Source organism: Trachypithecus francoisi, unplaced genomic scaffold (genome assembly GCF_009764315.1).
Source record: "Trachypithecus francoisi isolate TF-2019V2 unplaced genomic scaffold, Tfra_2.0 Lachesis_group4, whole genome shotgun sequence".
In the NCBI taxonomy this organism is placed as follows: domain Eukaryota; kingdom Metazoa; phylum Chordata; class Mammalia; order Primates; family Cercopithecidae; genus Trachypithecus; species Trachypithecus francoisi.
The window spans coordinates 129,952,209-130,076,754 of record NW_022681469.1 but is presented as its reverse complement, the minus strand read 5'-3'; the positions used below and the strand labels follow the sequence as shown (position 1 = coordinate 130,076,754).

The window sequence follows — 124,546 nt, the reverse complement described above, 5'->3', positions numbered from 1 at the left end:
GGGTTCAAGCAGTTCTCCTGCCTCAGTCTCCCTAGTGGCTGGGATTACAGGCATGCACCACCACACCTAGCTCAGTTTTTGTATTTTCAGTACAGACGGGGTTTCATCATGTTGGCCCGGCTGGTCTCGAATTCCTGACCTCAGGTGATCCACTTGCCTCAGCCTCCCAAAGAGTTGGGATTACAGGTGTAAGCCATTGCACCCGGCTGGGGCTATCTTTAGTAACAGATGGTAACTGAGCTGGGCAATTATTCTTTGACATTTCCAGTTCTTATCTGCTAAAATGGACGGTGATTTAAATTGGCAGCTCCATGGACGGCCTCTCCCTAACTGCTGCTATCTTGTATCTCCTCATTGGTAATTATTTTTCCTAGCCCAAATTCCACATCAAACACTATCAATATTCTGGGAACCACCCTTTCATACACTGCTCTGGACACAGACCTGTTTATACATATTTTAACAAAAGTGGGATATTTACATACTGTTACCATGGCCAAGCTCAACAGCATCAAAAGCATTTTTAAGAACTTAATTCAAGTGGCTATAAAGTTAAAAAAAGTCATTTTTTCTGATACTATAACATCTTTGTACCCATATATTTCAATTTCTTCAATGTTCATTACAATTTTATTTTTACTTTTTATTCTTTTTTGAGACAGAGTCTCACTCTATCACCCAGGCTGGATGCGGTCTCAGCTCACTGCAACCTCTGCCTTCTGGGTTCAAGCAATCCTCCCACCTCAAGTCTTCAGAGTAGCTGGGAACACAGGCGTGCACCACCACGCCCGGCTGATTTTTGAATTTTTTGTAGAGACGGGGTTTCTCCATGTTGCTCAGGCTGGTCTTGAAGTCCTGAGCTCGAGTAATCTACCTGCCTTGGCCTCCCGAAGTTCTGGGATTAGAGGCAAGCCATTGCACCCAGCCTTTACCACAATTTTAAATGTTTTTCTCTGTGTTAGCGAACCGCTGATGGACTCTGTTTTAAAGAGTGTTAGAGTATTTGAATCACTGTGAAGTGCACATTCTGTCTTAATATTTATTAGGGTAGCTTCATTAATAATGTACATTGCATAGTGCCAAACGAGATCACCACATCAGTTCTAAAGGATTCCTGGAAGTCTGAGTCACAAGCATGAGACAACAGCTGCAGGACTGGGTGGTGAAGGTTGTGAAAACTTTCTGGCTTAAACAGGAATTTGACCCAAAACAAGAAGTCTTAGGGAAGATAGCCTAGGGCTTGTCTGGTGGCACAACAATGGCATCAAATGCCCAGCCTCTTTACACTTTTCTGCTCTGCCATCCTTGGCATGCAGGCCATTGTTCTTGTTTGTTGTTTCATGAGTGAACTATGAGTGCTGTAGCTCTTCAAGACAGGTGTAGGGCAAAGATGAGCTCTGATTTGCAGAGCCCTTCCATCTAAGTGCTTTCCTAGAAGCCTCAGCAGTAAGTTCAACATTCAACTCACTGGCTATAAGTGTGTCAAATGGCTGCGCCTTGCTTCAAGGGAGTCTGAGAAAATAACTTTAGCTAGAATTAAAGTTCCATTAGAGTGCCTGGGTAGACAAAGAAGAGTCTGTTACAGAAGGCCAGTATCATAGCAAGTTGTTGCTCCATGACTGGAAACAAAGGAGACTTCACTATTTACTTCAGATGCGCAATTGATAGAGTACAGCTAAGATATGGTATGTGTTCTACCGTGGAGAGCAAGGTGAGGGAGGGTAAGGTGTAAGAGATCCTGGTGCATTAGCTGTTGAGAGGAAGAACTTCCCCCGGTCACTGTGTTACTGGGAGGTCCTTGCTCCCCGAATTCCCAAGATGGCCACAGGCTACTTCCAAGGTGGCAAGTCTTGTGTTCTCTGACCTGGAGTTCTTGGCCTCACAGATTCCAAGGAATGGAATCTTGGACAATGTGGTGAGAGTTATAGCTCTATTAGAAGCTGTGAGTCATGGAAGAGAACCATGGAACCCAGTGACTAGTGTTTAGCTCGATTAGGATGAACCTGGGCACTTAGCCGTGCAGGAACAATGGCAAGCCTTTAGCCTGATCAGGAGCGGCAATGGGTGCCTCACTGTATCAGGAGCACAGTGGATGCCCTGCCGGATCCGGAGGGATGGCAGTCAGCTGCGGGTCTGCGACAGCGGCAAACAGCAGTGGTGGAGGGCGCGCGAAAGCTCAGCTTGAGCCCTAACAAACACTGACCAGAAGTGTGTGCAGTTGCAAGATTTAAGATTGAAAACAGAGCTCCCTTACAAAGGGAGGGGACCCAAAGAGGGTAGCCGTTGCTGGTTCGAATGCCTATAGGTTTATATCCTGATCATTGTCCCTCCTGTTATGCTCTCAGGCGACGGATGATTGGCTATTTCTTTACCTCCTGTTTTTGCCTAATTAGCATTTTAGTGAGCTCTCTTTACTACCTGATTGGTCGGGTGTAAGCTAAGTTGCAAGCTCCGTGTTTAAAGGTGGATGTGGTCATCTTCCCAGTCAGGCTTAGGGATTCTTAGTCTGCCTAGGAAATCCAACTAGTCCTGGCTCTCAGTCCCCTCTCTCAACAGTAAAACCCAAGTGCTGTTGGGGAGGTTTGACCACTGCTCTAACTGCTTCCTGCTCAGTTGGGGCATAGCAGGGGTTGTGCAATTGAGATTTCCTCAGAAGGGGTGCCTTGTCTCTCAACTAATTCAGTGGTGGCTACCTCGAAGCCCTTCTGAAAGTGAGAGGGAAAGAAGCCAGCTTGCAAAGTCCCCTGTATTATCTATTCTTAAGTGGAAGTCGGGAGCTGTGAAAATGCACATCTAACAACCCTTAACTTACTATACCGACTCCTAAATCACAGCAGAAAATGAAGAAAAGGTTGGCTATGGGCAGTAGACTCAACTTTTTGTTCCTATGTCTAACCTATAAAAATAGAAAAATAATACTGTCATTCCCTCATCTCCCACCATACTGAACACGCATTAGATGCTCAATGAATACTTGTGGATTTTAGTGAAGATTAAGAGGAACGAGACGGAAACTGACGCTTGAGAGGCTGGCACACGCTAGAATTGCACCACAGTTTGCTCTCATAGCTTATTTACTCAGCTTGCGGTCAGGTAGGCATTATCGTCCCCATTAGAGAAGTCAAGGGAGGCCCAGCAAGGACAGACAGGGTCCCCCAGAAAGTAGAGGAGGACTTAGGGTTACCAAAAGCCTGTACTGTTTATGCATGTACCCCACGGCTTCTCCGCCAAAGATCCTGGCACCTTGCTTTGCAGACAGACGGCGCTCAACACATTTTGAGCAGAAGTGTGGTTCAGCATCAGGAAGGACATCAGCTTTTACAGAGACGACTCTTGGGATGGAGAAAGACTCCCTAAATCTTCAGGGTGCGGTCAAGACAGGGTAGGCTAGCGCCAGCGCAGCTAGTGGGTAGGCTTCAGGGCAGCTGGGGCCGAGTCCGAGCAAACGGCCAGGAGGGAGAGGCTCCGAGGAGCCCGACCTGCCGCTCGGCGACGCGAAGCCTGGCAGATAGAATGCCGGGCAGCCCGAGCGCGGCCAGCGGGCGACAGCGACACGGTTGGCAGGGCTGGCGGGGACGAAGGAGGGCCCTGTGCAGGGGCGTGCCGCCGGTGACGCACTTCCTCCCTGCCTGTTCCGGCTTAAAGGGGCCCCAGACAATCCTCACAATAACAGCAAAACCAGCGCGCCTGAGGCCGGCCCAACGGCTCTCGTCCCCGCCCTCCTGCCACCTGCAGTCGCCTGGGCCGCCCCGGGCCCTGCCCTGCCTTGCGCCACCCAGCGCTGTCCAGACTGAGGGGTCAGGCGGAAAGCCGGGCCGCGCCCTTGGGTCAACTTCTCTCCCTGCCACCCGCGCCTCCTCGCGAGACCCGGGGCTGGGCCGTGCCCGCCGCCGCGCAGCAGGAAGGGAGCGGCTGCCGCGGAGAACGCCCCGCCGGACGGTGTGGCTGGCGGCCCTCTCTGGGCACGGAGGGCGGCGGTGGCGGGCCCCGCGGCCTTCTCTCAGGTACCCCAGTCCCGGCTGACCGCCTTGAGCGGCCCAGCCCCTTCCCCAACCCGCACCGCGGGGCCGTGGCGTAGGGGCCTTGTTGCGTTTCAGCTTGGGGGTCGCGGTGGGGCGGGGCAGTGACACCGGGCCGGCTGTCGTTCCCTCATCCCTCCACCCTTCCTTCTTATAGCTTCCTCTCTCCTCGCGACTGCCTGCACAGTCTGGAGCCTGGCGGAGCCGGGACCTGGCGGGGAGAGGTGCATCCACGGCCCAGCACCCAGACCCCACCGTCGCCGTTGCCAACACCTCAGTCCATCCTTGGTACCGGCAATGGCCTTCGTATCGCCCAGTGCACTTGTAACTGACTTGGACACGGAATATTAAGAACTCACTTCTGGCCGCATCCCAGTCGCGCCGGCGGTGACCACCTCGGCTCTTTTGGGATTAACTGCTGCCCCTCTTGACTCTGTCTGATTTTGGGGGCACCATGGACCAAAGTGGGATGGAGATTCCTGTGACCCTCATCATTAAAGCACCGAATCAGAAATACAGTGACCAGACTATTAGCTGCTTCTTGAACTGGACCGTGGGGAAACTAAAAACGCATCTATCTAACGTTTACCCTAGCAAACCAGTAAGTGTGCAAAAGCTGGGGGCAGCTGCTCTGACCAGCAGCTTTTCGTGCCGTGTACCCTCCTTTTTCCTGCTCCTCCCCCCCAGTCTTGAATCAGATAGGTCTCTTTTGGTAGACCGCGAGGTATTTTGAGTTCTGAGGTTGTGTCTCCTGAGTGTTCAAACCATCATTAATATTTTCCTGATGAGGTTCAGTTAATTAGTAAGAGAAAGCAGAAATATCAAGGGACTTAAGAATTGGCAGGCAAGGCCGGGCGCGGTGGCTCACGCCAGTAATCCCAGCACTTTGGGAGGCCGAGGCTGGCGGATCACGAGGTTAGGAGTTCGAGACCAGACTTACTAACATGGTGAAACCCCATCTCTACTAAAAATAAAAAAATTAGCCGGGTGTGGTGGCTTGCGCCTGTCATCCCAGCTTTTCAGGAGGCTGAGGCAGGAGAATCGCTTGAACCCGGGAGGCAGAGGTTGCAGTCAGCCAAGATCGCGCCACTGTACTCCAGCCTGAGTGACAGAGTGAGACTCTGTCTCAAAAAAAAAAAAAAAAAAGCAGACCTGGAAAAGGGATCACTTTCTTTGGACTTAAAGTCATCAACCTAATATGCGAGTGAGAGATATATCCTTTCTTAAAAAAAAAAAAAAGATAAAGCACTACAATCCGTATCAGAGCTTTTATTGCTTCTTAGACTAAAATTCCTTTTTACTTTCAACACTTGACCCAGAAATTTAAACAGAAATTGAAGATATTTTTTTCTTAGAAATAAGTATGTGGCCCCTATAAAAATTATACTCTCAAGGTTACTATATATATTTCAAGGACCAAAGAATTATAAGTTGTAGATTCACTTTCATCACCACCCCTTTCAACATTTTTCTCCTGTAGAGGATACATGGACATTAATTTCAAAGAGAACTGTCCTCCACCCCACCACCATTTGTTGCATTCTTCTCATATGACTTTTCTGTTCTGTGTTCCATTCTGAATCATGTCTGGATATTGCAAAATACAGTACAAATAAAATACAGTACAGCTCCATCTGTCCCCAAAGTCAGATTTGAAAGGACGTAGTTGGTAATCAAGGAGTCTTGGAATAGTTTAGAAAAGAAGTGTACTGTCATGTAGAGTACTGTGTATGAAAGGGAGGCTTTCACATTCTCTATTGTATACATTTTTAAATTCTTGAATAAGTAGTGTTTATTAAAACTTTTATTTAATGAAAAGGATTGGATTTTAGGGTGGGAAATACTTTTGGAATCAGGCATGTTTAAGCGTGGATCCGTTGAAAGGCAACTATGCTTTCTATGCTTAACACTTGTTTTATGCACCTAAGTTAAGGAAGACACTTGCTCTATATTATGATATTAATGAATTATGACCGTTTCAGTGTTGTATTAAGTTTAGTTAGGCTTGTAGACTTGCAGAAGAACCACAGAAATGGGGCGGTTATTGCAAAAACAGGAGGTTTAGAAAAACAACTCTTAGTTGGCATTAGCTGTGTTTATCCGTACTTTGTGATACAAATATTTTTAGTAGGAGGAGAAAACAACCCTGAGGAATTTAAGTACTTGAAACAAACTAGTTAGAGCCCCTGTTTATTCACATCTTTTGTTTGAAAGTTAAGATTTACACAGGGAGTAACAATTTGTTTGAAAATATCTTGATTACAAAAGATTTCCTGTTGCATATGATGAGTTTGACACATTTTTGAAGTGGAAAATAGGTTTTTAGGATAGTCAGTTGAAAGTGATAGACTTCCACAATACTGTTCATGACAAATACATGCTCTGGTATGTACTTAACGTAAGATCTTTACATTGTACTATTAAACCAAAAGGGACTTAGTCTGCAGTTTATAGACCAATTTATCACTTTTCTAAAACTGTCTTTTTTTAAAAAAGTACCTGAGACGGGAGTGGAAAGGCTGTCTGCCTTATCTACCCCTGAAGAGGCCTGCTTTTGGCAGGAGGAGTGTCTGTGCACTGATCACTAGTGGAGGATGTCAGTGCTGCTGTACATTGGTTAGCTGTCTGAGGATGAGATCTGTTGCAGAACTTCTCCTTCCCAACCTGCCTGCCTCTTATAGCCACACTGGAGGCACTTTTGGAGGCTAAACCAAATACTATGCAGCCTATTAATGATTAACATGGCAAACCTTTTTTTCTCCTTTGACAAGTTTTCTTTAAGTGAATTGTAATGGCTAACTTTCATTTCTAGGTTGAGAGTGGGTGGAGCTCTGGAGCAGCACGGGTATGTGTGCTTATTGTCATAGAATTTCACTGAAAACTTTGTATAGTTACTAGATTTAGTAAGTTTACATTCTTATCATAAGAGGATTGATTTGAAGCATCACAGTTATTGAGCAGCAGTTTAATGGTATCGCAAAACCATAGGTAGTCCTCAACGTAGGAGTTGGAGTCCTAAAAGTTTACTTTGTAAGGTCATTTTTTAGAATTCAGAACAGTTTGCTGTTAAGTAATATTATAAAGGAAGTTTAGGTTTTTCTGACCACCTGCCATGTCTAAACATTGATTCTGTGTTTTAGTTTTCAAGTGCTGTTGTGTTTAACAGAGATAATTTCTTGTGCATCTTCCTTGCACATATGCCTACTTTCGTTATCAGTGTGTGGACTTAGCGGAGTAGGGCTGCAGTGCTTTGTGGGGACAGGAGTGTCCCAGTAAGTAAAAAGTTGATGGCTCTCATTAGCATTGCTCTCATTGGATCTGATGGGTCAGGGGTAGGTGGAGGGCCTTTGTCCCTGTGGGCAGTGGCTTCTAGGAAAATAAATTGGTGCTGCTAGAGGGGAAAGAATGGAAATTTGAGGTTGTCCTTTTAGGATCTTACAAGGATAGGTCATATGTCTCTATGCTGTTAATGGAATTCTGGCTGAACTCTGTGAAGCTGTAAAATCTTAGGTTCCTAGTTTCATGGTCAGATACTGATTTGACTAATCACAGTCTCCATATGGATATGTTAAATGCACTTCTCCCTCCCCTGGTAAACTTACAACAAATGTACCCCTCCCCTCAAAGCACATTTTTTTGGTCTTCATTTATTTATTTAACTAGGATTTTATTGGCCTCGCATTTGAATATTTATGCTAAGTGTGAAGATGATGGTAAGAGTCCTTTGCTTTTATGAAGCTCAGATCTAGTGACATGTAAGTAAATAACCGTAATAATATGTGACTAGCGTTATACAGGAGGGATGTTCTGTGTGCTGCATAGGAGCACAGGAAGGGAATGGTTGTGTCTGGAATAGGGGTTAGGGAGTGTGTAGATATTTCAAGAAAAGATTCACAGGGACATTGAAGTTTTCTTCAAGAGTTGTTTACAGTTTTAAGCAGACAAGAATCTGTTAGCTTCCTTTTTTAAACTCTTCTTTTTTTTTTTTTTTTTTGAGACGGAGTTTCGCTTTTGTTGCCCAGGCTGGAGTGCAATGGCGCTATCTCAGCTTGCTGCAACCTCTGCCTCCCGCGTTCAAGCAATTCTGCTGCCTCAGCCTCCCCAGTCGCTGGGATTACAGGCATGTGACACCACGCCTGGCTAATTTTGTATTTTTAGTAGAGATGGGGTTTCACCGTGTTGGTGAGGCTGGTATCAAACTCCTGACCTCACATGATCCACCTACCTCGGCCTCACAAAGTCCTGGGATTACAGGCATGAGCCACCACTCCTGGCCTTAACTGTTCTTTTGGAGTTAATGTTTGCACTGATGACTTTGTTTTATGTTAGTATGTTACTTAGTAATGCAGTACTAGGTAAAAAGATTATAGATCCTTAATGATCTATGAAGGGAAAGGTGTTTTCTAGTTAGGAATTTAGGTAGTTGCCATATTTGTGAAAATGTTCACAAAGTCATAATTAAAAACCTCGGATGTGGAGTTTTGAGCTCTTTTGGAATTAACTTTGAATGATATTGATAATTGCTTTAGGACTTGGTTTAGGAAATAGGAAGTGCACTAGTTTATGTTAATAGAATATATAGATAATTGTGAGTTGTATTGTAATATGACATTTGACATCACTTCATGACTAGCTTTTCAGATCCTGAAATTGGCCTGCGCTGTGAAATAATTCTAAACTTTAGGTAATTGCTGTTTGGTGGTAAAGATACTTGGCAAGAAGACCACCTTTACTTGAGTTTCAGACTTTAATCTGAGTTTGGACTTAGTTATTAGAGATGTAAATATCAAAATGGTTGATAATAGATGGATCATCCTAGAGAAAATTTTAAAAATATCAATCTCTAAGTCCCGTTAGGTACTTTTCTCATTCTCTTACTGTATCTGTTCTTGTGAACAAGCAGTCACTAAGGTGGACCTGATTCACTCTGAATTCAATTTTGAAGGCAAACCTTTTTGGGGCTTGCATGACTTGGCTCTCCATTTTTCAGTCTTGGGGTCAAAATACCTCTTGATTGTGTCCCTCAGTTCTGGATAGATTTCCTCTGTCTTTGCCATTCATGCTGTTAAACTAAGCAGTCATTTTCTTATCTACCTCTCCTGATCAGCTAGGCAGGTTTGTGCTGCTTTTTCAAACTGTTCCTTTACTCTCAGATTCTATTAGAATTAAAGAAGCAAGAATAGAACCAATTGTATATATAGGTTCTGTTGTGAGGTTATAACGCTCCATAACCAAATTGCCTGCAATCAGAACTCTTACTTTTATTATAGGTAGAAATAGCTTATATCATTTGAAATTTTATCTTTTTTAGTTTTGTAATTTCGTGTTACCTTACTTAGGTCATTTTAAAAAGTCTACTTGTTTAACCACTTTGAAATTGTTGATTTAAAGGGGCTATAATCCATAAACAAAACAATTTTTGTTTTATAAAACTATTGTCTTAGAAGATTTTAATACATTTAAGAGGGTTTCATGTCACCGAGAAATATAATTCAAGATTTTAAAACCTCTTTTGAACAAAGGGTACTATCAAATTGAATGTGAAAGTTGATGAAAAACAGACTAAAAGTTTTGAATGACTGCTCACTAAAATTTTACTGCTTAATGTTATTTGTAGCCTTATGTCTTTTTGGAAAATATAATAACATTATTATCAAGGTAATGTTTAATCATTTATCAATACTTTTCAGGTAGGATTTTTGTAGAACTTTTAAGTTTCTTTTTTTAGCATAATAAATTCTGCTTTGATTGTCTAGAATGCTTTTATTTAACTGCTCTGACTTTACCATTTACTAAGTGTTTGCCATGTGTGCCAGGCATTATAATAAGCATTTGATATGCTTTATTACATAGACTTCTTATGATGTAAGGTTTATAATTAGCTCTACTTTATGGATGAAGAAACCGAGGCTTGATGATTTTTTTTTGCTTAGGTCAGACTCTAAGGAGTAGAATTAGAATTTGAACCCAGGTTGGACTTACTGTACACATTATATATGATGGTTATATATAATAAAATGAAGAAAGGCATTAGGGACTCGGCCATCTCAGTTATATACTTGTAAACTAAAAAGAACCAGTTGAGCTATAAAAAGAGATGTATATGTTTGGCTGGTTTATTGTCTAAAGGCTGCAGATAAATGGATAACAGCCTTACTGTTGTGCTAACACTTAGCTTAATGTGTGGTTATTTCTCTTTATTCTGAGAAATTATAGGAAAGATTGGATGCATAATATCTGAAGACTGCAGTGCACATATCTTTGTCCTATCTTCACAGTCTACCAGTTTGTGTGAACCATAGTCATATACTTTGACATGGTCTATTGGACATCAAAGGCGTACATCACTTGCTGTGTGAATATCATGTATCTCCACCCATGAGTGGAAGCAGTTAAACTGGGAATGTCTCTTTGGAGTTCCAGAGAACATTACTCTGTAATATTCTGTATGTACAGTTTTGCTTACTGTTACTGCAAGGAGATAAGGGGTAGAGGCAGTTTGGGTGACTGTGCCTCTATTTATAGTGTTTCTGAATTTTCAGGGGTTTTAGATTGGATACTTTTAGTGGGAAATGGGAAGGAGATGTGTTCTAGTACAAATTTACAGAATTCATTTCCCACAGAAATGATATTTTGTGCACTTCCTGGGACCCAGCTCTTTAAAGCTATTTGATATTTGTGACTGAACTATATGTAAGTACTTAATAGTTACTGCTTTTAAAGGACTAGATTACAGTTCATTGAACTAACCTGTAAGTTGAAGATTGCTTTTACTGGACTATTAAGATGATAGATATTTTAAAATTTTTTAATTAATATTTTTAAATTAGCATATGAAGTTTGATTATGCTGAAGTTGGATATACTAGGAACATGATTTTTAAGCCATACATAATTGAAAGACCCATTTAGTCCTTGACATAAAAAATTTAATCATTTGATACTAAGTGACGTTCTTGAAATATAGAAGTAGTGTTGGCTTTAAACTCATTTATCAGACTGCAGGAGAAAATTTAAATGTGTTAGAGATGTATGATATTTGATCTGTTTCTGATATTTAGTTAAACATTAAAGGGTCAGACACTTTCAATAATGGCATATACGTGAACCTTTTAGAAACAACAAAAAAAGTCCAGGTTAGGACTTATTTTCACCTGTTATACCAGCAAGTGAGCTTTCCTCACCTTGGTTTTTAGCAATGTCTGTTAAGTGGGTAGCAGAGGTTTTTTTGGCCAGTTGTTAAGCAGCTGTTTATTTGGAGTGGGTTATTTCTGTTTCTGGGCCACTCAGAGTATATCAGGATGTTTCCAACTTGTTCTTTGTCTTATTATTTGGCTGATTCTTCACTGCCATATGTGACCGGGCTTCATCTACGGTGAAGTATTGGTGGTGAAAGTAGTGAGCCTGATAGAATTTGCTGACTATCGGATGTAGGGGTGAGTACCAGGAAGAATAGTGGTGGTATTAATGGAGAGCCAATTATATTTATATATTACTCTGTGGAGCCAGTATCTTATCAGTAGAATCTTTAAATTGACAATTTAACTAGTACTTTTAGATTTGTCAATGCTGAGCCTTCTGAATTCTTATTTTAAAAGGGTACCATGCAATGTTTTTTAAATTGAGAAACGAATGAAGTTTTATTGTGTTAAACTACTGAGATCTTGGGATTTGTCGTAGCAACTATCATTACCCTAACTAATGTAGAAATGGGTTTGTTTTGGTTTGTTTTTTTTGAGACAGAGTCTCACACTGTCTTCTGGGCTGGAGTGCAGTGGGGCGATCTCAGCTTACTGCAATCTCTGCCTCCTGTGTTCAAGCGATTGTCCTGCCTCAGCCTCCTGAGTAGCTGGGATTACAGGCGCCTGCCACCATGGCCAGCTAATTTTTTTGTATTTTCAGTAGAGATGGGGGTTTCAGCGTGTTAGCCAGGCTCGTCGCGAACTCTTGACCTTGTGATTCACCCCCCTTGGCCTCCCAAAGTGCTGAAATTATAGGTGTGAGCCACCGCCCCAGCCCAGAAATGGGTTTTTAATCAAGCCAAAAGATAATGTTTTTAGCAGGGCTGGGTAAATAATATTATATTACTTTTTACAAGTCAAATTGAATTGACATCTCAAAATCTGTGCTTTTCCTAATGCTGTAGCTTACAATACCAAAATAACTAGTTGAAAATTTAGTTGATTATTGTCATTTGTTATTAGGTCTAACACATGATTTTCCTGATATTTAAATTATTTATTTATTTATTTATTTTGAGACAGAGTCTCGCTCTGTTGTCCAGGCTGGAGTGCAGTGGCGCAATCTTGGCTCACTGCACCCTCCGCCTCCTAGGTTCAAGTGATTCTCCAGCCTCAGCCTTCCACACCTGCTGCCGCCACGTATTTTTAGTGGAGATGAGGTTTCCACCATGTTGGCCAGACTGGTCTCGAACTCCTGACCTCAAGTGATCCGCCTGCCTGGGCCTCCCAAAGTGCTGGGATTACAGGCGTGAGCCACCGCACCCAGCCCTGATATTTAAATTAAATTCATTGATATTTAAACTGAAGAGGCAGTTTTTTTTTAATGGCATAAAAAGTATCTGGGCAGGCACAGTGGCTCATGCCGGTTATCCCAGCACTTAGGGAGGCTGAGGCGGGCAGATCACCTGAGGTCAGGAGTTCGAGACCAGCCTGGTCAACATGGTGAAACCCTGTCTGTACTAAAAATACAAAAAAATTTGCTGGGCATAGTGTAATCCCAGCTACTCAGGAGGCTGAGGCACGAGAATTGCTTAAGCCTGGGAGATGGAGGTTGCTGTGAGCCGAGATCATGCTACTGTATTCCAGCCTGGGTGACAGAGCAAGACTCTCAAAAAAAAAAAAAAAATTCCAAGTGTTACTTTTTACCTAGTTTAGGCACATGAAAAAATTAGTAAGTTAATTTTTCTGTTTTCTTTTCTTTGTTTCTTTTTTGAGACAGTCTCTCCCTCTGTTGCCAGGTTGGAGGACAGTGGAACGACCTTCGCTCACCTCTCTGCCTCTTGGGCTAAAGTGATCCTCCTACCCCAGTCTACTAAGTAGCTGGGACTACAGGCATGCACAATCATGCCCAACTAACTTTAGTATATTTTGTAGAGACAGGGTCTCACTGTGTTGCCCAGGCTGGTCTTGAACTCCTGGGCTCTAGCGATTCATCTGCCTTGGCCTCCCAAAGTGCTTGGGATTATAGGTGTGAGAAACCATGCCTGGCCGGTTTTTCTGTTTTCAATTACTGTAAAATTAAAGAATACCTTTCCTTTCCTTTTACTTTACTTTATTTTTTATTTCCATAGGTTATTGGGTAACAAGTGGTGTTTGGTTACCTGAATAAGTTCTTTAGTGGTGATTTGTGAGACTGTGGTGCACCCATCACCCGGGCAGTAAACACTGCACCCTATTTGTGGTCTTTTATCCCTCACCCACTTCCCACCCTTTCTCCCTGAGTCCCAGAGTCCATCGTGTCATTCTTATGTCTTTGTATCCTCATAGCTTTAGCTCCCACTTATGAGTGAGAACATACAATGTTTGGTTTTCCATTTCTGAGTACTTCACTTAGAATAATAGTCTCCAGTCTCATCCAGGTTGCTGCAAATGCCATTAATTCATTCTTTTTTATGGCTGAATAGTATTCCATCATACAGATAGATAGATAGATATAGATATATAGATAGATATAGCTATCTCACAGTTTCTTGATCCATTTGTTGATTGATAGGCATTTGGGTTGGTTCCATGTTTTTGCAGTTGCAAATTGTGCTGCTATAAACGTGTGCGCAAGTATCTTTTTATTTTATTTTTTTTGAGATGGAGTCTCGCTCCATCGCCCAGGCTGGAGTGCAGTGGCATGATCTTGGCTCATTGCAAGCTCCGCCTCCTGGGTTCACGCCATTCTCCTGCCTCAGGCCTCCCGAGTAGCTGGGACTACAGTTGCTCACCACCAAGCCCAGCTAATTTTGTTTTTGTATTTTTAGTAGAGACAGGGTTTCACCATGTTAGCCAGGATGGTCTTGATCTCCTGACCTCATGATCCACCCACTTTGGCCTCCCAAAGTGCTGGGATTACAGGCATGAGCCACTGCACCTGGCCGCAAGTATCTTTTTTTGTATAATGACTTCTTTTCGTCTGGGTAGATACCCAGTAGTGGGATTGCTGGATCAAATGGTAGTTTTACTTTCAGTTCTTTAAGGAATCTCCACACTATTTTCCATAGTGGTTATACTAGTTTATATTCCCACCAGCAGTGTACAAGTGTTCCCTGCTCACCACAGCCACACCAACATCTACTATTTTTTTATTTTTTTGATTATGGCCATTCCTGCAGGAGTAAGGTGGTATTGCATTGTAGTTTTGATTTGCATTTCCCTGATCATTAGTAATGTTGAGCATCTTTTCATATGTTTGTCGGCCATTTGTATATCTTCTTTTGAGAACTGTCATGTCCTTAGCCCACTTTTTGATGGGATTTTTTTGTTTTTTTTTCTTGCTGATTTGTTTAAGTTCCTTGTAGGTACTGGATATTAGTCTTTCATCAGATGATTAGATTATAAAGATTTTTTCCCACTCTGTGAGTTGTCTGTTTACTCTGCTGACTGTTCCTTTTGCCATGCAGAAGTTTGTTAGTTTAAGTCCCAACAATTGATCTTTGCTTTTATTGCATTTGCTTTTGGGTTCTTGGTCGTCCTTGCCTAAGACAGTGTCTAGAAGGGTTTTTCCAATATTATCATCTATAATTTTTATAGCTTCGGGTCTTAGATTTAAGTCCTTAATCTGTCTTGAGTTGATTTTTGTATAAGGTGAAATATGAGGATCCAATTTCATTCTTCCACATGTGTCTAGCCAATTATCGCAGCACCGTTTGTGTAAAAGGGTGTCCTTTCCCCACTTCTTGTTTTTGTTTGCTTTGTCAAAGATCAGTTGGCTGTAAGTATTTGGGTTTATTTTTGGGTTCTCTATTCCTTCCATTGGTCTATGTGCCTGTGTTTGTATCAGTACCATGCTGTTTTGGTGAGCATGGCCTTACAGTATAGTTTGAAACCAGGTAATGTGATGCCTCCAGATTTGTTCTTTTTGCTTTGTCTTCCTTTGGCTCTGTGGGCCCTTTTTTGGTTCCATATGAATTTTAGAATTTTTTTTTCTAAATCTGTGAAGAATGATGGTGGTATTTTGATGGGAATTACATTGAATTTGTAGATTGCTTTTGGTAGTAGGGTCATTTTTACAATATTGATTCTACTCATCCATGAGCATGGGATGTGTTTCTATTTGTGTTGTCTGTGATTTATTTCAGCAGTGTTTTGTAGTTTTCCTTGTAGAGGTCTTTTGCCTCCGTGGTTAGGTATATTCCTAAGTATTTTATTATTTTGCAGCTATTGTAAAAGGGGTTGAGTTCTTATTTTGATTCTCCGCTTGGTTGCTGTTGGTATATAAAAGTGCTACTGATTTGTGTACATTAATTTTGTATCCGGAAATTTTGCTGAATTCTTTTATTAGTTCTAGGAACTTTCTTTCTGGAGGAGTCTTTTGGATTTTCTAGGTAAATGATTATATGATCATCAAACAGCGACAGTTTGACTTCCTCTTTACCAATTTGGATGCCCTTTATTTCTTTCTCTTGTCTGATTGGTCTGGCTAGGATTTCCAGTACTATGTTGAAAAGGAGTGGTGAGAATGGACATCCTTGTCTTGTTCCAGTTCTCAGAGGGAGTGTTTTCAACTTTTCCCCATTCAGTATTATGTTGGCTCTGGGTTTGTCATGGATGGCTTTTATTATATTGAGGTATGTCCCTTGTATGCTGATTTTGCTGAGAGTTTTAATCATAAAGCAATGCTGGATTTTGTCAAATGATCTTTCTGCATCTATTAAGATGATCATGTGATCATCTTATTTTTAATTCGGTTTATGTGGTATATCAGATTTATTAATTTGGGTTTGTTAAGCCATGCCTGCATCACTGGTATGAAACCTACTTGATCATGGTAGATTATCTTTTTGATATGTTATTGGATTTGGTTAGCTTTTATTAAGAATATCTTTCCTTTTAAAACTTCATAGTGGCTGGTCATGATGGCTCATACCTGTAATCCTAGTACTTTGGGAGGCTGAGACTGGTGGATCACTGGAGCCGGGGAGTTCTAGACCAACTAGGGCAGCATGGCAAAACCCTGTCTTTACCAAAAAAAAAAAAAAAAAATACATATATATATGTATATATATATATATACACACACACACATATGTATATATACACATATATACACACACATATGTGTATATATACATACACGCGCAAAAAATAGCCAGGTGTGATAGCACATGCCTGTAGTCCCAGCTACTCAGGAGGCTGGTGTGGGAGGATCACTTAAGCCTCAGGAGGCAGCGGTTGCAGTGAGCTGATACCATGCCACTGTACTCCAGGCTGGGTGACAAAAAACCAAAAACTTCAGATTATTTGAAGGCATTTGAATATTCAATTGAAAGTAACAGTTTTTCTTAATGCAGATATAATTCACATACTGCAAAATTTGCCCTTTTAAAGTATATGTCCCAGTGGTTTTTAGTACTTCACAAAGTTGTGCTGTCATAATCACTATCTAATTCTAGAATATTTTCATCACCCCAGAAACTCCATACCTATTGGCAGTCACTCCCCATTCTTTTTTCTGCCAGTCTGCTAATCTACTTTCTGTTTCTTTTTTTTTTTTCTACTTTCTCTTTCTATGGATTTGCATAGTCTAGACATTTCATATAAATAGAATCATAGTTATATGGATTTTTGTGCCTGCTATCTTTAACTTGGCATAATGTTTACAAGGCTCATCTACATTTTAGCATGTGTCAGTATTTCATTCCTTTTTATGGCTGAATAGTATTCTGTGTGTGCATATATTTATATACACCATATTTTGTTTATCCATTTGTCAGCTGATAGACATTTGGGTTATTTCTACTTTTTTTTGACTATTATGAATAATGATGCTATGAACATTCTTGTACAAGTTTTTATGTGCACATATGTTTTCCATCATTTTTGGTATGTACCTAGCAATGGAACTGGGCATATATTGTGTCATAGGGCAACTGTATGTTTAACTCTCTGAGACACTGCCGAACTTTTTTTCCACAGTGGCTACACCCTTTTACATTCCTACCAGCAACATGTGAAGGGTCTAGTTTCTCTGCATCCTTGCCCATACTTGTTTTTGCTTTATGTATTTTGGGGGTTACTATGTAATTTTGTTACATTTTTATGTTCTACATTTCTGAAAATTGATGTGACCTTGCTATGGAAAGATAAAACCATTTTTTCAAAGTTGACTACTAATTTAAAGAAAAAAATACTACAATACTAATATATGATTGCTTCTTTATCATAATTTGCTAATATCAGTATCATTTGTAGAAATGAATCAGATGAATTTAGCACCAGCAAGTGTTTTAAGTTAGTGTTGTAATTCATAGATTATTTCATTTCTATTTTTCTTGATTACATGTAAAATAACTAATTTAACAAACTTCAAATTAGGTGGTTTCTCCAAGTCTATGTAAGCAGTTTTGGACTCATGACACCTCATTTAGTAAATCTACACTTAGCATGTACTCTGTCAGGCACAGTAGTGGGCTATGGGAACACAGTGACAAGCAAGATGGCTATGGACCCTTTATTCTTGGCACTTTTATTTAAGGAAAAAAAAAAAACACATGTTGGCATAATTAGAGGTTGTGGTTTGTGTTACGAAGGATATAAACAGGATGTGTGAGAGGGAATACTATACTGTAGATTTGTTAAGTCAAGGAAGACCTCGCTGAGGGGGTGATTTTAAAACTAAAATCTAAAAGGTTATTAAGAGTCAGGTATGGCCGGGCACGGTGGCTCAAGCCTGTAATCCCAGCACTTTGGGAGGCCGAGACGGGCGGATCACGAGGTCAGGAGATCGAGACCATCCTGGCGAACACTGTGAAACCCCGTCTCTACTAAAAAATACAAAAAACTAGCCGGGCGAGGTGGCGGGCGTCTGTAGTCCCAGCTACTCGGGAGGCTGAGGCAGGAGAATGGCGTGAACCCGGGAGGCGGAGCTTGCAGTGAGCTGAGATCCGGCCACTGCACTCCAGCCCCGGCGACAGAGCAAGACTCCATCTCAAAAAAAAAAAAAAAAAAAAAAAAAAAAGAGTCAGGTATGTAAGAGCTGGGGGAGAATACAGCAGGCGGGTGTCTGAATTGAGAAAGAGCTTGAGATCTAAGTGAATGTCAGTTTGGCTCCTAAGGAGGAAAGAATACTACTGGGGAGTTTGGAGAGAGACAGAAGCCAGATCTGGCCATGGAAAGGAATTTGAATTAAATCCATTGTAGTGGGACTCCATCAGAGAGTGACAGGATTGATATAAGTTTTTTTGTTTTGTTTTGTTGTTTTTGTTTTTTGTTTTTTTGAGACAGGGTCTTCCTCTGTCTCCCAGGCTGGAGTGCAGGGGGAGTGATCATAGCTCACTGTAGCCTTGAACTACTGGGCTCAAGTGATCCTCTCACCTCATCCTCCCAAGCAGCTGGAACTACAAGCGTGCCCTACCACACCTGGCTACATTTAAAAACATTTTTTGAGGAGATGGAGTCTTGCTCTGTTGCTCAGGCTGGTCTTGAACTCCTGGCTCCAGCAGTCCTTCTGCCTCAGCCTCCCGAAGTGCTGGGATTACAGATGTGAACCACCATGCCTGGCTGATTTAAGTTGTTAAAAGATCACTAGAGCTGCTGACTGTAGAATGGAAGAAAACCAATTAAAAGGTTATTGCAGATGACCAGGCAAGAAATGATGGTTTAGATTAGGGTAATGACAGTGTAGGTGGAAAGAAGTAGACTGATCTGAGAGGGACTTTTGGAGATAGAGTCTATAGGATTTGACTGTGGTTAGATATGGGAGGCAAGGCAAGAGAAAGAAAAGTTGAGGATGATGCCCAGGTTTTTGGCTTAAACAATTGGTCACAGGTTGTTACAGGATAGGGAAGAAATAAGAGGAAAGATTTGGGGAATTGGGAATTGAAATGCATTGTAGAATTTGAGTTGCCTATTAAAATATATGAAGATGTCAAATCTCTTAACAGTTGGGTATATGAATCTGGGTCTGAGAGGGTGAGGCCTTGGACAGAGAGACAAATTTGCGACTTGTGTGAAGAACCCTAACGTTTAGAATTGGATGGGAAATTTAGCAAAGACTCTGGCAGGGCAAAAACCAGTGATATGAATGAAATGTACACATGCCTACTAATGGTTTTTCTAAACCTTGATTCCTCTTCTAGAGAAGCAAATGATAAAGGCTGTGGTGTCTGTCTTTCTCCTTGCAAAAGTCAGAAACTTTTGCTGGGTGCTTTTGCATCTTTTCCTCCTACTGCTGACGGACTTGCTTAGCTATTGCCTAACCTTTCTGTTTAGTAGGTGTAGGTGGTTTTAAAAAAGAAGGACTTGGAGATAAGGGATTACCAGTCTCTTTCTGGGATACTAGTCATACTACTTTAGTTAGCTATATTTTGGGTTAAATACAATATGTGTGTGCTAGCTTTTAAATTTAATAATTATTTGTATGTGTGCGACCCATAGTTTCAGGACTAGGAATTCTCAAAATCTTTTGAGTTTTTATCTTGATAAAAAATTAATATTATCAATAATCTGGATAATCACTTTATAGCTATCATGAGATTTCAGTACCTCTATTTTTAACTAAATGCTTTTCCTAAATTTATTTAACTTGTATTGCATTGCAAAGTTTTCCAAGCTTTGGCTTTTGAAGTCTCTGACTGAAAATGACCTATTGTTTCTGTGAAAAATTTGTTTTAAACCTGTCTACTCACAAATTATGGGAGTAAACATTTTAAGTAGGACTGCCAGTGTGCGCCATTTATGTATATTTTGATCAGTAGTCCCAAATACTGAGTTTTCCAGCATATTTTTTCCCTATCTTGCTTAGAAGTGATGCTTTTGATAAAATATCTGAGAAATTCCATTACTATTACAGTTTAATAGGAAAATGGAGATTATCCATGTAGAAAGCAGATAATATATTAACATCTAGAAGTAGTTGGTAAATACTACATTCTTTCACTGAAAATTAAAAAAGTAAGTTAGATAACTTATATTTTGGACATGGACTTCTTTTGACTAATATGGAAGTATTTTTTCTCATAGAGAAGGTAAAATTAATTAAAAGATTTCCTTTTGTTGTTTATAGATGTCATTTTAAACTGAGACTTTAGGCTGGGCATGGTGGCTCATGCCTGTAATCCCAGCACTTTAGGAGGCTGAGGTGGGCGGATTACTTGAGGCCAGGAGTTTGAGACCAGCCTGGCCAACATGGTGAAACCCTGTCTCTACTAAAAATACAAAAATTAGCAGGGTGTGGTGGTGCATGCCTGTAAACCCAGCTACTCGGAAGGCTGAGGCAGGAGAATTGTTTGAACCTGGGAGGTGGAGGTTGCAGTGAGCCAAGATCGTGCCACTGCGCTCCAGCCTGGGTGACAGAGCGAGACTGTCTCAAAACAAAAAAACAAAAACAAAGAAAACACCAAAAAAACTGAGACTTCAAAGTTCTAACGTGAATTGGGACTTTGTTTTTTTTTTTAAATCATGTGAAGTGACAGTCATTGCAACTTTAACCCAACCTGTTTTAGCAGCATCCATATCATGTTCTTATGCATAATGAATATACACAGCCTGCTGTTAGTCAGTCAACTTTTCGGTACTTTTCCATAATCTCATTAGAGCCTCATGAAACTGCATGATGTGGGAGGAGCAGGTACTAGAAATTAGCACCTAATGTTATTTGAATACTCAGTAGGCATTGTGTTCTGTTCTAGTTTATGTGCATTTCCATTGTTACGAAAATGAAGCCCTGTGAGATACAAACTCTTATTGCCCTTATCTTACAGATAAGGAAACCGAGGCACAGAGTGCTGGTGATGGGATATTGTATAAGTTTTTTATCATCTCTTTACCTACATCTGTCATATTGTGCTGTAAGTCCAACTCCTCTGCACAAGACCCCCATCCCTTATTAGCTACTGAAGGACATTGCTCTTGAAATTGTTTTTCTCTCTTGCATCATCAGTTTTTTCCTTTCTACTGAATTACTCCTATTGGCATACAAACACGTTATTTCTCTCTTGAATAAACAAAAGCACGAAAGAATAAAACAAACCAAAAGCAAGACCCTCTCTTGATCCCATTTCCCTTCTAGCTGTTGTCCTGTTTCTTCCTTTAAGTGCAAAATTGTTTATAAGTTGTATATATTTGCTGTCTCTATGTGTCTCTCCTTTTCTCTTTAATCAATTCCAGTTAGGTTTTTATTCTGCTACACCACCAAGATTACCATTATCAATGTCATTAATGATCTCCTTGTTGCAGGATGCTGTGGGAAAATATAGAGATAAATAGAATAATATGAAGGGAGGACACTGTGCGTAATAATGAAAGTCTAGAAACGCTCAAATATCCATTAACAAACTGTAGTACTTTCATATAATGGAGCATTGTGCATTAGTTAAAAAGAATGGGGAAATATTTTTATGCTGCTAAGCAGTAATCTCTCTGGTTTATTAAGTGAGAAAACAAGATGCAATAGAGTAAGTGTACTGTACTACTTTTTATGTAAGAAAAGGAGGAAAATAGCAGTATGTGTGTATTCAGCTTTGTTGTTAAGCATTGTAAGGGCAATTCAAAATCATGGAACAAGGACAGAACTAAAGCCTCTTTGAATGCACCTTGTTTATAGTTTTTACCTTACCGCCATTTTTTTGTTATATATAATTATAAAATAATAGAGAAATCTCTAAATGAAAACACAAGAATTAAAAAACGTCAGGATGGTGACACAGTTACAAGAATTATTATTTCAAGTAACTTTGAAACACTGTATTTTGCCTAGTGACCTATATCCTAAGGACAGAGAAGATCAATAAGAAATCTTAAACTTTGTTCAGTATTGTTAGTAACAATCTTGTTATTGTTATTTTGAGATTACATATAGTAGGATAAAACAAATAAGTACATTTGCTAATGGCATGTATTTATTAATGTCATTAGCAAGAAAGATTTTCAGGGTAAGAAGATACAAATAAAATGAGTGAATACTATTTAATTGGAAATGTCACAATGAACTCAGGATTTAAGTTTCTCTTTATAAAAATAGATTATTTTCTAGCTCTGCTTACCGAAGAAGTAATGACAAGTAAAAATCAGTACTCATAGCTCCCAGATTTTGGTCTTTAGATACCGTTTCCCATTAAAATGAATCATGAATCCTGGAGCAATGGCTGATTCCAGGTCTGGGGCGTGAAATGTGTGAGATGAACTTCTGGGGCATTTTGTGCCTGAGAGCAAGGAAGCTGCTATTAGAGATGACAGAGATCATGTTAAAATGCAGGAGCCACCTTGTAGGGACTCCTACTGGTCAAAAAGGGTGCAATTTGAGGTCCCCCTTGTCAAATGTGTGAGATGAACTTCTGGGGCATTTTGTGCCTGAGAGCAAGGAAGCTGCTATTAGAGATGACAGAGATCATGTTAAAATGCAGGAGCCACCTTGTAGGGACTCCTACTGGTCAAAAAGGGTGCAATTTGAGGTCCCCCTTGTCAAGGTCCCCCTTGTCTTCTTGTCATACAAAAAGGAATTGGAATCTCATCAGCCCTCTAGATCTAACTACATTGTACAGGAACTACAGAACATGCGGAGCAATACCAGGAGGATACAGTTTGCCTAATCAGACTGGAAAGTTCTATGAGACGAACAATTTCTTCAACACGTGAATAGCCTGGGAAAAATTTTTTAAAAATAGAAACTGTTAAAAGATTAAAAGAGGCATAACAGCCAAATTTTGTGTGTGAACTTTATTTGGATTCTGATTCAAATAATCTTTAAAAAACATTTTTGGGCAAGTGGGAAGAGTTGAGCTGCACTGGATATTACATATTAAGGAATTATTTGTTGAATGTAGTAACATTATGGTTATTATAAAACTTACTGAATTTGTACAGGTGAAAAGAAATGATGTGTCATATTGCTTTAAAATACAGTACTCAGCTGGGTACAGTGGCATATATCTGGAGTCCCAGCTATTCCAGAGATTGAGGCGGGAGGATTACTTGAGCCCAGGAGTTCGGGGGCTGTAGTGTGTACCATGATAGCACCTGTGAATAGCCACTGCACTTCAGCCTGGAAAACAGAGTGAGACCCTGTCTCTCTCTCTCTCTCTCTCTCTTTTTTTTTTTTAATTAAAATACAGTATTCTCTTTGAAGAAAATAAAAAGAAATGAGGGATGGATGAGACAAGAATAGCAGAATTTGGTAATTGTTGAAGCTGGGTACTTGAGAGTTCTTGAAGATGGTATCTGTGGGTTCATTTTATTCCCTCCACTGTATGTATGTTTGAGAATTTTTATAAAGGAAAAAAATTCACAAAAAGAGACTGATGTCCTTTATGCAGAGTGATGATATGACATAAAAGTATCTATTTATTAAATGTTTGGTCTGGTAAAAAAGTGATAGTTTATGATGACTGTAATACTGAAGAAGCTTCTTTAGGTTCCAGTTGTAATAACTACATTATAGAGATTTATAAAGCATTGCATAATTCATTTTGGGCAGGAATTAAATCATTGATTGTATATTTAGCATTCAACTTATGGTCGTATAGTTGGCCATTCAGTGCCTATAAGGATATAGGAAAAAACAAACTCAGTTTCTCTTATGCTCCACAACACTCAATACAGAATTCTTCTGTAATGTCTGGTCACCAAAATGTGTGGGGATTTCTCTCCAACAACAAGGAGTTCTGCAGATAATTCTCCAGAGGACACCAGCTGAATGTCCTTTAATTCAGTTTACTTCTGACACGATCTACCTGGAGATAGATTCCACAGGTTGAGGGCTCAATCCCACAAGACTGCCCCCCTTCATATGTGATCCCAAGCACAGGTTGTGGCCTGTGTTTTTGACCAGCTGGTTATAAATTGGGGTTCCCGTCACCCCCTCCTGGGGTTCAATTAATTTGTTAGTGCAGCTCACGGAACTCAAGGAAACATGTTAACTTACATTTGCTCACTTATAAAGGATAGTATTACAAAGGATACAAATGGAAGAGAGATGCATAGGACTGGGAGAAAGGGCTCAGAGCTTCCATGCCCTTTCTGGGCCCATCCACTCTCGAGGAACTTCGACTCTTTCTCCTATGCTGGAGCTCTCAGAACTCCGTCCTTTTGGGTTTTTATGGAAGCTTCATTAGATAGGCATGATTGATTAAATCATTGGCCGTTGGTTTATCAACTCGACCTTAAGCCACTCTCCCTTTCTGGAGGTTGGGGGTGGGGGTGGGACTGAAAGTTGCAAACTTCTAATCACTTGGTTGGTTCCCCTGGCAACCAGCCTCCATCCTGGGGCAGTGTAGGGTCCCCCAGCCACCAGTTGTCTTATTAGCACACTAAAGATACTCATCGTTCTGAAGATTCCAAGGATTTTAGGAGCTCTTTGGCAGAAAACAACATGAAAACCAAATATATTTTACAATACCACAGTGCTCCTCTCTCTCTTTCTGTCTCTCTCTATATAAACAGAAACCTTTATATATAAATATAAAGGTTGTAAGACTTATGATTTTAAAACCTGTGCATTGTATTTGATTGTTTATATATAGGAGTTTGTACATGTGCATTTGAGGAATGGTACACTCCAAAATGCTTCCAGGAGAAACTGGAATATGTGTAATGGTTAAGTATCTTGGAAGGATAGCTATACCTTTGGTGTGTAAGGATGCCTGAACCACAGATCTTAGTATGATAATTTCTATTATGGCTAGTTTTAGTATAAGAATACCCTTTTGTAGTAGCTATGTTGAATACATAGTCTTAAAAATTGTTATGGTTGTGGCTTGGATTTGGCATATTTAAGAATTACTGATATGGCTAGTATTTGTTTTGATAAAATGCAAAGAACATTCACCTGTTTTGCAGTTATTAAATAGGCCTTATATGGAGTATATACAGATGCTTTAATTTTACATAAGTTCATATTTTGGTTGCATATAGAGATGGCAACTGACTCTCCATGCACTTGTGTTGATTTTTCTTTAGTCTTGTGTTTTTGAAAAGCTTAACAAAGGTATTTGTGAGAGTGGTAGGAATAATAATTAGTAAGTAAATTTGTAACTAAATCTAAATGGCTCTTGAATTAAAACCAGTAAATTGTTCTGCACAATGTTAGGAAGAAAATAAGTCATATATTATCTTAGATGAAAAATTGACAAAATAAGGCAAAATGATTCTGGTGACCTTGAAATTTTATCCTACTGTTGACTATTAATATAAGGCCAACCACTTTCTCATTTATATAGTCTTGAAGATTTTTTAATGATAGTCATATATGCATTGCATTATGGTTGAAAAGACAGACTTCCAATTTACCTACCTCCCCCCACCCCGCCAGGATAATATTAATTATCTGTACTTTATTATAGCTGCAATAGATAAATTACCATTTGCTGAACTCTTAAATGTTTTTTCTTAAGTAGAATTTGGAAAAACAAAAGTTCTTTAATTGTGTCAGTTTTCTGCTTACTTGTGCCTAAAGGGAGTTTTATTTTACCCATAATTAGGCATGTTATTCCCAACCTTCAATTTGCGTAATTAGAAAAGTTGAATTCTTTTCTTTGTCCCATTTCTTAGTTGACGAAGGATCAGAGATTGGTGTATTCGGGCAGACTGCTTCCCGATCATCTGCAGCTGAAAGACATTCTCAGAAAAGTAAGCTTTTCTATCACTATTTGATACCAGATACATTCAGAATGTGAGAGGAGCTATGTTCTGAAATTGTATTCAACCAGTTCAGTTTTTAGATACTTAAAATCAATCCCTTTGGGTAGCATAACAAGTAAAGATAAATTAGAAAGTAACATGATAGTTTCTTGCTAGTTTAGGTAACGGTTCTGTATATTCATCTGATAGTTAAATCTAAAGTAGGATTATGTATTCGTGGTCAGGTATTTGTCATTTTTTGTAAGAAAATGCTATTGACGTCAGTAGTGCAGAAGTAGAATGTTCAGTAGTGGTGACGGATTTTCATTGATAACAGTCTTTCCTCTAAATCTCCTTTTTGCCAGCTGCATCATATTTTTATACAAATTGTGTGAGTTGGGAGTTTAATTTCGGGAGGAAATTAACTGGTCCATCAGTTAGCAAACTTTGTGGGTGCTCAGAGCTAAAATATATTTCAATACATTTTTATATTTCAATATTTTCAATAAAATCAGCTTGAAGGCTACTTATTTTAGTGGTAGCTTTTAGCTCATGTTCGTTTGTGGAATTTATACTTATAGAGCTTTTCAGCATTTGAAATGTTGCTTTTTGTTGGTGAGTATAGCAGAATTGAATTTCTTCTATGTTTTGCCTTAGCTCTTTGACTTAAACTGTTGTTGTGAATATTCCTTATCTAATTTAGAAGATCTGTATCTTCTCCTGTATGTTTATGATCACCTGTGGGAAACTTTAAAAAAAAATTAGTATATTCCTTCTGCTTAGACAGTTGACATTTTAGCTTTGCCAGTGTGACTTCTTGCTGTTACTGGAATTATGTAGTTTCAAATTGCTAACATGGTGCAATACCCACTCCCTCAAAAATAGCGGATTTTGCAGCAGGTTTTTTTGTCTTTTTTCTTTCTTTCCTCTTTTTTTTTTAAAGACATACATTATTACCCAAAGCCTGTAGTTTATGTTTAGGGTGCACTCTTGTGTTGCACATTCTGTGAGTTTTGGCAAATATATAATGACATGTCTCCACCAGTATAGTATCATTTAGAATAGCCCTGGAAACCTCTGTGTTCTGGCTGGTCTTTTTTTTTTTTTTTTTTTTTTTCTTGTTTTTATGCTGGTGCTCAGAAATAAAATATATTTCAATATAGTCCTTTCTGCCATCTGCTCTTTGAAATACAAATACATTAATTGTTTTACCCCAAGGATAGCTTAAATCTGCACATGAAGACTTTTAAAAAGATTTTTGCCGCCAGAAATGGTTTCAGGCCAGACAACTTAAAATAAAAACTGCCTCAGTCAAAGAACTCTTGTGCCCCTGTATAAAACATGTTGAGTAATATGTTTATATTTTAAATAGTTCTTTCAACTGTTTTTGTTAAAGTCAATGTACCCCTTTACTTTTTTCAGTTTAAATGCTGCCATTAGTTTTACCTATTTAGTCACAAAATGTTTTATGGAAACATTCCCAAGATAAATAAATTCTGTGAATTAATTGTGATTAATAATGACCTTTTGGAACTACGTTTCTAAGGATCAACATCTTATACTTGTATGCTTGTTAATATTCTGTATTAAGAAGCTAAGAGGGGCATTGAAAATTAGGAGTGTCTTCAACCTCCTTTGCCAGACATACCTTCTGTCGTGCTGTCTCTGAAGCCTTTCTTTAGCATTCTAACCCTAAACTTCTTCCTCCAAACTCCTAAAGTAATTAAGGTTGGACTTCTCAGTTTCACGCAAAAAAGACTGTTCTCTGTTTCTGTAATTGTGCTGTAGTGCACAAGTCTACTCTCTTAACAATATCATGAGCCTCTTGAAGGAAGGGCCTGTTGTACCCTTTCTTGGATTTGCCTCCAAATTTAAGCACAATTATAGGTTCATGGTAGGCAAGTGATACATTCTTAGTTTCTAGTAACTTTTTTTCCCTTTCTCATCGTTTGGGCATCTTTCTTTCTGCTCCTTTTTCTTTGTCATTCTGTTCTTTTCTTTTTCTAAAACTTGCTGACTCATCCCTCATTGTTCTTTGTCCTCCTTTATTCCTCCTTTCCTTTCTCCGTCTTATTTGCTAGCTTTATGTCTCAGTATAAATACATATGCTCTGATCTCACTAAGCTAAAATGCCAGCCCTAATCGTTATTTGTTACGTTTTTCTTCGGTCATATTTGTAAGTTTATGGAAAAACATGGGATATTTACAGAATATAGTTTAAATGTATGTTTTATATCTGCTTATAGGTGTTATAGATGAAAATAGTTTTTGACTCCAAAAAGAGTAAAAAAATCACCTTGCTAAAATTAAGGCAAACATGATTATGATGAAGTTATTTGAGTTTCTTTTATGGTTGCTAAGCCTCAAGTGATGGAAATATGTAAACTGTAAAAAGTTTAAGATGCTAGATGTTTTCATGCTGAAATGATAGATTGTGCTGATACAACTTTCACAACATTGTTTGCTTTAAGACTGCTTTGTATGCAAAATAATTTTTTAATACAGCAATTAGAGTATTTAGATCATTTTCCAAGTATGGAGAAGATTTGAATTCAAAAGGATCCCAAATAAAATGACAAATTTACCTTCAAATGATAACAATTTATCAGTAATAGAACGGCGAGGCTGTAAAGGGACCTAAGTTTTAAGTATTTCAGTTTAGCTACTGACTTTTTGAACTGTACATTTTGTAGTACTACCCTTTAAATGTAATCTTCTTTAATTTTAGCAAGATGAGTATCATATGGTTCATCTAGTATGTACTTCTCGGACTCCTCCCAGTTCTCCAAAATCCAGCACCAATAGAGAAAGTCGTGAAGCATTGGCATCCAGCAGCAATTCTGTGAGTTGTTTTGGGAGGAGTAAACGTTGAACTTTTCTTCTTCTTCATCTTCTTCTTATTTTTTGCCTCTAAAAACTAAATGAAAAACAGAACAATTGGAGCTTGTGGATTTTGAGATTGTGTTTTGAACTAAAGTTAGACATTTTGTAAAGTTTACCATTTTGAAAGGTCTAATACGCAGTCTTATCCCTTGACGTCTGTTCACCATGAGTTATAATTTGCTGTATGGCAGGTCAGTAATAGATTTCATCTTCAAAGGTTTGATTACTGGAATACTTAGAAAACGGAATTATGTTATGGTTATATAATATAAATTCTTAGGCCAATGATATTTCAGAAATATGCCAGGTATTTAAAATAGTATATTTGATTCAAGGTAGATTAAATTGTTTAAAATTTAAGTACCCTAAGTCTTCTTGAAGTAGATGACTTGGTCAAGGATTTTGTTTTTTAAAAATGACTGGATTTGGGTGTACCTTCCACCTGCTTGGGGAGGTAATACTTAATGTGCTAATTTCTTTCAGACTTGGGTATTCATTCCTCCATCCTTATTTTTCCATCTGCCTAAAATTGTTTTGGAAATGTTTTGTAATAGTTGACTTTCTCAATTTAGACATTTTCTATAAATTTCAAAGACATTGTCCTCAGTCCTCTTATGTTATTTTTGATTTCCCATAAAGGCTTTCTATGACACCTTTGCAGGTAAGAGGATTGGGTGAGTGGAAGCTTGCTTTCAACTTCTTGAGCAGGCAGGGAACTTGTATACTACTAAGTATGCTTTCCTTGTCAAGAATCCAGCCAAAGCTTGAAAGAGAGCACAAATGACAGGGGTGGGAACTAGTTGAAAGGTCTCTCAATAGATACTAGTTAACTGCTGCTTTAAGAAACTAGCTTCTCCAGTTGCTGTATTTAATTAGTATTCTCTTTAATGGTAAGTATTTCCTAGTACCAGCCATGGGAATTTAGCACATTAAACTAAATAAAATATGCCTTGTCAAAACACCCAAGGGTCTTTATATGTTTCCTGTCTTGGCATGGAAAGGCACAGACATTGGCATTGGCACAGAGTTTTTTTTGTAGTTGTCGGACACAGTTGCATTGCTCCAATTTTTGTTCGGAAACAACCCTCTGACTTTGACTTATCCAGTGGGTTGCTCAGCCATGATTTTGTATCTTTAGTGAGTATATTTGTTTTTTTCAGAGTGTTATGAAAGCCTGAAAAGTATCAAAGGAATGTTAAGTTGAATTCACCTTAATTTTTCATGGTTCAGAAATTTCAAGGGATTTGAAAATGTTTTAAAGATCTAATCATAAAATAATTACCTAATAAGGTCAGAAATCATTAGTTCTAGAGAAATTAGGTTGTGCTGCCAAATGACTAGGCTTTTCTTCTAATAATTGTATTAATGAGCACCATATTATGATGGCCCATTTAATGAGAAATCTTGCCAAAAAAGCAGCCTTTCCCAGTTTATGTTTCTAAGAATCCAGACTCTTTAGTAAGATATTTGATATCTATTGTGTGTGAAGTAACATTTTAAAGTAAGTTTTTGTTAGTCTTGCAAAAGACTGGTGTGGGCTGTTTTGCAAAAGACTGTTTTGGACCTTTCACATGGCAGGACTTAGCATGGGAGTCATGCAGAAAGACATCCTGTCAATAGGAAGGCAGTACGGGTAAAAGACAATTTAACAAACTTGTTAAAGGAAGGATGTTAAAATAATACTGTACCTAGCTTTTTAAAGTGGAAGAACTGTAATTTATGTAAAATGTAACTGTGTTTTAAATGTACATGAAACACTTGACAAACTATTTTTAAACAAATTGGGATGGTCTTCAGGGACTTATATTGTTTACGGTTACTGAATCCATGAGCACGAGATTAAACAAATTTGAGCATGAGAATAAAAAAACCCGATTAACATTTTGATCTTCATAGTTCATTTTGTAAAAAAGTAATATTTGTTGGTGATTTCTATAAACTAATAGAATTTTAGAACTGAAAGGAATCTTGAAAATTTAGTCCAATCTCATTTTCTGTAGGAAAGTGGAGACTCTGAGAGGTTAAGTGAACCTTTAAGGTTATACTTCTTGTTAATGTCAGAGATAACACTAGATTTTAGATCTTTTGATTTCTAGCCTGTTTTTCATTACTTTAAACCAATGTGTTACCAGTAGGATGTTGTACAGTCCTTGACACATAGTAACTGTTTAAATGACTCAGTAATTAGTACCATTTATTGAACACTTTATATGTGTTAGGCGTCATGAAAGGAGCTTTGTAGGCCGGGCGCGGTGGCTCAAGCCTGTAATCCCATCACTTTGGGAGGCCGAGACGGGCGGATCACGAGGTCAAGAGATCGAGACCATCCTGGCTAACACGGTGAAACCCCGTCTCTACTAAAAAATACAAAAAACTAGCCGGGCGAGGTGGCGGGCGCCTGTAGTCCCAGCTACTCGGGAGGCTGAGGCAGGAGAATGGCGTAAACCTGGGAGGCGGAGCTTGCAGTGAGCTGAGATCTGGCCACTGCAGTCCAGCCTGGGCGACAGAGCGAGACGCCGTCTCAAAAAAAAAAAAAAAAAAAAGAAAGGAGCTTTGTGTGCATTAATTTAATCATGTGAAAAGAGCTTTTTTGCATTAACTCAATCCTCAAAATTTAATATGCTTATTTTGTGTATTATTCTGCTCCTCAGCCATTTCTAGTTGAAAAAATGGAATATTTTAATTTAATTAAGCAGTTTTGATAAGTTTTGACTTATCAAAATTAAAGTATCATACTGGACACAAGATTTAAAACAGCAAATTTATGAAATTTAGTTGTTTTGCAGAGGTATTTCATAAATACATTTTTAGTAATGTGCCTGCAATTTTATGATTGTAAAGAACTAAATCTCCTTTTAAAAATTATACATTTTTGTTTGTAGAGTTCAGATCATTCAGGATCAACAACTCCATCATCTAGTCAAGAAATGTTGTCTTTAGCTGCGGGTTCTTCCTCGGAAGGATTGAGGCAGCGTACCCTTCCACAAGCACAAACTGACCAAACACAGAGTCACCAGTTTCCATATGTGATGCAAGGGTAAGTGAAATTGTGGTAGCTATGGAATGTGATTGGGGCCCCCTAAAAATGAGTTCCTTTTGATTTTCACCATAGCCTCTTTGCAGCAATTAAAGTACACTTTAAATTTATTCATATACTTGATTTTGTATTTTGAGAACTAGAGGGTTAAGAAAAGCACTGCTGTTGAAACCTGGCTGCACATCAGAATCATGTAGGACAGCGCTTTCGGTCTTGAATGTTTGTCCTAATCACTGGGAGACCTCGCTGAGCTGCAGGTTTGTATTCAATAGGTATGATGCAGCCTGAGAATCTGCATTTCTGACAAGCTCCCAGATGATGCTGATGCTTCTGATGTTTGGACCACACTTTGAATAGCAAGGATCTACGTAACTAATTTTTTTTTTACTCAGTCTCATTAGAGATCTACTCAATTTAGTCTTCAGGGGAGTGTGGTTGAGTGAAGGTATATTTGGAAGAGGACAGATCCCAGCAATCTGTTTTTAAAAGTTTTTAAAAGTTCCACAAGTGTATCTGATCAACTTGGTAACAACTGTGTTAGAGTAAAACCATGATGTATTACAGGGATATGCTAACCGCTGCATGTTGTCCAGGATCTTTGTTGTATTGATAGTTTTATAAAGCAGTTTTCTTAAGAAGCTTGCCACAGTCACCCTATATTTAACAATGACAGCAGGCCCTTTGGGTTAGACACTTCTAGAGGAAATGCAGCCACAGGTAAAGCAGATCAGAGAGTAGGATCTTGGAGAACAGTGGCACAATCTCAGCTCACTGCAACCTCTGTCTCTCTGGTTCAAGCAATTCTCTTGCCTCAGCCTCTCAAGTAAGTGGGATTACAGGTGTCTGTCATCATGCCGGGCTAATTTTTTGTATTTTTAGTAGAGACGGAGTTTCACCATTATGACCAGGCTGGTCTTGATCTCCTGACTTCAGGTGATCTGCCTGCCTTGGCCTCCCAAAGTGCTGGGATTTACGGGCATAAGCTACCACACCCAGCTCGATTTCTTTCTTAACTAGTTTGTTTTTGGTGTGTAGAAATGTTACTGATTTTTGTATTTTGATTTTGTGTCCTGTGACTTTCCAAATCTAAGAGTTTATTGGTGGAGTCTTTATCTACAAAGAGGGATGGTTTGACTTCCTCTTTTCCAATTGGGCTGCGTTTTCTTACTTTCTCTGGCCTGATGACTCTGGCTAGGACTCCCAGTACTGTGTTGAAAAAGACTGGTGAAAGTGGGGATCTTTGTCTTTTTCCAGCTCTTAGAGGAAAGGCTTTCAGATTTACTTATTCAGTATGATGTTAGCTGTGGGTTTGTTATATACGGTCTTTTTTATGTTGAGGTATGTTCTGTCTATGCCTAGTTTGTTGAGAGCTTTTATTATGAAGGGATGTTGAGATGATCATATGGTTTTAGTCCTTCATTCTGTTAATGTGATGTATCATGTTTATTGATTTGCATATGTTGAATCATTCTTGCATCCCTGGGGTAAATCCCATTTGATGATGATGTATTCTCTTTTTGATATGCTGTTGGATTTGGTTTGCTGTATTTTGTTGAGAATTTTTGTGTCTGTGTTCATGGCTGACCCGTAGTTTTTTGTTGTTTTTGTTGTGTCCTTCTCTGGTTTTGGCATCAGGGTAATGCCTTGTAGAATTCCTTCCTCTTCAGTGTTTTGGAATGGTTTGAGGAGAATTGGTGTTCTTCTTTATAAGATTGGTCAAGGCTGGGCACAGTGGCTTATGCCTGTAATCTCAGCACATTGGGAGGCTGAGGTGGGTGGATCACTTGAGGCCAGAAGTTTTGAGACCACCCTTGCCAACATTGTGAAACCGTGTCTCTACTAATGCAAAAATTAGCTGGGCGTCATGGTGCATGCCTATAATCCCAGCTACTCGGGAGGCTGAGGCAGGAGAATCACTTGAACCCAGGAGGTGGAGATTGCAGTGAGCTGAGATTGTGTCACTGCACTTCAGCCTGGGCAACAGAATGAGACTCTGTCTCAAATAAATAAATAAGTAAATAAATACATAATAACCACAAAAATTAGCTGGGCGTGGTGGTGTATGCCTGTAATCCCAGCTGTTCAGGTAGCTGAAGCATGAGAATCACTTGGACCCAGGAGGTGGAGGTTGCAGTCAGCCAAGATTGCGCCACTGCACTCCAGCCTGGGCAACAGACCATGACTCTGTCTTAAAACAAAAAACAAACAAACAAAAAAACAGTTTTGCTCAAATTTGGCAGTGAAGCCATCCAATCCTGGGCTTTTCTTTGTTGGGAGATTTTATTATTACTGATTCAATCTCATTACTCATTATTGGTCTGTTCAGGTTTTTGTGTTTCTTCCTGATTCAATCTTGGCAGGCTGTGTGTGTCTAAGAATTTATCCATTTTCTCTAGATTTTCTGGTGTATTAGTGTGCAGTTGTACATAATAGCTTGAATTTCTCTTTTGTATTTCTGTGGTATCAGTTGTAATGTTTCGTTTTTCGTATCTGATTTTATTTATATGGGTCTTTTTGTTTTCTTGGTTACCTAGATAGTGGTTTATTGATTTTATCTTTTAAAAAAACCAAGTTTTTATTTTGTTGATCTTTTGTATTTTTTTTCAGTCTATCCTGATTTTTATTATTTCTTTCCCTCTACTAATTTTGGGTTAGGTTGTTCTTGCTTTTCTAGTTCTTTGAGGTGTATTGTTGGATTGTTTATTTGAAATCTTTCTACTTTTTTGGTGTGAGCATTTATTACTATAAACATCTCTCTTAGCACCAATTTTGTCGTATTCCATAGGTTTTGGTATATTGTTTTTTGACTTTCATTTGTGATGGTCTCACTTTGTTGACCAGGCTGGAGTGTGGTGGTGTGATCCTAGCTCACTGCAGAACTCCTGGGCTGAAACAGTCCTTCTGCCTCAGCTTCCTGAGTAGCTGGAATTACAGGCACATGCCACTACACACCACACACATTTTTTATCTCCTCCTTAATTTCTTCCTTGGCCCAATGGTCATTTAGGAGCATGTTGTTTAATTTCAATGTATTTTGTACAGTTTCCAAAGTTTCTCTTGTTACTGATTTCTACTGTTATTCCATTGTGGTCATAAAAGATACTTGATATGATTTTGGTTTTAAAAAATTTGTTGAGACTTGTTTTGTGGCCTAACATACGGTCTGTTCTGGAGAATGGTCCATGGGCTGATGAGAAGAGTCTATTCTGTACCTGTTGGATGAAATGTTCTGTAAATGTCTGTTATACCCATTTGGTCTAAAGTGCGGTTTGAATCCAGTGTTTCTTTGTTAATTTTCTGTCTAGATGATCTGTGTAATGCTGAGAGTCAGGTGTTGATGTCCCTAGCACTTATTGTATTGGATTCTGTCCCTCCCTTTAGGTCTGATCATGTTTTCTTGATAAAGCTGAGTGGTCTGTTGTTGGGTTCATGTATATTTAGAATTGTTACATCTTTTTGTTGAATTGATCCCTTTATCATTATATAATGACCTTCTTTGTTGTTACTGTTTTTAAATTAAAGTCTGTTTTATCTGTTATAAGGATAGATGTTCTTATTTGCTTTTGATTTTTGTTCACTTAGCATATCTTTTTCCATCCCTTACTTTCAGTCTGTGTCTTTACAGATGAGATGAATTTCTTGTAGGAAGCGTATGGTTGGATCATTTTTAAAAATTCTTCAGCCCCTCTGTATCTTTTAAGTGGAAAGTTTAATTCATTTATATTCAAGATTATTATTGATATGACAGGGCTTATTCCTGTCATTTTAGTAATTGATTTCTGGTTTTTGTGTAGCATTTATTCCTTTCTTTCTCTCATATTGTTTTTCATTGTAGTTGGTGGTTTTCTGTAGTGATGACATTTAAATTATTTCTCTTTTTTATTTGTGTGTTTGCTTTACCAGTGGGTTTTATATTTTGATGTGTTTCCTTCCCGGTATAGGGCTCCCTTGATTATTTCTTGGAGGGCCGGCCTAGTGGTGATGGGTTCCTTCAGCTTTTGCTTATCTGGGAAAGACTTTATTTCTCCTTCATTTATGAAGGATAACTTTGCTGGGAATAGTATCCTTGGCAGAGAGGTTCCTTCCTTTCCTTTCTTCTCTCCCTTCTCTGCCTTCCTTTCCCCTCCGTCCTTCTCTTCCCTCCCTTCATCCCTCTCTCTCCTTCCTTTTCTTTCTTTCCTTCCTGCATTTCTTTCCTTTTTTCCTTTCTTTTTCTCTCTTTCTTTCTTCACTTCAAATGTATCTGCTTATTCTCTCCTGGCCTGTAAGGTTTCTGCTGAGAAATCTGCTGGTAGTCTGCTGGGGGTTCTAAGCATTAAGTGACTGGATGCTTTTCTCTTGCTATTTTTAGAATTCTCTCTTTGACTTTGACAGTTTTACTATAACGTGCTGTGGAGAAGACCTTTTTGAATTGTATCTATTTGAGGATTGTTGGGTGAGGTGTCAGAGCCCTGGCACCAGGAAGTGGTCAACTCACAGGTTGGTTAAAAGAATTTACTGACAACAGTACAGGTTTGAAAAAGGAAACTTTATTAGAAAGGAAGGATGCTGCAAAATAGTGCAGCAGGGTGCCTCAGTGAGAGGACTGAGCGCACCGTGGTGGATTTTCCTTAGGAGCATTTATAGACTTTAAGACAGTAGCTTAGGGTTGTAAAATTAGTTTCAGCATGGCATTCCAGAGATGTATAGAAATTTTAGTTACTTATAAAAATGGAAAGAAGCCTGGAATCAGATGCTGACTTTAGATACTAGGGAGGTTTGATTACCTCTAAATTCCTCAGATAAGGAGTCTTGCCTCTGGATGGCCTGTTTGATGGTCACCAGGTAGTCTTTGCTCCCTTCTAAATTGCTCAGATAAGAAGTTTTTATCTCCGGGCCTGTTCAGTGGTCACCAGGTGGTTTTCACTCTCCTCAGGTACTTTTTAATGATATCAGTGTCCTTGGTAAATTTCTCGTTTATATCCTGAATTGTTTTTCAGATTTTTAAATATTGTTTATCTGAATTCTCTTGTATCGTGCTTCTTTAATATCATTATTTTGAATTCATTTTCTGGATTTCACAATTTTATTTTCACTGGAATCAATTGCTGGAGAATTACGTTCTTTTGGAAGTGTCATATCTCGTTGCTTTTTCATGTTTCTTCTATCCTTATGTTGATATCTGTGCATGTGGTATAACAGTCCCTTCTTCAGTTTTTTGAATTTGCTTTTGTAGGGGGGCACGCTTTCCTAACGATGTGTCTATGCTGTTGTTTGGTAGGCCACTTTGGCTTTGATTCTGTATGTATACCAGAGTATAGTCTCTGTATGAATTTTGTCAGGAACAGTGTCAAGTAGTGTCTGATTTCCTGAGTGTCTTAGGGTGCAGTTTTTAGTGGAGGCTGTGGTGAAGTTTTGCTGGGGACAGGGGTGTCAGGTGGGCCAATCTTTAGGTCCCAGTGATGGCAGTGGTGGGCTGAGTATGCCTGTCCTTAGGCCCCAGTGTGACATACGCTGGCACCAGTGTGAGATTGTCCAGGTGGGCCAATTCTTGGGGGGCCTCCAGCCAGTTTGTTTGGATGCCATCAGTGATGGTGGTGAGCTGGGCAGTTTGGCATGTCGTCAGGCCCCTAGGCAGTGGATATGCCATGGATTATGGCAGTAGTAGTGGTGGGACAAACCTCTGGCTCCCAAGCGGTCTATGGTGGTGTTGGTGATGTTTGCAATGGGTTGGATGGGCCAGTTCCCAAGCCCACAGGTAGTGCATGCACATGGGTGTCTGCTGTGGTAATAGTGGCAGATTGGGTCTTCAGGCCTCTGGGAGGAGTACTCAGGTGCCAACAGTTGCGGGTGGGGTAATCCACAGGCCCCTGGATGGCATGCTCAGCCACTGGAGGTGGGTGGAACTGGGCCAAGCTGGCTTGACCTCAGGCCCCCTGTTGGGTTGTGCAGCTGCTGGTTCTGGTAGGCGAGGATGACATGATCCCCAGACTTCCAGCACAGTGCTCGGGAGATGTACTATAGCCTGTTACTGGGAGGGCTGGGTTGCTTTCAGTGACAACAGTCATAAATTGGTGGGGGGTACACTTTGGTCTCAGATGGCAGCTGCAAGCTTGTAGACTGTCCTCAGGGTACGTGTAAATGCTCAGTAGCACCATTCACGGTTATGGGGTTGCTGACAATGTCTTGCACTTTGGCCCAAGATACATCAGTTAGCAGCACCACCTGGGAATGCACAGGGGATCTCAGTGAGGCTCCAGGGATGTGAGATTTAGGGGTTCTTGGGCCCCAGGGCAGGATGCAGCCCGATGGGGGTTGGACTCTGCAAATGATGCCTTGCTGTAGCTATTTAGGACTTAGGAGGTGTGTGGGACCCATTGTGAACTCCTCTTGAGCAGCGCCTTCGCGTGGTCTCCTGTTAGTCTCGGGGCCCATGTGTGTTAAGGGTCTCTCTTGTGGCTAGGATTACAGGAGTCTGCAGTGGGAATGTAGACTGCTGGGGGTCCCCCCTTAACCTTTCCCTGCCCTGGGGAGCCTTTCCAGCCCCCCAGCCCATCCAGTGCCGCAGGCTGCCTTGCTTCTGTCTCCTTCCTTACCTGAGGTGTTTCCTGTCACTTCTCTATTGAATTCCAGCTTTCTCCCTTAGGTGATCTACTGGAAGTGTAATTGTCTACTCAGTGTTTTTGTTCTTTTTTGTGGAGGAGGTGAGTATCAGATGCCTCTAGTTAGCCATCTTGAAGCCCCTCTTAGAATCCCTATTGTCTGAATTTTTAAAAGTAAAAATTTCTTATAGCCTAACACTCAGAAATAACCATATAGACCCAAAATAAAATTCTCAAGTCCCCCAGCCATCTGAGTGGACCACTCCTCTTAGCCCAGGCACTCCAGAGTGAACCTGAAAAACTGGTTCAGGCCATGATGGGAAGGGAGGGTTGGACATCCCTCATTAGGCCCTCTTCCCTTTTGGAATTCAGGAAAAGCTGACCAGCATTTAACATCAACACAGACCTTAAGTCTAATAAGAAACATTTACAATCTATTCTCTCTGAAGACTGCTACCTGGAGCTTCATCTATATGATAAAACTTTGGTCTCTACAACCCCTTATCATAACTCAGACATTCCTTTCTATTGATAATAATTCTTTCACCCAATTGCCAATAATATTTTTTAAAAATCTACCTATAACCTGGAAGCCCCAGCTTTGAGTTATCCTGCCTTTCTGGACCAAACCAATGTATATTTCACATGTATTTGATGTGTCATGTTACCCTAAAATGTATAAAACTAGGGTATCCCCTGACCACCTTGGGCACGTGTTCTCAGGCTCTCCTGAGGGCTATGTCACAGACCATCAGTCTCTCGTATTTGGCTCAGAGTAAATCTCTTCAAATATTTCACACCATTTGACACTTTTTGTTGACAATCATTACTAACATTTTAGTAACTATCCTTCTAAACACTTTTCTATGTATACTTTTAAAATAGAAACATCATACTGTTTATTTTGTTTTGTAAACTTAAAAAAAACAGTAATATAACTTGGACATATTTCCAGGTCAAATATAAATCCACAACTTTTTTTTTTTTTTTTTTTTTTTCTGGGATGGAGTCTTGCTCTGTCACCTAGGCTGGAGTGCAGTGACAAGATCTCAGCTCACTGCAAGCTCCGCCTACCGGGTTCATGCCATTCTCCTGCCTCAGCCTCCTGAGTGGCTGGGACTACAGGCACCCGCCACCACGCCCGATTAATTTTTTGTGTTTTTAGTAGAGATGGGGTTTCACCGTGTTAGCCAGGATGGTCTTGATCTCCTGACCTCGTGATCCACCTATCTCGGCCTCCCAAAGTGATGGGATTACAGGCATGAGCCACTGCACCTGGCTGTAAATCTACAACATTTAAAGTCTGTGTGATTTTTCTTTATGTAGATTTACTAATTTGTTCACACATATATTGATGGAGAATGTATTAGTTAGTTTTGCTGCATGATAACCTCTGAATCTCAGTGGCTTACAATACATTTTATTTTTCTTGCTCACAGATCTTTTAGTCACTGGGACAGCTCTTCCTTGGGTTGTAGATTGAGTTCAGATCTGTTTCAAGTTTCTCATTCTCTGTAGATCAGTCATTTCCTAGCACACATTCATCTCATGGCAAATGACAGGTAAACAAGAAGGCAAGCTAATGTCTGAGCACATTTGAAGTCTTCTGCCTGTCACATTTACTAATACTACATTGGCCAAAGCAATCACATGACCACTCTCAACAGCTCAGCTGTGTTGAGAAGGGGAAGTATTGCAAAATGGCATCTGGTGCTGTGCTGGTAAATGCTTACCAGCTGGCTTTTGGGGGGTGAGGGAAATAAAGCACTAGATTTGTAGCATTTGCTGATTTCTGTGGTGTAAATACTCCCATCATGGCTAAGCAGTGTGCTGTTATGAGCTAGATGAGCCAGCGTAAACCAGTTTTGCCACTGTGTGGCAGATAGTATGCATATATAATCCTGTTATAGAAGACTGAAGAATTGGGGCAATCTTTTACCATAAACATTTGGGTCAGTCTTTTTTCCCACGAAATATTACCATAATCAACATTCTTAAATGTGTGTGCTTACATATTAGCAGTTATTATTTTAGGATAAATTGTGAGAAGGGGAATTCCTGAGTGTTCTGCTACTGTGAACTTAGGCAAGCTGCATAACCTTTAAGTCTTCTTAAGTGTTCAAAGTGTTCTTAAGACTTTTTGAGGCCCTTAAAGACTTTTGCAAAATTGCAGTAAAGTTGTACTAGTTTACTTTCTCAGTAATGTTAAAGATCCTGAGTATCTTTACTTGTACAGATATGTACTTGCTAAAGTGGTAAGTTGGAATGTCCATGTTTTAATTTGAGATATGACAAAGAGGCATTCTTTATGTTTTATTTGTGAGTTGCTTATTTGTTGGTGTGGTGGTATCTTTAAAAATTCATTTACCACGCTTTATCCAAAAGGATATTAATAACTAATACTTACTGAGTATTAGCAGAAGTTAGGCATTATATTAAGCACCTATATGTGCCTTATTTCACCACATTTTATACAAACTCTGGTCTCAGCACTGTTATCTGCGCTTATAGAGGAGGAAAATGAGACTTAAAGGTTACGCAGCTTGCCTAAGTTCACAGTAGCAGAACTAGAATTCAAATCCATTTTTAACTTGGAGGCCTATATTCTTAACAGCATTGCCGAAGTGACTATTTTGTCTATCATTTGTTTCACTATTTTTTCCTAGGTTATCATTTGTATTTTAACTTTATTCGTAATGGTGGTGTCCTACCTCCAACCACAATTCGAAACTTTTTTCTTGTCAGATCTACCAGTCAGATTTTAAGTGTTAGTGACTGTGTGAGCAAATCTATTTGCATGAAGACCCTGTGACTTCATTCAGTAAATATTTACTTTAGAATCTGCTTTGTGCTAGGCACTCAGGAGAGGAAAATGAATTCTGTACTTTCTCAACGGAAGTAGGTCAGATAGGCAAATGAATTACCATCTGCTGATGGGCTGTCATGGCCTTGAAAAAAATGCTGGGGGAGCCTGGAGGAGGGAGGGACTATCTCTGCTTGGAGGAGTTGGAAGGGCTTCAGAGGTGATAACGTTTGCGCTGTCTTTAAGGGTGTTAATAGGGAGAACAAAGCAAGTGCAGAGTCTTGAAAAGGAGGCTTCTGGGAACACAGTGGGATTCCATGAGGTTGCTGCTTGATCGCTTGTATGGAGTGGTGGGGGAAGCAAGGATAATTTAACAAGTTTCCTGTGAAAGTTTGTTCCTGAAGTTTCCAGTTCCTTTAATCTCCTCTCCTCTGTAATTTTTTTTTTTGAGACGGAGTCTTGCTCTGCCACCCAGGCTGGAGTGCAGTGGCCGGATCTCAGCTCACTGCAAGCTCCGCCTCCCGGGTTTACGCCATTCTCCTGCCTCAGCCTCCCGAGTAGCTGAGACTACAGGCGCCCGCCTCGTCGCCCGGCTAGTTTTTTGTATTTTTTTTTTTTTAAGTAGAGACAGGGTTTCACCGTGTTAGCCAGGATGGTCTCGATCTCCTGACCTCGTGATCCGCCCGTCTCGGCCTCCCAAAGTGCTGGGATTACAGGCTTGAGCCACCGCGCCCGGCCCCTCCTCTGTAATTTTAACTTTTTAAAACCTACAATGAATGTCTTTTGGTATAGCTTTCAAGTATATAATTGTGAATGACAGTGTTTCTACTTCTTGTTTATTCTTTATAATTTCTATAGTACTCCACCAGTTTTATGGGTTTCAGTGAATTTGCCTTGCTCCTTTTCTTCTGTGTTTAGTTATTATCCTACAGTGCTAATTAGTATAGCCTATCTGAAAAGAAAAAATAAAAGCTGTGAGAACTTCTGCCACCAGCTGTGATTTCCTCCAGCTTGTTTATTTCAGCTATTTCCTCACCGTGACTTTCCTAGGGGCAGAGGGAGAAACCAGGTTATCATCTTACTTTTCCTTGCATAAAGAATATGACATTTTCTATGGGGACAGGTATATTACACATTCCAAATAGTTACATTTTCTCCATGTTTCTGCTGTTTTATTTTGCTTTTTGCCAGAAAAAGAAGACAATTAATTTAACATTTTGTGTTTTCTTCCAGTGTCCTTTCTTTGCTTCTTTCTTTTTCTTTTCTTAAATAGATGGGGTCTCACTCTGTCGCCTAGGCTGGAGTACGGTGGTGCCATCATAGCTCACTGCAGCCTTGAGCTTCGGGGCTCAAGTGATCCTCCCGCCTCAGCTTCCTGAGTAGCTGGGACTACAGACATGTGCCACCATGCCCAGCTAATTGCAATTTTTTTTTTAGAGATAGAGTCTTGTTATGTTGCTTAGGCTGGTCTCAAACTCCTGGCTTCAAGCAGTCCTCCCGTCTCAGCCTCCCAAGTAGCTAGGATTATAGGCTTGAACCACTATGCCCAGCTCAGTATCCTTTACTTTGTAAATGTTTTTATTTCATATAGTTGAAATTTTTACTGTGTTGGTAACCTTACATGTTTTCATTTAATGTTGAATAATTAAGTTGAATTTACAAATTACTAGAATAGTTGCTTATAATCAGTATTTTATTTTCAATATTTTCATAATGCTCATATGAAGTTGTTCAATACATATTTATTGTGCTAGATGCTAGAGATATAGTAATAATGTATAAAGCCCATTCCCTGTTCTTAGGAACACAGAGACTGGTCAGAGAGACAGTAGATTATTTTTTAAATGGTAGGTAGTTTATTTTAAAAATTATTTTCTAAGAGGTAATATATGTGATGAGTAGTACCATCTTCAAAACAAAACGAAACAAAAGTATGTAAGAGTTTCATTTCTATGTCTTATACCACTTGCCCTCCTTAGAGGCAACCATTATTAGCTGTTTCCCCTGTGTTATTCTAGAGATAAAATGTGCTTACACAAGTATGTGTGTATGTCCGTGCATGTGTACGTGTGTTTATTTTAACACATAATAGCATACTTTTTTTTTTTTTTTGAGACAGTCTCGCTCTGTTGCCGAGGCTGGAGTGCAGTGGCGCGATCTCAGCTCACTGCAAGCTCCGCCTCCTGGGTTTACGCCATTCTCCTGCCTCAGCCTCCCGAGTAGCTGGGACTACAGGCGCCTGCCACCACGCCCGGCTAGTTTTTTTTTTTTTTGCATTTTTTAGTCGAGACGGGGTTTCACCATGTTAGCCAGGTTGGTCTCGATCTCCTGACCTTGTGATCCGCCCATCTGGGCCTCCCAAAGTGCTGGGATTACAGACTTGAGCCACCGCGCCCGGCCAATAGCATACTTTCTGTATAAGAAGTCCTCGCTTTAACATCGTGATAGGGTCTTGGAAACTGCAACTTTAAGTGAAATAATATTAGCAAAACCAACTTTTTTTCATTAATGTTATAACAAAATGACATTATTCAAAGACCTGTTATACATCGTTTTGTTTAAAGTCACAGTTTCCAAGAACCTACTGACAATGAAAGTGAGGACTTACTGTACACACTAGCCAATATCTTGGTTTTTCACTAAGTGTATTAACAACTGCACCACATTAATACACAAGAGCTGTACCATTCTTTGTTTATATAATATATATTTTTTTAGTTTTTATTTTAATTTTGTTAGAGATGGGGTCTCACTATGTTGCTCAGACTTCCCTGAACTCCTGGGCTCAAGCAGTCCTCCTGCCTCAGCCTCCTGAGTAGCTGTGACCACAGGGTAGCCCAGCTGTCTCATTCTTTATTAATTGCACAGCATTCTATTATACAGATTACTATACCTTAATGAACCAGTCCTTGCTGATGGATATTTAAGTTAAACAGTCAGTATTTTTATATACTGCTTTTTTATTTTTAAAGACTTTATTATACTTTTTAAACATTCACAAAGTACAGAAGATATTGTAATGAACCCCAGTGTACCTAATACCTAACTTCAACAATCAACAAACTACCATTGTTCATCTAGTTCCTCTTCTGTTTCCTTTTTTATCCTTGGGCTAGAGTTTAAAACAAAACCTAGACCTTATAATTATATCTTTAAACAGTGTGTATTTGTAACAGATATGGTAGCTATGGGCTTTAAAAAATCTTAGTCACAATACCATTAGAAAACTCAACAAAATTAAAAAATCTTCAATATCATCTAGTATTCAGTTTGTGTTCAGATTGAATCAGTATTTGAAGAGAGTGACATGGTGCATTTGGTTGATGTTTCCTTTTTTTTTTTTTTTTTTTTTTGTTGAGACAGAGCCCCCCTGCCCCCCAGGTTAGAGTGCAGGCGTGCGATCTTGGCTCACTGGAAACTCTGCCTCCTAGGTTCAAGTGATTCTCCTATCTCAGTCTCCTGAGTAGCTGGGACTACAGGCACACATCTCCACGCTGGCTAATTTTTGTATTTTTAGTAGAGATGGGATTTCACCATGTTGGCCAGGCTGGTCTCAAACTCCTGACCTCAAGCGATCCACCTGCCTCAGGCTCCCAAAGTTCTGGGATTACAGGCATGAGCCACTACGCCTGGCAGGTTAATGTTTCTTAAAGCTTTTCTAATCTAATTCCCTTTTCCTTTCTTTTCTTACTTCATACTCTTTCTGTAGTTGTTCTGTGTTATTTCCCACAGTGGTCTAAATATAGCTGACTAAGTTCTCATGGTGTCATTTAGCATTTTTCTTTATCCTATATTGCCTGTAAACTGGTAGTTAGATCTAGGGCCTGATTAAATTCAATTAAGGTTCATCTTTTTTGTTTTTTGTTTTTTGTTTTTAAAGGAATTCTCCCATGGGTGGGTGGTGCTATGTATGTTTTAGAAAAAAGGGAAAAAAAAATCTTGAGTTCATACCGATGTTTCAAATTTAGGTTAAAAGGTAAAGAGTTTTCTTTTTTTTTTTGAGACGGAGTCTCGTTCTGTCGCCCAGGCTGGCGTGCACTGGCTGGATCTCGGCTCACTGCAAGCTCCGCCCTCCGGGTTTACGCCATTCTCCTGCCTCAGCCTCCCGAGTAGCCGGGACGACAGGCGCCTGCCACCTGGCTCGGCTAGTTTTTTGTATTTTTTAGTAGAGACGGGGTTTCACTGTGTTAGCCAGGATGGTCTCAATCTTCTGACCTCGTGATCCGCCCGTCTCGGCCTCCCAAAGTGCTGGGATTACAGGCTTGAGCCACCGCGCCCGGCCAAAAGTTAAAGAGTTTTCACAAATCATCTTGGGTATGTGTATTTATATATCTTCTATGCTAAAACATCCTAGTCCCTAATGAATTAGCATAATTACTTATTTGGTTTATCTGTATGTATATATGCTTATGTTTTTCAAATAGTTTTAAAATAGCAATACTATTTCCACTTTTGTAAGATCACTGAGTGTGATTTAAAACTTTTATTGTTCTTTTTGTATTTAGTATTCACCCTACTAGGGATAGTTAAAATATTGTTTTGAAGTCAGTAGAATAATTATCTGTATGGTTATACTATTAAACTTGAAACTTCTTTAGTTTTTTTTTCCAGCTTTCTATTTTTTTCTTTTTAGTTTAGTTACATAAAACATTATTAATGTTCCAGTGTCAAAACAAGATACAGAGAGACTTATTTTCATTTTCTTCACTTCTCTTTTTCTCTTCCTTTCCATAATAATTTATTATTTTATTTTTATTATATATATTTTTTCCATTGGTTTCTTTGTGGAAAATTCATGAAATGTGTGTGTTAGTGTGTGTGTGTACACACACATGTATATACACACACATATAAATATATCCTCATTCTTATACAAATATTATACATATTCTTCTTAACATTGTTTTTCAACAAAATTTCATGTAAATGTCTAAGAAGTCACTCCATAGGAGTAGAGAGAGATCTTCATTCCTTTTTATAGCTGCATACTAATTCGTTCAGTGAGTAAACTGTGACATCCAACCTCATACTGACAAATATTTGAGTTATTTACAATCTTTACTGTTAATAAATAGTGTTGTGATGAATAGTTTTGTGGAAACATCCCTTCATGTTTTTGTTACATTTTGGCCTTGCTGTATTTAGGGTAGATTTCTGTCTTAAAGTAGGAATGGGCCAAAGTGGATAGGTCAGAGAGTAAATGCCTACATAGGTGTGCAATTAAAAAGGCAATTTCATTGTGGTGGTAAGTGCTATAACATTCTCTATTTCTTAAAAAAATTAATGAACTATTGTCCCTGTCTCCAGTTTCTCTATATTACTAGAGGACAGCGGGCTGGAAGTGGGAGTATGTATAAAGATTTTATTAAAGGGCAGAGATGTGAAGTTTTTTTCCTTATTTCATAGTTCTATAAGTTAATTTTCAAAAGCAGAATTATTTGGGCAGTTAGGCATAAGAGCAAAGCTTTTTAAAAAACTTTTAGGTTCATGGGTACATGTTCAGGTTTGTTACATAGGTAAACTCGTGTCATGGAGGTTTGTTTTACAGATTATTTTGTCACCCAGGTACTAAGCCTGGTACCCAGTAATTTTTTTTGATTCTCTCCTTCTTCCCACCCGCCACTCTCAGTAGGCCCAAGTGTCTGTTGTTCTCCTCTTTGTGTCCATGTGTTCTCATCGTTTAGCTCCCACTAATAAGTGAGAACATACGGTATTTGGTTTTCTGTTCGTGTGTTAGTTTCCTAAGGATAATGGCCTCCAGCTCCATCCATGTTCCCGCAGAAGACACGATCTCATTCTCTTTTGTGGCTGTGTAATGTTCCATGGTGTATATGTACTTTTTCTTTATCCAGTCTGTCATTGATGAGCATTTAGGTTGATTCTATGTCTTTGCTATTGTGAATCGTGCTGCATGAACATTCACGTGCATATATCTTGATGGTAGAATGATTTATATGTCTTTGGGTATATACCCAGTAATGGAATTGCTGGGTCAAATGGTAGTTCTGTTTTTAGCTCTTTGAGGAATCACCACTCTGCTTTCCACAATGGTTGAACTAATTTACACTCCCGCCAACAGTGTAGAAGTGTTCCCTTTTCTCTGCAACCTTGCCAGCATCTGTTATTTTTTAACTTTTATCGTAGCCATTCTGACTGGTGTGATATGGTATCTCATTATGGTTTTGATTTGCATTTCTGTAATGATCAGTGATGTTGAGCTTTTTTCCATTTACTTGTTGGCCACATGTATATCTTCTTCTGAAAAGTGTGTGTTCGTGTCCTTTGTCCACTTTTTAAATGTTTTTCTTGTCTTTTAAAATTGTTTAAGTTCTTTATAGATGCTAGATATTAGACCTTTGTGTGATGTATAGTTTGCAAATATTTTCTTCCATTCTGTAGGGTGTTTGTTTACTCTGGTGATAGTTTCTTTTGCTGTGCAGAAGCTCTTAAGTTTAATTAGATCCCACTTGTCAATTTTTGCTTTTGTTGCAATTGCTTTTGGCATCTTTGTCATGAAATCTTTGCCCATTCCTGTGTCCAGAATGGTATTGCCTAGGTTGCCTTGCAGGATTTTTATAGTTTTCAGTTTTACATGTAAGTCTTTAAACCACTTTGAGTTGATTTTTGTCTATGATGTAAGAAAGGTGGGTCCAGTTTCAGTCTTCTGCATATGGCTAGCCAGTTATCCTAGCACCATTTATTGAATAGTTTTCCCATTGCTTGTTTTTGTCAGCTTTATCAAAGATCAAACAGTTGTAGGTGTGCAGCCTTATTTCTGGGCTTTCTATTTAGTTCCATTGGTCTGTGTGTCTGTTTTTGTACCAGTTACAGTGCTGGTTTGGTAGCCCTGCAGGAGTTTGAAGTGGGGTAACATCATACCTCCATCTTTGTTCCTTTTGCCTGGGATTGCTTTGGCTCTTCAGGCTCTTTTTTGGTTCCACATGGATTTTAAAATAGTTTTTTCTAGTTCTGTGAAAAATGTCAATGGTAGTTTCATAGGGATTGCATTGAATCTACAAATTACTTTGGATAATATGGCCATTTTAATGATATTGATTCTTCTTATCCATGAGCTAGAATTTTTTTTTCCATAGAGCAAAAGATTTTTAAAGGTCTTTAATTTTGTAATTGTGTTTTAAAGGCTTATTCCAATTTATACTGCCACTAGCAATCAAAGAGTTAGGTTTTACTTGTACCTCTTGCCAATAATGGATATTTTTATTTAATCTTTTCTACCTTGGCAAACAAACTTAAAAATGCTATCTTTGCTTTAATTAGTATTTGATATCCTGATGATTATTCTGTTTCTATCAGTTCTATATATAGAAAAGATATTAACTACAATTTATTGCAACGTTTCTTAGCCATTTCTCTCTAAATTTTGTTGTCAAATATGTTGATTTTTTTTTTTTTTCTGCTTTCTTCTGTTACTTAAGTTAGGAAAATCCTTCCTCTGAAGGGTTGGTAAATAATTCTAGTTTCTTCTAGGCTATCTCTGGTTTAACTCTTAATGCTTTATTTCAGCTCTCTTATTTGAATATATAGAATGAGATGAAGCTTTTTAAACTCCCTTCTCTCACAAATTTGGTAATCTTTTTTCCTAGCACTAAATAACAATTCTCTTTAACTTGTTTAATGATGCGTCCTCTAAAATATATTAAATTCTTAAGTAATGTGTTTCATTGTATCTATTCCTATATATTTTATTAATAACTTTATAATTTAGTGTCAGATCTTTTATTCCTTGTTTCTGGAGTATACCAAATGCATACCATCTTGTCTGAGGGTAATGAACACAACTGAAAATTATAGTGTGTCATCTTGGGCCTGGGATATATTTGGCAATTATATTGTCCAGTGGTTTTCTAACTTATTAGGGAAAAAGGGAAGAATACTTTGGGCAGGTTATTTATTTTGGCAACGTATTTTCAGTAATCACCTCATATTCTCCATATGTTTTGGGCAGCATGCAGGAGGGTGAGGTGGGAAACTATGACTTTTTAAAAAAGTAATTGTTAGTGTCTTCTTTTTCTCCCTTAAGCTTTAAAAACAATGACAAAGTCCGGCCTTCCCATTTTACAGTTGAAGTAACAGACTTGTTTGACATTCTTATTCATGATAGAGATTGGTGGAGATTTACTTTCAAGGGGATGGATTTTTTCCGTAATGGGGAATACTAATAAAATTTAAAATATACACCTAGATACAGCATATTGCTGTAATACTTGATTTGGGTAGTTTTATAGATTTGTGCAGAGATGCATCCGCTCCCTGGTGTAAATGCTGAATTGTATAAAACGAATGTTTTTATAATACTTCTCTGCCTCAGTGGTATGGCTTTCTCTCCAGAGTTGGTCACTGACACCTTTTTAAAGGAATAGCTGGGTTGAGGTTTGCTTTTTTTGAGGTGGGGAGGTGCTGTATCATCTATTGTCCTGTGTCCAAGAGAGCTGAAGTTTTTTCCCCCTTATACAGGACCCTATATGAAGGTATATATAATATATATATAATATTAGGAGATTGAAGGGTCTTTTGAGGATGAGACCCTCTGTGGCCGCCACAGCTCCATTAAGAATAAGGAAAGTTCAGGTAATATGTGGGGAAGGTGATGCCTTACCTAGCACCAGGTTTCCTTAAGTATAGCCTATTCAGGCTTAGCTCCCCAAGCTCTTCTAAAGTTAGGTTTCTATAATCAATTATTACCAATTGTATGTGTAAACAGTCTTTAGAATATAAAATTACAGCTAATGAATTTAATTATTCTTGTCTCACTCCGGATAGACCAAACTAGTATTAGATAAAGATAAAAAGTAATGTGAAGAAGACTTAGCAAATTCATAAAGAATTCTGCGTTTACTTACCTGTTTATCTCTGTAGTTGTTTTGATATATGTGATTTTCTACAAACCTCACATTATACACTTTGGCATCATGTTCGGTGTCGGAATGGGAAAGAATAAAAATAAAACGAGCTAACATTTCATGAATACAGGGTGAGAATCCTGTGAGGAAGAGTCTATTATTAGATCCATTTTAGATGTGAGGAAACTGTAGAGAAGTTAAATGTGACCTTCTACAAGTTTTACTGAATTAATAAAATTTGGCTAGGTGCAGTGACTCATGTCTGTAACCCTACCACTCTGGGAGGCCGAGGCGGGAGGATCACCTGAGGTCAGGAGTTCAAGACCAGCCTGGCCAACACAGTGAAACTCTGTCTCTACTAAAAATACAAAAAAAATTAGCCGGGCGTGGTGGCGCATGCCTGTAGTCCCAGCTACTTGGGAGACTGAGGCAGGAGAATTGCTTGAATCCAGGAGGCAGAGAATTCAGTGAGCTAAGATCACGCCACTACCCTCCAGCCTGGGTGAAAGAGCAAGATTCTGTCTCAAAAAAAGAAAAAAGAAAAAAGAAAATTTTAGCCTACTTTAGGAATGTATATGTGAACGTGTTCTGCTAATCTTGTCTCTTTACAGAATATTTTACAGGTTTTTGTAATGTTCATTTTTTATTTTACAGCTCATAGCTGCTGTATTTTAATAACATGTTATTACTAATATAAAACATCACTTGTCTGTCTCAGCATTCCCCAAAACATTTTGTCATGACATTTATTTTAGGGCTTTGTTTCTTAAGGAAAATGGACTTAAAATGAAGGTATTTTTGGCTTCATGTGATGAAATGAAACGATAATACATGTTCAGATTGGCTCTATATTTTGTGGTGTTTCGCTTTGTTTTCCCTTTAAAACTGGCCTGAAATGTTAGTGATTCTCTGTAGTTGGGCCCTGGGTCAACCTATGTAAGATGTATTATTTTATTTGAAGAATTGTTGAAAATAAGTATTTTTCTTTTCAGTGAGATTTAAATATATTCTGTCAATGGTTGACTTGGGGTTCAGAAATGAAAATTTAGAATAATACTTTTAACTGCTAGAGCATTAAAAGAGCTCATTATTTATTTCTTGCAGAAATGTAGACAACCAGTTTCCTGGGCAAGTTGCTCCACCTGGATTCCCGGTGTATCCCGCGTTTAGCCCACTGCAGATGCTGTGGTGGCAACAGATGTATGCTCATCAGTATTACATGCAGTAGTAAGTTAATCTGAGTTCATTTTTTAAGTTACTCACTGTGTTACTTGCTTTATTTTCTTTTTATCCTAAGTAAGTTGATTTGGGATTTCATTTTTTTTAAGTATTTGATGTTGTTTTGACTAAAGGAAAAAGGGTTCACCTCCAGTTCACATGAGCTAACCCTGCCCTTGGCTCCTCCCTGTCGTCCCTAATTACATTTAGCAGTATTCAGATTCTTTAATACAACATTTTATACATTCAAGAGGAGAAAACTTAGGAATGTTTCACTGGAAGGCAGCAAATGTACATGAAGAGTTAGTCAAATAAAAAAAGGGATAGAATCATGTCAGGGAGGCCATAGCATATGTAGGGCTCAAGTGTGGCTAATATGCTTACTTGACTCTCAGTATTTAGTCCATTTTGATTCTGGTCAGCACGGAACAGTCCTAGCATTGAGGACAGTTTCTCAGCCTTCATTCTCCTCAACTCATTCTGCATTCATTTAACATTGATTAGCTTCTCCTTACCCTTCTCCTCTCCTTGTTTCTGTGATTCTTTTGTCTTCCGTATCTTTCTGTGTCCTTTAATAGCTCATTTTATTAACATTTCTTTCTCAGTTCATCATGTATTTGTTACTGCGTGCTTCTCAGCACTCATGGTCAGTAGAGAGGACGGGATTTAGTTGTGGGGGTAGTTCGCTTGGATTTCTTTTTTGTATGGTCTTAGTTGTTAGCTCTCTGTGAATGAATCCTGGTTCTTCATCTCCTGTGCTTCATCCTGTGTCTCTGCTTTATTGTTGGAAGATTTCCAGAGGGGAATGAGCCTTTACCTCAAATTCAGTGCATCTAAAATTTGATTCCTTTGTTCTTTAAGTGCCTTCTCCTTTCTCACTTCTTTGTCAGTGATACTAGCTCTCTTCTTATTACCCAAGCTCTTAACCGTAAACAGCTTTGATTCTGGCTTCTGTTACTCCTAAAAGCAGAATTTTATGAAGATGAGTTAATAGAGTTTTTGTCCTTCCCCATATGCTACCTCCAATGTTTCACCAGGTCTTTTCTCATTCTAAGTCCACTTGACTTCAATAGCTTTCTCCTTTTAGTCTTTTTACTGTATTTCCTTATACTACTGCTGGGTTACTTTTTTTTTTTTTTCCTTCCTTCCTTCCTTCCTTCCTTCCTTCCTTCCTTCCTTCCTCCCTCCCTCCCTCCCTCCCTCCCTCCCCCGCCCCCCTTTTTTTTTTTTTAATGACAGAGTGAGACAGAGTCTCACTCTATTGCCTAGGCTGGAGTGCAGTGGCATAATCTTGGCTCACTGCAACCTCCGCCTCCCGGGTTCAAGCGATTCTCATGCCTCAGCCTCCCAGGAGCTGAGATACAGGTGTGTGCCACCACACCTGGGTAACTTTTGTATTTTTAGTAGAGACGGGGGTTTGCCACATTGGCCAGGCTGATCTTGAACTCCTGGCCTCAAGTGATCCATCTGCCCACCTCGACCACCCAAAGTGCCAGGATTACAGGCATGAGCCACCATGCCCGGTTTGCCAGGTTACATTTCTTAACACATAATTAAGTCATTCATTCCTGCAGCCACCCAGATATCCTCTGATTCTCTTGCCCACTGTGAAGTCTACATCCTTGTCCTTACTCCAGACTTTTCCCCATAAAGCTAAGCTGCTTTATGAACCTTGTATCCTAAGGCTCTCTTTCATAAGCCCTTGGCTCCAGGCAGGATATTCGTACCTTACATGTTGCCATGGTAATGGTTATCATTTGAGTGACTGCTTTGTGCTCAGTACTTTGCTGGATGCTGGATACCCCACCTTGTCTCGTTTGTGAACCTCACAAGAACTGTGTGAGATAAGGGGAGCTTATTATGCTTGCTGCTAAATCATATACTCTTATGTGGATCATTTAACTTCAGAGCCTCAGTTTCTCCCCTTTAAAATAAAGTAACTCACCTGTGTATCAGAGTATTCATGAAGTAGGAAGTGTTTTCTAAACTAAAAAGCCCTATACAGATAAAAGATATTAGCATACTGGCTTAAATAGGATTTTGTAGCCTGAGAACCATTTATTTAACTTCCCTGTGCTCTCTTGATTGTTAACTTCTTATTGTAGAAAAATTTAAAAACATAACAAGGTAGAGTAGTAAAAGGAATCTGTGTGTACCTATCACCCAGCTTTGACATTTATCAATTCATGTGAGTCTTATTTTACAACTTTCTTCCTTCTGTTGGATAATTTAAAGCAAATCCAAGATATATTATCACTTTCCTGGGAAATTTACTCTTTAATGGGAAATTTTAAGCAATCAAATTATAAGCAAACCTCAGAATCACAATTCTAGTTCTAACTTGACAAGGACCAGTGGTCCCCAGTTGGAGTTCTTCCAAATCAGTATTGGGGTGAAAGGGTTGTTATCTGAGATGTATTTAGGATTTTAGGATACTAATACAAATCATTTATCACTGGCAGTAGACACACAATGTAATAATAGTATGTATTTTTAGACAAGCCTTTCAAAACATGGGTCTGAGGGAGAGGTAGGTGGTGAGTTTGGGAGTATTCATCCCATGTAGAATAACAAAAGGGGGCATTCATGAAAAGGTCTGGACATCTCATTAGCTTATAAGGTAATTGATTGAAAGAGAGAGTAGTGGTTAACATGGCTGCTCTCACATCTTTTGCCTTTCCCCTGTCATCTTACACTACCAGGCTGAGAGAACATCCTTTCCTGTGTGACATCTACCATCAACCTTGGCTCCACTTTTCCATTGGAATTTGTGCTTAACTAAGAAATGTGGTACAGGAGTTGGGATATTCCATATTAGGTTTATGAAAAATACATATAGCTCCCCAAGAAGTTTAAAAAAATATGGTATGGTAAAGTTTTTTTTTTCTTTTTAATATTTATTTTGGTGACTATTTCAGTCAAGCTGCAGTTTCAGCTCAGGCCACATCAAATGTCAACCCAACCCAGCCTACTACTTCACAGCCTCTAAATTTGGCACATGTTCCTGGAGAAGAACCCCCACCAGCTCCAAACCTAGTGGCCCAAGAAAATCGACCCATGAATGAGAATGTTCAAATGAATGCACAGGGAGGTCCAGTACTAAATGAAGAAGACTTCAATCGAGACTGGCTAGACTGGATGTACACGTTCTCACGAGCTGCGATTCTCCTTAGCATTGTATACTTCTATTCTTCTTTTAGTCGGTTTATCATGGTAATGGGAGCCATGCTGCTGGTTTATTTGTGAGTGATGTTCATTAACTTTTTGTGGTTTAATGTCTGAAACTGTTCAGCACAGAATCTGGTGTAGGGTAGTCTGTGGTGAATGGTGAGTGAAGGAATTTGAATGCTGGACTTTAGATATCTGGCATGTTTTTGATGCCAAAAGCAAGGGCAGGTTTTGTTGAGTGCGAATGTTTATCAGAATTATTTAGAAGCAGATTTTTTGTTTACTGTGTTTTATAAAAATTGTTCATTCAGTGAGACATACTGTATCCGTTATTTAGAACTTAAGAAGTGTGTGATGCACTCCTGCATAAGGTTGTCCTCTTTCATTAGACTTACCAATAGTAAGTCCTATAGGTATAAGCCAGATTTTTTTCATAAGTAGACTGTTTTTCCCCTGCTCCCTTCTCTCTAAGGGGCAAACAGATATCTAAGTTGTATTTCATTTTGAAAAATACCAAAAAAGATTTATGATTCCTGATATGTTTTAATAACTAACATAGAGCCAGTGAAGTCCATGATAGACTTAGAGACTTGAGTTGGTTTTGTTTTGCTGTCATTGCTTTGAGAAGGGTGGTTCCCTGTCCTGAAGTGGGAGATTTGGTCTTTTTATTTATTATAGGTCTAATCATTTTTCTCTTATAGGACACTAATAACATTTTATAGTGTTACAAATAAAAACAACTGTGACTTATTTTATTTTCTCTTTATTTTACTGAACAGACACCAAGCTGGATGGTTTCCTTTTAGGCAAGAAGGAGGTCATCAACAGGCTCCCAACAATAATGCTGAAGTTAACAATGATGGGCAAAATGCAAACAACTTGGAACTTGAAGAAATGGTATGTGATTGAAGCTTTTATATACTTAAGTTACTGAGATTTTCCCAGCACTGTATGGGACCAGTGTGATGAAAGAAGATTGGATGTTCCATAAGTATTTGTGAAGTGGTATGTGAAAGAAAGCTAACATATAAATTGTGATGGTTTCATTTGGGAGAGCTTAGAATATAATACCAAATCAGTCATATATTATAACTAAATGGGAAGAAGTAACTTTTTTTTCTTGAAAATAGTCTAGAAATAAAATTATACACATGGTAAGAATTTATTGTATTGCATTGGCAGTTGTCCCCTTTAAACTGGAACACTGAGAAATTTACCAATTTTGGCCTTAAAGATTTCTAATGACCACATATGTACCACTTCATATTCCTTTGTTCTACAAAGAATTTAACTGTCTTCTATTATGAGCCAATGCTCGTTCACATCACTCAGGAGTATGTTTCTTGTTTTGCTTGAAAGGAGCGTCTTATGGATGATGGGCTTGAAGACGAGAGTGGAGAAGATGCAGGTGAAGATGCCAGTGCAATTCAGAGGCCTGGATTAGTGGCTTCAGCTTGGTCTTTCATCACCACCTTCTTTACTTCACTAATACCAGAGGGGCCTCCCCAGGTTGCCAATTGACCTGAAAAACTGTGCCAGCTACAAGGAGGGTCTGACTTTAGGAAAGTGGTTTAAATAACAGTGCAATTTCAAAAAAATTTATAACTTTCTTTTGATCATCATGTACAGAGGTGTTTTTTTTCTTTAGGCTTCTCATGCATATGAATATTTTAAGCACAAATGGACTACTAAATGTCTGAATTTTTTTTAAGATCCTAACAGAACATAGCGTAACAATATTGGTCTTCCAGGTGTTATTCATTTCAATTATGTGTAGTGTACCAGGACAGACCTATTTTCATGTCTTATTTCTTTAAAGAGCTGTTTCATTGTCCAGGCGCCGTGGCTCACATCTATAATCCCAGCACTTTGGGAGGCCAAGGCGGGTGGATTACTTGAGGTCAGGAGTTCGAGACCAGCCTGGCAAACATGGCGAAACCCCGTCTCTACTAAAAATACAAAAAAATTAGCCAGGTGTGGTGGCACGCGCCTGTAATCCTAGCTACTCGGGAGCCTGAGGCAGGAGGATTGCTTGAACCCAGGAGGCGGAGGTTGCAGTGGGCTGAGATTGGGCCACTGCACTCCAGCCTGGGTGACAGAGTGACACTCAGTCTCAAAAAAAAAAAAAAAAAAAGAGCTGCTTCACATATAAATGTCTATAGCTAGTAGTCTGGCCCTTTAATGTTTAATTTGAATAAATATATCTATTTTCTGTGAATTATCTTGAAAGTTTTAAACAGAATGACCTCATAGTTTTTAATAAAGAATATTATTTACCTAAAATGTGCTAGTAGCATCTTGCCCAGCCATAAAGCAATAAACTTCTCAATAATCTTAATTTTGACCTTTGAATAAATAATGGAAACTTTCTATTTTAAGGGCATGTATCCCATCAATTGGAATCAATACCTTAACAGAAAAAGGCAGCTCTTCAATGGAATTAACGTGATATAAAATGTTTGATATAGGCAGTACTTTTATAAAAAAAAGATATGCTGGAAATTGCTCAGTGTAATTTTTTAAATAAAAAGTCAATTATGGTAAACAGTTTTATGGGATATTTGTTCAAACTCTTCACCCATTACATACAAAAATTATATAAATTTTAGTAGTTGTTTGGAAGGGTTGCTGAAGTCTTCAAAGTCATTTACACCTCTTTCCATCCCAGATGGATATCTCCGAGTTAGATTGTCTGAAAAATCTGTGTGAAAGCCAAGTTAATGTATCATGAGAAGGCAGTAAGTTTCTTACGGGATAGCTAAATAAAACAAATATGGGTGGGAGAACTTTATCTCACATGAAATGCATTATAAAATTATGAGTGTGGTACTGGCCCAGGAAAAAAAAAATTATGTATATGATTAGATAACAGAGAAGATTAAGAAAACATCAATAAATTATTTTCTGATTTGTTTACTTATAATGATAAAAGTGAATTATCAGGGATGACTGGTTAGTTAACCATTTGAAAAGTAAGGTTTCTATTTATAAATGTCAAGACATCATGATTGAATATGAACAATCAAATCATTAGAATACTAAGAACATATAGGTGAATATATAACATTGGAGTCAGAGGACACTTTTATGGCAGAATCTTTAAAGGTTGCTAAGAATATAATGTTTTGACATAAGTAATTTAAAGGCAAATAATTAGAGCAAAAAAGATAGAAAAGGTAATAAATGAAGTCTTAAATTCAGTCCAGTAAAAAAATTTTGTATCCAGTAAAGGAAGGAAAAAAAGGCACTCCAATAGGAAATGGGTAATAAAGATGAAAAAAAGTAGTATCTAGTAGTTAAAACTACTAAATTCATAAGATGATATTCAGTGTTGGTGAAACTGTAGGGGAATTTAAAATAGAATATAGCCATTCCAGCAAGTATCAGATTTTCAAAATGTGCACAGAATCATTCAGTGTCATCCTGTTATTCCTAGAATACAAATCAGACTAATAACGAACATGGCTTACAAAATCCTGAAAGGTTGTGCCCTCGCTTCCTGTCAGTTTGAGCTCCCCCTTAATTCCTGTTTTAGCTAGGCTGCTCTAACTCCAGCACCTTCCAGCCCCGGACTTTTTAAATTGCTGTTCTTTTTGCTGCAAACACACAGTTTCTTCCTTCTCTGCCTCACTAGCACTAATGACTCATCAGATCCCAGCATAACTGCCAGTTCTTTGGGAGGCTTTTCCCTGGAAGCACAGTTTATTACTTTGCTGTTAACACTGTTGCAGTTTACATTTATTTCCTTATTTCTCTCACCATATAGAAGGGATGAAGTTGGGGAGAATCTGGTATTTAGTTCAGTCCTGGATGAGTGCCAGCAGAAGTTTGAAAGGACATCATGCATGTGTGAGATTTAGCTTTCCAGATATTCATTGCATTGTTGGTAATTAGGAAAAAATCAGAATTAGCAGATGTTCAGCAGAGTGAGTTATGGCCACATTTGAACACTGTTTGGGTCCATGATTAGGGATGGCTTATTTCAAGACTGATGTAATTATTGCATGCAGAAGAAAGGTCTGGATTTTAACCTGGGAGCTAAATAGATAAACTACCAAAGCTGGCAGAAATGCTCCATGGGTCAGAGCCTAAAGCAGGTACAGGGTGGGGAGAGAATTCTGAGTTAATTATGAGACTGATCAGTTTCATTTTTGTTGGGAGCTGGAGAGAAGAGAATTGGAGCTGTAGAACTCATTGGGGGTGGGCAGCATTGTGGGGACACCCCTCTGGAGGAAATGAGCAAGTCCCTGCCTCCTAGCAGCAGGCTGGGGCCTAAGGAGAAAGGTCCTGGTTATAAACTCCTGTGAAGGGATGCTGTCACAGGTTCTAAGAACATGGAATTCGTGAGCCACTGTTATTTTCCCTACATTTTTAATTCCCTTGTGTCAGCCTCACATTCATTAAGTCTTTGTCAAAAACTACAGCCCAATGTCAGCTGTGTTTTGGATGATTCAGGGAGGGACTGTGTCCATTCTGGGGCCAGATGGTACCTAGGTGGCTGGGGTAATCCAAACACTGGTCTTAAGGCCAGATTGTGACTAGTAACAACCTGTTTCTGGAATATAAACACTTCTAGGACTTCTTACATTATTATACATTACCATAAAGACTAGACCTTCTACAGTGAGAGGGTCAGATTATGTTAGGTGGGTAAAAGAAAAGGGTGATCTGTAGGGCTGGAGAATTGGAGACATTCGCATCATATTTTGTTCACATAATTAGATGCCACAGCTCACCAGTATTGTAACTAGTTTCTCTGGCTCTTTCTACCATCACTATTGAAATTAGGCTTTTCAAATTTGTGGGAGGAAAGACCATATTTGGAGTTTCAAATATACAGTCCCAGTGGCAGTTTTTGCCTCACTGTTTTGTTGTTGTTGTTTGCTTGTTTGTTTTGAGACGGAGTCTCACTCTGTCACCCAGGCTGGCGTGCAGTGGCCCTATTTCGGCTCACTGCAACCTCAGCCTCCTGGGTTTCAGCAATTCTCTGCCTCACACTCCCAAGTAGCTGGGATTACAGGCACCTGCCAACACGCCCAGCTAATTTTTGTATTTTTAGTACAGATGGGGTTTCACCATTTTGGCCAGGCTGGTCCTGAACTCCTGACCTCATGATCCACCTGCCTTGGCTTCCCAAAGTGCTGGGATTAGAGTTGTGAGCCACTGCGTCCGGCCTTGCCTCACTGTTAAAAGACTATAATGTGATGTGATGTATCAGCTTTTTCGAAGTCCGGTGTACGTCAGACCCTAAGGCCTGCAGTATCTGGAGTAGTGTTGCTGGATGTGCAAAACTGCCAGGCTCTGGCATGTGATGTTCCCATCTACTAGGTCATTCCTTGGGCTCACTTCTGCGGGTGGTATTGCTAGCATTGCACTTTGGAACTGCAACTTGGGAAAGTGATAGAAACCGACTGCATGGTAGGTACAAAGTAAGTTTGTTGTATTTTATATGCATTAATATTTTGGATGTTTCAATATTTAAACATTTCACAAAGGAAAATCAATGATAATGCTTCTTGAATGTGTTGTGAACAATGCAAGCCTTTTATTAAAAATTATGGAATATTCGAAAGAAATGTTTTTCTTACAGAGAGCAGAGAATAATTACTCAGGGTTCCTGTGTCAAGGCCTCTAGGGCCCCTTTACTGTCTAGAATTCTTAGTAAGTGGAAAACCTTTCCCAAGCACAATGAAGTCTCAGCCCTGATATGGACAGGACAGTAGAAGACCTGTCTCCTCTTTCCAGAGCAAACCCCAGTGGTTGCACCTGTCCTCCCCATTACACTTTGGGGATAAACCCTGGAGGCCCTAGTGTAGGGGACCAGTTTCATGGGTCTTGTTGCCAAAGCTTACTTTCTTGATCCTACTGCTAAGTTCTGACCCTTCCTCCAATTGATCTGCTTTCCAAAAAGAGCACACCAACCCTTGCACAAACCATTTAATGTGGTGCAGTAAGCTGTTTCATCCAAATGTTCCAAAGCCATAGGATGAGCAAGTGGGAAAAACTTAGACCTGTATAGGATCTTCCCCCAGTTAGTTAGACTCTTTCACAGGGCATGCATGGGAGACAGGCTGCTGTTGCGCCATCCTTTCTATTACATAATGATAACAACGGTTACTTGAAATGCTTTAAAACTTGATGTCATTTACATTTAAATATTTGCTGTGTTCCTGGCTCTGTGCTAAACCTATGCCTGCATCTTAAAAAATCCTTAAAATAGGTAGGTAGGTACTACTATTGCCCCATTCTCTAGATGGGACACTAAGATTTTAAGAAGTTAAGTAGCTCACCTAAAAACACACAGCTCGTAAGTAACGCCATGGAGACTTGAACCCAAGTCTATTCTACTCTAGACCATGGACTTCAAAATTAATTAATTATGCACATAAGGAATGTGGAGAGTTCAGCCTTGAGCAAAGGGAGATTGGCTTGTTTTGCACCAACCCTTCTGCTGAGGAAAGGACAAAAACCAGAATATACATATCTATTCAGGGATCAGGCAGTTGAGAAAGCAAGGGCTAATATTCGAGAGGTGAGATGTACATTTGATACTATTCGTGTCCCCCTCAAGGGACTTGCTATTTCAAGGGCAGGGGCTGAGAAACTGAATAGAATTTGTAGAAGAGTAATGGAGACCAAAAATTAGAGTTGGGGTCCAAGTAGAAGTGGCCCTGGAAAACACCCCAGACTTTCTCTTGGGACCCCAAAGAGCTACTCTTTGATTAAAGGTGAACTGTGTATGGGCCTGTTCTCACAAGGAGTGCAGCCCAGCCTTCGATCTAGTGCATGGCCAGAAGCAAAATAAAGCCCCATTGAAGGAGGAGGACATGGTCTAATTTCTCAGATTTTCTCTATTAATTGTTTTCAAAGTCTGTTTAAGAAATAGGAATGCAAAAACACAAGATTTGACCAACAATGAGAAAGTGAACAATAGAAACAGACCTCCAGGAAATTCAGATAGTTAACATTATCTGACAGGTACTTTACAGTAACTATGATTAAAATGTTCATGAATTAGATGACCAAATGGAACAACTTCAGGAGAGAACTGGATGTTATATTTAAGATTCTAGAATTGAAAAATAATATAACAATGAATAAATCAGTAGATGGCTCTGATAGACACAACTTAAGAGACAGGTAATGAAATGAAAGATAAGAAAATATCCAGACTGGTGCTGGGGGTAAATAGGGTAGACAACTATTCGAAGAGTTAATGGTTAAGGATGTTCCCAAATTGGTGAAAGACATTAAGCCACATAAATAAGAAATGCTGTTGACCTCTAAGCAGGATAAGTTACAATGAAAATTATACTTAATTACTTTATAGTAACACTACTGAAAAACAAAGACTAATTTTAAAAGTAGCCAGAGGAAAAATATATATTACTTTCAAAGGAGCAACAGCAAGCCTTGTTAGGGGATTTTCAGCAGAAGTAATGATAGTGGAAAATGGAATGGTGTTTTCAGAGAGCTTCAAGAAAATAATAGCCAACCTAGAAGACTATGAGGCAAAAATATCCTTCCAAAGACACATCCAAATTAAGGAAAATATAATTTGCCACCAGTGAAAAGCACCAAAAGCATGAAAGGAAAGTACTAAAGGGTGTTCTTGAAGCAGAAGGAAAATGATCACTGACCATAGCTGGAGGTGCAGAAAGGCATTGAAGGGCAATGGAAAGGGTAAGTATATGTATAAAACTAAATAAATATCGAATGTATGGAACAACTTTTTACTTTATGGGATCTTAAATATATAAAGAACTAAAATACATCACCAAAAAAAAGCACGTAAGTGTGGAGGGAGGTAAATGTAGGGGTCCCCAAACCTTTCTGGCACCAGAGACTGGTCTTGTGGAAGATGATTTTTTCCCAAACAGTGGGTGGAGGGATAGAGGGATTGGGAGCATGGTGTTGGGATGACACTGTGCTACCTCAGACCATCAGGCATTAGATTCTCATAGGGAGCGCACAACCTAGATCCCTCACATGCACAGTTCACAATAGGATTAGCACTCCTATGAGAATCGAGTACCACTGTTAATCTGACAGGAGGTGGAGCTCAGGCGGTAATGCTTGCCCGCTTGCCACTCACCTCCTGCTGTGCGGCCCAGTTCCTAATAGGCTACTGACCAGTACTCGTTCACAGCCTGGGGACTGGGGACCCCTGAGTAAATGGAATTAAAGTATTCTGAAGTCCTTGAATTGTCTTGAAAGTGAAGATGGTGGAGGCACTGATTTATATTAGAAATGAATAAATCAGGGGTACATGTTTCAGTTTCTACAGTATTTTCTAAAAGAATAAGAGAATATAAAACTAACAAGATAACAGAAGGAGAATATGAAATAAAATAATCCCAAGGAAGAAAAAAAAAAAACGCACAGAACAGATGGGAACAAATAGAAAACAAACACCCACATGCATCAATCTCTACATCAAGCATATGTGGACTAAATATTCCATTTCAAAGGTAATATTATCACCCCTGGATAAAGAACAAACATAATTATCTGAGACTTCAAAACAACATACCTTAAACAAGGATACAGAAAGACTGAAAGTAAAAGGATGGAAAAAGGACTATCATGCAAGTATTAACCAAAAGGAAGCTGGTGTATTTAGTACACGAAGTAAACTTTCAAGCATTACTAGAGTATAAAGGATATTTCATAATGATAAAGGGCTTACTTTACCAGGACTATACCAATGGCTGAAGTATCCAAATACTTCAGCCCAAGCTGTCTGTGAAGCTCAGATGGGCTGCTCGTGGCCCAGCCTCACCTTGGTGATGGCCCAGGAAGCTGAGACTTGGAATTGGTTGAAGAGAAGCCAGACTCAAAATAAGTATTTGAAGATTGTGTGTGTGTGTGTGTGTGTGTGTGTGTGTGTGTGTTTAGGGGAAAACATAAGAGGAGTACTATTCAAAAGGACAAGAAGTGGAACATTTTCTTTTATAAATTAAATAAATGGTGGCTCTGAGCCTTCCCCCGCCTCCTGCCTTTTTTGGGTCCAGCTTGCTAAAAAATGTTATTAATGATAGTTCACACTTATGAAATTCTTGCCTTCTAAGTGCTTTGCAGGTATTAATTTAATCCTCACAACAGACTTAGGAGATAGGCAGCATCACTACCATCGCTATTTTACAGATGGAAAAACCAGCAACCGTCAGAGCTGGTATTCAAAATAAGCCAATTCAGATTCCGAGTCCCGACTCCTAACCATGGAGCGGCCTCAGGGTTTTATAGATTGTCCGGCTCTTTGGATGAACATCACACCTCATGGAGAAGAGTCCCTTCCATTTTAACGGCTCCAGGTTGTCATGGAAATCCTCTGTATACAGAGGGTAGGGAGGAGGATGAGAAGCAATACATGTTTATTGGGACTTTCTATCACCCCAGGACTTATCCAGGTACATTATAACAATGTTGAATACAGTGTTAGTCCCATTTTAACTGAGGAAAATAAAGTTTGGACCGTCAGAGACAGAGCAAAACACATTGGTAAGGGCAGACAAGGGATTCATCTGACTCCAATGCCTCTTCCCTGCTAAACCACACTGGCTTGTCACACCGTGAAATTAGAGTCAACTTGTTAAATCTTGGCACGTTGCTAAATTATTAATTACACCCCCAGGAGCTGTGACTGGAGCGGCAGGGATGCTATGGCTGCACTGTACTATTTTTAGCACTAGATGGAGCTGTAACACTGCACAGCTCTACTGCGGTGGTCCTTGGAGGAAGATTACTTCAGGGCTTGGAGACGCTGGAGGGAAGGATGCTACCTTACCAAACATGAAAAAAACATGGAAGACAGGACACTCTCGGGCCTTGATATTCTGGTTCCTGATGGCGAACTTTGGGAAAGCTGGAGACTGTAGCCTCCAGGTGACTCCAGGATGTGCAGTACTGGCATCTGGGTTTTGCTCACGCAGCCGTGAACTCCTGGTTCCACAAAGCCCTAGCGAGTGGATTGGAGCACACACCCACTCACCTCCTCAGATGCTCCTACGAGTGGGGGAGGTATCTTGGCACGTAGGAGCTTGGTGCCGTGTTAGGTGCTCAGGATACTGGTTGTCCGGAATCCCAGTGAAGTGCAGCCCCGCCTTTGTTGTGCCACTTTCCCATGCGCCTCCTGCCACTCTGAGGGTTGCAGAGGCTGCAGAGTTGTCTAGCTTGAGAAACTGTATCAAGGTTGCTCCCTGATGGCCTGGCAGCTCGCTAAAGAGCTGCCTTCAGTTCAAAACAGTTTTAGGGAGATTGTCATATACTCAATGGGTTTAAATGATTTTACACTGACTCTTCAAAAGTGTCAAAGTCATGAAAAACAAAGAAAGGCCAAGGAAATGCTCCAGATTGGAGGAGAAGGGCGACATGGCAGCTGTGCATGCACCGTGGGTCCTGAACCAGAAAAAGGAGCTCAGTGGGACCATTGGTAACTTTTGGATACAATCTGTAGGTGAGCTAATAGTATTGCTTCGATGTTAATTTCTTGGTTTTGATCACTGTACTATAACTATGCAGAAAGTTAACATTTGGGGAAGCTGGGTAAAGGGTATGTGGGAATTCTTTGTGGTATTTTTGCAACTTTTCTCATCAAGTTTGAAATTATTTCAAAATTGAAAGCTAATAAAAATTATAAAAATGTTCTTAATATTATTATGGAATATTTCAAAAATATAGAAAAATATAGATAACAAACCTGGCCACTTTTACAGGTGACTCAAGGGTGCTGTTGGCAGCAGACAGACGAATGAAGTTCCTGTAGGAGTTAAGCATTGAGCTCTGTTGTCTCGCCCTCTGTGTCCAGAGGTGGCTCCTGGTAGTTGAATTAGACCATTATATTCTGGGCAAGAGCTATTTAAATTTTTGACAGCCTCCACTTTAGAATAAATCAGCAGACAATCCACCTCTATGGCCATAGTATTTGCTTAGTGAGATAGCACCTTATTCCCATGCCCTACTTAGTAATTCTCTTGGGAGACATTTTTTTTTTTTTTCCAGACCTTGTCTTTTATTACAGGGATCTAATCATTACTGTCTAAAACAAAAACATATAAAGATGGCCCCAATTGCTTAATGATGCTTTTGATATGTTTCCTTAACTTCTTTAACTTTCAAAAATGAACTTTTAATTTTAGAACAGTTTTAGAGTTTCAGAAAAAGTACAAAGATGATACAGAGTTACCATATTCTCTGCACCCAGTTCACCTATATTATCAGGTTACCTTAGTAGGGTACATTTGTTGCAATTAATGAACCAATATTGATACATTATGATTAACTAAAGTCCATACTTTATTTAGATTTCCTTAGTCTATCTAATGTCTCTTTTCTGTTCCAGAATCCCCTCCAAGATTCCAAGATATCACATTAAATTTAGATGTTATGTCTATTTATGCTACTCTCGGGTGTGACAATTTCTCAGACTTCTTTGTTTTTGATGGCCTTAATATTTTTGAGTAGTATGGGTGGAGTATTTTTATAGGATGTCTCTTGACTTGGGATGTGTCTGATATTTTTCTCATGATTAAACTGGGGTTATGTATTTTTAGGAGGAAGACAACAGGGGTAATGTGCCAAATATTTTCATCACGTCGTATCAAGAATACATAGTATCTCTGGGCATGGTGGCGGGCCGTTAAAAGTAGCTGGGCATGGTGGCAGGCTGCTCAGGAGAACTCCTTGAACCCAGGAGGCGGAGGCTGCAGTAGACCAAGATTGTGCCACTGCACTCCAGCCTGGGTGACACAGTGAGACTCCATCTCAAAAGAGAAATACATGATATTGACCTTCACCACCTGGTAGTGTTTGTCAGATTTTCCCACTGTAAAGTAATTCCCACCTGCCTTCCACACTGAGCTCTTTGGAAGAAAGTCACTGTGTGCAGCTAAGAAGGAGCAGGGAGTTATGCCTCACTGCTTCGAGGATGGAGTCTCTACATAAATTATTTGGAATTCTTCTCTATGGCGGGATTTATCTCTTGCCTCCCAATTATTTATTTATTCAATCTATTTATTTGTGTTAGTGTGGACTCATGGATATTTATTTTATACATTGGGTTTTAATCCAATATGACTTTATTTTATTGTTAATATTGTTTAAGCTTTGGCCACTGGGAGGTCTTTCAGGTGGCTCCTGTGTTCCTATTTAATTGCTACACAATAATTGTACATATTAATAGGGTACATGTGTCATTTTGATACAAGCATACAATGTGTACTAAAATCAGGGTAATTGGGATATCCATGACCTCAAATTTATCATTTCTTTGTGTTGGGGACATTCCAAATCTTCTTTTCTTGCTATTTTGAAATATACAGTAAGTTCTTGTTAATTATAGTCATTCTACTATGCTAGCAAACACTAGAACTTATTTCTTTTATCTAACTGTATTTTTGTACCCATTAACCAACTTCTCTTCCTGCCTCCACCTCACCATTTCCTGGACTCTGGTAGCCACCAGTCATGCTGTCTTCCTGATATCCACTTTTTAGCTCTCCCATGAGAGTGAGAACATGTGGTATTTGTGTTTCTGTGCCTGACTTATTTCATTTAACATAATGTCTTCCTGTTTCATTCGTGTTGCTGCAAATGACAAGATTTCATTCCTTTTCATGGCTGAATAGTACTTTATTGTGTCTATATGCCACATTTTTTAATCCATTCATCTGTTGATGATACTTAGGTTGATTCTACATTTTTGCTATTGTGAATAGTGTTGTAATAAATATGGGAGTGCAGATATCTCTGGTATACTGGTTTCCTTTCTTTTGGATAGATAGCCAGTAGCAAGATTCCTGGATCATATGGTGGCTCTATTTTTAGCTTTCTGAGGAACCTCCACACTGTTTTCCATAGTGGCTATACTAATTTACATTTTCACCTGTTTGTACAAGCTTGCCCTTTCTCCAAGGCGTCAAGCATGTTATTTTTTGTCTTTTTGATCATAGCCATTTTACCTGGGGTGAGATGATATCTCATTGTGGTTTTGATTTGCATTTCCATGTGAATTAGTGATGTTGTGTTCCTTTGATATATCCCCATCATTGAGACTTTTCTTTTGAGCACTTGCTTATTTCCTGGCATAATAAGATGTTCCAAGCTCATCTTGTGTATTTTCTGCTCCGGTGCTAGAATCAGCCATTTCTCCAAAGAGCTTTTGGAAGATATTTGCTTTCTTGATTACAGTTAGGATTTTCTCATGAGTGAAGTTTGTTGATGGACTGCAAACAAATAGTAAAATACTACGTGATGTCATGAAAATTAATTGCATCTTTCCTTCTAGATTTTGCATATAGAAGACGGTAATTGTAAAAACAGTGAAAGAAGAAATGTATCTGAGAATTCAGTCAATAGACTTTAGAGTGAATATCATTTTTGTGTGCTCAAAGGCATCTTTTCAGTTTAGCTTTGTAAGGTTTCATTCTTTTTTTTGGTAGGAAAATACAAATAAAAGGAAGGAGCAGGGGAAGTGGAGAGTCACCTGCGGGACCAGCCATACCCCCTGTTGCTGCCCTCAAGGCCTAAACTGTCTGTAATAGCATCAGTTTTCTCTTTCTTTTCCCTTTTTTTTTAAGATAATGTCTTTCTGTGTTGCCCAGGCTGGAGTGCAGAGGCATGATCTCGGCTCACTGCAACCTCCACCTCCTGGGTTCAAGTGAGTCTCCTGCCATGGGCTCCTGAGTAGCTGGGATTACAGGCGTACACCACAACACCCAGGGAATTTTTGTATTTTTAGTAGAGACGGGGTTTCACCATGTTGGCCAGGCTGGTCTCGAACTCCTGACCTCAGGTAATCCAACTGCCTCAGCCTCCCAAAGTCCTGGGATTACAGGCGTGAGCCACCGCGCCCGGCCAGCCTCAGTTTTCTTTGTGCATGTTTTCCACAGTCCTCTCACTGCAGATGTTTTCAGTTTTTTCCTCTGCTTGGTATACTTTTCTCCACTCATAGTTTCTTAGTAACCACTGCCTGCTATGACCCTTCATCCCCCCATTTCTGCCTCATGTCTTGGTTCTCAGCATTTTTCCAGTTTCAGGCCTGTTGTTGACAGCTGGATTCCTACTGTGTTTCCCAGTTAAAATTCTCAAAAGAAGGAACCTGACTGGCTCAACACAAAGTTTCTTGCTAGACAATATCATGTGTCAAAAGTCAGCGTATCGACTGGTTGCCTGGGCTTAGTGTCAATGCAGTTCCATCACCTGCTGCCTGAGAGTAAGGTGGGATCAGTTGCAGGACTCATTTGGTCCTGCCCCTTCAGCAGAGGCTTTAGCATTAGAAGAGGCTGTGGGCACCAAGGCTGGCCTTCTGCTTCATGGCTTGGTGGGGAGGAACAGAGCAAGAGTAGTTAGAGACCCCTGAATAGGATCAGGAGTACCCAGTACTAATAAAGCCAAAATGTGTACAACACTCTAACATTTGCTAAGCACTATAAAGTCATGATCTCATTTTGCGCATAGCTGGGAAACACTAATTGTACTTTACTGTGATTGCCTCTTTCCTTGGGTCTCTCTTACAAGCAGACCACACGGACCCTGCAGGCAGGAACTATGTCCTGTTATTGTGATATCCTTAGCACCAACTCTACAGGTAATATTCTAGAAATATTTATTAGATGTAAGAATTAAACAATAGCATGTCTTCAAGGTGGACAGCTGTCATTACTGTTTTACAACTGAGGAAACTGAGATTCAGTTAAGTAATGCAAAGCAATTTGAATGAAAGACTGGGTTCCTTGTAGCCCAGTCTTTTTACAAAGTTGCATTCAGAGAGAAGCGTTTGACTCTCTCTTTTTTCCGTCATCCTGTGCTTCCCTCCATTCTTCTTTCCCATGCCAGTCACTGCTGGGGCTTCGGGGCCCTCTGGGTGCTCTGAGCCCCTCTAGAATGACTAAGAGCCTTCACTCACTCCTGTCAAAGGGCAGTGGGTAGCAGTCCCTTGGTGATATTTTAGCCTTCTTCACTGATTTTTTTGTGAGAAACCTCCAGAGAATAAAAGTCTTCCACCTCATGAAATTGGCTGATATCCGGTAGATTTATAATGGAGATAGAATCTTCATATCCTAGGCTGGAATAAGGGTTAGAGGCAGGTTTGAGGTGGATCAGGGCTGCTGTGTTCAGGTCTGAATATTATGAGTTGGAGGCAAAAGGGAGGAACAGTGGAAGACACACTTCCAGGAGGAGGAGTCCAGCTTTGGATGCCAGACCGGTACCAGAGAGATGGATTGTATAAGGCATGGATGTGGAGGTTTCAGAGAAGCAGCAACTAAAATTGGTGCCACAGATGAGAGAACTGGTAAGTAACTTAAAATATTATTATTCAATATCAAAACCATCATAGATAATTATGGATTAAAATGGGAAATGAGCATGTGTAATTAAGTCACACACAAAGACCTCAGAGAACTTTAGTTTTAGCGGGAGGTTATTTTGTACCCCAGACTCTTAGGAAAACACATGTTTCTCTGTTAGGCATGCATGCGTATGTGTGTGTGTGTGTGTGTGTGTATACATATACTTGCTTCCCTTTGCTGTCATTTTCTTGTTTTGTGCCCACTAGACTGTGTCCTCACTCTTTCTCCATAGTGCCCACCAGGTTACCTTGTCCATGGAGGGCATCCATATGCGGAAGGATGCTGGTTGCAACATTACTAATAGTAGTGAAAAGTGGAAAACAATATAAAATATCTTTAAAAAGGGCATGGTATGGTAAAATAGGATGTATTCACTCTGTGTTAGTCCATTTTCAGATTGCTATAAGGAAATACCTGAGACGGGGTAATTTATAAAGAAAAGAGATTTAACTGACTCACAGTTCTGCATGCCTAGGGAAGCCTCAGGAGACTTACAATCATGGTGGAAAGCACCTCTTTACAGGACGGCAGTAGAGACAATGAGAGCCAGCAGAGGAAATGCCAGACACGTATACAACCATCAGATCTTGTGAGAACTCACTATCATGAGAACAGCACGGGGGAAACCGCCCCCATGATTCAATTACTTCCCACTGGGTCCCTCCTACAACACATGGGGATTACAGGGATTACAATCCAGGATGAGATTTGGGTGGGGAAACAGCCAAACCATAGTACACTCGATGGAATGTCATGCCACCATTCTATGATGGTTGTAAAAAATGTGTTGCAAACTCAAAAATGCATATGTATTTTCTCAAAAAACGTGTCCCTCATACACCATTTCTTAAGAAGCTGCTGGACGGTATGTTTCCAGCAGAAAGAACAGACAATGGAAAAGGCCCTCAGGACTCCAGGCATTGGAGTTATGAGTTACAACTTTAACATAACGAAAGCTCCCTATGTTCAAAGAATAACAACTGATAAAGAGTAAACCAAGAAAGAAAGAGCTGGGGGCACTGGAATCTGGAGATTCAAAGTAGGAGAGAGGTGAAGGAAACCCACAGGCTGATGATGAAGGGAGCTCCCAGGCTGGTGGCCAACAGCGGAGCTGGAAGGCAGCCTCTGTGAGTTGAGCGCCATCATCGCAAGATCCCTGCTGTCTTAGTGCCATCTGTGAGAAGAATGCCTGGGGGAGGCTGGTCCTGATTCTTCTCTTGGCTCAGTGCTATTAAAGCTGCTGCTCTCCCCCTGATGCTTGGGCTAGCTCTGAACTTCTCTTGAGGGCTGACAGAAGAGGGCTGTGAATTTAGAAGAAAATACAGAGCAGCCTCCTCCCTCCGAAGCGCTTTCTGACAGGTGTCTGGTAGGTGGTTCAAATTATAGTTCTGTCTGATGCCCCAGCTGTGCTAATGTATGGTTTCCATGACTCAGCCATGACCTTGCCTGCAGACATCCCTAGAAAGGGCTCTCATAGATTCTCAGGGAAACAGAAGCCAGCCTGTGAAGCCAATTTTGCCACCTTCTCTTCTGTTGGGAACCCTTGTAGAATAGCGTTGATATTTTCCTTCTCTTACACAGATTTGTGCTTCCTAGGCAATTTTTACAACACTATTTAAAGAAAAGCAAGGGAGTGACTAACGCAGAAGGCAGGAAGGGTTATCTGTCAGGGATAAGATAGCTGACTGTGGCAGAGGCAATATGTGATGGGCAGTGTTGTTCAGACATAAAGGAAGGCCACATTTCCAACCCCCTTTAGAGTTAAGTCGAGGCCATGTGGCAGCTCTTACCGAAGAAGGCAGTGATGTGTCACTCCTTGAGAAAGGCAGTTAAAAGCAGATGTAAGTTCTCTATGTCCTCTCTTATTTATTCTACTTAACTAAAAGCAAAAATTCCAAGATGGTGAAATGATGAGTCTTAAATTACTGTTAAGACTCTTAACAGTCTTAAATTTGGTTTCCAGAGCTTGTGTTTCAATGGGGCCAGAGCCAGGGTCTTAAATTACTGTTGGAGGTGGCAAGTACAGCTCCTGAGCCTGCATGGACTGTGATGTGAGAGGGACATCAATGTATGTGTACGTGTGTTTTACATCAATGTCATTTTGAGATCTGTCTGTAGCTGCTGTGATACACTAATGCAGGCACATGAGGGGCCACTAATGTGGTCATAATAGTCTATTTCTTAAACGGGATAGTGGGTACATGGCTGTTAATTTTATTATTATTATTATTATTATTTTTTGAGATAAAGTCTCGCTCTGTCACCCAGACTGGAGTGCAGTGGCATGATCTTGGCTCACTGCAACCTCTGCCTTCTGGGTTCAAGCGATTCTCCTGCCTCAGCTCCTGAGTAGCTGAGATTATAGGCACGTGTCACCACGCCTGGCTTATTTTTGTGTTTTTAGTAGAGACGGTGTTTCTCCAAGTTGGCCAGGCTGGTCTTGAATGCCTGACCTCGGGTGATCCGCCCACCCTGGGCCTCCCAAAGTGCTGGGATTGCAGGCGTGAACCACTGTGCCTGGCCATTATTATTCTTTAAACCACATAATTTTTATATACTTTTCTGTATGTACTGTACATTTCATAATAAATATTTAAAGTCAGGCTCTTATGTACGTTGTGACCACCTGAAATTGCAAGTTTATTGATCTTTTTCACTTTGGTCCAGCTGACAGTATATGTGTGAATGTAAAGTAGAACAGTGTTTTGGACAAGCTATTTCACAGTGTATCTCAAAAACCTAAGTATTCTCCTTTGTCCAGCAGTTCCACTTTGAAGAACTGAACCTAAGGAAACAGTCCTAAATATTGGAAAAGCTTTTACAGAAGGATGCTTATTGCACCATTATTAATAGTTTAAAAATGGAAAGAAAAGGCCATGGTTTATTAAAATAGAGTATATTGACTCGATGGAGTGCCATGTGATATTTCTAAATGATGTTTGTAGAAACAATGTTGTAACCTCAGAAATGCACATGACAGATGAACAAGAACAGGATACAGGATTGTGTCTCTTGGGTGGTTCCAGCTGTGTAAAAAATGTGTGAAACAAAGAACTCTGTGCCTGACATCTGCAAAGCCTATCCTATGCCTAACTGTTCTTTGAATCATTATTTTAAAATACAGTAATTTAGGCATAACCCAGTGTATATACTTTATATCTAGGAGGAAAAATTCAAAAGTGTTTGAGATTCTTTTCTTCTTCCAGATTAGGTTTTTAAATTCAAACACAGATTTCATGAATCTAACTTGGTTCAGCAATACAGTTGGAACAATTGAACACATTTGTATGTGAGGATGGAGGAGGGAAGAATGAAAAGGAGGGATTGGGAAGGGGATGGGGATGAAGTTCATAAAAGCACAGTGGCTAGACCTGTAACTCATGGCAGTGGCCAGCTATTTGTCCAATGAGCAGTAAATGGCCTCTAAAGTTTCTCCATTGTGTCTATGACCTTGCATTTCAGCATCTGAAAAGAAACCACAAGAGGTTGGTTTGGTGCAATGTTCCTCTCTTCCCAGGACTTTCTGGTCTTCAAGGCTTTCTTATGAGATGGAAGACCGATGGATGTAGAAGTTTCTAAGAGGACAGGTAAGCCTATCTTTCCTAGATCCTCCTCTTTCCCACTGAAAGGCCAAACCACCATGGTCAGTTCAAGCCTTCACTGTTCATTGTTTCCTCTCCAGTTATGCTGCCATGTTTTAAAGCAGGAAGACCTTATCACTTCTCAAAGGTCTTTAATTGCCTGACGACTGCTTCTCTTTGGAAGGCTGTCAGGGTGATGGAATCCCAGATCACAGCACAGATAAAATGGACAAAGAAAGAAAGATACAAGAAGAATGTAAAAATGTCCGTAATGAACTCATGTATCTTGCGGAAACCTCTAATCTAATGAGAATGGATTTTGTTGAGAAGATTGTACACCAACAATTAATTATTCATGGCAGAGACATCATTAAGATTTCATTTTGTTTAAAGGCCTCTAAGTGACTTAGGAAATTGGGTTAAGCTAGAGAAGAATTTCAAGAAAGAGACAAGGGAAAGCTTTTCGTTATATTGACTTTTTCTAATATTTTCCAGATAGATATTTTGACTTGGCACATAAATTATACTCTGACTAAAAATCTCCAATGATCTGTCTGAGTAACAGTCTCCACATGGGTGGACAGTATACCAGTGTGGTCAGATGGTAGCAGATTGACAGAGATTTGTGAAAGGATTAGGAGGTTTATTCCAGAATTCTATAATAATTCAATTTGGCTTTTTGGTGAGGAATGTAGTGAGGAGTCTCCTTGAAATGACAGTGGGATTTGTACAACCTGTGACAGTTTGCACTCAAGGATACTTTTCCCAGTGCACTATGGGATGTGAGCACCTGTTCACTTATAATACATGTAAGATAAGATACTTTTAATAAAAACTCTGGAGACCTGGAGTAGTATAGACCCTATGCCTGCTTATCTTAAAGACAAACACCAGAAACTGGTGTCAGGTTGCGAGTTCAATGTGAGATTGATTCAAAGCATAAAGCTAGAGATCTAGTGTAAAATTTCAGAGGGATATTGATTACAGGATCCATTTCTATGGGCAATTAATGCAGGGGTTTGGTTTATGTTTGAATTCCAAGCACCCAGTGGTATTCAAAAATAGCACCCAATTTTACGTAAAATGTAAAATTACATTTTGTGTTTGATTTGGGCACCCCGTAATGATTTACAATAAAGGGTTGGGCTTTCGTTTTCTTGTTCCTTCATTAGAAAGGTTAGGACTTGCCTTTCCTCCTTGATCACTATCCCAGTGTCCTGGGTGCTTGGGATTCAAAACTAAACTAAAATTTATTAGTGGCTGAGAAATGTTAAGGTTGAAATAGTAGATAAGGGCATATCTACGTGGAGAATATCACAGCAACCGAGAACAGCAATAGAAGAGGCTTGGTAAAGGGAGAATCTCTTCCCTGTTTGTGAGTTAAATAGTCCTGCAACACCTTTAGGGTAATAAAGAATTAGGGTTGGCGCCCTATGCCTGCACAGCTAGAGTTGGGGAGAAAATAGAGCTCTAGACGTGGAGCCAGGAAGACCTGGGTTGAGTTTTCAGCTGTGTCCCGGGCCAACAACCACAGCAGCAGCAGCACCCACCACATGCACCGATCTCCATCGGCCTCAAAGAACTACACATTGTAGCAGAGGGAAAGAGTCAATAATCAATAAATGCACCAAATAGGTAAATTACGTAAATTTATATAAAAGAGTCAATAAATAGTAAGTGCAAAAAATAAGTAAATAAGTACATTTATTATGGTAAAAAGTGATAATTGCTATAGAAAAAAATAGGTGTGTGCCTGATAGTTTGTTTATGAAAATCTGCTTTAACATTTTTCAGAAAGCTGTCTCCTGGAAAAACAAGTAGTCTCTTAACTTTATACATTTCCAGGGACAAAATGTTATAACTACTGCTTAGCTGATGGTGATATCAAGTCAAAATGTATGCAGCTTTTATACAGTGGCAGCTCTAATTTCCAGCAGCACGGAAATTCTCCCAGTGGTTCCCTTATTTTACTATCACAGCTAACCACCTATTTATGTGTTTCTTTATCTCAGCCTCTCTGTACCTCTGTGTTACATGGAGAGACAAGATGGCATGTTGTTTTCGTAGCTTGATACATACCACAGCCAGAATTCCAGAACACTACATACTTTACAGTTAAATGTTTAGGCCTCAAGAACAGGAATCAAATACTTTGCTTTCAACACTGCTTCCTTTATGAGAAGGAGAAATCTCACCCCTGAGGCTGGCTCCAGGGCCGTGGCCCCGGTAAAACGCAAGCCCTGGAACAAAGCAGAGGCCTGGCTAAAAGGAATTGTTTGCTCTGTTAGCTTCGCTTGAGGCCGAATACAGGGAATTTGTTTTCAAGCCAGACAGGTGCACTTGAGGGTGCAGGAAGGGAGACTGGCATTTGGGATTGAGCCTCAGGGTGGGTCCATCTTGACCTGTTTTTACTTCAACTGATTAGTCCATCATGGCTTGTTGCTTCTTAAGTCCTAAGAATTTTAGAATTCAGGCAGCCAGTCATGGTTTACAATAAAGACTTGGCACTTTGGGAGGCTGAAGCAGGTGGATCACCTGAGGTCAGGAGTTTGAGACCCGCTGGTCAAGATGGGGAAACCCCATCTCTACTAAAAATACAAAAATTAGCTGGGCGTGGTGGCGGGTGCCTGTAATCTCAGCTACTCGGGAGGCAGAAGCAGGAGAATCATTTGAACCCAGGACGAGAGGTTGCAGTGAGCTGAGACTGCACCACTGCTCTACAGCCTGGGCAACAGGGCGAGACTCTCTCAAAAGAAAAAAAAAAGACTTGGACTTGTGATTTCCTTATTCCTTCATTGGAAATGTTAGGACGTGCCTTTCCTCCTGGATCTCAGTATATTCCATCCAGCCCTTCCCACCTCCCTCACCCCCTCTCCAGCAGGGTCTCCCTCCTGCTGCTCACACAGCTGGCGACTGTACTTAGTCCTCAGGGCTACGAGGAGAGTCATAGCAATCCCTTAATGAAGTGCCCCGAATCTAATAGATAAGAATTGCACAGGAATATTCAGGATGCAAGAAATGTTCCAGTTCTTTTTTTTTTTCATACCAAGTTTTATTGTATGCTGCTGCCAGTGTTTATAAAACAATTACTCTTGTGAAATAGAAATTCATGAAAATTCAGAGAGGTAGATGTTAAGGACTGACAAAAGCAGAATTTTGTATATTATGGCCCATGTGTTACAGGGATAAGCTTTTGTGCAGGTTTCAAATTTAGCTCTCTTGAATATTCACTGGATCATAAGAAGCGATTTGGAAAACCTTTGAAAGATTCATTTTACTACAAAAAGGAACAGACTTTCTGGGGTCTGAAGGGATTTGTACCTGAAGATACTCCAGTCAGCACAGGGTCATGTTGAGCATTCTGCAGACCGAATTGTTTTAAGTCTGCAGCTGCCTGGGAAACTTGTACGCGTTTGAGCGTGGTTGGGCCAGGCTTCCAGCGGGAGCTGCAGAACAACTTTCTTCATAGCGGCGATGCTGGAGGAGCCAGGCATGCTGCACATGAGGGCCAGGCCGATTTGTGGGTTGGTGAAATGTTCCAGTTCTGTATTAAAGAATCACAAATGGTGAAAATTCAAAACATGAAACTCCAAAAACCTTGAAGTCAGGGTTTATCTCTCACCCCTCTTGACACTTGTCAAAATAGCATGCTGGCTTTGACCTCCTAATGCATCCAAACCTGCCCACTTATCAACAATTCCTGTGCCACCACTTGGGGCTCAGTCCCTGTTCTCTCTTCCCTCAGGTCACTTCAGTAACGTCCTACCTGATTTTCCCACTTCCACTAAACCATTAGTGTTCAGTCTTGAGATGGAACAGGGCTCCCTTTGAGGGTCTGTCAAGGCCCTCAAGCATAGAAATAAAGAAAAATCCTAGTTCCTTTAAGGGAAATTCCAGGTACCTAGGTCACCTTGAGAAGTAAATGAGCAACTTGATAAGTGAATAGGTAAATAGTAGCTTTTTTTTTTTGAGACAGAGTTTCGCTCTTGTTGCCCAGGCTGGAGTGCAACGGCACGATCTCAGCTCACCGCAACCTCTGCCTCCTGGATTCAAGCAATTCTCCTGCCTCAGCCTCCCGAGTAGCTGGGATTACAGGGATGCACCACCACCCCTGGCTAATTTTGTGTTTTTAGTAGAGATGGGGTTTCTCCTTGTTGGTCAGGCTGGTCTCGAACTCCCAACCTTAGGTGATCTGCCCACCCCGGCCTCCCAAAGTGCTGGGATTATAGGGATGAGCCACTGTGCCTGGCCAACAGTAGTTTTAAACAACAGCCAAGGAAACTAGAGCCACAAACTCTTTGGTTCCCTATAGAAACTAAAGATAACATCTTCACATATGTCTTTGAGTTATTTTTTATAAACCCAGACCCCCAGCAAATGCAAAATGCCATCTGCCGGCCTGTAGACCTCAGATAAGGGGAACAAGGACTGAACTCTGCCTGCCAGTTATTCTGAATTTCTTCCTGAGGTGCCCAGAGGAAGTCATGCCCACAGGCCAGAGCTCAACATTCCTTTTGACTGACCCCAAGTTTTTAAACAAAGCTTAATCAGTCACAAGTCAGGAATCTTGAATTCACCTATGACCTTCGGTCCTCCCAACCCCGTTTCCAGATGTCCTGCCTTTTTTAGGCCAAGCCAATGTATAGCTTCATTGTGTTGATTTATGACTTTGCCTGTAACCTCTGCCTTCCTGCCTATATTAGGCAGTTCTTGCATTGCTATAAAGAAATACCTGTGACTGGTAATCTATAAAGAAAAGAGGTTGAATTGGTTCACAGTTCTGCAGGCTGTGCAGGAAGCATGATGCTGGCATCTGCTTGGCTTCTCAGGTGGCCTCAGGAAGCTTACAGTCATGGTGGAATGCAAAAGGGGGGCAGTTACCTCACATGGCAAAAGCAGGAGAGAGAGAGATTGAGAGAGAGGGATGGGGGGGCGGGGGTAGGTGCCACACAACATTAAAGAACCAGATCTCATGTGAACTCAGGGCAACAGCTTGCTCAGCACCAAGGGGATGGCCCAAGCCATTCATGAGAAATCCACCCGCACAATCCAGTCACCTCCCACCAGGCCCCACCTCCAATACCAGGGATTATAATTCAACATGAGATTTGGGCAGGGAGAAGTATACAAACTATATCACTGCCTTAGAAAAACCCTTATCTGTCAGCCAGTGGGGAGTTCTGGTCTTAAGCATGAACTGCCCAATTCTCCTTGCTTGGCACTTTGCAATAAATGCCTCACTTTTTCTTGCTGTAAATCCTGATGTCAGTGTTTGGCTTTGCTGTGCCAGGTAGGTGGGTCCAAGTTCTGTTTGGCAATATTCTCATCTTGTGCTCAACACCTCGCAGTGGCTTCCATTCCACTTGGAGTAAAAGCCAAAGCTCCCCTATGCACCTCTCTGAGACTTACCCCCAATGGTGCCCTCTCCTCAGCCCCTCCTCTCTAGCCACCCTACCCTCCTGCTGGTTCCTGAACACCTCTGGCAGGCTCCCAACTGAGTAGGAAGAGTAGGTCAGGGGTCGGGACCTACTCTTATTCCCCTGAGCTTCCCTCCCCACACACCCACCCCTACATGTCTCTATTTACCCCTGAGTCCCTATCACCATCTAGCAGACTGTATGTTTTACTTGCAGATTACATTTAGTGCTTAATCCGTGGCTCTCCCTGCTAGTGATGTAGCTGTGGTCTTTTATTTGCTGATGTATCGCCAGTGTTTAGATCAGTGCCTGGTATATAGTAGATGCTCAATAAATATTTGCTGAGTGTATGAGTGACTTTTCTGTGACTTCATCAATTATCTTTGAATTAATCTAGGACCTGGAGCTCAAGCACGTGGCTGGGAGAGGCCTGGGATCATGAACATTCTCCAGGCACCACCCCCACTACTGCGCGTGGAGCCCAGGTACTAGACTTAGTTTTTGGCACCGTTGTCTAAGTAAGCTCACAGCAAGCTAATTGTAGGGACATTCCTTGTCAGCTGCTAGCCTGGCCACTGGACTCCTCGTGGCTGTTCTCAAGGTAGGGGCCTTAGGTTCCAGCCTTTTTTAGGTTCCCATGCAGCTGTGTCCATCTAGGTTCTGGTCACCTCCAGGAGGCTCCTGTCAGAAACCTGCAATGTGGAGAAGGGAGGAGCCCCGTTTCCCTGGAGGAGGAGGGGCCCCAGGCCTGTCCCTGTCAGCCTGGCTACTGAAAATCCCCCAGAGACTTAAAAAAATACCCTGTCTGGGCCCCACCCTGAGCCAAATGAAATTGGAATCTCTGGAGATACAACTGGTAATACATACATTTTTCAAATTTCTAGATTATTTTAAATGCAGCCAGGATTCACATCAAGTGTCCTAGGACAAAGGCCTCCTGGGAGAAAAAAATACGCATGTCCTTGCCCTCCTCCCGAAGGCAGCCAGAAAGGATAAAGAAATGAGCAAATAGGCACTAATTTCTTCATTCCTCAGTGTCTAAGCCTGTTGTTGAAAAGACGAAGAAGATACCATTTTGCTTACTTCCTTAATTAAATCCTTAGGTTAAAATTTTAGATGTGAAGTTACAGGATATTTTTGACACTTAAAAAAAAAATCACAATTTCACTAGAAGTGAAAAAGGTGTGATTATTTAGGCCCTTCCAATTCTGGAAATTTTCAGTTTAAAATCTTTGTCCATTTGGTAGATGAAAAATAGTTTTGCATGTGTGCAACACATATTTCTTGAGTGTTTTCTATATGCCATTACTCCATTGGACAGTGTTACTTTATTTCAAAGTGTGTCGATCTTCATTGAGATTCAGCATATTTTCATATACTTGGTAGCTAATTATAATTCTTTTTTTTTTTTTTTTGAGGTGGAGTCTTGCTTTGTTGCTCAAGCTAGAGTGCAGTGGCAGGATCTCAGCTCACTGCAACCTCCACCTCCTGAGTTCAAGCGATTTTCCTGCCTTAGCCTCCTGAGTAGTTGGGACTACAGGTGCGTGCCACCATACCCGGCTAATTTTTTGTATTTTTAGTAGTGACGGGGTTTCACCATGTTAGCCAGGATGGCTTCAATCTCCTGACCTCAAGTGATCCACCTGCCTCGGCCTCTCAGTTCTTTTGTGTATAGCTCACTCTAGCTGAGGTGAGAGTGGATAGTTGGAGGGGGAGGGGGCCAGAATGGCAGACAGAGATATGTCCAGAGGCCATTTCAGTGGTGCAAGTGTGAGAAGTGGGTACCATGAGAAGGAGTCAGGTTTGGGATGTATTGCAGAGGTTGGGCTAATAGCATTTGCCGATGGATTGCATGTGAGCTATGAAGGGAATCAAGGATGACTTGGAGGTTTTCAGGCTGAGCAACTGAGTGGGCAGTGGCCTCACTTTCTGAGCTGGAGAAGGCAGGAGCCTGAGGTATAGTGGCTGGGAAGAGGAGCTGGTGGCTGGTCTTGCTCAGCTGGAAGCTCAGGAATGCTGGGACAGGTTTCCAGGCCTGCTGGTCTTTGGGGCTGGGAGAGATGTACTGTATTGTGGAAGCTGGTTCAGGGGATCAGTCTCTCTCTGCAGGTAAGGAAGGACACACAGCAGCAGAAGCCTATTCTTTCCATAGCCCAAGACACTCTCTTTCATATATATTTTGTGAAGATTTTTGTCCCTGCTTCTCTATTTTCTGATTTTTAAAAGCGAATCTTACAAGCATTTTTCTTTATTTAAATACATACAAATTATACATTTAAAATAGAACATGTCATGACGGGAAAGTATAAAGATTTGCTCATTTATGTCTATACGGTTGGACTTGTATAATGTTTCCAAATCTTTATAAATATATGTTGCAATGAACATTTTTGGGTATATGTGTGTGATTATATATTTGCTAAATTATCCCTTAGGATAGATACAGTTCCAGGATTCCAATTGCTGCACCAGAATATAAAAGGTATAAAGCCATTTCATTGATTCTTTTGTTTTAGTCCCTGATGCCTCATCAAATCCGGGGCCAAGTTCAATCCTCCTTCTACTGCTCCAGATGGCTCCCCTTTCTCCCTCTCCCACCAGGACCCCTAATCTCCCCCGTTTCCCCAGTGCTCCTTCTCAGATCCAGGCTTCCTCTCACTACCAGCCAACCCCTACCCTTCGGGAAGTCCATCAGTAATTTGAACACGTCTCTTGTATCTGTGCTAAAACCACCATTGAGGATATTCAGAATTTTGCTGTGGAATCTGCTTGGAAAACTAACAGAGTACTAATAATATTTAGAAGAATTATGTAATAGAGGAAAAGTTATGGGGAATCAGAGAGATTTAAGTGTGTATTTTAGTCTTACCCCTTACTAGCTAAAATGTAGATGAATTTTAAGCCTGTAGGCATGTGCTTAAAAAATCACCGTGAACAAGTCATTTATACTCTGTGTGAGCCTCAAGTGCTCAATTTAAATGGGAAGAATAATCACTATATCCTAGGATTAGCGTGAGGGGTGCACAAAAAAGCACATGAAACACATAGCCTCATATCTGGTGTACAGTACCTTGTATTTATTTGAGTTTGCTTTCCTTCCATTCAATTTTCCCTTGTTTGCATCATCTTAGAAATTATGGCTAAACATTAGAGCTCTTTGTATCCTCAATAAAAAAGACATGGGCTTAGATAACACTTTACCATGAAATCAGCTGAGGTTTGTGTTGCTTCTCAAATCTAGGAAGCACATTAGTCAGAGGCTGAATGCTAACTCTCTTTTCTCTGAGCCACAGTGGAAAAAAATGGAGATTTTCCTGTATCACTCTGATAGTATTCTGTTTCCTTCACCAATGTAAGTCCGTTATTGCAGCGAAGAAAATGCACTGATACCTGGATGAAAGGGGACTCCATGGAATATGAAGTTATTTGAAAAGATATGAGTGGCATGCATTAAGATGCCAGGTTTTTATTTTATTTCTCTTCAGCTTGTAAACACTTCGGTAACCTGCAAAGATGCTGGAGCCGGTGGGGAAGAGAGTTCAGCCAGGTTGTCCAAATGCCACTTCCACATCAGGATTACTAATGGGCATGGTCATCTTCTAACCACTGAGCTTCTTTAATTTTGGGGAGACAACAAAAATGAATCAAAAGAATAATGTAGTTCTAATGTCATCTCTGAGAAAAATGATATCAGCCAAACCCTGTATCCTTAAGCCAGGCTGATCTGCCCAACACCATAAGGGCAGTTGGCAAACAGGCACACAGCAGTGCATTAGCTCAGTGGGCTTACTTTTGGATGCTAAATTCCAGTTTCACTCTCATTGCCCTTGGCTTCTGCCAGGGACTTGGTCTCACAGTGTCAGCCCTACTTTTGCCACATAGATTTTGTGTTTGAACTTTGTTTTTCCGACTTTGATGCTCAGATCGCCTCATAACTCAAGCTCTGGCCTCCTCCTTCCTGACTGCTTTGAGTAGACACAGACCTACTTTTTCTCCAAGGACAAAATACTTATCTGGGCTCTGATCATGCTACCTTAGTCACCTAAATATCATCAGTGCTGATTCCTAACCACTCTGACTATTGTCACCGGAAAGTGGCCTGATGGTGTTGGGAAGTCTTGCTCCTTGTCTGAGGCCCGAGGCCCTCTTTTGAAGTTTGAAGGCTCATCTGTAGGTAGGAAGGTGGGGTCATCATTTGCTTAGCAGCCAAACCAAAATGTTGTATACTCCCTGTGGTAGGTAGAATGATGACCCTCCAACAATGTCCACCTCCTAATCCCCTGAACCTGTGAGTATATCATGTGACATGGCAAGGGGGAATGAAGGTCGCAGAAAGAATTAAGTTGCTAATCAACTGACCTTATGATCGGGAAGTTATTTTGGATTACTGAAGCAAGTCTAATGTAACTATTAGGGTCTTTAAGGTGGGAGAGGGAAGCAGAAGAGGAGGTCAAAATGAGAGAGAGATTTGAAGATGCTCCACCGCTGGCTTTGAAAATGGGGAAAGGGACCACAAGGAGCTGGAAAAAGCAGAGAAAGATTCTTTCCTAGAGCCTCCAGGAGGACACAGTCCTGCTGACGCCTTGATTTTAGCCCAGGATGATCAATGTCTGACTTCTGGCCTCTAGAATTGTAAGACAATGCACTTGTGTCCTTCAAAGCCTCAAAGTGGGGGCTAATGTTCTAGCAGTAACAGGAAATTAACATACCCTTCAAACAACAAAGAGCTTCTTTCTATTCAATAATGAATTTTTATAAATGAAACAAAAAAAATCCATCCTTGAACATGGAAGGTTAAATTGTCACCTAAAATGCCTGGATTACTGAATATAAATTGGTGTTTTTTCTAGCCAAAATACTGATGTTTGAGAAGCAGAGAGGATCAGCTGCTCCTTCTCTTACTGAGATAGATGGGATCAGTAAGAGGAAGTCCCCTTTGATTTTAAACAGAGGCTCTAGGAAGGTCCAACATCTGTTCTGCCTTGATCTTGTCTCTGGTCATCTGATGGCAAGGAAAGGTGAACCCAGAGTCAGCAATTGGTTCAAAAGATAGTGTGCCCCAGTGCCTGGGCAGCCTGGCCTGTCTGCCACCCCAGGTCTCTGTAGAGCCCAGAAGAGCCCACCTGAAGCTGTCTCCAGATCCCTCTCAGCAGCCTGAGGGAGAGCAAAGGACCACAGGCAAAGATGTTTGTTCTAATTCAGAGTGTCCATGTTTTTCCTGCCAACGAGTCACCCTGCTCTTGTAATTGACCCCTGCATGTCCTTGGGGGAGAAGTGGTAACGGTGGGAGAGGCCAGGGGAAGATCCAAAGGAGGAGCTGACTCGGGATCCCCATCCTGCCATTCATCCAGCAACATCTGCAGGCTGGGCAAAGCCCTGCCTTGCATCTCTGCAGGCAAGCTCAGGCTGCAAAATGAATGCAAGGCAGGTGTGGCAGTGGGGAAAAGAAGGCAAGGGGAGGAGTAACTGTGTAGCTTGATTTCATACTCTTAACCTTTTAGGAATTCTAACCTGAAAAATGTTGCCAGCTACAGATAAGGTACTTTGCAATTTGTTATTCCATTTTATTCTCCACACCCATTTTATAGTAGAGGAAAGTGAACTTTTATAATGTATCTTAGTCCATTCAGGCTGCTATAACAACTATACCATAAACTGGAGGTCCTAAAGAAAACTATGTATTTATCACAGTTCTGGAGGCTGGGAAGTCCAAGATCAAGGTTCCAGCTGATTCGTTGCCTTCTTCCTGGTTTTCATATGACCATCTTCTCACTGTGTCCTCACATGGTGAAAACAGATCAAGAGAGCTGTAAGGACACGAATCCCATTTGTGAGGGCTCCAGGTTCATGATCTAATTACCTTTCAAAGAGAGTCATCTCTACCAACACATTAGGGGTTAGGATTTCAACATGTGAATGTTGGGGGTACAGATTCAGTTCATAACACCACGTGACAGGCAATATTCTAAAACATTCACAGAAAATCTAACTAATTTAGGTACTAGATTTTGGATGGCAATTTGGATGGAGTCTGAAAAAACTTCCCCTTTATAATATTGCTTTATGGAAAAGAGGCTTGTTCTATAAGTGAAGAGTGCATGAGGCTTTCCCCTCATGACAGATTATCTAAACCAGGATTCTTAGTTGCTCCTGTCAAGTCAGGGGGGCTTAGGATGTAGCCCCTTCAGTTCCTACACAGCCATGCCCATCGCAGGCAAAGTCACTTGGGGGGCTCCTCTCAGAAAACTGCAGTGTGGGGAACAACCCTTCTTGCTGTGGGTGAGGAAAACCCAGGTCAATCCTTCTCAGTAGACTACTCTGAGAACTCTGTAAGGAGCTTTAAAAATATCCTGCCTAGGTCCCACCCTGAACTAGTGAACTCAAGTCAGGGTTGTGAAACATTGGCCTCTCTTAGGACAAAGGCCTGGAAAATGTTTCTGTGTCATGTGACAAAAATCCTTTTCCTTAACCCCGGACCCATCTAGAGCGACAGACAAAACAAGCAAATGGACACACCAAGACACCAACTGGTTTCTGAAGGTTTCATTTGGTTACATCAAAGATGCAGAAGCTACAACTTTGTGCACATCCTTAGTCAAATTCTTAAATTGAAAATTTAGATATGAAAGTAATTGTTCAAAATATATGGGCACTTCGGAGACTTTTGAGACAAATTTCCTGATAAAAAACACAGTCTCTCCAGAAGTGTAAAGAGTGCCATTTCTCTGAGCCCTTGCTAACACTGTACATTTATACTTAAAAAGTTTTGCCAATTCGTAAATGAAAAATTGTTTTTCATGTATACAATAAATATTCATTGAGAAGTCACTTTGTGCCAAGCACTACATTGAGCAATGTGTTATTTTAATTTCAAAATGTTTAGTTGCTTGCTGAGATTGAACATCTTTTCAGAAATTCACTATTATACATGTATATTTTCTATTTGTAAAGCTCACTCTAGCTGTGACAAGATGATAAATGCACAGTGGGAGGGGACTGAGGGGCCAGGATGGAGATAGCAAGACACATCCAGAGGCCATTGCTGTGCTGCAGGTGGCATCCAAGGATGGCTGGGCTGAGTGTGAGAAGTGGAGTGAGAAGGGGTCACAATTGGGACATGTATTGTAGGGGGAGAGCTAATAGTGTGTGTTGATGGACATGGACTATAAGGCGAAGTGGAGAAAAAAAGATGACTTGGAGGTTTTCAGGCTGAGCAACTGAGTGGTTGGTGGCCTCATTTCCTTAGGTATGGAAGACAGGATGGAATAGGTTAGAGTGGGGAAGGGTGGACCAAGATTTCTTTTATGTGCAAGATGTCTATTAGACAAGTGGAGATGCTGAGTCAACAGCTGGATTTACAAGCCTGGAAATCAGGAGGGATTAGTTTGGAGATATAGATTTGGGAGCCAGAGTACAGATAGTTTCTAAAGCAGTGAGAATGGGTGAGATTTCTTAGAGAGAGAGAGAAGAGATAGATAAATGAAGACCAAGAACTGGGGAATGTAATAATTTAAAGTTCTGAGAGAGAAGTAGAGTCTAGAGAAGGAGAGAAAATGAACAACTGGTGAGACAAAATATCTAGTGAGTTTTTTACCAAAGAAACCTAAGGAAGAAATATTCCAAAAGTGTCAGCCGGGCGGGGTGGCTTGCACTTTGGGATGTGCTAGGTGGGCAGATCACCTGAGGTCAAGAGTTTGAGACCAGCCTGGCCAATGTGATGAAAGCCCATCTCTACTGAAAATACAAAAATTAACCAGGCGTGGTGGTGTGTGCTTGTAATCCCAGCTACTTGGGAAGCTGAGGTGGGAGAAACGCTTGAACCTGGGAGGCAGAGGTTGCAGTGAGCCGAGATCATGCCACTGCACTCCAGCCTGGGCGGCAGAGTGAGACTCTGTCTCAAACGTCTCAAAAAAAAGAAAAAAAAAAAAAAAGAAAAAGAAAAGTGTCAACTGCAATCAGTGAGATGGGGACAAGAAATTGATATTAACTTTGACCATATGTTTGATAAGAGTTGCTTTCTTGGTGCAGTGGGAACAGAATCATGATTACAATGGTTAAAGAGGAAGAGGAGATGGTGACAAATCTCTTGAGGAATTTTGTGTTGAAGGGAACAGATAAAATAAAATATGTATCTGTTCTTGGAATCTAGGAAAGATTTAAAAACAATGTGTTTGTAGGCTCATGGGAATGTTCTTCTCTGTGGGAGAAATGGATGATGCCAGAAGGAGAGGGAATAATGGCAGAACCTTTTACTTATCAATGAGAAGTCAAGAGAGAATGGGGTGCAGACTGCAAGGGGAAGGATTATCTTTGGTTTGCTCAGGGATATTTGTTAGACAGTGAAAATGGAATATGGGGTACAAATGCAGACCAGTTCATGGATTTAATGGGAGATGTGGGCATCCACTTTGTGCTCACATATGTTGACTGCTTTGTCTGCAACAACCTAGGTACCTCAAGACATGGAGATCAACTTGCTCCTCAATGCCACATTCCAAGCTATTTCATCTTCAAAAACCTCAGACTGAAGAATCAAGCCTTTTCTCTTATCCACTGCAGCCATCTACTCAACACCTTCCAATGCCCCACACCCCACTTCTTGAATCGGTGCATTTAGCATTTGGATCACTGGCTTTCTGTACATGGTTACTCATGTAGAACTTTGGGCAACTCACTGTGCCCACAGATTATGAGTCCAATAACCTGTTGCTCCAGATGCTTGATTTCCTCAACTCCAGTGCCCTTGAAGTGAGGTCCACCTCACTCTTCTGATAGTGGCAGGAGACAGTCAAATGCCCAGGCAGATGGGGTGGGTCCCCAGTGAAATTCCCCTTCAAACCAAAGACAGTTCAAAGCCTGAAAGCCCAGCTACAAGTCTTGGATAAATCCATGGACCAGACTGAGAACCTCTCTTCTCGTTTGGCATGTTTTCCTCTGATTGATCCCCACCTTTCACCTATTTTGCATATAGCTACCCTTTCCTAAGTGGTTTCTTGCACTGTGTTTCTTACCCACCTTTGATTGGTGCCTTTGTTTTAGCCTTTCTTGCATACTCATAAACCAATCAGCATGCACTCCCCCATTCTGAGCCCATAAAAGCACTGGACTCTGCCACAGTTGGTGGGGACTGCTGGCCTTCAGGTGGGGGGAGCTACCCAACTTCAGGTAGGGGGCTGCCTTCTCTTGATCCCCTCTCTGCTGGGAGCTGTTACTCAGTAAAACTCTCTGCCCTGCTCACCCTTTGACTGTTAGCGTAATCTCATTCTTCTTGGACATGGGACAAGAACTTGAGACCCACTGAATGTGGATATGAAAAAGGCTATAACATCCCCTTTGGGGCTTCAGGGTCACTGGCATCCCTGTTCAAGCACCACCACATTCCCCTTGTTGGAATGCTGGTGCACAGGGTGGAGGCAGGTCAAGGCATCCCCAGCCTGGCCCAGCTGTGGGCTGGGTGTGGATCCTGTGGTGAACACGGGATCCAGCCAGAGTACAAGCCAGGTGTGGCCTGGCTCGTCGAGTGGCCAGGGTGCCTCCTGTTGTGAGCCCAGGGCTGAGTGAGGCTCAGGTGTGGGTTTTGCCAGCTGTGGATATCTCCAGCTGGCCAAGCAGCACTGAAAAAATCCTGCATCACTGCTACTTGCTTGCAGGGTCATAATGAAAATCAGGCAGTGCATCTTTTAAGGGGACTCAGGTAAAGCATGTCCTCCAGCGCCAGCCAAGTTTCACTCAGAAGAAAAAAGGGAAAACAGGCTGGGAGGAGTGGCTCATACCTGTAATCCCAGCACTTTGGGATCTTGAGATGGGCATATCACCTGAGCTCAGGAGTTTGAGACCAGCCTGGCAACATGGTAAAATCCCATCTCTACTAAAAATACAAAAATTTGCTGGGAATGGTGGCTTGTGCCTGTAATCCCAGCTACTCGGGAGGCTAGGCAGAAGAATTGCTTGGACCCGAGAGGCAGAGGTTGCAGTGAGCCAAGATCACACCACTGCACTCCAGCCTGGGCGAACAGAAGGAGACCTCTCAAAAAAAAATAATAATAATAATAATAACTTTTAGGATATGGCTGGAGATTAAAAGTGATTTTGCTGATGAGAGGTGGTTAATTTGGGACGATGAAGAGAGGAAGTGATTAGGTCCAGTTGGGGCACTACAGATCAGTGTGGGGTAAGCACGTCTGATTATGCTGAGGACAGAAGCAAACGGAATGTGTGGTATAGTGGAATTGGTCCTTCCTTTGAGGAAGGAGGGCCATCGAAGGAAAGCTGTAGATTATTTAGCTGTTGAGCATGTAAGGTGTGGGACCTTCTCAGTAGCAACTGGAGAGGCAACTCCCAGAGCCCTGGTAACCTCAGGGAAGGACCAAGGTGGCTGATCTTTCTTTCAGATGCTCTCAGGCAAAGTTCTTGGGGCTGGTTCCAGGTGTCCTCTTGTAGCAGCTAAGCATCTAGTCCAGGTGACTGATGTCTCCCCTGAGGGTAGGGAATGACTTCTTAGAGCAGATGGAAGGTTTCTCCAGCAGCTTTGTGTGTGACTCTCATACACGTTTTATTTTTTCCTGTTTATTTGTTTTCTGATTTGTGTGTAACTGAACCTTAGGCATTAAGCCTTTTTCTATTCATATATTATTCACAATTATATTTTTATGTTGTATAATATTGCATGGTATAAAGCATAAAATGTGCTATTTTATTTCCTTATTGTTGGATATGTATGCTGTTTCCAAATCTTTGCAAATATATGCTACAATGAACACTTCTACATATATATGTATATTTTATTTGCTAAATTATTACTTAAGATAAATTTCCAGGATCAGGATTATTGGATTGAAATATAGGAAAGGGGCCAGGCACAGTGGCTCACACCTGTAATCCCAGCACTTTGGAAGGCCAAGGCAAGCGGATCACCTGAGGTCAGGAGTTCAAGACCAGGCTGGTCAACATGGTGAAACCTCTTCTCTACTAAAAATACAAAAATTAGCCAGGTGTGGTGGCAGGCGCCTGTAATCCCAGCTACTTGAGAAGCTGAGGCATGAGAATCACTTCAACTTGGGGGTGGAGGTTGCAGTGAGCCAACATCACGCCACTGCACTCCAGCCTGGGCCACAGAGCAAGACTCAGTCTCAAAAAAAAAAAAGAAAGAAAAAAATATGTGAATGGTTTACAGCCATTTCCATGACCCATTCGTTTTAATCCTAAATACATCATCTAATGCAGAAGGAAGTTTAGTTCTCCTTTCATGGCTCCAGGCTGCTCCTCCTTCCTTTATCCATCTCCTAATATAGTTCCTCAATTTCCTCTGACCCCAAAACATGTCTCTTTAGCACCGTATTTCCTCTTACCAACAGCTGTCACTCTTACCCTCCAGAATTCCACTAGTAAATTTAACAGGTCTCTTGGATTTTTGTTGAAGCTGCCATGAAGATAGTCAGAAGAATTTGTTCTTGAATCTAATTAAAGCAGTGTAATAGTATTTGGAGGTATCATGTTATAGAGGGAAAGATTTGAGAGCTGGAGAAACCTAAAATTGAATTTTAGCCTTAGCGTTTCCTAGCTAAAAATGCTATAAAACATATGCAAATGTAGACGTGATATGAAAATTACCTTGAGCAAGCCTTTTATACTCTCTGAGCTTAATGTGTTGAACTATAAAATTACTCTAATGAGAACGCTTTCGTATAATTGATGCGTGAGATAAAGGCAAATGTGAAAATACTTTCTGGCACATGTCTGGTGTGTGAAAATTATTATTGCTGTTTCTCATTTTTTTTCTGTATTCACTGGCTTTTGATCATTTAATGACTGAGAGTTTGAGTCATTGGTGGTATCATTGCCTGTCAGTCAAAACTCCCAAGGAATACATCTGCAGTGAAACATATTTGCCTGTGTTAGTTGCTGCAACAAAGGAGACCACACACCATGAGGAAATCAGGAAGCATTTCAGGATTTAAACTTGTTAGGTGGTTTTGGGGGGTGTCTGAAGAAGCAGGGTACTCTCCTGGGTTGGATACTGTCAGGAAGTAAAATTAAATCTATGCATGGACAACTTAATATTTTACCTTGGAAGTGGGAGAAATGGAATGGAAGTGAAGATGTAATTGGCAAAAAGGCAATGGCCACTCATGTGAGCTGAGAGAGGAAGAAATTGGATTGTTTTTATAATATTTCCAGTATTCTCGTGTTTGTATTCAGACATAACTTCCGAGGGATTTGACTTTTTTCCTACTCTATCATGGTCCCATGTTGAATTGATCTGATGTAGGTGTTCTGTGAAATTGTTTATCTTCAGTAGAACATCATGGTCTTGCTGTTAGTGCAAGCTGACGGCTTTTGGATACGTTTTTCTTGTAATTCTGACTTTTGGCCAACAGCAGATGAAGTTAGGCCACAGGTAATTAATCCATGATATTGAGGTTTTTCACCATTACTGAGATTCTGCCTGTTGGGAGACCGTCTAGAGAACATTCTTTGTATTTGGACAAATTAGTACCTCTTACTCCATTTGTTATCAGATGAGTTGTTGAGTGATCTCACATGACAATGGTGATGTATTTTAGACTCAGTACAAGATGCATCAGTCAAATGGTTTCTAGGCAATTATGAAAGACAAAATGACTATTCATTAGTTTTCCAAGGCCAGGGGCCCGGGTGACTAACCCCAGGCCATGAAAACATGAGTCCAAGTCCAAGTGGGTCTGCTCTAGGGATCTAAGCCATGCCCCTTTCTTTCAGTCCAATCACAGACTATTCCATCTCTCCAATTTTACATATGCTAATGACACAGGGAGTGTTGACTATAGCATGAATTCCCCATTAACTAGTCCATTTAACTAGTTTATTTTGGGCCTTCACAGTAGAGGTAGTTTGTACTTAAGAGTAATACTGTATGGAGCACAGACCTTATTGAATGACTGTCACTTTAAAAAAAAAAAAAAAAAAGGAAAACCAAGCCCTCTACTTCTAATTTTACTAATTTTATATATTATTTATGTAACAATTTGCAGGGAAAGATAAATAAACCTTCATGGCTGTATTTAGGTATATGCATGTAAATTAGCATAAAATTAAATGATAAATGTAAATATTTTAACTATAACTTCAAAATATAATTGACCTGTTGATATTTGTTAAAACAATATATATATAAAATACTGTCTTAATACACTGTAATGCTTTTAACAATCAAATCACATCAATTATCTTATATACATATTCCTTTTTTCTGTAATTATTGCACTAGTCTACTCAACCATTTATATTATTATATGTAGCCAAATTAACCTGCTTTTTTCCCCAGACAAAAAGGAAAACTAGAAAACTGTTGAATTGTTTTAAAATTTTGCCATTTTCAGCAAATTTAAGATAGCAAAACAAATTTAGGTAATCATAAAAGTCATTTGCGTACCCTGTTAATTTGTAGCCATCTCAAGAAATAAGAGTAAATTAAAATTATATTTAGTCTTTTGAATCTTGTTCTTAGGACTTGTCTAGGTATCAAAAATTATTTCTTGATTCAATTTAATATTTGCCTTAGGTCTTAAAGTTGCTAAAGGTTATGATTTTAATTAATACATTAGTTCTTTCTATTTTGTTTGTAATATTAAAAGAAGTTTTATAAGATTAAATGCTTTAAAATAGCATCTATTTTTACGATTCTATTTAGTTATACAATGACTCTCTTGATGAGAGGTTCCCATTACTAGTTCCTTTTCACAGATAAGTAAACTATCTAAGTATTTATAAACTATTTAGTATTGTTAGAAATCATTCTGAAGGCTTTACAACTTAATTTCATTTTGATACTGTGTTTTATACATTGTGGCTATTTGGTCCGGATCTGGACAAAGATTCCCTTTTGTAATTTCATTTTATGGATAAATTTTGTCACATATGCTAAGAGTGTAAGTGACCTGCTTTGAGTAATATTAGAAAGGTATGTTTTGAAGAAAATAGTTCATGTGTCTGTTTTTTAAAGCCAATCAATATTTACATAGGTATGAAACAATTTTTACATTTGCCTTTTAACTATAATATAGCATTTGGGCAAACAAAGACAACATTTAAAGTGAAAAATATTTTTTCTTGCTGATACTCATACTACTCACATTATTGTTGAGGTTATAATGGACACATAATTAAAATTAAAATACAGTTTTTATACTCTCGAGAGGGCAAAATAAAAAGTAATTATATATATAATCATTTTGTAAATGATATACTTATCATTTATAAATCTCTGGATATTATAGCTTCATCTAGCAAAAAATATAATATCTTAAGCAGGAGCAGCTGCAGAAACTAATAAGGAGAGAGGCACAATTAAATTTTTTTCTAAGCAAGACAAAGGAAAGCTCCAAGTTTCCTGGCGTAGTTTTGGAAGTGCAATAGTTGATTTGTTTGAAGACTGAATTAATTTTGCAGGCACGCATTTCTATTTTCAGGCTGTGAAGTTTGGGGGAGGTCTTGACGGTGGTGGCAATGGTGGGATCCATGCATGGCATCTGGAAGAAGGAGAGAAAGGAAGAGAAAGAGGCAAGGAGGGAGGAGGAAAATGAGGCCTTGAAATATCATACACAGTTCCTTGGATGGAAGGAGGAGCGAGGTGAGCATAACCTGGCAGCTTAAGTGGAAGCTGAGCAGAGGGGAGGGGAGCTCTGTTTTCCAATTAGGGAGGCCCCCTTGCTGTGAGGGACCAGCTGTGCACCAGTGGCTCTGTTTGGAAGAGCTGCTTGCTGTGGGATGACTCATAATTCCTCTTCTAGAAACTGGACCTTTTCCCTGCCTTCAGCTGTCTCCTCTTGTTCTGGGCCTGGACTTCTCTTCCTGCAGTTCCTCCTAAGGAACTAAGTTGACCCTCTTCAGTTCTCGAGGTTTTCTGGCAGGCTCCAAGTTCCTGCTGACATCCTAAAGGCTAATGCTCTATGAGGAAAATTCTAGCTCCACAGCCTCCTTTTTGTCAGAGCTGAGATTATCAGTGGTTTTGCATTTCTCCTGAGTCAGTGGGACATGCTTTTCTTCCAGCTGTGTCTCTTTTAACATAAAGTTGGATTTCAGCTGATTAATGTATCTGAAAAGAGAAAAAAAGGCATGAAAAGTCTACATATGGCTGCACATGTCTCAAACTCTCACAAGAGGGGGAGGAAGTCAAAGTCAGGCTCAGGTTGGATGGGGTCATGGCAACCTCCCTACTCACTTTCCTAAGGACATTCTCCAAGGGATGCTACACAGAGGGCCCCCTGAGCACCATCCTGTAGCCATGGCTTCATAAGGTCACACTCCACACGTACCACAGAGCCACCCCAAGCGTTCAGCCTGGAGCCCTCATCAGCACCTGGGAAGCAGCGCAGAATCCTGGAACCTTGGGAAATGGCCGGACAGATTCAGCGAAGAGTACCTATGCTCTGGGACTGGCCGGCACATCCAGCTCCCTCCTTCCTCTCTCTCATAGTTGCATACATGGGTACATAAAGAAATGCTGCAAGACTCTAGTACAATGGACATCCCTGTATGTACCTGCTAGACAGAACAATTGACATTTTCCTTCATTTACTTCTATCTCTGTCTCTTTTTTTCTCTGAAACATTTCAAAGTAATAGATGGCTTGACATTTCAGCGTGCGTTTGAAAATCGTATGCATATTGTACTCCATTTCCGTATGTCACTGTGGTCCTTTGTTAAGCTCATTTTCCAGATGAGGAAAGGAACTGAAGCACAGAGGAAGAAGGTTACACAGGAAATTGCAGACCTGAAATTTATATCTAGCTCTCACTAGCTCTGAAGGTTGCGAGAAGATTTTACAGTGATCTTTCTGACTGCGTGGAGGAGAAGGCCTCAGGTCAGTGCCTATCCTTTCTCACATCTCCCTGGCACTCCCTTGTCTCCCTTTTCAGCAGAGAGGGCACATCTCAGGTGTAGAATGATTGCAGGCACAAGCTCTCTCTCAAATTTAATGATGTATTTTAAAATTTGTATTTAATTTTATACTTATCTATCATTTATGGCTATATTTTTGCATATGCCCATGTTTTATATTTTAAAAATGCATGGCAGTGGATATGAAGAAACTTTTTATACACATTTACTTAAATAAAAGTGTTATAATATTGGTAGTACATGGAAGAAATTATAGCAAAAATTGTCCCTTTGATAGGTGAATTACTGAAGCTTTAGCAATAATGTTGCAAACTCTGTGAAAGAGTTGCTGTGGGTATAAACCACCCTTCCTCCGGCGGGGTCTGAACTTTAGGGGGCATTTCTGATTCCTAGACCTGTCCCCCCTTGTCTTGGCTGTCTAGGGGAAGAGGAGAACCAGTCATTGGTGTGGCCTAAGTCGAAGGAGGAACTGTGGGGAGTCTTCTCCCTGACCCCCTTTTCCCACCTATCCTGACATATTTCTTTTGTTTTGCATTCCCAGTGCCAGAGACTGTGTGTCAAATATGACATAAAATGGATATCTTTCCCATGAGCAAAGGAAGAGGTGGGGGTGCTTACCCATTCCTAAGCCTTGGTTGCTTTCTCAGACACATTCTAAATAGCAAAGCCGTCTCCTCCAGGGGACCTTTAGGGGATGGGCTTCAGGGCCATCCTGGCATCCTGGACCGTGGCCCTCTGTGCAGCTCTCCTTGGAGGTGGTCCTTGGGAAGGTGAGCAGGGAGGGACTATGACATCTAAAGTCCAGGCTCTGACTACTTCTGTCCCTGGGAATCGGTGACATGTGAAGCTATGGCTAGATTTTTCATAGATCTCTTATTTGTATTCAAAAAGCATTCAGAAGTTTTTATTTAGCTAAAAGTTGGCTTTATGTTAAGCGGGAGGCAGTTGGCACAGAACTTGTCTGTTGATTAAGGAAATCTGTAAATCCTTGACAACCTCACGTCTGATAAAAGGGAATATGAGACACTGGAGTCTCCTCTAGGGGGCGCTAACCTCCAGAATCAGTTGTGGGGAGCCACGTGCAGGAAGCCACCCTGAGTTGAAGAGGACTCACTGAGTGGTGCCCCCCTCCCCCTGGCCATCTCTCCAAGGCAAAAGGAACAGGCACGGTACTCATAGTCCTGCACACTGGGAGGGTTTCCTTTCACTACTGCCTTTCAGAGCTGTCTCAAAGTGAGATGGTAGTGCTGCCGCCCACTCCCAGATGGTGACTAGATATCAGGCCGAACTGCCTGTCCAACAAGCCTGTTTCTTCCCCATCAGTCAAGTGATCATAAAGGACTCCCCATGAGGCCATACACATGGGTTGAGAGAGAGGATGCAGTGTAGCAAGGGAAGGGGGCCGGGGTTTCTGAGGGCCAGTGTAGCCGGGACGAGGGCATAGGCACCTGCTGGAGCTCAGTCCATATATACCACTTCCGCTTGACGATGGAGCACTGCATCATATTCTCAACTTTATGGCTTGGGGGGTTAGAAAGCACCCAACACGTGACATGGAGCTTAAGGCATATGGTGATGGGTGGCCCATGGGCAATTTTGTCTTTACTAAGGTCCAACAGAAATCTAAAAGCTGTTTCTCTAAAGGAAAGTAGTTACCAGCAGAGAGCCACAGATTTTCCGCCAAATCCTTTGAGTCTTCACTGTGATTTACCCTAGAGAGGTATGCCAAACACTCCATGCAGAATCCCTATTTGCCACTGACCCTTCAAGCAGCGTCAGTTCTTATGGGTTCTATGTCCCAAATGAGAAGCCTGTACATCAGCCTGGACCTGTTGCAGAACTCTCTCGTGGGTCTCACTCAACACTGGAAGCTTTGTGGCTCACTAGGTAGATAGTTGGAATAATATGCCTGAATGAGGAATATATTGCCTCCCAAACCCAGAGAGGTTCACCAGGGGTTGTGCCTCTTTCTTAGTGGTAGGAGGGGCCAGATACAGCAACATGCTCTTCAATATGGAAGGAATATGTTGATATGCCTCAGACAATTAAATCCTTCAATTTTTCACAAAGATAGAAAGCTTCTTTTTTTTTTTGTAGTATAATTGTATGATTTTTTTTGTATGCTGTTGTATGCTATTTGTGGATTTGTTGGTGATATCTTACCAATGCAGCTAGAAGTCATTTCTTCCTTTTCATCAGATCCAGTCAACATAATATCATCAATGCAATTGACCAGAATAATGTTCTGCAGCATGAGAAATGTGATCAACATCCTATACACTAGGGCTGGAGAGTTGATACACCCCTGCAATAGGACGGTGAAGGAAAATTGCTGGCCTTCTCAGCTGAAAGCAAATTACTTTTGATGATGTCTACTAACAGCAGAGAAACAAAGAGTATTCACCAGACCAATAGCAGCATGTCAGGTGCTAAGGGATGTGTTGAAACTACGTTTGGAATATGCAATTGAAACTATGTTTGGAATAACAGCAATTGTGTCACCATCTGATTAAATTTCTGATTATTCACTGCCATTCTGTTTACTGCACAGGTCAAATCAGTGAGTCAAATGGGGATTGGTAGGAATCATCACCTCTGATCTTTCAAGGGTCCTGTGGTGGCACTAATCTCTACAGTACCTCCAGGAATGAGACATTGCTTTTGGTTTGCTTAAATTCTTATGGGTAGAATCTGTTTAGTGGCTTTTACTTGGATTTTTCTATTATAATAACCTGAGCATACAAATCAAAATGACTGCCACTTCACTTTCACCCTCCAAATCTCATGTAAAACATCTCTTGAGGGCCACCTGAACCAGAAAGGAATTCTGGGAAGCATGGCTCAGCCTAGCCAAATTGATATTTTAAACTGTTTCAAACTATGGTCATCTTTACCCTTTACACTTCAGCATGCTTTTGCAAATGATGACATTCTACTGTGTAATTGTATGCCATTGTGGTACCGTGTTACTTTATTTCACAGGTCAGGAAACTGAAGCACAGAGATAAGAGAACTTGTCCAGGTTACACTGTAAGTGGGGGAGCCAGAGTTTATATCCAGCTCTGTCTAGCTTCAAAATCTCTTTCTTTCTTTCTTTCTTTCTTCTTTCTTTCTTTCTTTCTTCTTTCTTCTTTCTTTCTTTCTTTCTTTCTTTCTTTCTTCTTTCTTTCTTTCTTCCTTCCTTCCTTCCTTCTTCCTTCCTTCCTTCCTCCTTCCTTCCTTCCTTCCTTCCTTCTCTCTCTCTTTCTCTCTTTCTTTTTTTCCTTTCTTTCGACAGAATCTCACTCTGTCACCCAGTCTGGAGTACAATGGTGCCGTCTCGGCTCAGTACAACCTCCACCTCCTAGGTTCAACTGATTCTTCTGCCTCAGCCTCCCGAGTAGCTGACATTGTAGGTGCGCACCACAACACCCAGCTAATTTTTATATTTTTTAGTAGAGATGGGGTTTCACCATATTGGCCAGGCTAGTCTTGAACTCCTGACCTTGTGATCCACCTACCTCGACCTCCCAAAGTGCTGGGATTACAGACATTAGCCACTGCACCAGGCCAACCTGTGCTCTTTCTACTGCACTCATGCCTTAGGGTGTGCACATCTAATGGTATTTACAGGGACTTCATAGTACAATGGTATGGTACACGGACACAATGTTCAATCATATAATGAAAAATCATAAGTTATCTTTATTATTGTGTCAATGAAAAAGTCTCAAGTTAGAACCAGTATGTTTCTAAACCTATCACCTCACTAACCCTTTCTTTTTTCTTTTTTTTTCTGAGACAGAGTCTCACTCCGTCACCCAGGCTGGAGTGCAGTGGCGTGATCTTGGCTCACCGCAACCTCCACCTCCCAGGTTCAAGTGATTCTCATGCCTCAGCCTCCCAAGTCGCTGGGATTACAGGTGCACACCACCACACCTGGCTATTTTATTTTATTTTTTTAGTAGATGGTGTTTCGCCATGTTGGCCAGGCTGGTCTCAAACACCTTACTTCAGGTGATCTGCTCACCTCAGTCTCCCAGAGTGCTGGGATTACAGGCGTGAGCCACCGCACCCAGCCAACTAACACTTTCGTATCTCACTTTTAAAAAAGAAAGATCAGACCCTAGTCTTGGCAGTAACATAGATATGCACATACACACACACACACACACACACACACACACACATACACACTTAGTTAATTTTGTGGTAGGAGGTTTGCAATTCCTTTTGAAGTAAATTTATTTGAAGAGAAAAGGAAAAAAGAAAAGTAACTTTTTAAAAGAAGAGCAACCAGTTCATTAACTGTATGATAGTACTGGCAAAAGTTGTATCCAAAGTTGTGAATTCTATATGTTAATTATGTTCAGAATGTTTTTCTCAACCATGCATCTTTTCCTGGGCAGGAGCACTTTCCTTGAGAAAGAAAACATGTTTTATCCATAGCTTCAGTAATGAGGCCACTCAAATATTAATTTTCTGAGCATTCTTAAACATAACAGAATCAGCTTCAATTTGCCTGGATAGATAGACATTTTAGTGGTTTATAGCAAAATGTAATAAACTGAATAACTGTAGGCTTTAATGTAATCTCACACAATCCTATTACATCCCAATTACTTATTTGACATTTTAAGGATAGTTCCTGCCTAAACACACACAATCCTGCAATTCCTAATGTCTTCTTCCTGTGTTGTTCCAAGGCAATCAATAGATCAGAAAGAATTAGTATCTTGCTGTATCCTCCATTTGTAATATACACTGTCCCAGGAAGGCCTAATGCATCCCTCCCAGGCCTAATAAATGTTTACTGGGCACTGTTTGTGATAAGTTCTCCAATTTTCATTCCCACGAGTTTCAGGGCCATCATAACATCTTTTATTTCCCTTAAAGTAATGAACAAACCTAGGATCAATCCTACTGCTGCTTACAATGCATCAGAAAGGTGGGAGGGTAGCTGAGTTCAGCATAGCTTTTACACTGTAAAGAAGCTCCTTTTGAAAGTTAAACTTGGCCGGGCGCGGTGGCTCAAGCCTGTAATCCCAGCATTTTGGGAGGCCGAGACGGGCGGATCACGAGGTCAGGAGATCGAGACCATCCTGGCTAACACTGTGAAACCCCGTCTCTACTAAAAAATACAAAAAACTAGCCGGGTGAGGTGGCGGGCGCCTGTAGTCCCAGCTACTTGAGAGGCTGAGGCAGGAGAATGGCGTGAACCCGGGAGGCGGAGCTTGCAGTGAGCTGAGATCCGGCCACTGTACTCCAGCCTGGGCGACAGAGCGAGACTCCGTCTCAAAAAAAAAAAAAAAAAAAAAAAAAAAAAAGAAAGTTAAACTTCAGGGACTTGGGGGGAAGGGTGAGAGAGGGGGTGAGGGATAAAAGATAAAATAGGGTGCAGTGAATACTGCTCGGTGGTGGGTGCACCAAACTCTCACAAATCACCACTAAAGAATTTACTCATGTAACCCAATACCACCTGTATACCCATAACCTATAGAAAAAAAATAAATAAATGAAAAGAAAGTTAAGTGTATAATGTATTTAGAGATAGATGACAGGAGCAGTGAGTCTATATAGAATTATGCAGATTGAGATCTGTGGATAGAACAATCAACATGAGGTTCAGTTGTCCCCAGTCACTTCCACATAAGTGATGAGTTTGCTAAATGATTATGATATTATATGATTATGAGTAAGTGAATCTACTTATCCAAAATTAAATAAACTACCATTTATTGAACATCTACTGTGTAACAGGTTCAGAGCTGTATTTGTGGTAAACAAAGCAACATAAAATGTATCTGTCCCTGGAGACTCTTGGTTTAGATAGGATGAAAGTTAGACTAAATAAATCATAGTATAATGACATGGGGACAAAAATAAAGGTGAGCGCCAGTTGTGAAAGTGGCACCGAAGAGGCTGTGATGGGCTCTACTTGGAGGAGTCAGGGCAGAGGGGCATAAGTGGGGTCTTGAACACTGAGTGGGAGTTATGGAAGCTTGGAACAAAGGTGAAGGGAAATGGAAACTGATTCCAAGCAGTAGGATTCATTTTAAAATGTAACGAAGTCTTTCTAAAATTGGTACTATCCTGGAAAAATAACTGTGTTTGAGGTTTGTTAGGGCTGCACTCATTTGTAGCTTGCAGGAAGCCCAATTAACAGCGCTTTCAAAAGGTAGATATTTACTTGTTTCAGGCAACAAGAATTGTGATTGTAGGCCAGCTGGGTCTGGGATGATGGTTTAGTGGTGCATTTGTAAAGCAGGCTCTTTTCATAGTTGCCCTCCGCACACAGTATAGTCCAGCCTTAGCCCTCGCATTTGTGTGTCTTGGTCAAAGATTGCTGCTGAGGCTTTGGGCTCATGTTCACATCACAATCAGGAAGATGGAAGAAGAAATGAAAGGGAGAAGGGATGTCACACCAGGTCTTTTTCTTTTTCTTTTTTTTTACAAAAAGAAAAAAAAAAGCTTTCCTGAAAGTTTCTCCAAGAGATTTCTGTCTGGACAGAGGGAGGGAGGGAACAAAAGAACAAAGGGACTGAAATGGCGCATTTCTCGGTTCTTCATTGTCAACTTTCCCACGCCCCGGAAAGACACAGGCCGCCTGCGCAGGCACAGTCTGACGTCTGACGAAGAAAATCAAAACCTACCTAGCCGCGCCTACCGCCCCGCCCCCGACCCGCCTATGTCCCGCCCACTGCCCGCCCACTCCCGGGCCCAGGACATAAAAGCTGCTCCCGGCCGGGCGGCGCCAACTTCCTTGGCCCCCTGCTCCTGTGCAGACCTAGGAACCTCGCCAGAGAAGGCCGGAGCGACTTCATCGGCCTCCACCGACGGAGACCGGTGAACCTCGCCCCTCCTTCACATTGGCAAGTTAATAAAGTTTTCTTTTACCCTGCTTACTTGCCTATTCTCTGGCACTTACTCTGGTGGTCGTCTGGAGCAAATCAATTTCAACTGATGTCACTGGCTAGAAAGAACTTGGCCATCCCACTTAAGCACAGGGGAGTCTGAAAACCAAGAATGTTAGCTTTCCAGCCCATCACTGAGGAAGGAGAGAGAAAGAGAAAGAGAGAAAGAAGAACAAGAAGAACAAGAAGAAGAAGAGAGAAGAGAAGAGGAGAGGAGAGAAGAGGAGAGAGAGAAAGAGAGAGAAGAGAAGAGGAGAGAGAGAAAGAGAAGCTGTGGGGGGACCTGTGGCTTGTTTGTGAATAGCTGGCTCACAAAGTGTAGCAAAAGGTCTTGTGAGACAGTTCTAAGCCAAAATCACGTAATTTTAGCACTAAATGTTTAGGTCTTATATTAGGGTTCTTGAGAGGGACAGAACTAATGGAATATATGTATATATGAAAGGAAATTTATTAAGGAGAATCAGCTCACATGATCTCAAGGCAAAGTCCCACGATAGGCCATCTGCAAGCTGAGGAAGAAAGAAGTTGGTAGCAGATCAGTCTGAGTCCAAAAGCCTCAAAAGTAGGGAAGCCGACTGTGCAGCCTTCAGTCTGGCCAAAGGCCCTAGATCTCCCAGCAAACCACTGGTGTAAGTCCAAGAGTCCAAAGGCCAAAGAACCTGGGGTTTGATGTCCAAGGGCGGGAGGAATGGGAGGAAGCATCCAGCATGGGAGAAAGATGAAAGCCAGAACTCAGCAAGCCAGCTCATCCCACCTTCTTCCACCTGCTTTGTTCTAGCCTCGCTGGCAAACAAGGGGATGGTGCCCACTCACACTGAGGGTGGAGTTTCCTCTCCCAGTCCACTGAATCAAATGTTCATCTCCTCTGGCAATGCCCTCACAGGTACACCCAGAAACAATACTTTACCAGCCATCTATGCATCCTTCAAGCCAATCAAGTTGACCCCCAATGTTAACCATCACAGGTCTAAACATCTAAAGGAGGTAAAAACATCTTCTGAGTTCTTCATTTTGTAGATGAAATAACTTACTTGCTCAGGATCACACAGGTAGCTAGTGATACGGCTGGAACTTGAATTCAGGTCATCTGGTTTCCAGTCCTGGTTTTTTTCTCATTGTATGACTCCGTTCTCACACTGCTAGAAAACTGGGTAATCTGTGAAGAAAAGAGGTTTAATTGTCTCATAGTTCCACAGGCTTACCAGAAAGCATGATTGGGAAATCTTAGGGAACTTACAGTCATGGTGGAAGGTGAAGAAGAAGCAAGCACCTTCTTCACATGGCAGCAGGAGAGAGAGAAAGAGTGAGGGGAGAAGTGCCACACACTTTAAACCATCACATCTCATGAGAACGCACTCACTATCGGGAGAACAGCATGGGGGGAACCGCCCCCGTGATCTAATCACCTCCCACCAGGTCCCCTCCCCCAACACTGGGGATTACAATTCAACATGAGATTTGAGTGGGGACACAGAGCCAAACCGTATCACTCCTGTACGCTAAACTGCTGTGTTGAACTTAGATTATGGTTTACATTGATCTCAAATCAGATGGTTAGTTACAAAATATTAAAAGTTTCTATAATTATTATAATCTGCATAGAAAAACAATAGCTGTAAGAAATAAAAAAAACTCTGGAAGAACCGGAGAAGACACCTGAGCAAATACTGGTAAAATAGCTCAATGCACTGCAGGTATCTGATTACTTACTTATCCCTGGAAGGGAGATAAAAAAATACCAGGCAAGAATAAAGCTTCTCATCTTTCGAGGCACAAAGATTGAAAACAAAGTTGGTTCTTCTAAGTGGAATTCAACTAGCCTAGAAAGTGATTGTCAATTCTTTCTCCTAACCCTTCTTCAGATCTTCAAAAACAAGGTAATATTCCTCCACAAGAAAGCTACTTTTCAGACCTGTGGAGCCTGTTCCTGAGGAAGCACTCCTGCTTATCACAGAATGTCTAAGTGTTTGTCAAATGATAGTTTGCAGAAAGGAAGAAAATAGATGGGAAAAAAAGTCCACAAAGACACTTCTTCCCTTTGCAGTAGCAAAACCTGTTGCCAAATTATTGCCTCTTATAATAATAAGGGAAGGCCACTAAACATTCACGCTACAAATTAAACGACGGAGAGTGCAGGTTATTTTATTAAAATGCATGTAAATATTGATTTGGAAAGAAAATTATATGAAAATGTTGCAGTGACTCAATAAGGAAGCAAGTGTGCCAAATATAACCTTCCACTTCTAAGCATTTTGAGAAAGAAACATAATAGAAACAGATACACAATTCCTGTATACATTTCTGCACATTCTATCCATCATCACACATTCATGCAAATGGTTAACCAGATAGTCTGTCTGAAGTCTGTCACCTTCATGAGTCAAGTGTGTTGGTGGCTTATTCTTAAATTTATCTTTAATGTCTTTGCACCCCAGTAGCATTTTGCACTTTCAAGTACTATTTTAAAATTTGTGTAAGTTACCATAATGTCCTCTCTGAATTCCAACATTTTCAATCTCTGCTCTTGAATCAATGTGGCAATTCATGGTTCCTGTGACATACCACTGATGCAGGTAGAACTTTATTATAATTCCATAGTAAAATAATTATATTTTATTTACTTGTGCTTGACATATTGTAAGCACCCAGAGATTGATGGGTTCAATCAATTTATACATGTCTTTTCAGCATTCAAATGGTGTGCCTTGCAGTGAAACACAATGATTCGTTTTACTGAAACACTGTGTAGAACTCTAGGTAGACTTTGAGTGTGACTGCATTCCTCCCATTTCATTGAGGTGAAGCCACTGAATGAATTTAAAGTGTCAATAAATTGTATATAGTAGATGTATTATATGCACATCAGCAAGCATGAATCACTGCACTGATCACAATCATGGGAATTTTACACCTATTGTCAGTTCTTACACTTTGTTTAAGTCTCTGGTTTCTGGTACAGTCTTCAGTGCACTGAATGAAATGAAATACTTGTTTTGAGTCTGTTCATCAGATTGGAAGGGGATGGAGTTGAGGATGTGATAGAACAGAAGCTGCAAAGTGACATGGTCCACACTGCCTACAAAAAAGACTGGGGTGCCCATGGCTTTTGGAAAATGAAAAATTCCAAACATATACATATAGAAACAGAATAATAAAATCCCAGGTACTCATCTCCAGCTGTGACTAATATCCACTCATGGCCAATGTTTTTGCACTGATATTTCTCCTCACCTCATGCTTTGACGCAAGTCTATATTTACATTCATAGCTTTTCAGAGTGAAATTCTAAAAGACTCTTTATGAACATAATCATAGTACCAATATAAAATCTGTCAAAATCAACAGTCCCTCACCATAATTAAACGATTATCCAATCTGTGTTTCAATTTTCCTGATTTCTCAAATTATGTTTTGTGGTTTGTTAAAATCAGGATATGAGTAGTATTGCAATCCGTTGCTGTGCCTCTTAAGAGTCATTTTATCTAGAGTCTTCTCTTCTATTCTTTTCCTACAATGTATTTGTTGGAGAAGATGGGCTGTCTGTCCTGTCCCACAGTCTGTATTTTGTGGAGTGCACCTGTGGCATTGTTCCCTTCTCCTCCACATTTACCATAATCTAGTAGTCAGATCTGATGCTTTGATCAGTTTCAGGTTTGATTTTTGCTTGACAAAACCATTGTGCAGGTGCCACTGTGTTCTTCCGTCAGGGGCACGGAAGATCTGGTGGTCTGTCTTTTTGTGATGGTGCCATGACTCCTTCTGACAAGTTCCCATGGTACATCATGGGGATGAGGGTTTGATGGACAATAAGTAGCTATTAGTAAGTTATAATATACCTGAATATCACAGATTGTGTGTAAGTTTCCATCCTGCAAATAATTGGTATACATTTTTAAAAGTTTAGAATATTAATCACTGTTATATCTTTATTATTTTTTCTGTGTCATTTTCTAAGGTGTCCCGCCAGTCCTGCTAAGCAGAAAGCACAGTTTCTGTGTCAAAGCCTCTTCCGTGTTGCTGTGCAGGGGCCATCTCTGTCTTACAGCCTTTAAGCCAGCCCAGACTCCCCTCTGCTGTCCATGGACCTTGGCTGGGTCTGTATCAGGCCTTTTGAACCTCTAAATGGAAAGTCAGGGCTCCATCTCTTACTGTCTCAGGTGACTGCTTGGCACTTAGACAAAGAGACACACTTTCCCTGCAAACCAGCTCTGCACACCAGAGAGAATCTCAGCCCTCCAGGCCAGAGGTCTTGAACTCTTTTCTCCCAACAGGAGGCCTCAGCTCTTTATGTTTACATACGGATAAGAGACTCCTCAAGTGCTCAAAGTCGCTAAATGAATATCCGTTCCAAGGTAACTTTCTATTCTCCTAGCCTGAGAAGCTGCTGCCAGCTTTTTTTTTTTTAAAAAACAAACTAAAACAAATAAATGAACAAAAATTCAATTTCTAAGAATTTTGACTTTAACCATTTAATCCATACTTATAGAACGCTATGACACACAGAATACTGTTCTATAGCATACATTCCAAACCTTTTTAATGAAGAAAAATATTTTACATCGAGATCCATTTTACCTACCTACCTACCTACACACACACACACACACACACACCCCTTTGTTTCATTTAGCGAAACAAAATATTGCTAAATGAAACTTATTCTCTCTGTTTTCTTTCTTTTCTTTTTTCTTTTTCTTTTTTTTTTTAAGATGGCCTTACTTTGTTGCCCAGGCTGGAGTGCAGTAGCATGAGCAGAGCTCACTGCAGCCTCGACCTCCTGGGTGCAAGCATTCTTCTTGCCTCAACCTCCCTCCTGAGTAGCTGGGACCACAGTCACGTGCCACCATATCCAGCTAATTTCTTAATTTTTTGTGGAGGCAGGGTCCCACTATATTGCCTAGGCTGGTCTTGAACTCCTGGGCTCAAGCATTCTTCCTGCCTTAGTCTCCCAAAGTGTTGGGATTATAGGCATGAGCCACAGCACCCAGTCAAAACTTATTCTCATTATGCGAGAAGCATGCTGCTACTTGCTATTCCTTCCTATTTGCTTCCATTTTATACTATGTCATTAACAAAAAAGGTAGTTAGGCCACTAAGTTGATTTTACCACTGAATAACAACTTGTAAACTGCAAATTGAATAATACAGCTGTGGGAAAACTTTCTGGGCTAATATAGATCCAGGCACATAGCAGATGCTCAATAAATATTCGTTGATATACATGATCCTTTCTCTTATAGGTCTTTGTGAGATAAGACACACGTACATTAAAAATAAAGATACTATACAAGAATAAATTATATAAAGAAGCTACATGCATTAAATCACAAGGCAGTAGCCTAAGATTAAAAAAATTAAAAAGTGATGCAGATGGTTATTTTGTGAGTTAAGCTAATAAATGCTTATCCTTTACAATTGAAATCTAAGCAATTTATTTTTCATGATTAAATATCTGATATTTGGTATCCATTTTTTTTGATCTTTAGTTGTGAAACATTTATGTCGTAACTAGAGAAGTCAGCTAACTACAGTAAAGGGAGAAAGAGGAGCCCATTTATAAACCATAAAGTATACTTTTGTTTAGGCTCCAAGTCCAAAGGGTAATAATTTACTGAAAAATTTATTGAAGAATATGTTCTGATGTGTTCTGTTTTAATTTTAAAACTTAGCAAATAAGGAGACATTTAGATTTCTCGAGTGCCTTACAGTGTAACACAGTCTATTCCAGTAAATAAACTTTTATTTGCAAATATCTCAAATCTGAGTGGATATTTTTTTCTTAAAACAGCTTAGGGATGTAGAAAATTGTTTCTTACAGATCTGTAAAGATTTAGCAATAAAGAGTTAAGACAGTAGTTTCTAAACTTTGTGGTATGTAGGCATCACCTGGGAAACTTTTACAAATTCAATGAAGTTCACAAATGCCTGTCTTGTGCTGCTGGTGATTCTGATTAAACTATATGAGGTGCAACCTGGTGAAGGAATGTTTATTAGCTTCCCAGGTAATCTCTAGGTGTGATAAAATGTGGGAACTGTGTTAAGGGAACTGCTGCCATCCTCCACCCCTAGAAGTCTTCAATATCATATGGTGATGGTCTGTCCTTGCCTTGGCTAAGGTGTACAGATGACAATGTTTCTGTTAGAAATACCACCCTTTTAAAAAAAGGAATGCTTATACACTGTTGGTGGGAGTGTAAATGTGTTCAGCCATTGTGGAAGACAGTGTGGTGATTCCTCAAAGACCTAAAGACAGAAATTCCATTCAACTCAGCAATCTCATTACTGGGTATATGCCCAAAGGGATGTAAATCATTCTGTTAGAAAGACACCTGCACATGTATGTTCACTGCAGCATTATTCACAATAGCAACGACATGGAATCAACCTAAATGTCCATCAATGACAGACTGGATAAAGAAAATGTGGCACATATAGACCATGGAATACTATGCTGCCATAAAAAGAATGGCTTTATGTCCTTTGCAGAGACATGGATGGAGCTGCAGGCCATTATCTTTAGCGAACTAACCCAGGAACAGAAAACCAAATACCACAGGCTCTCACTTATAAGTGGGAGCTTAATGATGCGAGCACATGGACCCATAGAGGGAAACCACGCACACTGGGGTCTTTCGGAGGGTGGAGGGTGGGAGGAGGGAGAGGATCAGAAAAATAACTAATGGGTACTAGGCTTAATACCTGGATGAGGAGATAGTCTGTACAACACACTCCCATGACACATGTTTATTTATATAACAAACCTGCATATGTACCCCTGACTTAATAATACAAGTTAAAAAAATCTTAAGATGTTTTTATGTATGATTTCAAGAGAAGTTAAAAGATATGAACAACAACAATAGCAATAGCAAAACAATAGTAAAACCTTTTTTCTCTCATTAAAAAATCTCCCTTTTAGGATAGATGTGATATTTGAATGAGGAGTGGCATTTTGATATTTAGGTTATCGAGCTAATTTAAAAATTCCTAGCTATTAACCTAGGAAAGTAAGTGTTTACTATGTAGTTATGAGAAGACTGTTTACTGAAAAACTATTATAAACTCCCAGATCAGCAGAATTTTATATTTGCTTCAGGGTGATCTTATGTTTTTGTGGACCTGGGATGAATTATAGAGGGATATGAACATTGTGTGAAACAGAGGTAGTTCTGGAGGTGATTCTGAAAAGAGTGTGTCAAAGTCTCACAAATGCACAAAACATTTGGGTTTTTATTGAATCAGATGGGTTGGTTCATTTAATGGAGATGGGAAAAACTACCGAGGAAGGACAATCCAAAGTCGAATTGAGATTGACATTTTGAAAAAGAGCAGTAAGTGTTGGATATAGCCTGGGGATTCATCACTCTCTAAGTTCTATTAATATGCTCATTTAACCAACTGCAAGGTGGCAGAGTTTAATGAATGCACAGAGAATCACCTATTTGGCAATGAAAACGAGGTGCTAAGTTAGTTGTTCTCAGACTGGCTGAACATTAGAATCACCTGGGGAGCCTTGAGACGTCCCCGGGCCTCATATCAGTTACATCGGAGTCTCTGGGATGGGGACCAGGCCTCGGCACTGGTGATTCCAGTGTGCACCTGTGGGTGACAAACACTGTATCAAGTTAAGAAAACAGCAGATGCCACGCGCAGGCCTCTCTTCCTGTCATTACAGGCATAAATGACATTTCTAGGGTGGGGTGAGAGTGTATAATTACGGTGGAGTTCTGGAATTGAGAACACCTTCTAAAAGTTAGAACACGAGGTTTGCTAAAGCATTTTCCGCGCGCCCGGGCGCGGTGGCTCAAGCCTGTAATCCCAGCACTTTGGGAGGCCGAGACGGGCGGATCATGAGGTCAGGAGATCGCAGACCATCCTGGCTAACACGGTGAAACCCCATCTCTACTAAAAACTACAAAAAACTAGCCGGGCGAGGTGGCGGTGCCTGTCGTCCCAGCTACTCGGGAGGCTGAGGCAGGAGAATGGCGTGAACCCGGGAGGCGGAGCTTGCAGTGAGCTGAGATCTGGCCACAGCACTCCAGCCTGGGTGACAGCGCGAGACTCCGTCTCAAAAAATAAATAAATAAATAAATAAATAAAGCATTTTCCTTTTTAGAGAATTTTTGGGAGAGAGGTTTATTATTACAAATCTTGTTTTATAGAGTGTCTCAGAGGTGATCCATAAGATTAGGGGCTCTAAGATACTGAAACCTAACGTACCTGTGAGCTTTTCTCTATAGCTGTGGTATGGGCAGGATGCACTACATTTCTACTTGTGTGCCAGCTCCATCTGATGGGTGGTGACTTCCATGGGGACAGCATGACAGAGATTCTGAGGCCAGGTCCAGCTGCGGCCAAATGAGTTCTGGGGTTGCTCATGATATCTGCTATGGAGGTGGAGGTGAACTGTGGAAATGGCGATGCCACATTTTTCCTGCCTTGGGTATCAAGAAAAGAGCTGGAGTTCTAAGTTAGAAAGGGAGAAATGAAAACTCCAGTTCTGCCTCTGTGGTGATTTAAAAATATGTCGTAAATTCTCTGATGTACTTCCCCCCAAAAAATGGAGTCTACTTCTTCCATTGAGAGTGGGCTGGACTTAATGATTTGCTCCTAAACAACACAATGTGATTGAGGTGACACTATGTGGCTTCCAAGGCTGAGTTCTAAAAAGGATAAACTTCTATTGAGTTCTCTGAATTTTGGATTGCTCACTCTGAGGGAAGCCAGCTGCCATGATATGAGGATACTCAAGCAGCCTGTGGAGTGGCCCATATGGAGTATGACTGAGGCCTCCCACCAACAGCCAGTGTCAGTACGCCAGCCATGTGAGTGAGCCACTTTGGAAGCGGATCCTTCATCCCCAATCAAGCCTTCCAATGACTGTGGTCCCAGTCGATGTCCTGACTGCAACCTCATGAGAAGTCCTAAGCTAGAACCACCCATCCAAGGCATTTTCAAACTCCTGATCCACAGAGACGGCGTGATGCAATAAATGTTTATTATTGATTTAAGCTATGAAATTTTGGAGTTATTTGTAATGCAGCAACACATAATGAATTCAGCTATTTAGTAGCTTTGTTCTCTAAGTTTTGGGTTCCCCTTCTGTAAAATGGAGATAAGTATCTCATAATGTAGTTTTGAAGATAAAATAAGTGAATAGTAAAGCCTATCATTGATTGAGTCCATGTGAATACGATTACACGATCTTGTACTGTGCTATCTTGTGAATTAACTGAGGGTGTTACAGACAAAAGCCTTTGGAATACAGGCCAACCTACACAAGCAGTCCCTAAGCAGTGGGAAAGGATGGTGTTTTCAGTGATGGCTGTGGTCTTCTTGCATTGTGTAAAGTCTGTTTCTGCCAATGTGGTCTTTGGTGTAGACAGGTCAGACCTAGGCATTAAATTTGAATGTTATCTTCCATATGTGTAGAAATTACTTAATTGTGAGAATTCAGAGGGGTGGCATTTCGGGCAGGTTGATCCCCTTCATTATGAGAATAAGGAACCATCATGGGATGACTCAGGATCTGGGAAGCAGTGTTGTCTACAGCCTTGGTTTATTTTTAATTTTTAATTTTTTTATTTGGGAAGACCAGGATTCAAATACCAGCCTTTCCCTTTGTCTATGTTGTTTTGGTCAAATTACCAACCTCTCTGAGCTTCTAGTATTTCGTATGTGAAATGTGACTAGTAATACCTACTTTATAAGGCTGTTGTGAGTTGTATTGAATCTCAGTATGAAAGAGTATCTAGTACAGTCTCGGTATTTAATAAATGGTCAGTAGAGGTGATTAATATTTCTTTTTGAGCCTCAAGTTGAGTTCATTCCACACAACATTCCTATGAGGTAGGTGCTACTTTTATCTTTATTTTACAAATGAGGAAACTGAGGCCAGAGGCATTAGCCCAAGGTCATACACTGATTTAGGGGGAGAACAGAATGTGAATCCAGCCTGTCTTGCTCCTAAATCAAACATCTTTCCTTCTCACTATTCCTTCCATGGAAAGATTATGCATGTATGTGTATGTGTCTTAAATCTATTTATTGGAAGAAGGTGAGGTCTAAATATGTGGGCAAATAGTAGTTAAAATATATATATACACATATATATTTTGAGTCAAGGTTTCACTCTCTTGCCTAAGCTGCAGTGCAGTGGCACAATCGTGGTTCACTGCAGCCTCAACTTCTTGGGCCCAAGCATCCACACATCTCGGCCTCCCAAGTAGCTGGGACCCCAGGCATGTGTCACCATGCCTGACTAATTTTTTTTAGTTTTGTAGAGATGGGGTCTCCCTATGTTGCCCAGGCTGGTCTCAAACTCTTGGGCTCAAGCAGTCCTCCCACCTTGGCTTCCAAAACTGTTGGGATTATAGGCATGAACCATTGCACCTAGCCAAAAATTATTATTTCTTTTCTTTTCTTTCTTTTTTTTTTTTGAGATCGAGTTTCACTCTTGTCACCCAGGCTGGAGTGCAGCAGCATGATCTCAGCTCACTGCAACCTCTGCCTCCTGAGTTCAAGCAATTCTCCTGCCTCAGCCTCCCAAGCAGCTGGGATTACAGGCACCTGCCATCACGCCCGGCTAATTTTTTGTATTTTTAGTAGATATGGGTTTTCACCATGTTGGGCAGGCTGGTCTTGAACTCCTGACCTCAGGTGATCCACCCGCCTCGGCCTCCCAAAGTGCTGGGATTACAGGCATGAACCACTGCATCCGGCCATTATTTCTAATATTTGTAATTTCTGAGTAGTTGGTTCCTGACCATGCTTTGGATTTTCTCATGCTTGACTCTTCTTCATTCTGCCCACTTGAAACTTCTAAGGGAATCTGCTTTGAAATTAGACCAGTGAATGAAGGCTTGGGAACGATTTCACAGCAGTTAGAGGGAATTAAGTGTAAGAAGAAATGCATCCATCAGTCACATTCCATGAATGCTCTCCAGACCTTGAACTCATACTTGCAACAAGGCACCAGGCATGAGTTCAGTGAACTAACAGCTTGGCCATATGCTTTGGCTTTTGTGAAATACTTTTCTCTTAGACTTTTCCCTGTGGGGTTAAGTGGACAATTGTAGGTCACAGGGTCTTTTGTCCAGATTTCCAGCTTCTCTCTGAGGGGTGGGCCCATATTTCTTGTGCAGGTGCAGAAATGGCTTCTTGGTTGGGGGAAAGCTGTGTTGTTGAAACTGGTGGTTTTGATGGTTAACAAAGAGGCATAGGTGTCATCTTGGGCTGCTGCTGGCCACTCAGGTAAGCCTCCTCCCACTAAGGTGGGTTCAAGGTTTATAAATCTAGAAACTTCAATCTCTGGACACACTAAAAAAGATTTGTGTACACATGTTCTCATTCATAAGTGGGAGTTGAACAATGAGGACACATGGACACACAGAGGGGAACATCACACACCAGGGCCTGTGGAGGGGTAGGGGGCAAGGGGAGGCAGAGCATTAGGACAAATACTAATGCATGTTGGGCTGAAAACCTAGATGACGGGTTGATAGGTGCAGCAAACCACCATGGCACATGTATAACTATGTAACAAACCTGCACGTTCTGCACATATATCCCAGAACTTTAAGTAAAAAAAAAAAAAAATTGTGTATTCATATACTTCAACAAATATTTACTGAGAGCCTACCACATGCCAGGCATAGCACTAAGCACTGGGTAGAAACCAGCACAGCAAATTAATAATTTAGAGTGGAAAATATGATCTCAACAGATTAGAGTGTGTCAGTGCTCAACTCCTTTACAGCAGCAGGGACTCCTTACCCCTCCCTTTCCTCCTCTTCTTCTCTGTTGTCATTCCTCTGTTTTCTCTCTAAAGACATCAATGCATATGCAGTATGGATTTGGAAGGAGTACCTTACTCCAGATAATGTGGGTAGGGTGGGCAACCAGTGTCTACCATGTGGTAAATGCCCAATGACATAAAGAGGATTCTATTGTAAAGTCCTTAGATTTTCAATGCATACAAAAATAAGGAGTTGATTGCATTTCAAATGTGTCCTCCTTCTCTGGTCAAAGTGACTATACTCTCCTTTTCTCTCTCTCTCTCTTTCTCTCTCTCTCTGTCTTTCTCATCTTCAATCTCTTTAACAATGTTTAACACTTTCTTCTAGACCTTTTCAAATCTACCCTTTCATTTCAAGTCTAAACTGGACCCAGCACCTCTCATGTTGGGTTATAAGTCCCAGCAAGGAAAGGGGGGTCAAGGAAAGGGACACGTGACCCTAAGCAAGAGGGACCCCCTGTCACTCCCTGGGCTGTAGGAACAGAGACCATTGAGCCTGTTGCTATTGTGAAGAGGCCTGGCTTCCTCCAGGGAGCGTCTGGTGATCACCATGGCTGGGCCCGGGCACAGGTGCAGCACCTCTGGGAATCGGCTGATCAGGCACAGGTGCACCACCTCTGGGAATCGGCTGATCAGGCACAGGTGCACCACCTCTGGGAATCGGCTGATCAGGCACAGGTGCACCACCTCTGGGAATCGGCTGATCAGGCACAGGTGCACCACCTCTGGGAATCGGCTGATCAGGCACAGGTGCACCACCTCTGGGAATCGGCTGATCAGGCACAGGTGCACCACCTCTGGGAATCGGCTGATCAGGCACAGGTGCACCACCTCTGGGAATCGGCTGATCAGGCACAGGTGCACCACCTCTGGGAATCGGCTGATCAGGCACAGGTGCACCACCTCTGGGACGCGGCTGATCGGGCACAGGTGCAGCACCTCTGGGAATTGGCTGATTCACCCTGATATCTCTGTCTTCCACCTTTCAGCAGCATCACATGCTAGCCTGAATCTAGCAAGTGAGAACAAAATGAAATCAGGGCAACCTAGGGACCTCTATGCCAGCGTCTAAAGGTATTCCTCTGAAACTGTTGGGCTGTGTCCCCACCCAAATCTCACCTTGAATTGTAATAATCCCCATGTGTCAAGGGCAGGGTCAGGTGGAGATAATTGAATCACGGGGCGGTTTCCCCCATAGTGTTCTCGTGGTAGTTAATATGTCTCAAGAGATCTGATGGCTTTTTAAATGGGAGCTCCCCTGCACAAGCTCTTTTGCCTGCTGCCACTAAAGACGTGACTTTGCTCCTTGTTCACCTTCAGCCATGATTGTGAGGCCTCCCCAGTCACGTGGAACTGTGAGTCCATTAAACCTCTTTCCTTTATAAATTGCCCAGTCTCGGGTATGACTTTATTAGGTGAGATGGAAAAGTCAACACCACCATCTTATTGTCCAAAGGGGCTTCTATTTATTTATTTATTTTTGAGACGGGGTCTCACTCTGTCACCCAGGCTGGAGTGCAGTGGTATGATCTCGGCTCACTGCAACCTCCACCTCCCTGGTTCAAGCAATTCCCCTGCCTCAGCCTCCCGAGTAGCTGAGACTACAGGCGTGTACCACCATGCCTGGCCAATTCAAAGGGGCTACTTTTCTAATCTGCAAGGAGAAAAATTATGATATTTTTGAACAGACAAAGAGAGAAAATAAGAGGCACTGGCATTCTACAGTCTGTCTGTTCTTTGGCCATCCGGCAATAAAGGGATATCTTAAATTGATCAGCAGAGCAGGGTGTCCTGGAAATGGCATGGGCATGGTAAACAGCCAGGCTGAATCTGGACCCAGTTCTGTGGCTTGCCACCTGTGTGTCTATAGCAGGCCGCCCAGACTCTTCAAGCTTCTATTTACAATAAAATGATCGTGACATCTTTCCTCCCAAGGCTGCTGTGAGAAGGAAGGAGAGGAATGTGAACATGCCCAGGTTTGTGTCTGATACACAGTTGGTGTTCAAATACCAATTTCTGTTCCCTCAACCCCATCGGAACCCATATTTCTTCTTTCCAGACACCATGCTAGCATAGATTTAGAAAACAAAATCACTGGGCTTGACTTTCTAAAAATATTTACTTTTTCCAGACTCAGCCAGTTGAACCAAGGGAGAATGTTTAGCTAACTGGGGGGAATTCAACACGACCCCCATTCCTGCTCAGCTGGCTCTGGAACTGCTCTTCTCCGATCAGTTCTGGGGAAAATCAAAACCCAGCAGCCCACAGTGCTCCCCACCAGCCACGGAGGGTGCCTGGCTATTTCTGGAATGAAGCACATGGAAAGCAGGACAAGTTCTGTTTTTGCAGCTGGGTGGGGGCCAGAACTCCCTTTCCCTTGAGGCTCTACTGTGTACCTGGGGTGTCGCTGGCCAATGCCTGAACCCCTTAGGGTGAACCCCTTAGGAAAGGCCCCGGTGTCACTGGGCCTTTCTAGGCTGCAGTGGGAGGCAGTGGCATGGTTAGAAATCACTTCCCTCATTCTCATTTTGTGGGTTTCAGGACCATCATGATGGGAGCAGTAACAGTAATCCTTATTGACATGACATTTTAATTTCCAGAATATGGTCATCTGCATGGTCTTATGATCATCTTCCCAAGTCCTCATAATTTCCGCTGGTAGGAAAGTGCTAGTCCCATTTTACAAATAAGCAAACAGAGTCCCAGCAGTGGGAGGTTTGCCTTAAGTGAGGTTTTACTGCAGGTTATTGCCAGTGCTCCTGGCACATTTGCATCCGAGCATGGTGAGTGAGCGAGGAGCTGGGCCCCTGACAGCCTGGTAGACTCGCATTCCTGCCCAGCCCTGCTGCCCCTTCCTGTGTGCCCTGGGCCGGTTGGTTAGCTTTGCCAAGGCCCTGGCTCCTGGCTTCCTGGAGGCAAGTGCTGTGCTAAGGGGCTCTCCTTGGCAATTTGAGAGCAGGCGTGTGCAGGCCTGCAGGATGGCCACGTTTACACAATTCCCACTCCTCCCCCAACATCCACCGTGAGCTTCCCACAGATGTGCAGAAGCCAGGAAGAGGCAGACCTCCAAGAACGCAGCGCTGCTGACAGCTTGGCTATAGCAGGGCAGAGATGCGAGAGGGCAAGAGGCCTGGAGAGTGGGTCACAGGGCCCACCTGTGCCTTGTTATGGTTCCTGTTAGATCTGCAGGTGGAGGGAGGATGGGAGGACAGGACTTGGCCTCAGACCTCCAGGACCAAGGGATTGTGTTTGGCCATCACTCCAGCTGCTTTACCTCAATGTAAATTCTCTGCCTCCCTGGAAATTCTATGAGCTACTTGACATCCTTTCATGGATTTATTTTCTGTTTAAATTAGGTGGAGTGAATTCAGTGCTTTGCAACTAAGAATTGACAAGTGGAGAGTCAGGGAAGCTGCTCTCATTGCAGAATTGCTTGCTTGTTTTCACTGGTGGCAGAGCTGTAAGGCAGAGAGAGACCAGACGGGTGAAAGGTGGAGCCAGATGATGAAGCAAAAAGGATCAATGTCATGATGCTCAATTTGGGCAGTACTGACATTTTGGATGGAATAATTCTTTGCTGGGATGGGCTACCCCGTGCATTTTAGGGTGTTGAGTAGCATCCTTGGCGTCTACCCACTAGATGCCAGTAGCACCCCATCTCCAAGTTGTGACAATAAAGAATGTCTTGAAACATTGCCACATGTCTCCCATGGGGCACTGGTTGATAACCTACTTGGTCTAATCACACCGGGCAAAGTTCTCTAGTGAGAAGATTCTAGAAGCACAATGTTGACTTGTATTTGTAATTTGTGAATGTATGTATTTATGTTTAAGTTAACCTTAAATATGTTATATATAGGTATATATATACACATAGGTATATATAATATATAATATATATTTAATATATAATAAATATAAATATATAATATATAATATATATTTTTATATTTATATTTATTTATTATATTCATATATTATATAATAAATACATATATAATACATAAAATATGTATATTTTTATATTTATATATTCATATATTATATAATAAATAAATATATAATACATAAAATATGTATATGTATATATAATATATAATATAATTTATATTTATATATCTTTATATATCAAATATATGTATTAAATATATATTATATATTATGTATAAAACCTATATATAGGTGTGTGTATATATATACCATTGCAGAGTGTATTATTTGCGGTTTCTCATTCAAGTTGAAAGAACCACTTTAGAGGTGATGACTGAACACGTAGACAAATTACGAGTCAGGCCTTAGCATCCTGGGCCCTGTTTGGGCATTAAATACAACAAGACCTTACATATTTAGTGCCTTCTCAGGGAAAAGTCACATTTACTTACTTATAAAATGGTACAGAAGAGGGATCAGCTGTTTGGGTGTGTTTGTGTCCAGTGGTTCCTGGGCATATTTCTTTAAGTGGTCTGCCTATCTTGATTCTCATCAGGAACACTGTGATTTTCTAAGTTTTAAATGGGTAGAAGAGGCCTACAGTTAAGGTCTCCATTTTAAGCGTGAGCACTCAATTAACTCATCTTGCATCTTTGGGAAACTCAGTTACAGCTAATAAGTGTATCAGGCTACTGCTTTAGGATTACAAATTCCTGTCTAGATTTTTTTTTTTTTTTTTTTGACATTTTCAGATAAAAGGTCGCTTGGAAGAAGAGATTTATTGGTTTGCGTTGGCCGTCCCTTCCTTATCGCCCCGCTGCCCTGAATTGGAGCTAACTGCCGGCCAGCCACCCACAGTAGCTTCTGCTGGAGGAAGAGTCTGATCCTTCCATCCCCCTTTCCTGCTTCTTCCCACATTCAGGCTTGAACTGAACATTTTCGAGAAATCAAACCAGTGCCTTTTGGGGTGTTTATTCCATGATGGCGGGAACTCATTTCCCCGTGGGTATTTAATTTCCATTGTGTGATTCTTGGGGAGGCCAAAGACGTAACAATTTAGAGAAACACAGAGATTGATGTCAGCACATGGGCTAGCTGAGCCTGAGCTGGAAACCTGCAGGTAGGACTGAGCATATGAGAGGAGCTCATTAGTCACTAGTCTGGTCTTCTCCCCTCATTCTGCCGTTTGACATCTCCCTCTAACAGAACTGCCTTAGGATATGCTGATATGCCCTCCAGACCTTTGTCCTGAGCTGACAGAACTGGCAGGATTTCGGTCACATAGACAAAATTTATGCCATTTGGAAGCTGTAATAGTCGCCCGAAGCACCTTACTGATGGGTGTTTTCCTCTGGGTTGCAGGTTCTTGACTGGCCTCTATTCTGGCTTCTGGCAATGCCCCTATTGTCCTTGATGGGGACAAAACACTGCCATCAGGAGGGACTAGGCTGAATTGTATGCAGCAATGTCTACCAGCTTGGAGGAACATTCTCCTCCAGCCCAGAGAAGAGGCTCTTATGGTAAACTATGTAAAATCCAACCCTGACATTTCACTATATTAAAAAATGTGCCTTAATTATGCCTGTGCACACAGTGTTTTTTAATCACATGTCTCTGTCATCTGAGAAAGACAATCCTCGAGGTTTCTCAATCAAGAGAAAGAGAGGCAGGGAACAGATTATCCCTCAAAAACTCCAGAAGACATCAACCCTGCTGACACCTTGATTTCAGGCCTCTGGTCTCCAGGACTGTGAGAGAATAAATGTCTGTTGTTTTAAGCTGCAGGTTGTCGGAATCCAAATGCTTGTGGCCACCATTTGGATGGTGACCAGCTAACCATTTGTGCTGGTTTCCTCTGGTTACCATAACAAATTCTCTTCTTCCTCTTTCCTCTAACACATATATCAATCTGTTCCTAGGAATCGTTACACACACTGACACACACACATATTTAGTTTTTGAGGGGTAGGCAAGAGCTGTAAATAATTTAAAATCTTTTTTCTGACTTGAAAAGAGATTTTGTCTACTGATCCCTTTTCTGTTGATCCTCTCTTTGTTGTATCTACTACCTGGGAGAGTTTCTCCTCCTGTAGCTGGCTTCTTGTGCTGGTGGAGAGTCTGCTGTCTCTGATAACAGAATGACCCCACACTGCTGCTCATTCTGTAGGGTCAGGGTGGCCTAAGCGAATGCAAGTTTGACCGCAAATTCTGCATTCCCAGAACACCTGCCCTTGAGGCTTCTGATGTAAGGTTCACAGTCGGACTCTGTTTGTTCTCTTTGCCCAGGACATTCTTCTTTTTAGGGCATGCTTTTTTTTCTGTTTGCCTGTCACACAGACCTCTTGTTAGATATCAGTTCAGGTTGACTCTTTCTTTGGTGTGCCACCAGGGACCTCAAATTGAATTTTGTGAATACCTTATATCCATTCCAAACATCTGCTTCAGATGTGGCCACCATCCAGCTAGCCATTTGTATTGGTTTCCTGTGGTCACCATAACAAATTACCACAACCTGTGGCTTAAAACAACAGATCTTTGTTCTCTCACAGTCCTGGAGACAAGAGGTCTGAAATCAAGGTTTCAGCAGGGTTGATGTCTTCTGGAGTTTCGGAGGGAGAATCTGTTTCTTGCCTCTCTCCTGGCTTCTAGTGACTCCAGGCGTTCTTGGACTTGTAGCATGTAACTCCAATCTCTGCCTCCGTTTTCACATCTCCTTCTCTATTTGTGTTTGTGTCTTGCTTGTCACTGGATTTAGAGTTCTTCTGGATAAGCCAGGATGACCTCATCTTAAGACTCCTAATTATATCTATGAAGATCCTCTATCCAAAGAATGTCACAATTGCAGGTTCTTTACGGACATATCTTTTGGGGGCTACTATTTAATTCACTATACAATTTGTTTTTACATTTTGAAGAGATAAAAATCAGAACAATTTTATTTCTGTAGCTGTACATGATGATCATGGTATAGTATACTGGAATCCATTTGCATTTCCATTTGTAGAGCCCATAAGACTTTGCCAACCACTTTTATATCAGGTTTCTCATCTGACTCTCGCAACAACCCTGTGAGATAGCCAGGGATACAGTTACCATTTTACAGATGAGGAAATGGGGCCCATGCAAGGTCACCTGCAGCAAGTCACAGAACATACGAGCACCAGACCCTGTCCCTGGAGCAGACCTACCAGCCCTGCTACCCCGTTGCTTTCTGCCCTTCCACATGACCTGTCATCCTTCATGGAAGCTGGCTTTGAAAATATCAATGTGAGCTACCTTCCATTGTTGTTTGGGTGCAAAGACCTTGCTCCAGCGACGCTGATGGATCTGTGCCTGCCTGCTGGTTGGTGGGCTCCCACAGTGATGGCTGCAGACCTCTGCAGGCTGGCCAAAGGGTTGAAAGTGCAGCAGTTTCCGTGAACCAGGCAGAAGCAAATGGACCCTGGAGGAAAACCTTATGATTTTTGCTGTCTTAACACGGAGGCAGTGGTCATAAATTAGCATTTTAAAAATTATCAAGTGTTCTGATACTGGAATGTGTGTCTATTTGTAGCCTTTTCTGCTTGTTCCTCAGTAATGTTTTATAATTTTCTTTTTAAAATAGTATCATGTATATTTATGGGATATGATGTGAAGTTTTGATACATGCATACATTGTGGAGTGATCAAATCAAGCTAATTAACATGTCCATTGCTTCATATACTTATTTTTTTTGTGGCAAAAACATTTAATATCTACTCAGTTGGCCATTTTCAAATATATAGTACATTATTATTAATTATGCTCACCATGTTGTACAGTAGATCTCCACAACTTATGTCTCTTATCTTCTGAAGCTTTGCACCCTTTGCCCAAGATCTCCCTCTTCTCTCTCACCATCTCAGCCTATGGTAACCATTATTTTACTTTCTGTTTCTGAGTTCGACTTTTTAAGATTTCACATGTAAGTGACATCATGCAGTACTTTTCTTTCTATGTTTAGCTTATTTCACTTAGCATAATGTCTTCCAGGTCATACATGTTGCAAACATCAGGATTTCCTTCTTTTTTTAAGGCTGAGTGGTATTTCATTGTGTGTGTATACCACATTTTCTTTACCAATTCATCCATTGTTGAATACTTAGGTTGGTTCCATACCTCAGCTCTTGTGAATAATGCTGCAATGAACATGGGAGTGCAGATACCTCTTTGAGGTACTGATTTCATTTCCTTTGGAAATATACCCCAAGTGGAATTGCTAGATTATATTGTAGTTCTATTTTTAATTTTTTGAGAAATCTCCATATAGTTTTCCAAATGACTGTACTAAATAACATTCCCACCAACAGTGTACAAGGGTTCCCATTTCTTTGCATCTTTGCCAACACTTTTTATCATTTGTCTTTTTGATAAAAGCCATTCTAACATATGTGAGGTGACATCTTATTGTGGTTTTAATTGGCGTGATCCTGATGATTGACGGTGTTGAACATTTTCTTCATATACCTGTGGGCCATTTGTATGTCTTCTTTTGAGAAGTATTGATTCAGATTCTTTGCCTATTTTAAAAATTGGATTACTTGTTTTCTTGGTATTGAGTTTGAATTCCTTATATAGTTTGGATATTAATTCCTTATCCGATGTATGGTTTGCAAATATTTTCTTCCAATACATAGGTTATCTCTTTATTGATTGTTTCCTTTGCTGCACACCAGTTTGTGAGTTTAATACAATCCAGTTTTTTATTTCCGCTTTAGTCGCCTGTGCTTTTGGGGTCATATACAAAAATATTTGCCAAGACCAATGTCAAGAATCTTTTTCTATATCTTTTTTTTCTAGGAGTTTTATAGTTTCAAGTCTTATGTTTAAGTTTTTATCCATTTTGAGCTGATTGTTGTAGATGAGGTGAGATAAGAATCCTATTTCATTCTTCTGAATGTGAATGTCCCATTTCCCCAACACCATTTACTGAAGAGACTGCCTTCTCTTCATTGTGTGTTCTGGGCAACTTTGTCAAAGATCAGTTGACTGTAATTGTAGGGATTTGTGTCTGAGCTCTTTATTCTGCTCTTTTGGTCGATATGCCTGTTTTTGTGGCAGTACCATACTGTTTTGATTGTTATAACTTTGAAGCAGGTTTAGAAATTAGAAAGTGTGATGCCTTCAGCTTTACTCTTTTTGCTCAGAATTGCTTTGACAATTCAGGGTCTTTTGTGGTTCTACATGAATTTTAGGATTTTTTTTTATTTTTGTGAAAAATGTCATTGAATTTTGATAGAAATTGAATTTATAAATCACTTTTGGTAGTAGTGTAAATATTTTAACAATATTGATTCTTTCAATCCATGCATATGGGATATGTCTCCACTTATTTGTGTCTTCTACTTTTCTTTATATGCTTTCTAATTATTATGTATCATTTAGTTGCTTTTTAAATATTATATTTTCTGCCTTGCTAATGCTGGTACACGAGAGGTTTTTAAATTTAAATATGTTTAATTTGTAATAAGACACTTTAAAATGTGCATATTAATACTAGTAGAATTTCAACTACTGATCTTTGGTTTGACAAGTAGTCAACCAAGGCTCCTGTGAAATGAAATGTACAACTATTTTATTTTATTTTTCTGGTCAAAATTTATATATTTCTTTTTCTTATTGCAACATGAAATATAAGAGATGTTAACTTGTCTCCTTGACTTTTAAAATTGGCTTTAATGAGTATATGGTTTTTCTTTGTTAGAATAAAAACAAATATAAAAGAATATGCAAGAAATGCCCATAAACCTTCCCACCGGAAATTTTAGCTTTTTAATTAATCACTGTAAATATAAAGATAATGTTAACTGCCAGTATTCTTCTAATCCTGGCTTACTAATCTCTTATTAACATCAGGAAAGGATATTGAATCTTATGAACTGTTATGCAGGCATATACTGAGTCTTAGAGGTTACAACATGCACACTAAATTGAATACAGGCTTTCCTATTTAGTAACTCCATGATCTTGAGAATGTCATTTGACCTCTATGTCTCCGTATTCTCATCTATAAAATGCAATAATAAGTTGTTTCACAGGACTCTTCTAGAATTAAATGACTTAGTATATGCAAAGCAAATAATTCCTGGTACACTGTGTGATCTAAATGTGTGCTATTAGTATCAAAATGATTATGCTTCATTTTCCTTTGATGTATTGCTGTCATAAGTTATATCAATAATTTCCTGTTGCTGGACTATTCTCACATTTCTAGAATAAATCCTACTTGTTTATTGCATATGATTTGTTTGATATGGTGCTTAGGGTATGAATACTGAAAGAAATACTAACTGAGGTGTAAAGGATGGTGACCGTTCCATCATCTTCCATACCAAAGGTACGAAGGTTAGATTTTTAAGTTTACTTCGGTGTATCAGAGAATTGACTCAGTCTCTGCAACAGTCTTGGCCTTTCCTTCACAGTCGGAAGATGGCTACAGCAGCTAGCTGTAAGAATCATTTCCTGCGAAACTATGTTCAAAACAGCAATAAATGAGATAGACATAAAAAGGGCTTTCCCTACATCTCTGTTAGAGAGCACTATCTTTCAGATTCCAAGCACACTTTCTTCTCAAGTCTCACTTGTCAGAACTGGTCCTACTGTTGCGGTGAGCTGCAAGTGAGGCATAGAAAGAGGAAATCTGGCATTTTCAGCTCCTAGTGTGAGAAGTGAACTCTGTGAGTCGGAAAAGGAACAGGAATGGATGTTGGGGAGGAAAAAAAGAGCACCTACCCCAATGCACATTTTATTTAGCATTTCTGAATACGTGAAAATGGATGTTGGTTTTCTTTATGTGCTATTGTTTTCTTTTTCATTAGGGATATGCTAACATTATTAAAATGTATTGGGGATATTTTCCCTATTTTTCCTGTCTTGAAAGGGTTTGCCTAAGATTACTTTTGAGCCATTGCCTATTAGAGCAGGCCTTTCTGTTGCTTTTGCATATGAAAAGAAATTGGCCAGATATAAACTGTTTGGATCTCAAAAAGTTTGCCTCAAATGTTGTATACACTGTTGAATTATTTTTGAACATCTAGTACTAGATATATTTATTCTTTGTATTTAAAGGTTCTTCAGGGTATGTATAAGGAGGGTCTATTTTTCATTAATTTTGCTGCAAAATTAAAATAAAAAGTCTTACAAGATGCATAGTAATGTCTTCAGTTTAGACATGTTTTTATTAGAATATGTGTCATCATTTTAGTTTTATTTGTACTTCTCTTTTTAAGAAATATTTATTTATATATTAGCTTTTTGTTTTCTGTGCTTCATATCACTTATATTCTCTCAATTTTTCTCATGCATTTGTATCTTTTTCTTTTTGATATC

The 124,546-nt window shown here is 40.5% G+C and overlaps 1 protein-coding gene, 1 long non-coding RNA gene and 1 pseudogene across 8 annotated transcripts; 2 read left to right on the top strand and 1 right to left on the bottom strand.

Annotated features, from left to right (window-relative positions):
* Window positions 1-3,668: 3,668 nt before the first annotated feature.
* On the top strand, window positions 3,669-56,898 carry HERPUD2 (HERPUD family member 2). 7 transcript variants are annotated; one of them, XM_033193549.1, is made up of 10 exons: window positions 4,362-4,620; window positions 6,832-6,864; window positions 20,949-20,990; window positions 25,732-25,809; window positions 28,529-28,642; window positions 31,566-31,720; window positions 51,070-51,192; window positions 54,102-54,425; window positions 55,131-55,248; window positions 55,711-56,898. In XM_033193549.1, exons 1-10 carry the CDS (start codon window positions 4,474-4,476, stop codon window positions 55,870-55,872), a joined length of 1,296 nt encoding a protein of 431 aa, XP_033049440.1. In that variant the 5' UTR covers window positions 4,362-4,473; the 3' UTR covers window positions 55,873-56,898. The 7 variants fall into 7 exon arrangements, with proteins under 7 accessions (XP_033049443.1, XP_033049446.1, XP_033049440.1 ...); XM_033193552.1 differs by lacking the exons at window positions 6,832-6,864; window positions 20,949-20,990 and adding an exon at window positions 3,669-4,004 and having other exon boundaries at window positions 4,177-4,620; XM_033193550.1 differs by lacking the exon at window positions 6,832-6,864.
* A 2,536-nt stretch (window positions 56,899-59,434) lies between these two features.
* On the top strand, window positions 59,435-96,593 carry LOC117073061. The gene is made up of 6 exons (XR_004433090.1): window positions 59,435-59,748; window positions 60,109-64,807; window positions 73,164-73,288; window positions 93,147-93,307; window positions 94,385-94,540; window positions 95,001-96,593. It is a non-coding gene; the product is annotated as an uncharacterized LOC117073061 (long non-coding RNA).
* Window positions 76,534-76,776, bottom strand: LOC117073060 (annotated as a pseudogene).
* Window positions 96,594-124,546: the final 27,953 nt, after the last annotated feature.

What these genes read in the sequence shown, in the direction of transcription:
- HERPUD2 (XM_033193549.1), top strand. Translation starts at nt 4,474, where the DNA reads ATGGACCAAAGTGGGATGGAGATTCCTGTGACCCTCATCATTAAAGCA. An exon ending in TGCTGGTGATGGGATATTGT is followed by an intron (nt 20,991 to 25,731) that starts ATAAGTTTTTTA and finishes CCCATTTCTTAG; the next exon opens with TTGACGAAGGATCAGAGATT. An exon ending in CATCAGTATTACATGCAGTA is followed by an intron (nt 51,193 to 54,101) that starts GTAAGTTAATCT and finishes TGACTATTTCAG; the next exon opens with TCAAGCTGCAGTTTCAGCTC.